The following is a 144179-nucleotide window of genomic DNA, read 5'->3' as shown; positions in this document are numbered from 1 at the left end:
TGTGGACCCTACAAGAGCACATCCCTATGTGCACATGGTGGAGGGAGGAAAGTGTTTTACAAGGAAAGATTGTAATTTAAATTTTCCAAGGAATAAGGAAACTAAAGGTTATGAATAATATTTTGATACTTGGTGTGACTGATTTGGAGTTGCTTTGTAATAATTTTTGAGTACAATATGTTCGTCTGTTGTAAGGGGTTTACTGTGAATATATTGGTTTAATTTAATAGCAAGCTGTTGGAAAAACAAGCAGAAATGTAAAAATAACAATCCAAGATATGACCTCCCTCAACAAACACTTGGGGGTTATTACAAGACAATGGGGGAGAGCATTTGCCTGGAGGAGATTGACTTGGTCTCCTGTGGAACCCACCAAACTGGTTTTGGACTAACTGGGCTAAAAATAGCACAGGAAGAGAGAATAAATAACTGACGGGATAAAAAGGGAACTCTCTCTCTCTCTCTGGGGTAGTTACTTTTGGGGAACAGACTGAGACCCAGGCCCCCAGGGGTTTGCCATGTGAGGGAAGATAGGCCTGCCTAGGAAGTAAGGTAGATGTGTGGAGACCTTTTTGTTCTTTTACAAATTCTTTTCTCTTATTGTCATGGTTACAGGGCACACCATACCTTAGGCCCCTTTTTGTCCCTATTTGTCATATTACAGGCGTGGCTTCCTGCACCTTACTTTGGGTGGAACCATGTACTCCAGCCACTTTAGACTGGATCTCTGGGCTGTGGCCCCCATTTCCCAGCCATGTTAACACAACAAGCCCAACTAGGTTTAGCACCTGTAAGTTTTTCCTTTCAGGAACCTGTGAGTCTACGTTTGCAGTAACACAGAAACAGCACTACTCAAAGAGTCTTACATGCTTATTTACCCTTATTTATACCTTAATCTTTCCTTGCAGGTATTTGTATGTTCCCTTTAGACAAGGTAACCCCTCATCTCTCGCTGGGAGAAGCAGACTGTCCTGCTTACAAGACAGATGTTGTCTCTATGTGTTCCTTTGCATCAGTGGGCAGCCGACCTTCCTGAGCCCAGCATATTAAGATTTAGGGTTCCCTTTGAACATAGGTTTAGGGCTAGTCTACACTTGAAATGATATAGTGGCATAGCTGCAGTGTTGCAGTTGTGGTACTGTAGCACTTCAGTGTAGACAATCACTACAGCAAGAGGAGGGGCTCTCCTGTCACTATAGTTGTCTGTCTCCCCGAGAGGAAGTAGCTAGATCAAAGGCATAATTCTTCTATCAGCCTAGCACTGTCTATAGTAGGGGGCTAGGCTGTCTTAATTATATCACTCAAGGGTGTGGATTTTTCACAACCCTGAGCAGTATAGCTGAGTTGACTTAACTTTTCAGTTTAGACCTTGTCTCAGACTTGGGAAGAGTAAACTATTCTAAACATGGATGGAGCCAGATAGGCATTATTCCCCAGTAAACAACTTCCCTATTGTTTCTTCAAGACTCTTTATCTGTGTCATTGTTTTGTCTTCCCTGCTTGGTTCCTTTAACCCCTTTCATTATTCAGACAGAAGAATATTTTACAGGTAGCCCAAAAGAGATTATATCTATAAATAATACTACAGATAACTGCCTCATTTTCCGCACCTATGTTATTTGTTCTTTTGTTCCTACTGTTAAGATAAAAACATAGACTGTTTGAAGAAGGCTGTTTTGGGTCACTGTAATTCACTGGTCATAAGCTCCCAAATGGAAAAACTGGTTGGGCCTGCTGGGGAAGCATGGTGCTGTAGACCTGGACCCTGTCTAAGAGCTGGAGAATTGTGTGATTGCACCTTAGGGAGATAAATGCATGAGGCCTAAGACCTAAGTGGTTGATCTCTAACCCTAACAATTCTTCTTAACGTTTTCCCTTCTCAGTGTTTTTAGGACACTTATTGGCGTTGGTGTATAGCCATGCGGTTCTGAATTATGGAATTAATTTTTCCTTGAGAGTTCCTTAAAAACCTAAGAACATAAAGTTTACTCCTGGGGGAATTCCGCGTCAGTGACTTCTGACGGGGAAGCCGCAAGAGTGGTCATGTGCCCACTCCCTGGCAGTGCAGACAGGTCAGTTTGGGCACCCAGAGCAGCCGGTAGAGACATAAATCATCGCCTGAGTGGGGACGGGGGGGCCCTGGGTAGGGGGTGTGTGTGTGTGAGAGAGAGAGAGAGACAGACAGACACACACTCTGTCCCGCTTGCTATTGTAGCATGCTTGAGGGGCAGGGCTTTGGGATATTTCTGAAGAGGTAAGCAGGAGGCAGGCTCTGTTCCCTCAGGCAGAGGAGAATGTAGCAGCCTGCCTGCTTAATGAATTGTTCCCATTGTTCTTAGTGAATTCCCCCAGGAGTATAAAACAGGTGTAAAAATTTTAAGGCTCCTTTACATTGCCAAAGTGGTGTAAAGGAGACTTATTGTAAAGGACAGTGTGGCCTTATAAATGCTTATGGTGCTTTAGTGATTAGAACTGAATTTTTGGACTGAAAAAATTTCCTATCAAAATGTGCTCCATGAACTCTTTTCTACTGACCTTTTGGAGATGGTCAGTAGCCAGTATAAACTGTGAGTTTGAGATCCCAGCCCTCACTTGTTCTTCAGTTGCCTATGATGCAGCACTGAGCCTGTGGCTACATATATTTGTTGACTAATAATTAGAAGTAAAGGGTCAATACTAGCTACATTACTATTAGACAAAGGGGGTTTGGTGATTTCCTCCAATGCTCCCCACTCCCATTCTCCATCCATAGTATTGTAGTTTAAATAAATTAACAAAATAATTGAAACTAGCTGGATTATATTTCATTATGTTGACAAAAAATGCAGAATTTTAAAATATTGTGCACAGAATTGTTATTTTTTTTGGTGCAGAATTACCCCAGGAGTAAAAGTTGCACTAATCTTTTGTACATATGCCCATTCCATGGTGTGCATGCACCTTGTATGGTAAAGATGGGAGTCTTTTCAGCCATCAGTACCCCTTGGGTACACATGTCCTCGTGCTTCTCTGTGAGGGCATATAAAGGCAAGGTGCACCTGCCACTATTCAGTTCCTCTCACCGACTCACAGCTTAGAGACAGAGCCCAACAGTCGAAGAGACTGTCAGCCTTCTTGACAGCTTTACTAAATAGTTCTACAGTTAGAGTATAGTAATAGTTTTTAGTAGCTTTAGTAGTTAGTAGTTCAGTTGCCTGTTGCAACCTTTAGATCTTATTTGCTGTAGCATTATTTGATTCACCTAGGTTTAAACACTGCCCCTCATGCAAGGGAGTTCTCTCAGCTTTGGATGGATACTCAAAATGCCTCTACTGTCTGGGATAATTGTATATTCCCAGTAAATGTGTAATTTGCAAGTCCTTCAGTTCCTGAGCTAAGAAGGATAGCTCACCTTCAGGTCTTCTTAATGACCAAGTCAGTGAGACCTGCTTCTGAACCGGGCTCTCTAGACCCCCCTGTAGAGGGACCTTTTGAGCCAGAGTGGACATGGACTCTTCGAGAGTTCCAACTCAAATCACAACCATGATAGCAGTCAGACTGCAGGGAGCTAGAAGCCTGAGAAGTAGGTTGCCCACGAGGGGTTTCTCAAAGAGCAAAACCTCCCCAAGGTGCTGAACATTGTCTGACACTTTGTGGCCCAGAATGGTTCCCGTAAATTATTCTGCACTTCTTTTCCTAAAGTTGTTTTGCGTTTCTGCTGCTGGAAAGCCTGTCCTGGATTCTCCCACAAAGCTAGTTGCAGTTTAGTGGAGAGGATAGTGATAGATGTAAAGGAAGTGACATGTGGTCTTATATCTGTGATTGAAAGGCCTTATATAAATGTACAGTTTAATAGTAGTAGCGGTGTTCGGATACTATGGTGATGGGCACTCTCCAACTGCCCCATACTAAAAAATAAAAAGAATTCCTTGTTCAGATAAATCTTTGTCAGCTTCATTTGTAAAGTGGTTTCTTATTTTGATTATTAATTTTATTACTCTTAAAATTATTAATAAAATTAGCATAAATTGATAATCTGTATTTTACCAAATATGGCGGATGCCATTTCAATCCTGTTAAATACAACTTTCTATTATTAGCATCATTTTCCAGAGAACTGATCCTGTCCCATTGACCTTAATGTTAATGGGATTCGGATATTAGCAACTGTTATGCAGCTTTTTGACAACCTGGGACCACCACTCTCCATGGAAAGCCATGGCCAAAGGCAGGTTTGTGAGACTACAGCCAGGGAAGAAAGCACTGCAATGTGCAAGCCTGAGTCTGCAGTGCCAGAGCAGGGTTTCAGTGAACAAGGGGAAGACCAATTTTCCATTTTAAAAATAAGATTTTTTTATTATATTAAATAATATTATAGGTTTATTTTACATCATTATAATTAATGCTAGTCAGCACTTCCATTATTGGCTTTCTAATTTTAGTGGCTGTTACATCTCTTTCTGTGGAAAAATTCTTTTATCATATTTTTAGGATGAAAAGCTAGTTCGGGTACTTTTTAGCTTCAAAATAAAAAGGAAGTGAACAGTGTCAGACACTATTTTGATTCTAATTATGTTGTATATGCAATAATGATTTTTTTCAAGAAAGATTCTGATTCTTATTTTTAGCCAACAGACTTAGAGTCAATCACTGTACATCAGGGGAGTAATTCTCATATTGCTTTCTGATGTGTTAGACCACAGAAGCTATATAAGAGCCACTTTGATCTCTTGGGGGGCAAGAATCTGCTTTAAAAAAAAGTTTCTGAATGCAAATGTATATGATAGATGCTCTTCTGGATAAATAATTCATTTAGTTGGTTGAGTTCTTATATGTTCCCTTGATAATTTTTTCTTTCTTTTAATCTCTGCTCTCATTCTAAAGGGATGGAAGATACATGAAAGGGAGAGAAGAAAGGAACATGAAAGAGATGTAAATTTCCTCCAAGTGGTGTTACTGTTCCTGACAAAAAACCCAGTCAACTCTAGTCTCTTCTTTGGTCTTTCAGCTTTTCCTCTAAGTCCAGGTCTGCAAAACACTACATTGTTTGGGATGTGAAAAATCCACACCCCTGAGCAACATAATTACACCAACCTGACACCCTGTCTAGATAGCGCTATGTCGAAGGGTGAGCTTGAGCTTCTCTTGTTGACATAGCCACTGCTTCTTGGGAGGTGGATTAACTACACTAACAGGAGAAGCTCTCCCATTGGTGTAGTAGCATCTTAACTAAAGCGCTACTGTAGCGCTGTACATGACAACAAGCCCTTATATACACTCCATCCACCCCCCAGTCTAATGGCAATACAGCTCACTGGGAGAGGACACCTTTGTCTATGATTCTCAATTGAGACTGTGAAGAGAGAATAGGTTCCGGAAACTCTTTGCCTTTCAGCACTTCTCCTTAGTGGTTACCGGATTCTCTGTTCTTTGGGGACGTCTCCATAAAATTATTTGTGCAACAGTAATCTTAACAAAAACAAGATTTATTAAAAACAGAAAATGAAATTAAAAGAAAAGAAACGGTTTGTGTAACATCTAGATAAACTAACATCTCATAAACTAAACTATAGAAGGCATTTTCAGTTTAGTTGCAGAGAAAAAAGAGAAAAATAAATAGCTCAGATTTCTTGAAAGCAATCCTCTCTCTGTTCAGCCTGTCAGTTTCTCTTGTTGATCAGATAGCAGCAATCCTCTTTGTGGCCAGAGAATTCTCTTATTGAGCCCCCTGATCCAGAGCTACTTCCACCACTTTCCAAATCACTTTTGTCCAGTTAGCTACACATACATTAGGATTTGGACTCATCATTTTTTCTAGGACATGGATTGTTGAAGATACAAAGTTCCTTTTATGATTATTAATAGCCATCTTTCAAATGCTTAGCCTAGTTCAGATATCACTTTTCACAGGCCACCTCGTCTAGTTGTTTTGTTAAAACTCCCTAAGCAATTTTTTTTTGCCAAGAGACACTAACTGTGGGTACGGTCCCCAGGCCCTCTGTCAAAGTACTGCCGTGTACTTTCTCATTTCAGGAATTTTTAATGAGTTACGAGCACAAAACAACAAGCCCAAGACAGTTCTCTCACAGGGCCCTTGTGCATCTCTGTAGTGACCCCTGCCTATCTGCTAGCCTACCATATAGTGATTTTTAATAGGTTCCGGCTTGTCAGCTTGATTGGTTACTGTGGTATATTGAAGCATGTAGGGAAGCATGTGATCTGGGTCTTCAGTACTCAGTCTGCAAAAGAGCCAGTGTTGAGCAAGGTGGGTTGCAGCCTGCTGTGCCTCTCTCTGTGTTTGGTTGTTGTGTGTTAGATTTCTGTATTCTGAGAAATAAAGTGGTGTTACATTGCAGCCTTTCAGGAAGAATATTGTTTATTTCTGGATTTGGATCACTTGAAAATTATCTTGTTCTGTTCATTCCCTCTGGGCCACTGTCGGAAGACAGGATACTGGGCTAGATGGACCTTTGGTCTGACCCAGTATGACCGTTCTTATGTTCTAATTCTTTGTGTATGCCATAAATATAACAGTTTTATATGATGGCGAAGCCTTGCAGAAAGGGACTGAAGGGGACTCAGGAAATGTCTATGTGGTAGGGTAATACGCACAATGGGGGGTGTGATTTCTAAAGTGCACTAACATATTGTCATTCCATTGATGGTGTGTATGTGCCTCATATGGTAAAGATAGGAGTCTTTTCAGCCATCAGGACCCAATCCTTAGAGCTCCAGCATGGTCCAGCCAGTTCTGGTTCACAAAACTATTGAGTCTCTCAGTATCTTAGTCCAGGACCTTACCTCTGCTTCCAGACCTACTGTGTAAGAACCAGGAACAGATTCTACACCTGAACCTAGCATCCCTGCACCTCACTGCATGCAGGCTGGATGGATGTCATTAGTAGAGCAGGCCTGCTCTTCTTCAGTTATGGAAGTTATGATACGTAGTAGGAAGGATAAGACAAACTTACCCATCAAAATGGACAAGATTCTCTCATTGGTGCCAGTGGAAATAATTGATTCCACATTACCCTTCAATCCTGCAGACTCTCGATTTACTCAAACTCAAGATGAAGAATCTGTCTCTTAGCTTAATTATGGCTCATATAGTGGTGATCTCAGTTTGTCACCTACTGATTGAGGATCATATGACCGTGGTAAGATTCTTGAGAGTCCTAAGTAAAGTATTCCCACCTATCAAAGAACCAACTCGGGACTTAAAGTCTAGTGCTCACAGCACTCATGTGACTCATCTTCAAGCCCTTGGTTGCCTCTTGTCTATTACACCTGTCAGTGAAAATGAAATTTTTGATAGTGATAACTTTGGCCAGAAGAGTAGGAAAGATTCAAGTGTTTATGACTGACCCTCCATATACAGTATTCTACCCAGATAAGGTACTAATGAAGACATATCCTAAATTCCTTCCTAAAGTAGTCACAGGTTTCCATCTCAATCAACCAATATACCTACCAGGATTCTTTCAAAAATCTCATGCATCCAAATCTGAGGCAATCTTGCATACATTAGATGTGAGGAGAGCCTACTACCTGAATAAAATGAAACTGTGTAGAACATTGCTAAACTTGTTTGTCTTCACTGAGGCAAGGATGAAGGGCTCTGCAGTTTCAGTCCAGAGACAGTGTAATGGGATTTCTGATTGTATTAAAATGTGATGAGGTGGCCAAGGTAGAGACACCAGCTACGATCAAGGGCCCCTCCACCAACAATGCAAATTGTGTCACCAGCATCACTGAGAAACTTAATATCTGACATTTGTAAAGCTGCTGCTTGTGTGTGAATCCACATGCTCACTTGATATTATACCCAAATAGAAGCCTCTAAATCCAACACTACATTTTAATAGTTATTTAGTTAACTTCTTCAAGCTTCTGCCTCCTAAATATAACTGCTTGGGAGTCACCATCAGTGGAATAGGCATATAGACAATCACTCAAAGGAGAAAGGAAAGTTACCCATGTACAGTAACTGGAGTTTGAGATCTATTGTCTATGTGTACATTCCACAACCTGCCCTTTCATCCCCTGTACCTCAGAGCCCTCTTGTAAGGGATTCTGCATTGAGAAGGAACCAAATGGTGGTGGAGAAGCATGAGAACTGAAGAGCACATGTATGCCCTACAAGTACTGCTGGCCAAAAAAGAGTTCCATCTCTACTACGAGGCGCATGCACATCATCAGTGGAATGCACATATGCACAACACCGCTTGAAGAACTCCAGTTACTGTATATGGTAAGTAGTTTCCCTTCCCTAATGTGCTTTAATGGAGTGCTGTTTGTAAAACAGTACTGTGTTAAAGTGAACCAGGGAACATCTAGTGTTCAATAGATTAGTGCACTTTGGAAATCACACCCCCATAATAGCACATTACCGCACTGTGTAGACAAACCCTAAGTTACAATTTATGTTCTTCAGAACCCTGCCTAGTTATATCTGAGCTAGCCATGGTGCAGACATGTAAAGAGCTTATTAGTAAAAATTATGGATAGTCAATTTCTGTGCTTCTGTATGCTCAGTGCTATTCACATACCATGTTCCTCATTCCCAAAAGCTCCTGTGAAGTTTTTTTTTTACTTCAACTGTGAATTTATTGTGCTGGAAGTGTTGCCATTAAGTTTTTATATATATTAAACAATTAAGTGGGAATCTGAATGGTTGGGGACTTCTGTTGCTTTTTAAACAAAAGTATGGTAGTCAAACCTTTTTGAAGAATTTGACAAAAGCTGATAGTGCGTGTTTGTGTGGTTTTGTTTATTTAGGATTATATATTGGCTTTGTATACACTATCACATATCAAGCAAGACAGATGAACTCCAGCCTTGTGTGCACTTTCAGTTAGCCTACAAGATGCAATTTAGTATGAATCCCAGGCAGCTTTAGAAGTGAAAGAAAAGTTTGAGATCTCTGGCTGGAAGCTGAACGTGATGACGGCCTGGTCTATGGTGGAGAAGTTGAAAATGGAGAAGAGGCATTCCAAAGAAGAGAGGAATGTGGAACAGGATTCTGGGGACTGCAGTGCTGAATCTGAGGAATGGACAAGCTCAGAAAGTGAGCCTGAACAACCATGCTTCAAGAACAGCTGTAGCAATATTCAGTGGAGGGAAAAAGACATTTCTACTAAACCACATAGGCAACTCTGTCGCTCTCCTTGCCTGGATCGTCCAAGTTTCTCACAGAGCAGTATCCTTCAGGACTTGAAACTGGAAGAGTGTACAATAAACTTGGACAAGGAATACCAGGCTAAAATGGATTTTGCTTTAAAGCTTGGGTATGCTGGAGATCAGATCCAGGCAGTGCTGAACAAGTTGGGAGCAGATGCTCTAATCAATGATATTTTGGCAGAACTCGTGAGACTTGGCAACAAGGGTGAATCAGAGGGACAAGGCAGTGTCAGCAGTAGTAGTGGTACTCTGGTGCCCAGGGGTCCTTGCCCAAAGGAAATGGCCAGCCCTGAACTGTCACTTGAAGATGAAGTAGTGGATAACACTGACAACTTAAGACCAATTGTCATTGATGGAAGTAACGTGGCTATGAGGTAGGCCTCAGTGTTAGCATTTTTTAAATAATACACCATTATGTTTATCTACACATATTCAATTTGAATGACAAAATCATGTTACGTTGACTATATGATCCTGTTTAACATCTGGTTTCTTTCATCCACTGTTCAAAATATGTTGATGCTCCTCTTTTTGCAATCCCTACCCCATAAATCAACTCCTTCCATATCATTCTTTTTTGCAGTCCTCTGCTCCCATAAATCTATTAACCAATAAATAAGAGTTTAGTTATACTGCAGCAAAGGTTTTGTTTTTAAGTTTTTGAAAGACTTTATCAGTCTTGTTCTAAAATATCTAATGGCAGCTTGGACATCTGAGTGGGTGGAAGAGTTGTTTTAAAAGAAGCTTGATAGCCAAGACGGGTAGTCTCAGCTAAGGGTGCTTTTTCAATATATAGTGCTTACCATTGGGAAAGGATCTTGCGTGGAAGGGCTGGGGAACAGTACAGCCATGCCAGAGGAGCTACTGGCATGGGGCTGCCCTCCTTTCGCCTGAAATCAGTATCCAGCACAGTGGGAGGACAGAGGCCCCCCAAGTAATGTGGTATGGGGAGTGGACGGGAAGAGCGTGGGGGCCCGGGCTGGGGGCACAGAGAAGTCACGTTGGGAGCTCACGTGCCCCCCTTTAGCTGATGCCCACCTTTGTGTCCCTCCCATGAGTCACCCACCTTCCCCTCCCCAATCCCTCACAGGAAGGGGGGCCCCCCCCTCTGGTTGTCAGCCCCCTGGTGACAGCAGCAGCACAAAACTAAGGGTAGGAATAGGGCATTAAGTCTGCTGTGAAAATTGATATTTGTCAATGTCACTTTTAACATTGTCATCCTTACTTCTATGCTGCAGCTGGTGCAGTGCTGCCTTCAGAGCTGTGTGCCTGTCCAGCAGCCCCTGCTCTCTGTTCTGCCTTCAGAGCTGGGCAGTTGTATATGTAGCTTTTTGGAGGAGAGGGGGTGTAAATGACTACAGACATAAAGAAGGGGGGCCTGATCAAATAAGTTTGAGAACTACTGGTATAGATCAGTTCAGATAGAAATATTATTTTCAAATTGATGGTATCCCTTTAATCAACATATGGTAAGAAGTAAAATAGTAAATATTTTTCATGTTTGTTTCTTGGACAATGTAGCTAAACTGCCAAATAAGTTACATATTTAGGGCCATATTCTGTCCTGGTAAAAACAGCAGCATCTCCCCAGTTTAAATACTTTAATAAACAGAGCTGAACTTGGTGCTTAGACTCCCTTTGCTGGTCCCTATGCAGCAAGCTCTTTAAGAGTAGATTTTCATTTTGAGGTGAACACATGGGATTAACGTTCAACGGTTTAGCTTTGGTCTGGTATTTTCCCCAAACTATCAAAGATATCCAGTCAAATATGGAGAACTTGCCCAGAAATAGGACCACATGATTTTCAGTCACTGACTTTGCTTTTGACACTCTCCTCCAGTGGCTTTTTATCAAAGAGAGGTATGTGCATTTGTTCTAGTATTTAACTTGATATTTTTTCACAGGCCTTCATATTGTGTGTTTTTGGCTTATGTTGTTCAGCTATCGTTTTAATTATGATATTGGTATTAGTGAAACAGACCACATGCAAACATCTGTTTCTCTATACAGGAGAACCTCAGAGTTATGAATACCAGAGTTACGAACTGACCGGTCAACCACACACCTCATTTGGAACTGGAAGTACACAATCAGGCAGCAGCAGAGACCAAAAAAACCAAAACAAAACAAAAAAAACCTAATACAATACAGTACTGTGTTAAACATAAACTACTTAAAAATAAGGGGAAAAGTTTTAAAAAAAAAAAATTGACAAGGTCAGGAAACTGTTTCTGTGCTTGTTTCATTTAAATTAAGATGGTTAAAGGCAGCATTTTTCTTCTGCATAGTAAAGTTTCAAAGCTGTATTAAGTCAAGGTTCAGCTGTAAACTTTTGAAAAAACAATCATAACATTTTGTTCAGAGTTATGAACAACCTCCATTCCCAAGGTGCTCATAATTATGAGGTTCTACTCTATTACATTTGAGCATGAAAGAGGATGTCTCGATGCGCTTTTTATATTTCATGGCACTGCCTGTCTTTCCCTAAAACTATAGTTTTAACAAAGGTTAAGATTCATAAAGATAGCTCATAAACAGTTACCTTTATTCCTTCCCCCAAAGACAATTTCATAAAACTTTTTAATACTAATTCTACAGTATATTGTATAAAGCCTGTGAGATATTTGACAACACACCTATGCATAAGGACAAAAAAAAAAAACCCTAAAACTACACAAAATGACAAATCTGCAGGGAACATTTTGTTTGCAAGACATTGACTGAAGTATGTTTCCAGGTGTGGTGCACTCCTGCTCTAAGGAAGTGGCAAGGTGTGTATTTCAGTGCATGCTGTCTTATTAGTTTGCAGAAGACAGAACATGATTAACAGATTTCTTTAGTTAGTACAAATTTGCCATGGCTTTAACTCAGTGTTTCCAGAACTTCTGAAAGCTAAGTGACCCCTTCTGTCCTTCTCCTTCAGGAAAATGAAATCAATTGCACCCCCTGCAGTTTCTCCCCCGCAACTCCAGATTGTAGTGTTAAAAGTGTACACATCTTAATTTATCTATCTTTCATTCTCTTCCTCCCCCAATAGTCTTAAATGCCCCCTTGCTCCCTCCTCCACACTTTGGGAAATAGACTTTTCATAATGTGATATCTCTCATCACCTATGCTTTGATGAGCTGTAAAATAGTTAATGATGTTGACATTAAGGGTGAGATTCTGTGTTCCTGTGAGATTCATGTTCGTGTATACAGAGACTAGGTAAAGGCCTAAATGTAAATTTTGACCCACTCTGTAATATTTTTGTTGAACAATACACCACAAGCGTTTTGTAAATCAATACGCCATGAAGTCATAATTGGAATGTGGAAAATAAAAGCTGTGCCATCAATAGCAAGTTTTATCTTCGCAACTGTGCAGCTCTATAATGGAATACTAATTTTCTAATGTAAACATGCACTGCCGCGCCCAGCTATGTAACGTTCATGGTCAGTATTGGCTAATTAGAGAATCAAAGCAGTATTCCTAAAATTCAGTTGCCAGAATATCAGGAACTGGCAAAATTAGTAGCAGTTCATGATTGCTTGACTGCTTCTTAATAACTCACCTAAATTTCTAAAAACTGCATTAATTTCAATGGACTGTTTATCTTTTGGTGTTTGCGGCTACCTGTATGTGCCCTAAACAATCACTGGGCTGTTGGTTTGAAAGGTGCAGGCTTAATGGGAAAACCCTAAATGAGGAATGTGTTGGCTTACAGCTCTGATTTGTAAAAAGCCTGATGTTTGTAAGTATATGGCAATTGGTCAATCACCATCCAAGTTATTTTATCAAATATATTCAAGTGCTATTTTTAATTTTGCTCAGAATTTTGTAGTACCCTTGTACAGTAGTTTAGCACTAAAGACTGATTTTAAGCAGTCAGTAGCAAGTAAAGTACTTGCAGACTTTTACAGTGTATGCTCGTCTACTGAGTGGGTGTAGCAGTTGTGTGGGTGTCCAGGCACTACTATTTATCATCTTTTTTATAAGCATATATCACTTTTTCACTCTAACCAAGTAGCTTATAAGAAATCTGGAGCTGTACATCTGTGAACTGCATATACACAGTGGGTAAACAAAAGTGAATCATCATACCCCCTAACTGAAATACCTCAAAATACCTTTTTAAATGCAAATATAAAACAGACAGTACATTGAAATAAATTACTTTTCCAAAATGCAGGATCTGGTCTGGGTTCTCACATACAACCAGAATACCAGTGAGTGAGCTGTAATAGATTTGTACAGTTCTCAATTATTTTTCTACCCCATCTGGCCTCTCTTCTCCATAAAACACATTTAAAAAGTGTGCAGTTAAGATGTAAATAATCAGAATAAAATAATCAGAATTGTTACATATGAAATCCAGATACATTTCCAATATTCCTATATACATGCACACTGTAAAATTAGGTCACTGGTGAGAAATTAATCTACTGATCAAAGAAATTACTAAGGCCCTGATTCAGGATAGCACAAACCATAATTTAAAGTTAATTCTCACTGACTTCCATAGGATTTTAGTTGCAGTGCTGACTAGGGTGCTCTCCTGAATTGGGCATGAAAGGCCTATAACATCACTTGAAGATTTAGGACCTGTTCCTGCAATTCACTGCCTATCGCTGTAATGTAACGGTACATCCATGAACATAGTGAGTTGCACGATCAGGGCCTTAAATGATTTTCAGCAAACCCTTCAGAAATCCATATTTCTCTAAAACTAAAATGTTGCCATTTTCAAAAGTGAATCAAGTTTGTAGAAAGAAAAGGAGTACTTATGGCACCTTAGAGACTAACAAATTTATTTGAGCATAAGCATTCGTGAGCTACAGCTCACTTCATCGGATGACGAAAGCTTATGTTCAAATAAATTTGCTAGTCTTTAAGGTGCCACAAGTACTCCTTTTCTTTTTGTGGATACAGATTAACACGGCTGCTACTCTGAAACCTGTCAAGTTTGTAGAGTGATTTAAAGATGCTTTATCTGAATTGTATGGTATTGAAATACAACTTAATTCACTAACAGAGTAAACTATAATCTTTGAGAAATACTTGACGTTTCATTCCCTTTTTAAAAAAAAATCATTTCCAAAAAGAGTAATTTTTATCAAACTCTTTTGCCATTGGTAAAATCTCCTATTTGTTCTTTTTGTGTATAGGTATTATAAAATGCCTATACCATGGCAGTAAGCATCATTAGCTAGTTCTCTGTTGTCATTTGCTAAAACTCTTTCTGATCATAGTTTAAATGAATACTTTGCCATATTTTTAAGCCATGGGAATAAAGAAGAATTTTCCTGTCGGGGGATTCAGCTAGCTGTTGAGTGGTTTCTGGAGAAAGGACACAAAGATATCACTGTATTTGTACCTGCGTGGAGAAAAGAGCAGTCTCGACCTGATGCACCAATTACAGGTAGCATTTCAAAAAGATTTATTTTCATCCTGTGGTAAAATAATTGTATTATTACAAGATGGTAGCAAAAAAAATTGTTTCTTGGTTTAAAAGGGTTATCTTAAGCATGGAGCAAATAATTTGAGGCAATGTTAATTCAGTAAAATGATATTTTGTCTTTCATCCCAAAAGATACTCACAACAGCTTCACAAACTTACATGTATGTCACTACTGAAATAGTCAACTTTTGGGTGGAGGATGACGACCTGAAGGCTCAGCACTCAAATTGAAACTGCTAGTTAAAGTCCATTATAAGTACCTGCAAGTAGGAATAATACAGGTTTTTCTAATACTGATAAAATACATTTCTGTATTGTGGAGAGAATTATTATTTCCTCCCAATGAGAAGGATTTTAGGAATATAAGGATAGCTTCTTGGCCTGACTCCACCTGCTTTATAGTGGCCAAGTAGCCCAGGATTCCTCTGACAGAGGTGGAATCCTTGGATGGTGATGTAGAGCAAGCATAGACTTTGGCCCACAGTATTTGCATATGTTTTTTGAGCTAGGAGTAGCAGGTTGATTGTACACTGCTGGTGGAATGGGAGTGGGTGAGAAGCCTGAATATTTGTAAAGTGCTTTGAAATCCCTGGAGGAAAAGTGCCATATAAGTGTAGGTGCTTACATTTCCCCCCATGATCATAGCATGAGCATATTGAGTGTAAAGTATTATTATTAGTCAGGAACTACTGAACTCCCTTTCCAATATAAAGTTAAAAAACAACAACCAAAAAACCGTTTCTAGTAAAAACTTGGAGTGGCTTGTTTCTTAATGCAGTTATTTAAACCATCTAAACTTATCTTGCAGATCAAGAAATTTTACGTAAATTGGAGAAAGAAAAAATTCTTGTCTTCACCCCATCTCGGCGAGTTCAGGGAAGAAGGGTGGTCTGCTATGATGACCGGTTCATAGTAAAACTGGCTTTTGACTCAGATGGCATCATTGTGTCAAATGACAATTATCGGGATCTTCAGAATGAAAAGCCAGAGTGGAAGAAATTCATAGAGGAACGCCTGCTAATGTATTCTTTTGTGAATGACAAGTATGTTCTTTCTTCATATTGTAGAATTTACAGTTAAAGTTCACAGTGGAAAGTGAAATTCATATTTCATCGGGGTTTTTTTGTTGTTGTTACTCTCCCCCCCCCAGATTTATGCCTCCTGATGATCCTTTAGGACGTCATGGTCCAAGCCTTGAAAATTTCCTAAGAAAAAGGCCTGTTATTCCTGAACATAAAAAACAACCATGCCCTTACGGTAGGTTCACAACAGTCAGATTGAGTTCTGTGTACAAGGGGAGACTAAATAAAAAGTTAATATCATGTAATTAGACTTCCCTTAAGTTTTTAAAACCAGAAACTGGTTTTACTTGCTAGCATCCAGATTGGACATTAGCTTCTATCTACACTTTTTTTGTTTGTTGTTGTTAAAGAAACATATATAGCAGAGCATTTGGGATAGGCAAATAGTTCAAAAGTTTAAGACACTTAGGTTTTCAACTGTGAAGCCCTGGGTCCAAATTCATAGTGGACATTTATTCACATTAAAAAGCTATCATACCATTTTGTATAGGTTTTACTCAAAGGAGAAGTCCTGTACTGTATAATTTCTGGGATAGAGATATTCTTTTGTCTTGTACAGCAACGAGCAGATTATCAGTGCTCAACAATTATAATACGAGGGAGAACACCACAGTTCACAGCTGAGCTGTGAGCAGGAGACATGCTCAGTAGCTGCCCTCGTATGTACAAAACTCCAGATTACTCTATCATAGGCGCTGACTCCATGGTGCTCCGGTGCTGGAGCACCCACGGGGAAAAAAATAGTATGTGCTCAGCACACACCAGCCATCCCTGATCGGCAGCCCCCTTCCCCTAGTGCCTGCTGCCGATCAGCTGTAAAGGGGTGGGCAGGAGGTGGAAGCGGAGTGGAGGTGGGAAGAGATGGAGCGAGGGTGGGGTCTTGGGGGAAGGGGCCTCAGCAGAGCAGGGGTGGAGTACCCCCAGAAAAATGAAAGTCGGTGCCTGTGCTCTTCTCAGTTCTTTATTTCCATAAGCATCTACTTTCACACTACAACTCAGAAAGTAGTTAAAGTAATACAGTAGTGAACACTGAATCTTTTTGTTTAGCTCATTAGAGAGACATGTTGGGGTGAGGCAATATTTTTTATTGGACTAACTTCTGTTGAAGAAAGAAAAAAGCTTTTGAGATGCACGGAGCTCTTCTTCAGGTCTGGGAAGGTTCTCCCAGCCTCACAACAAAATGCAAGGTGGAACAGATTGTTTAGCATAAGTAGTTAGCACATATTGTAAGGGACTACTCAAGGTAGAGTGGCCCATTAACATCTCTACAGGCATGAGACAAAAAGAAGGGGTTAGTGGGTTATAGATTGTTTAGGTTACTGTAATATAGCTTCCTGTGGGATTGACTGTTTTTGACATGTTTAATTTGGAGACTTCTTTTGCAGGCAAAAAATGCACTTATGGACACAAATGTAAATATTACCATCCAGAACGTGCAAATCAGCCTCAGAGGTCAGTAGCAGATGAGCTTCGAATAAGTGCCAAATTGTCTGCTGTGAAAACTATGAGTGAGGGAGCTTTGGCCAAATGTGGCACAGGATCTTCCATTTCCAAAGGAGAAATCAGTTCTGAAGTGAAACGCATTGCCCCCAAACGCCAGTCAGACCCAAGCATTAGATCAGTTGCTGTGGAACCTGAGGAAAGGCTATCAGTAGCTCGGAAGTCAGAAGCCAACTCTGTCCCTTCTCTTGTTTCTGCATTAAGTGTACCAACAATCCCTCCTTCAAAAAGCCATGCTGTTGGTGCATTAAATACTCGTTCTGCAAGCAGCCCTGTACCAGGTTCATCGCAATTTACTCATCAAAAATCCTCACTAGAACACATGGCCAGTGTGCAGTATCCTCCCATACTGGTCACCAATAGCCATGGCACTTCTGTTAGCTATACAGACCAGTATCCCAAATACGAATCTTTAGGAGACCATGGCTACTATTCCATGCTCAGTGATTTCTCCAATTTGAGCATAAGCAGTATGCGTAACACAGAATATTATGGAGCTGATGCAGACCAAGGGATGTACTCTAGAAATTCAAGCCCCTGTCCTGACAATCGCTTAAGCCATACAAGTAATGATTCTTATTCCTCTTACAATGATTTGTATCTGGGTGTAGCAGATACCAGAGCAGAAGACAATGTGAAGGTCCACAGACTTTCATCCCAAAATCGTCTTCAGCCTTTTTCCCATGGTTACCATGAAGCCTTAACTAGAGTTCAGAGTTATGGAACTGAAGATCCTAAACAACTCCCTCGCAAACAGTCTGTTTCCCATTTAGCACTGCATGTCCAGCATCCAGTTGTTGGAGCACGGTCCAGTTGTCCAGGAGACTACCCAGTGCCTCAGAATGTTCATCCATCAGCCACTGCACAGCCAAGTCGTGCCTTGGTGATGACAAGAATGGACAGTATTTCTGACTCACGGCTTTATGAAAGTAACCCTATGCGGCAGAGAAGGCCACCCCTCTGTCGAGAGCAGCATGCTAGTTGGGATCCATTACCATGTGCTGCTGATACTTACGCTTACCACTCCTATCCACTGAGCAACAATCTCATGCAACCATGTTATGAACCTGTAATGGTAAGAAGCATGCCTGAAAAGATGGAGCAACTGTGGAGGAATCCCTGGATTGGGGTATGTGGAGAGCCACGGGAACAGCATATTATTCCAGAACATCAGTATCAGACATACAAGAATCTCTGCAATATTTTCCCTGCTGGTATTGTCCTCTCGGTAATGGAGAAAAATCCCCATATGACAGACGCACAACAGCTGGCAGCTATGATTGTTGCCAAATTGAGAACAGGGCGTTAAAATGTTAGCCTCTTTTTGTGCTCTTAAAAACAAATAGTATTGAGTGCATAGTGGGCAGAATTTGGAGGAAAAATTAAAAATAAGGGAAGTAGGCAAATCTATTGTAAATATTTTCTAATTCTGTGGTATAAAATTCTGTACCCTACAGCAATCATTAAATATATGTGTGAGGCACTATATAAAAGCAGATTGTATTGTAAATATAATGAATATTTTAGGATTTCAAAAATAGGGCATTTTAAAGGTATTTTACAGGAAGTGCATACATTTTTGCATGAATATATATAATTTAAGAACTACAAGGTTACACTTTTAGAGTCTAAAGCTGTTCATTCAAAACTATTGTTAGCAATTATATTGCATGTATCAATGTATAGTTTCAATTTGATTATAAATATATAATTGGCTTTTCAAAATACGTTCTATACATTCCGGGATCATAAAACTTTGGCTTTGACACTGCATTCCTCTGGGTCAAATATTTTTTTAAATGGGATGACTTGCCAACAATTACAATAATCCTCCATTTGTAAAACAAACCTAATCTATTCCCTTTTTCACTTTTAAATGTCAACATAATTGGTATCTCTTAGCTTTGAAATCTATCCACCCAGGGCTTGATCCTGTAAGGTGCTGAGCACTTTGGCCCCAATTCACCATTGGCTACAATCCAGCAAAGCATTTAGGCAAAAGTGCTCAGAATCTTGCAGGATTGAGTCCCAATTCAATGTTAAAAGTAGGATAAACTGTAGCCTTCCTCTTCAGAAGTACTGATGAGTACGAAATGTACAATAGTACATTTTAAGGGTCAACTGTAGACTGTCACTTTACTTATGCACTGTTCATTACTCACCCTCAAATGGAGGGGAAGGCAGTGGATGTTAAAGTGTGAATATCCAGTTTAGTAGAAACTGCAACCCTTCTTTTGTGGCTAGGGATAGTATTTGAAGGGTTAGAATTACACTCCAACAGATGAATAGACAATGTTTAAAAGGGGAGAGGGGCTGGTTCTGAAAAGGGATGCTACATCTTTGGCTTGCTGCAACCTGGCCTACTTTGCACTTCAGGTTGACCCAAAGGCGTGCATTTTCCTCCTGAAGGATTTTAAAGTTTTTATTTTGACAGGCAAGAAAAAAAATTGTGTGTGGCATTGTTTGCGCAACTAGTATTTTGCTCAGGGGTGGGAACCTTTGTAGCTAAATGCCTCCATAAGAGGCGTTTATTGGTTTTTTTAAGCTGCACTGAATGGACGCCCTTTTTAAATCGATGTATATTTCAACATTTTGAACCATTACTAACTCGATATGTCTCGAGCTAGGACTTGTTGACTTCTACTGTAGTTTTTTTCATGAAAGTTGAGAAGGCCTGGTTTATGGCCTTTTGTTTCTTCATGAGAAGGTGTGACACTGCCTAAATGTTTCTTACTGTGAAACACACAGAACGTGAGGCTGCAGTCAGGGTTGTTTCTGGTGTTTTGATAATGGCTTGCATGCTGCTTTCTGTTTCTGTTTGTCTGAGGACCAAAGACTACTACATCACTACTTCCACTTGCTACTGTAAAACCTGCATTGATTCTAAGTGTATCTTGTGGGCTATTTATCATGTGCAAAATGTGAAAAAGTTACAGATGCAATTAAAGTAAATGTATTAGTATGTTGGCTGTTCACACCATTTCACACATGATAAATATTCTAATGTCCACACAGGTATCTCTCAGACTACTTACATATTTTGTCATGGCCATATCATTGTGTGTTCAAATTGCATTAACTTGAAGATTGTTTTCTTCATACCTGGAGTATTAAAAATAATTGTTTTAATTAGTTGCAGATCATTGCTGTTAATAAAAATGAACTAATCTTCAAAAAGTTAGCATATAACTATAGAAAAATATTTTTACTCTTGACCAACTTTCAAAGCATATCTTAACTAGCATTTTATATTTTTTAATTTCCAATTACTTCATATTCTCTTCTCTTTTATGGTAAAAGCAGCTGAGAGTAATGCCTCAAATAACCAGAAATGACCTTTTGTTTGTTGATACAAATTGTATCTCTCTTTTTCTTGATTGTATAAAAAAATGTACAAAAACCATCTCTAGATTAACTTCAGTATTGCATTTTCACCATGTTTGTGACACTGTGTGTCACAGGGAAGTAGCCCATGGGTAATTATGAATCTTTTTATTTAAAATGGGCACTTGTAGTTTTTAGACAAACAAGGACAACTTTTCAAATCCACTTTATTACAGGTGCACAGATATTGTGTGTACACTTAAAAGCATTATATTACATAAGTTATCTTTAGTCTATTTATTAAACAAATACATTCTTGCAATGGAATTTTATGTAAAAATTGTCAGTGTTAATGAATCATCTGCATGTGTTTATAAATAGAACTGTAACAATATAACTGCTGTAGACTTTGCTTAACGGGTTAATTATACATGTATGATTTAGTTTTAAAATGAGGTTTTGTGTACTCACACTTTCCATCTTGCATGGAATTAAATGTGTATGTAGAAAAATGTTTTCCTTCTCCCCAACTATACAAACTCTTGCAAGACGTTTTGGTAGAGATGTCTCTCAGCATACTTTATTTGTAATACAGAGCAGAGGTTACTGCATAAGGTTTTGGACGATTTATGGAGATAATGTATCTTGTAGGAATTGTCTAGTCATTTTAACTCTTTCACTGACTTTAACCTGGTAGTAAATTCAGTCTTCTTCAGGGCCTTGTATTTATTAGGAAGGAGTGAGAGTAGAATCCTAGTATAAATCCAGCAAACCCTTTCTCTAAGGCACTTCTTTGAAGGCATTTTTTTCTAAAATGAGCCAAGAATGTTTACATTGTGTAGAAATATGGGAAAAAATGATGAAGTCTTGTAGAAATGGTCTGCAGAATTTTTGCTTAAAAGTTATTCCTCCTCTTAAAAGTAATAATTTATAAACATGGTTTAGTGTGTCTTGATCAGCTAATTTAACTTAGAACATTCAATGATCCACATATGTTTTAAGATATCTTCAAATGCCAATTCAAAACACTGACGTTCATTAACCTTCAGCACTTAAGCTTAGATTTCTTCAAACACAGAAGAATTGATCCCAAGAAACACACGATCATTATTGTAAATATGAGTTTGTATAAATGCTCTTTTTGAGAGCACAATATTTAAATACACTTTAATTTGTGTAATAGAACAATTCCAGAGTATATATTTAAAAAGAAAAAAACTCCAAAGACTATCATAGTCCTAGATAAAGAACAGCAAAAAATAAAATTGGGTGAAATCCTGACCTATTGAAGTCAATATGGCCATGTTTTCATCCCAGGCCTCCCTAGCTTGCTGGTCTTCGTGTTCCTCAGCTATCTTACTTTTATGTAGTTTGTCACCGAAGATTACATTACCTTACCTTCAGTTTATTAGGCAACTGAGTAATGATTTGGAATAAATTAAATGTATTTCTGGAATGTTACCTGAAGCTACTTAATGTTTTTGTAAATATCACATTGTATTTAGTATTGTATTAGCTTGTGTATATAGATTATTTGACTACTATTAGTCCTGTTGGCGTACTATTGAGCTACAGTAGTTTGCTTTATCCATTTGTAGAATTAAACGTTACTGTTTAATTGTTGTAAAATTTTATAAAAACTCTTTGGGTTTTTTGGTTGACCCAAATATAATGTAAGTCTCAATGACAAAAAGAGTGAAAATGGACGTTAAACCAGTACATGGTCTTCGTAAATCACTGTACTAAGTGTGCAATGCTCTACCTAATGCTGCATGTAATGCATTCACTAGCATGGCCGTATTCTTAGCTTTTTGTAAAGTTCTGATTAATTTAACTGTTTTTAAAATGCAAAGAATGTGTATGGTTGATAAGAACAAACTGTAAAGCAGACTGACTAAATAACTTATCACCAAAGTATTTTTTTTATTATTATTATTTTTATTTTATTTTTTTAAAGCCAGTTTGCCTCTGAAAATGTGAATTTTTGCCTTTTGGAGTGATTTTTAATGACTAAAAAAATCAGAATGATCAAGGTGTGAATGAAGAAATTTCCCCATATTACTCACTTTTAAAAATTTTACTATATCAAAACATTTGGAAGATGGCACGTATATGGTTCCGTTTCCTTACCACCACCTAAGAAAACTCCATCAGAGGGCATACTGTGAGCCCAGTCTTACTCCACAGCAGCATGTGACAACAGCACTAGTCAAAAAAAGCACAGCAATTTCAGAGAGATGCTGTTCTGAGGAATTAAGTATTAACCAATTTTGAACTATCAATTGATTACTTGAACGGGGAGTGGTGCAGTAAGTTCACAGTTCAGACCATTAGATGTTTCACCATTATACACTTGGAACTTTCAACAGTAAATGTTGACAGTTTGGTTTTTTTTTTTAAATGACAGAGCATTTCTCTTGCCTAAGGCTTCTTGTTGCTGAAAGATTGTTGCGTGTGAGACTGTCTGTATGTGTATTATATGTAAAAATCCCACCACAATATTTCAGGCTAAAGAATGTAAGTGCACTATTACATAGAAATCACAGTATGCTTTCCCTGTTACACTGTTTGGTTAGTCTCTGAGGAAGAAGCTCAATCTGTCACTTTGGCCTGTTTAGCACATGCATGTGGTGGTGATTAGTGATGTAGTGTGCAAAATCCCCATAAAACCTGTCTGAATGTATTTAAAGGTTTGTTAGTGGTATTATGAGGCAAACCTGGAAGACATTTTAGGTTGATTGTAAAATATTACTTGTTCTCTCCCCCCCAGTAATGTGTAACGGGTTTGCACAGCTATTAAATATGATCAGAACACTTAATGTTATGGATTATATATGGATTTACTTATTCAATAAACTTATGAAAGTCCCTGCACTACCTGTTTCTAGTTCATTACTTTATAAATTCCTTTAGGTAACGGAGTATGAAAAGCACTGTGATGTGTCCAAATTTCAGTCTACATTTGTTTAGGATTAAGAGATTAAACCTGAACCTTTTTACTTACTGACATTTGCCAAGATCCTGCAAGCACAGAAGCACCTGAGTAACAAGTCTTCCTATTTAGCTAAAAGGACTATTCATGTGCGTAAAAGTTACTCAAATGCTTAAGTGCACCACGGATCAGGGCCAAAATGAAAGGGTTTGCATTTCAAGGTAAAACACATTGTCTAGGAAGCTGAAAAATCTTGATTGTTAAAGAGAAACTGAACACAGAGCATGATGAATGGTAAATAAAGGAGGGAATATTTTTTAAAAAAATTAATACTTTCTATGCATGATTTGGGTTCTTAGAGTGTAATTACCTTTTTTAAAGAAATTTTAGTTTATCTTTAAGAGAAATCACTATCTCCAATTGTATCCAAATATACAAGTGACCCAAATAGTTTTATCTAGCTTTTTAAATAATCTTGTCCCTTCAGATGAAATGTAAGCTATAGAAACAGATCTTTCTCATTTTTTTTAAGATGCCTATTCTTTTTAATTAAAAAAAGAAATCGTATTACTGATAACATGAACCAGAGTTCTTGTGGGTAGAGGCTTACCTGATGCTAGAACATTTTTTAAAAAAAAGAAATTAAACAGTCAAGAAATGGAAATGCACACATTACGTAAGAAACCTATGCTGAATTTGAAAGAAAAGTTTTATACAATGCTGATTCTGCAAAGAAACTGATTTGTAGACTTATTTATTTTCTATGGACATTTCAGTAGTACATCATCAGTACCTAACACCTACCCTTTTAAAAATTCTTAGGGGTTTTTTTTAAATTGCTTTTCCAGGTCAATCTGTAAATGGAAACCTAAATTAACATGCCCCAATAATATAGGTAATTTGAAATCTGTTTTGCTGCCTCCCTAAGATGTGCTTCCATAAAATGTCCTCATGCCACATTAATCTGTTTAGATTACCATTATAATGACACATCAGGGCATGTTAATAAATGTAGGTACCACAATAATCAAGTCAGTACACAAAACATTCTTCCCAGTACAATGTGTCATGCTGATCTGTATTCAAAGCCAAAAAGTTATCTTAGCAGTTTCACTAATTAGTTCCATTAATTAATATACTAATATTAGTTGCTGGATTCAAATTCTGACATTGGGAGCCAGGGACAATTCATTCTGATGTACTGTCCCTGGCTCCCCAACCTCTGTTTGGAGGGGAGCCTCAGGCCTTTAATCCCTCTTATGCAGGTGGAGGAATTCGGAAGCTATCAGAAAGTGGGTTGGCCAAAGATAAAGGGAGTAACAGTTCAATGGCATGCTTCCTCCCCCAAGAATCCACAATTCACACTCCATGCCTGGACCCAATATTTATCCCGGTGACAATTTATCAGGTACCTCCCCTCACCTGCTCATGGCTGTCTATAACTTCCCTTTGGTCATGGTCTTTCAGATAGCTTTCAAGGCACAGGAATGATCCTTTTTCAGGAAATCTTATGTGGGATGGAAAAACATTCAAATGCTTTGGGAAAACATATCTACCATGTTCCCTTCACCCAGTCCAGTTATACTTCTAGTAAAGAAAGCAACCAGGTTTGCTTGACAAGATTGAAATTCACAATACTTGATGCACATGTTTCTAATAAAACAGAACTTCTAGAAGATAAAGGAATCCGAAGTTAGATGAGATAGTATTTGCCAAGATCATACTTCCTTCCTTTCTAAACTGCTACATTTGCTTTGATAAAACCCCCAAAACTATCAGATACAACAATTGCTGGCTTACTCCCTTGTTATCTGTCTTCCGAGCTGTATAAGTTCAAAAATTAAGTACTCTCTCAATTGCTTTCAGTCACTTTTTACAAGGTCTTCCAAATTTATCAAAGTTAAGAAGTTTGGACAAGTTACCACTAACGTACCTTCTATATTACTGGACTTACTTAGGCACATAATTTTAACAGTATTTAGGTGTTAGACCTTGCAATGCTGAATGGATCAATGCCTAAATACCTTTAAAAATATGGGCCTTGCTGTTTATCTGTACTTTCTCATTTGTAAGAGCCCTTGTTACCTTTATCCCAGGCTGGCCAAGAATTTTAGAAGTGATTATTTTGAGTGCTCAACTGAAGATGCCATAATGGGATCTGTTTTCCAGAAAGTCTGAGCACTTACCCTTTGAAAGGCAGGTCTGTCCAGATGGGTAATCACAGTCAGTCACTTTTTTAAAAATTGGTATCTCTGTCCCTTATTTTTTCCTTACAACCCACTCCTGACTTTGCTTTCTTGTGTGGCTTCATTCCCTGTTCATAGAATCCTAGAATATCAAAGGGTTGGAAGAGACCTCAGGAGGTCATCTAGTCCAACCCCCTGCTCAAAGCAAGACCAATTCCCAACTAAATCATCCCAGTCAGGGCTTTGTCAAGCCTGACCTTAAAAACCTCTAAGGAAGGAGATTCAACCACCTCCCTAGGTAACGCATTCCAGTGCTTCACCACCCTCCTAGTGAAAAGTTTTTCCTAATATCCAACCTAAACCTCCCCCACTGCAACTTGAGACTGTTACTTCTTGTTCTGTCATCTGCCACCACTGAGAACAGTCTAGATCCATCCTCTTTGGAACCCCCTTTCAGGTAGTTGAAAGCAGCTATCAAATCCCCCCTCATTCTTCTCTTCTGACGACTAAACAATCCCAGTTCCCTCAGCTTCTCCTCATAAGTCATGTGTTCCAGTCCCCTAATCATTTTTGTTGCCCTCTGCTGGACGCTTTCCAATTTTTCCACATCCTTCTTGTAGTGTGGGGCCCAAAACTGGACACAGTACTCCAGATGAGGCCTCATCAATGTCGAATAGAGGGAAATGATCACATTCCTCGATCTACTGGCAATGCCCCTACTTATACAGCCCAAAATGCCATTAGCTTTCTTGGCAACAAGGGCACACTGTTGACTCATATCCAGCTTCTCATCCACTGTAACCCCTACGTCCTTTTCTGCAGAACTGCTGCCTAGCCATTCAGTCTCTAGTCTGTAGCAATGCATGGGATTCTTCCGTCCTACGTGCAGGACTCTGCACTTGTCCTTGTTGAACCTCATCAGATTTCTTTTGGCCCAATCCTCTAATTTGTCTAAGTCCCTCTATATCCTATCCCGTCCCTCCAGCGTATCTACCTCTCCTCCCAGTTTAGTGTCATCTGCAAACTTGATGAGGGTGCAATCCACACCATCCTCCAGATCATTAATGAAGATACTGAACAACACCGGCCCCAGGACTGACCCTTGGAGCACTCCGCTCGATACCGGCTGCCAACTAGACATGAAGCCATTGATCACTACCTGTTGAGCCCAACGATCTATCCAGCTTTATAGCCACCTTATAGTCCATTCATCCAGCCCATACTACTTTAACTTGCTGGCAAGAACACTGTGCAAGACCGTATCAAAAGCTTTGCTAAAGTCAAGGAATAACACGTCCATGCTTTCCCTTCATCCACAGAGCCAGTTATCTCGTCACAGAAGGCAATTAGGTTAGTCAGGCATGACTTGCCCTTGGTGAATCCATGCTGACTGTTCCTGATCACTTTCCTCTCCTCTAAGTGCTTCAAAATGGATTCCTGGAGGACCTGCTCCATGATTTTTCCAGGGACTGAAGTGAGGCTGACTGGCCTGTAGTTCCCCGGATCCTTCTCCTTCCCTTTTTTAAAGATGGGCACTACATTAGCCTTTTTCCAGTTATCCGGGACCTCCCCTGATCACCATAAGTTTTCAAAGATAATGGCTAATGGCTCTGCAATCACATCCGCCAACTCCTTTAGCACCCTCGGATGCAGCGCATCCAGTCCCATGGACTTGTGCTCGTCCAGCTTTTCTAAATAGTCCTGAACCACTTCTTTCTCCACAGTGGGCTGGTCACCTTCTCCCCATGCTGTCCTGCCCAGTGGGAGCTGACCTTATTCGTGAAGACAGGCAAAAAAAAGCATTGAGTACATAAGCTTTTTCCACATCCTCTGTCACTAGGTTGCCTCCCTCATTCAGTAAGGGGCCCACACTTTCCTTAACTTTCTTCTTGTTGTTAAAATACCTGAAGAAACCCTTCTTGTTACTCTTAACATCTCTTGCTAGCTGCAACTCCAGGTGTGATTTGGCCTTCCTGATTTCACTCCTGCATGCCTGAGCAATATTTTTATACTCCTCCCTGGTCATATATCCAATCTTCCACTTCCTGTAAGCTTCTTTTTTGTATTTAAAATCAGCACGGATTTCACTGTTTTTTCATTTGCAGTAGTTTGTTTAAAACTCAGGAAGCCCTGTTAGCTGCTGCTTGTGCCTTGTATTCTTTTCCAGAAAAAATTCTCGTCTGTTGCACCTTGACTATGGTGTGCTCTAAATTTTCCCACCATTCTAACACACCGATGTATTGTAATATTTCCCTTTATATACTTAGGACCTCAATCCTGGAATTGGATCTGTGAATCCTTGCAGCATCAAGGCCTTTATCACTTAATTTGCTAAATGTTCTGCTGTGTAAGGAGCAGAAACCTTAATTAAAGTCAGGTCATTGATCAAAGCCCTGAACCCAACCTGGAGATAGCTGGTTCTCTTGGAACTGTTCCAGAATCTTGTCCCAAGACATTAACCATGAGGCCAAAGGACAGTTCTGGGATTTTTATGCAAACTGACTTTCCTTTTAAGCACAGTAGTGTGTAAGTCTACCATATAGGCAACATCTGATCGAACAGGGACAATTGTTTCAGGGTTATCCTTTTACATCTAACCACTTCTAAAAATTAAGACGCTATCTTTCCTGACAAGAGAAATCCAGCAATGTACATGATTAAATCATGAGAGGAACCAGAACATGTGCTTCACTGAAAAAAGAAAGAACTCAATAGTGATCTATTGGAAATCAAGTATCTTTTTCAAGAACAACTGAGCACAAAAAAGAAACCAAGATCCAGGAAGAGGGTTCACTTTTAACTGGAGAATATTTTATTAAATATAAAAGTTTAAGAAACAGTGAAGGATTCCAATGTAAGTTAACCCTAAAACTATATTTCACATAGCTCAGTTAAAAAGAGGTAGGAATTAACTTTTGTTGTTAAACAGACTAGAGTTACTAGACAAATGACCTCAAGCACAAATCAAGTTATAAAATAGTCAAACACTTATTTCCCCCAGGAATTTTTTGCATGATAGACTATTTTAATATCACCATGATATCTCTTTGTGCTACTTATCTTGTCTAAAACTGGCTGCTTAGAAGAGCTGAAGGCCACTTTTTATTCTATGGAGGTCATTCTGGGTCCACAATAATCCTTCCATCACAGCTCCATTCGATTCAGGAGAGCTGCAGAAAGGAAGAAAAAGAGCAATTTAAAAGCCCCAGTGATTTGTGTAAGAGCTAAAGTGAAGAAAAATCACTTCGAAAAGCACTTTTAACTCTGCCAATGAGAGCAGGCGAAAAAGGGCTTGTGATGCGTGCCCTTTGGCACCACACTCTTGGCTCATTTTTAACTTGAGCTGCAGTGTCTGAACGTCCCCAGTCAATATTCAGGATGAACTATGAAGCTGCCTTTCCCCTCTACAGGTAAATATAACATCTGCTAATGTGAAAGATGCAAATGGGTGCAGAATTACCTGTGCAATAATATTTTAGCTGAACTGCTCTTTGGAATCGGGAACACGGATATATCAGGCAACATGGTATTTCAGCAAGCAGTCAACCTGAGACCTGCCTATGCCAGGAGATACCTGGTATGCACAATACAAGTAGGCACAAGTCTCACAGCCTTGCCGTATCAGCCATTTTCTATTACTGAGGTCCTTGTTGAGGTTGTGACCACCCTGCTCTCGGCAAGAAGGGGCACAGATCATGAACAACATCAGGAACTCCCACCTGTCAGCAAGATGCTAAACCAGTATAATGAGAAGGGTGGTTCTGAAATAAAGGTGCAGCCCTGGGGGTCAGGAGATGTAGATGTCACTCCTGGCTCAGCCAATGACTCCCCATTGCTTAGATCATAAGAGAGTCTCTTGTGCCTAGCCCAGTGCAGTCCTTACCCATAAGTGGGGCTCCTACCACCATACAAATAACTTCTAGAAACCAGAGTGTACTTAGAGTTTTGTTTAAGGAATTTATTGTTTGGGCAACACCCACAGCGTTCTAGGCCATTTCCAAACATAGATGGTGGCTCGCTCCCTCACAATCAGTATAAATAACCCTTTCCACTGCACAAATTACCCTCTATGGGGACGTTTTAACAGTGTTTCCTAATCCCAGGGAGAACAACTGGGGAACACAGGTAAACCACGCTATGCCCATCAACACTGCAAGACACACGTGTGGTTGAAACTAGTCAAGACACTACCAGGTTGTTAGAAGACCTTCAAACAGTAAGTTTTACAGCTCTTATTCATTTTCCTGGAGTTGAGAAGATGTGAACCACGGTTCAATTTAACAGTTAAGTGTCTAAGGGATTCACCTGAAACCTGCACTCTGGCGCTGTGGAGAGCAGAGGGCAGTCCGTGCTGTCAATTTCAAGTTTTTCCGTTTTTGTTCTCTTCATGCTCAAGGACAGATCAAATTTCAGCTACAACCCAACGTCCTCCACAGTAAGTGTATGTTCTCTACTGACACTATTTGATGAAACCCCTGGGTTTAGATACAGACTGCAGTGTCTTTCCTACTGACTCATCACTCAAGGGCACTGAAATCCAGTGATTAAGCAAGACTATTAAAAATGAATCCTATTTCTGAAATGTCAAAACTACCTTTTGACATGATCTGCAAGGCTGTGCCATGCTAGCAGCTATGCCCAGCCACCCACAGACAGATTCCCTTCTGGCTATCTTATTGCCAGCACAGCTATTGCTCTCAGGCAAGTATGGAGAAAACAGTGATAAGAGTAACAGAGAGGTGGGAGAACCAAAGGCTCTGCCTGCCTATGTGCAAAGAGCAGTCCCTACCTGAGGAAATGGGAAGGCATTCAAGACTCAGCAGCACCGTTCCTAAACCACCAGTAGCCAGAGGCATCCACTGAATTCGAAGTCAGGTGAAACTCTTCCTTTAGGGCCTACAGTAATTCTTAATTTACCCCCTGCCGCAGCTTTGAGCTGGGACACACCATCTGGTAATCTGCCCTCCACTACCTGAGATTGTGGAGTTAGTGGCCAGTATCAAATCTATATTTGTAAGTTAAAAAAAAAAAAAGGTGGCTACAAATCACAAGATAGAGAAATGATTCGTCACACACTTTTCACAAAGACATGGAGATGGGTGCACAAGGAGGACTCCCACGAAAGACTTCAGACGCAGTGCTCAGCTCATCTTTCCCTATCCCTCACCTTCATCAACAATGCCAGTTCTGACACACAGTTTGTCATCTTTTCCCACTCCTGTCTGTGCCAAACATACAATATGAAGAAATACCCTCCCGCCATACCTGTTCACATAGCTACCATCTTCTCATTTAAATCCTGCATAAAGACTGACTCTCTTCTTTCGCAATGCCTACCAGGAGTTCATATAAAAATTCCAACTTCATCCATCCTATGGGATTCCCAGAGGTCCAGACTGCTGTGTCTATCCTTTGAACTGTAAGCTGTTTCAGGCTGGGATTGTCTTGTGTATCTTGTACAATGCATACCACATAAATAGCATTTAAAGAAGACCCTATCAACCCACAAAACTATTTAACTCTTTGGCTCTTGTATACTGCCCTAAAATTGCCTAAAATATACAGAATATAAAAACTAAGGAGATATAATTATGAATAATGGTATGATACTAAGAAAAAACTAAGGCTTTCTGGAAGCATCTCCCAATAGCAACGTCTATTAGGTTATAGCCGAGTCTCACAAGGTCGACACCTCTTCACTACTGCCATTTTAAAATGTGACATCAAAGAATTCTCATTCAAGAATGTCTCCCAGCAACTCACAATTTCTACTGCTACCTGTGGTAATTTCAACATCAAGTATTGTTCCACTACTAATTGTTTTCATTATATTTTTAATAAAACATCCAATAAACTAAATTGCAAAAGACGCTGGAGACAAATACTGCAGAGAACAAGCTGCACTGAGTGGAAGGTGGACTTCATGTGGTCAGGTAGGCCTTTTCAATCTTTGATTTTTTAGGATACGAATGTGTGTTGCTGTGCACTGTTAAACCGCTGCCAAGTTCCACCCCAGAGATGGCTGCACTTCAGCAGTGGGCAAGATCATTTCCGTAGATACACAGTTTACAAATTGCTTTGGGTACCACTTCGATAAGAGGTGCTTAAGAAGCATAAGGAACAGATTCATAGATTATAAAGCTGGAAAGAACCATTGTAATCATCTAGCCTGACTTTAGGTTACATAAAGCAGGTACCGCAAGCTGCATGTCTTCTGCAGTGCAGTGCTATGTGTGGGCTAGTTTCTGCTGTGTTGTAATTGCAAGAAGCTGCAACTGAAGTCAGCTGTTAGGTGATTTCTTCAGGAAGGCAGCTGCATCCTATACGTCACTTGCCCTCTTCCTCTTTCACTTCCAAGAGATGCTGGGGAGAGCAGAAAGCTGAAGATAAAAGGTAAATAACCCTCACTCCCAACCACAAGACATTAAAAAAAATAAAAGCCTGAATCACAGAGAAACGACATTTCCAAAGGTATCGTTAGTTGTGTGTAGTTGGTTTTCCTTATGGCTGCTTCTATAAACCCCACCAGTCAAGGCCTCTCCCCCAAGCACTACCACAAAAAGTTTCCCCCAGCCTACTGGGAACTTATCTCAAGAAGCAGTTACTGCTCTCTTCAGGATTATCTGTAGCCTTTCAGATCATAAGAATGACTGACCGGCATCCTTCCTCCCCACTCCACTCTGAACAAAACACCCACTCACACCAACAACTCTGTCACAAATTCACACTTACTACTGAACTGAGGCCTGTATTCTGCTATCACCTATTGCATTCACTTCTGCAACACCCCTGCTACACCAAATTACTGAGTACTGCCAAATTATACATCAAGAGACAAAAACAAACAAACACACACAAACATCCCCCCCCCAGAATCTTACAAAACAAGAAAGAGAGAGAGAGGAGAGAGAGACACACACACACACACACACAAAAGCTCTCTGGATGGATGCAGATATGTAGATAAACTAGATGCCATTTGTCATTAGTTATTCTTGTTATTAGTTATTGCTGGGAGGAGAATCATTATGGGGATTTTAAGGGGAATGATGCATGCACCCAAAGAACATTTTGCTGCAGGCAGGAAGTTAGCTGAGAGTTTGAAAGTACAGCGAAAACAGCTAAAATGGGTCAGATCCCCACATTGTCATTTGTGGGACACTGGAAGATTCTGGGGGCTTTCACTCAAGCATTATTAAAACTCTGCATGACTCTCTGTGGTGGAAGTGAAGGCACTACATGCATATATCTGCCAGCACAGAATGCATCCCTGTAAAGCCCGTTTAGGTTTCATCCTCCTGGATCAAGCAAATGTGCACATCCACTTTTCCGTAAATTTTCCCACCAAAAATACAACATCACTCTGGTTATCAGTCATTTATTCTCCAGTCAAGGTAAGAGCTGTGGATGAGAGAGTGCTATTGGGGTGGAAAAAGTTACAGTACTAGCTTAAGAACTCAGGAGAAATTTTAAGGCTTCTCCCAAGTTAAGGATCTTTACCAATGTTTCCTGTCTGTTGTTCCATAGCTATGTTATACAGCAGGGGTCTCAAACTCAATTAACTTTAGGGCCAGTGCCAGTCCTCAAATCCTCCCAGCGGGCCAATAATGTCACTCATGCCACCCAGAACCCGCCCCCCCCCCCATTCTGCCTCCCCCCCCCCCAAATTCCGACCCCCGCCTAAGGCTCTGGGAGGGAGTTTGGGTTGGGGAGGGGGTCTGGGGTGCATGTTCGGGGATGGAGTTTGGGTGCTGAGTGCAGGCTCTGGGAGGGAGTTTGGGGGTGGGAGGGGGTGTGTGGGGGAGGGGGTGCAGGCTCTGAGGGGGGGTTGGAGGGTTCGGCGCTTACCTGGGTTTCCAAGGTGGGGCAGGCCAGGGGGCCTCCACGTGCTGCTGTCCCCAGGCACCACCCCCGCAGCTTCCCATAGGCCGCAGGGGCGCTCGGGGTGGGGGCAGTGCGCGGAGGCGCAGCCCCACCCTGCCCCAGGGCCGGCAGCCACGTGGACCAAGCGTGCAGGAAGCCGCTCAGCTCCACTGCACTGCTGGTGGTGGGTGGGCCCCGGGCCATTCTAAATTGCCCAGGGAGGGAGTGCCTGGGGGTGGCAGGTGGGGCCAAGTGAAAGACCCAGCTCCAAAATTGCTGGAGCCCTGCAAGCCACGTTGGGGAGGTTCTCAGCTGCAGATAGCCTGCGGGCTGGGACTTTGAGACCCCCCATTATACAGTAAACATTCCAGTTATCTGCTTGAAGGAAAACGTTCATCTGGGTCTTTAGTTTTACCAACAAACTAATTTCTATTCTGTTTTTCTGTTCTACAGCAACGTCAGCTGCTCACTGCTCAACATGCTGATGAGTCAATCTATCATTTTACCCATGGACATCCCTACCCAACAGGAATCAATTTTTTTAAATCTCTGTCCTGTTTTGTGTGTCAAGCAAAGTTTACCCCTCATTTCAGGCTATGGAAACCATGGCAGATTGTCAGAGGTCATCTGTGGAGAGACAGAAAAAAGCATTTCTTTGAATTTGTTATTTGGGGTGAAGTCCTAAGTAGGGAAGCACAGCGAATGACTTCTGAAGGCTTTGATGTTCAGAAATAAAGACAAATACGTTCTACTAGGGGTCACTGCTGTGATAGACAGTTGAATGCCACATTGCAAAGGACACTTTATAAAGAAAGAAAGTTTGCCTAGGAGGTTGGAAATCCATTTCTGTACCAAATTACCTACATAAACCCCTTTTCTTTACTGTTTTAAAAGTACAATGACTCTAAAGACACAGGTGGCTTTTTACCCATATACCTGCCCTCTCCAGGCTGGAAGGGTCAGTTGGGACCAACTACAAGCCTGACTTTTAAAATATTCTCTTAACAGCCCATGAAACAACTGCAAAGTCAGTTATAAGGAGGAGGCGTTTAAATCTTGACATGTAACATTCTATAAAAATTATGCAGTCTGGGGGAAAGTCTCCCAAAGGGTTTGCCAAGGATTTCTTCATGTTGCGACTGCTTTTTAGAGACACAGCTTTTACTTGCTCGTCATTTTCATTTAAGAAACATATTTGAAGGTCCTTAGTTTTGGCTTTAAAATAAATAATAATTTTTTTGCAATTATTTGGTGTCTTTCAACCAAGACTCTCAAAATACTTTATACATAGTAAGCCTTGCTGCACAAGTGCACTATCCATTTAAGGATACAAATGGTGTGTAGCATTTAAAAATTGTATCAACAAATACAAGAGAGGGAAAAAATCACTCTAGAAGTTCTCTAGTTTTGGCAAGGTAACTCTGGCAGGTTTTACCCTGAAAATGTCTATAGCCCCTGCTGATAAGTTATTATATGCCCCAAAATCCATTTAATCAACATGGCCAGTCCAACTCTGATGTACCAAAGGTGATGTTCCATCAACTTCCGTGGGAAAGGAAAAGTTGCTAGCAGCAGTATCATAGTATTCACCAGCTACTTCCTTTTGTTGTGCAATTACAATAGCTTCAGCTACCTCACAGTATTTAATACAGCAAATGAATTTCACATACGCAGCTAAAGAAATGAGGAAGAGTAATCAGGTGCAGCAATGCTAAGAGAATACAATATTCAAAACAGCAGGTGAGCAAGAGCCATGTGTTCCCTGGTGTCATATACAGTGTCTAAAGCCATTTCTACTTTCTACTTGTAAGGAACTGTTCACAGGCTCTAAATACAAAGAGTTTTTTCCTTCTTGTCAATCTATGTGATGGTATATATACCCCATATAGTGGTGAAAGGGTTAATGTGGGCTTGAAAGACCAATTAATCCAGCTGGCCATATCTGGAAGGTGGGCCAGCCCTAATTAAAGATGATGCCCAGCTGGGTAATGGCTGTAAAGAGAGGTAGTGCACCACAGAAAGGTGCTCCAGGGAGAGAGGCAAGAAATCTGTAGTCACTATTTTGTTAGTGGAGAGACCTGTGGTGAACAGGAAGGCTCCTGCAGGGCAAGGAAGAAGGTTGGAGAGGGAAGATAGCTGAATACACATGACTGAAGCAAGCTCTTGTGGTTGACCCTGACACCAGGATGAGAAACCTGTGGGGAGAAGCCCTGGATGGTGTTTCTTATTACAAAGAGCCCAGAAGGAGCTGTGACAAAGGTTATGGTAGGAAGGGAGGCAGGAGTGTGTTTGGCAGAACTTGGCTGCTCATCCAGGGGTCCCTGTGTAGAGGATGGGTCTAGGTTCCCCTACCAGCCACTAAGAAGGTGGTGTCAAGCCCCTGATGATGCACATAATGAAAATTCAGAGCCTTGAGAGGTGGTGTGATGACCGCTGGGTGCAGAACCAGAGACCTGATGCAAGGTTTTGGAATTTCTTGTTGTACTTTGTTACACTGGAAGGGATGGGACTAAATGTGACCTGGCTGCAGGACCGTCTTGAGAGGGGATGGACCGACTATCTGCAGGGCCGTGAGAGCTGAGAGCTGCCCAGCCATGAGAGGGCACACCAATGGTGAGTCTACAAGGAGCAACGGAAGCTCCCTAAAAGTGGGGGGAGGCCCCCGTGCTGCTCCTTCTCCTGAGGCCATGCCCCTGCACCACCCTAAGCTCACTCCTCTCCACAGACCCCCAGCATCCCATCGCTCACCCTTATGGCCAGTAAAAAGCATCTAAAAGTGATGGGGCCCTGGCCTCCCCTGTTCTGGTGCCCCTGGAATCTACCCTTCCACAATCACACAAATTGGAAACACTGCCTGTAGGATTCCTACAGCTCAGACACTACAGCCAACATTAGACAACTGTGTAAAATTCTAGTACAAGGATAAGCAATGCTTGAAAACTGCAGCGGATGTTGGCAAGTCGGACACATTCTGTGAGGAGTGGGTGAAAGCTGGCAGGAGTGGAGTGAAAGTGACCAGAATGTGGTTAACGCCATTGCTGATAAGAAAGCAGCTGTGACAATAACCAGATGCCTGTCAGCTGCAGGAGTGGCTCCCACAGCAGTACTAAAAGCATGGACTTGGTGTCTGAGGGAGGCACTTTATGGTGATGAGTGTTTTTTCTTCCCCTCCTCCCCTCTTTCAAACAATGGAGGAGAGAATTGCTGCCTCTTGTGTTTGCTTCCAGCAACTTGGCAAAAAGCAAATCTCTGTTCGCTTTCATTGTCCCTTAACGTTATGAGGTGTAGGAGTGACTACGGAATGGGGGAGGGTGAAGAAGAGAGCATGAAGGGTGGGGAGAGATCCCCTCTCGTTTCCAGCAGCTCTGAAAGGAAGGGTGGAAAGCTGTAGAGACCTTCAATGCCCATTCCTCCCTCCCACAAGGAGGGGAGCAGAGACTTCCCCCTAGGGTGACCAGACAGCAAGTATGAAAAATCAGGACAGGGGGTGGAGGGTAATAGGCGCCTATACAAGAAAAAGCCCCAAATATCGGGACTGTCCCTATAAAATCGGGACATCTGGTCACCCTATTCCCCCCTGCATTTTGCAGTAGCTGGGTGTGGTCAGGAACGGAGAAAAAATAAACTCCTGGTTCATCTAGCAGACAGGAGGAATTCTAAACATATCGGACAACAAGAAGCAAAGGGCAACAAGAAAGACAGAGAACCCTATAGCAATGGCTCATGCCTGTTCTCCCTCACGCCCTCCCCAGGCATCAGGATGTACTGGGCTACTCCACTCTTCTGCAAGTCTTTTATATTAGCCTCCAGCTAGTAGATTTAGTCCATTAGCTAGCAAGTGTTTGGTAACTGTTTCAAACCCTATCTACAAAGATGTACTAAATCACCTGGAATGTGATTAAGATGTAGGGGAAGGAATGATCATAGGGCGCCCTGGTCACCTTGATCGATCGGTCTATCAGCCCTGACAGAGAGAGTGCCAATCACGTCTTTCATGTTGTCCTAGCCATTCCTTCAGCCACCCACTGGTCAGGCTGTCAGTGACACCGGATGCCCAATCCGCATAGCGCACTGCAGCCCAGAACCCCTGAGCGCAAGTGATCTACCAGCCTCAGCCTCCCAAATACCTGGGATTACAGGCACACACCACAGCACCTGGTTATAGGGCTCCTTGATAACTTGACAAAAATTTCTTATCAAATAAGATACTCTCTGCACTAAGAGACCAAAGTTCTAAGGAATCAGCTTTCCATATTAAGGCCCCCTACTATTCCCACTGAGTTGGCTGGCAAGGCACTCTGAACTCAGATGCATCATAATCAAGCCCATAAAAATCGTAAACATTACTGAATTTTGCTAATGAAGGAAAACACTGTGCTACAGAGGCAGGGATTGTACATTTACAGCTAGCTACAGGCAAACTTTAATACAATCCAAGTTCCAGACATTTTAACCAATGGACTGATGAGTTTCTATACATGGGAATTCCTTCACATGTAGACCGCAAATGGCAGCGTCCCAGACAGTGGGATTGTAGGGTAGCTATTATTCCCTACACTTCAGAAAAGCTGTATCACCACCAATTCTGGGAAATATGTTTGGACTACAGTATGTCTATTATGCCTACCCGGGTTGAATCAAAGGGCATATTCTGCAGCTGGCATCTAGAATAACAAGTTGCAATCAAACCTGAGTAATGAATCACACCATTCTTTCATGCATTTGATTGCAGCCTCCATAAGCAGGAGTCTATACTGTATAGCAAAACCAAGAGTTTGTCTACATGACCCTGCAGTTTCGACTGGAGGGGGAGGGAGATGAACCTCAGCGTGCCCCATAGTGGTATGCTGTAACTCCCCCCTGTGGATGCCGCAGGCCTGAACTAAAAACTATGTAGTTCATGTTAATATAAATGATCTTCAAACAGAACTATGTTAATGTGAACCACGCACCTGTTAGTTCATGCCTGCAACAGCTACAGGGGGGAGTTAAAATGCAGTGCTTTGGCACACATCGCAATTCATGCCCCAGTAGTCCAAATGTGGGGCCATGTAGACAAGTCTTAAATCTACTGATGGGAAATGAGTGACCATTAAAGAACAAGCAACCAGTCTCCTATCAGAGCATTTGCTGTCAATTTGACAAATCTAAAGTTCTATCACAGCTCCCCATTCTGATGTCTTCTCTCATCAATCTAAATACTAGTTATATAGCTGGATGTTATATTCTTCAAGCTAAAGGCTCCCTACCCAGCAGTATCAATTTTGGGATACAGAGATTTAATTAAAAATAGATCTCTAAATTCCAATATTTACCCTACATGAAACATGTCCTGATGGTTAGAGTTCATGCCTTGGGTGACTTGGAAAACAAGCAGCAGGCTACAGGTCTGAGGGGTTGGAGATCTCCCTTTAAATGGAAGCGATCTCACTTTAATTACCAAACACACCAATGTCTAATTTTACCCTGACCAATCAAGCAGCAACACAGTCCTTGGGGCTGACTAAGAGAAAAGTGTACTATTGTGGCTCCATTCAGGTGACCATCTGTGCTTACTGTCACAGAGACAAGGTGGGGGAGGCAATATCTTTTATTGGACCAACTTCTGTTGGTGAGAGAAAAGCATTCAAGCTTACACAGAGCTCTTCTTTGAGTTTCTATGACTTAGGCAGACTGATCTAATAATGGATAAATTGAGGAGTTCCAATTGGAAAATGGGGCTGTCACTCTCCAAGGGTTAACCTGATGCAACTCACAGCAGAATCCAAAGCCAGCTCAGAAAGGTCACCTAACACTACAGAAATATATAATGAGCATGAATTATTCCATAGCAACTGTAAATTGCCATAGATGCTTCTGTTACAGTAACCAAGTGAACAAAATGCCTTGAATTGCATGCAGAAAACCACAGTCCACTTGGTCTCTTTAATGAGGGCTTCTTTTTGCCTGAGGTAAGAAGAACTTGTTTGTATGTTCCATAGCCTGAAAGACACCAACAATTGTTCTGTATCTTGTTCATTCTCTGGACCAATGATGTGCAAGAGACTTCACAGACCCTCTCACTCTCCCAACACCCCAATCCTGAAATATATGGATCTCATGTTTCCTTCTCCAGAACACCAGGACAGGCTTTACAGACCAGTTTGAGAACCATGGGTCTAAAAGTGTGGTAGCTATCACAAATGCAATGCGTAGGAATGCAGGAACTGCCATTTACTTATATTTTGTTTTCGAAGAAGAAAGAGTTTCTGTGCCCCTGTACTGCAATGTAAGAGACAAAACTGATTGGACAGTGAAACAGCCTTGCCAAGGCAGACCTACTGGATTAACAGGGCAAATACCACAGCCAAGGTAAAAAAATCTTAAAATAGAATTGCTAACTCCACATTAACCAGAGCGGTCCCATTCCCTAGAAGAAAAGACTCAGCTAAAGCTTCCTCCAATACTACCACCATCTCCAGCACATCCTGTAATTCTTCATTGAGGCTGGGTGCAACCCAGGGGGGCCAGATCTTTGGCTAGTATAAATTGTGTAGTTTCTTTGAAGTCAATGGTGCTGTTTCACTTTATATCAACTGAGAGTCTAATCCCTGATCTCTAACACAGCCACAACAGGTTTGAAAATTCAACTCCAAACATTCATCTCAGTGTGTGAAAAAACAATAGCTTCCCTGATGGGATACAGCAAAAACCTACCACTGCTGGGTTTTTTTGTTGTTTTTTTTTAAAAGAAGGACAGAGGTGGGACATATGGGGGGGTGAAGATGGGACTGCCAGGAGCTGGTTTCCTCAGCAGGATAGTACTGAAACTGTGCATGTGACAATTAGATTCATCTCTCCACAGACGTAAGTGCATTTAACTGTCCAACAGGTTAAAAAAAACAACCACCCTGAGCTGCAAAAAGAGACAACAGACAGAAAACAGACAGATTCTCAGACAGAAAAAAAGAAAAAAGCTGCTTTTATAATGGCGGCAATTACAAAAAAAAAAAATCTCTCAAAATTATTCTTGCTAGGAGAAGATATAGGGGACAAACATTACTGTAGGGTAAGATTCCTCCATTCAGAAAATGACTGCCACTGCTTTCTAAAGATGCATAGTGAGATGCTGGATGAGATTCAGAGGGTGTGTATGTCACTGCCAGGCAAAGATAACTTTTGTCCCATTATACGCAGCCCTGATTTTCTGAAGGTTTACAGAAGCACACACAAAGTCTCTCAGGGAAACAAAGCATGAAGAGAATAGCCATCAGGGATGCCTGACTCACGTGTGGTTAACCAGAGACTGGATAGCTGAGACTACTACATTGTTAATGAACTCATTCAGTAAACATTTTGTAATAGTCACACTGAGCACATTAAGTGAGATAAGTTTGTTTGCTCACACCAATTTCCAGGTATAGTCATTTCTATGGTTATGTAAAAGCAGCACTATTCTATATTACGACACATATTCTGCAGTTACTCATTTCCTGTAGCCCCCTGTGATAAGACTGATTTCTCTTTTAGTTCTTTCCACCAGAGTACCTCGAAGTGCTTTTATAAACACTTGTTCATTAAGTCTCAACACCTATCCCATGCAAGGTAGGCTAATATGGGAAAAATGATGCACAAAGAGGTTAAATGACCTGCCTATGACTAAGCAGTGAGTAAGTGCAAGAGCCAGGAACACAACCCAGGTCTCCTGGCTTCCAGTGCAGTGCTTAAGCCACAAGACCATGCTTCTTTCCATTAAAGGCATCCTGACCACATCACATCATAGAGTGGCTGTTCTGGTTACTTGGATTTTTAACTTAACTTGAGGGATCTGGGTAGGAGGTAGCGATAGTAGGTGCTGGGACAGCGTATTTTACCCAGTGACATCACTGAATGCATTTGCCAGTGGTTAAAATAGTACAATTTGGACTGCCACATTACCGTGTTAATTGATCTTGTCAAGGTAAAGGTCTCTATGCCCCTGCCCTTTTCCTGTGAGATTCAGCCACTTTGCTCAAAACAGACTTTTTTTTTTTTTTTAAAGTAACCCTCTCTGGCCTCTTCCTGCATCCTCAGACTAGAGGTCAATGAAATGCTAGTGGAGAGAGAGAGAACAATTAAAAATTTCTCAAACTGCTACAGCTATTAACAGGAACAGCTGTCTCAGACTCTTCTTGTGGTGGTGCAGGGCTGAGCATAAACAACATGTACTTGTGGCATAATGGCAGAAACCCCCACCCATACCATTACTTACTTTGTACTGGGGGAGTTCCTTCCACCGTCTCTTGTCACTGGCTGATCAAGCATGGACATCATAGAATAACTATCCACCAATAGGCTATCAGGGTCATCTGTCTGACCTGGAAGTTTCCCAAGAGGAAAGTCTTTCCACTGCACTCCATCTGGGTGGGAAAATAACATTCATGGTTCAAAACAAGTGTGCACTTTCTAAATAAACTTCAGAAAACAGTATGTGGGCTGTTCATACATTTCATAGCTCATGCAAGAATTGTGTAGCATACATTTGGGAATAACTTCTCCAAATTTTGATTCTGACTTCTGCTGCTTCTCCAAAGTGTAGCTTGTCCAAACATTTTGGGATACTCTGAGTTATTAAACCCCACAGATTCCAAAGCCAGAAAGGACCATTCTTGTCATCCAGTCTGATCTCCTGTATAGAACTTTTGGGCAATAGAACTTCCCCAAAATAATTCCTAGAGCAGATCTTGTAGAAAAATATCGAATCTTGATTTAAAAGTTGCCAGTGATGGAGAATCCACCACGACCCTTGGAAAACTGTTCCAATGGTTAATTACCCCACTGTTAAAAATTTACACCTTATTTCGAGTCAGAGTTTGTCTAGCTTCATCTTCCAACCACTGGATCGTGTTATGCCTTTCTCTGCTAGACTGAAGATCACATTATCAAATATTTGTTCCCCATGTTGCAGGTATTTAGAGACTCTGATCAAGTCATCCTTTAGCATTCTTCTTCATTAAAAGTTTGAGCTCTTTGAATCGATCACAATAAGTTACAGTTTCTTATCTTTTAATAGTTCTTCTCTCAACTCTCCTGAATTTATCAACATCTTTCTTGAACTGTGGACACCAGAGCTGCACACAGCATCCAGAAGTGATTGCATCAGTGCCAAATACACAGGTAAAATAACCTCTCTGCTCCTACCTGAGATTCCCATTTATGCATCTAAGGAACATATTAGCCCCTTTAGCCTCAGCATCGCACTGATAATCACTTTCAGCTGATTATCCACCATGACCCCCAAGTCTTCTTCAGAGTCACATTCTAGAGCAATTTCTTTTATTTAAATTTAGATTTTTTTTTTTTAATATACTTGTGGCATTTGAAAACTGACAAAGCTGTTCATGTGTGTTAATTCCGAAAAGCACCTGATTTGGTTCCTAAAAAAGTCCAAGATCTAGTACATGGAAAGAGCCACTTGCACACATGTAAGACACTCCCCCATCTTAAGGAGCAGAAAGCTATATGTTTGCCACCAAGCAGTTTGCTCCTTTGGTTTCCATCCACAGTAACCTCTTTGCTGGTATCCCCATCAGCAAAGACAGGAGCGGAAGAGAGGAAATATATTTTTAACCAAGTGGGAGTTGGATAATTGGAACAAGATCACTTAAGATAAGGGGGATTCAAACTGGGATTTTTCAAAAAAGCATAAGGGAGTTTGACACCAATCTCACATTGAACTTAGGCCTCTTTAAAAATCCCAGCCTGAAAGTGTTAGCAAAATACAGTAGTAATTGAAAACAGGAACTTCCCCTACAGAATAGAAGGGAAGCAAGACAAAAGCTGGGGGAATAACCTGTAAAAAATCTTTTGCACATGACTGGCGAGGGTGGGGGAGAGAGAGAGATGTGAAAGAGGGAACACAGCAATAACTTGGAAAGTACACATTATCTTATCAACTGGTAGGTTCTTACAACAGTGATGGGCACAGTTGTATCTTCCCCACCACTTCCTACTCCTTTATTCAGTTTCTGATAGTCTACAGGCTGCACACTCTCACAGGAATTATCTGCCAACTTGGACAGCAGTAATGAGGCTGTTTGTTTGTACTTCATATTCAAAGTTCAGCAGACAATGCCAAATCCAAGTCATCTCCTACATTTCAAAAGCCAAGTCAAAGATAGGTGTGTCGCATATCATTGTTTGGAAAGCAAGGCTTCTCAAAACTTGTTTGCTTTCCTGATAAAGGGATGGCTGCTACTTTGATCAGATTCCTGTTCTCCCCCTCCAATCTAAAAAAATAAGTGGTATTTCATGTTCCAAGTAAGAATGTTAGCCCAAAGGAGAATGGAGGTGGGGGGTGCAGGAAGAAGGGTAAAACAAAGCAACCTCACTTGTCTCAGGGTACTGGAAATGGAACCAATATGGCAGAGCCATGTACGCAAACCAACCACAGCACTGAAAGTGTTCTCTATTCCAGCTAGCCATAGAATGTGAACCGAATGTTTCCAACTCCTGCTTACCATGGAAAAGTTGCTCATTTCACTGTTACTTCATTCTCCCACTCACCTGAATATTCAGCTCCAGTGACCTAGCATCAATCTGATTAAGAGTAATTGCTTAGACAAACAAAAAATAATGTACTTGGGAAAAGTATCTGAGTGAACTGCCTTTCGCATTGTTGCCCATGTCTCCTTTCATGCAGCTCCATATCTGAAATGCCTTCCCTGATCTGACTCACCAGTTCTTTCCTCCTCATCCCATCCCCCCACCAAAGTCTTCAACAAATCGTGCTTCTTCCATGAACCCTGTAAACCTTAAAATCCTCCTAGTCCCTCAAAAATAAGTGTTCAGTAGTAGTGGGAAGTAGTCTTATAACTAACAATGTGCTTGCTAAACTGCCCTAAACACAATAGTTTAATCTCCTAAGGGTTGTAAAACTTTGGTCTAATTCCAGTTGCTGGGTTTAGTGTGTGGGTACTGGGTGGTGTTGGAATTCATCCATTTGCGTGCTGGCTGTGTATATTGCAAGCTTCCTGGAGCATGGTACTTGTATGGAAAGCACTTTGCACATCACTGGAAATACATAAATTACATTTTTAATGAACTCTTGGTCTGATAAGGGGAGGCTTTCAGCATGTACTGCCAAAGTCCATGAAATGTTCATATTTTCTTTACTGCTCACTGCTAGCCCACACCCTTCTCCACCAACTAGGTGAAGTGGAATTTTAAGTACAGTGATATGAAAGTTAATGAAGCATTAACTGTGTGTACCTATAAAAAGTAACCACAGCATTATGGGAGCCACGAGAAGGGAGACGCCTATAAGTGGCAGGCTGTGAAAAAACAGTTTACAGGGATTTAGCTTTAACATGGATTTGAAGTACACTTCAGTCTTAACCAGGCTGAGACGTTTGAGGGGCCACTGTGTGTTTCAATTTACATTTAGTGGTGACAAAGAGACCCAGGGCATCAGAGTAAGTCTTCAAATCACTTTTACCTGCACTGATCTGCCAGATGGACCCATGCAGCGCTGCCCTTTTCTCAGCAATAACCATCATGTTATCAGCGTGAAGAAGTTCCTCCAAAGGCGTTGGCTCAGCTTCCATCTCTTCTTCCTCAGCTTCCTCCTCCCCCTTGTCTTCTTCATCACCAACACCACCCAGTACAGTTTCTCGCCTTTCCACCCTCTGGCCTTTGGCCTGACTCTCCTGTCTGGCCTTCCACTGTAAGCTCTCAATGGTGTAAATTGGCTGCCCACTGCTGTCTGAAGAAGAGCCTGGACTGGAGAGAGAGTCTCCTTCTTGGGTGTAGATGGAGGAGAGATAGAGAAGGTTCTCCTGAGCATCTGAAGGCAAGGGAGGCTCCATGTCTGACAGGATCCTAGAAAGAAAAGGAGGGAACCAAAGCATTACAAGCAAGGAGAGACTCCAGGACAGAGGCTTATGGAATTGAGCACCTCTTAAAAAGGGCTCTTCTAAATGAACTCTCCCATGCCATTGGGATGGTGCGCATGACAGAGGTGGTAATCCTCCCAAGCTGAGTGGGGTCCTAGGCTACTCACTCTCCCCCTTTGCTTTCTTAAAGATTCTGATTTTTTTTTTCTTAATTTCCCCCCTAATGATTTTCATGAAACAGCACAGATTACAACCCTTATAAGATCTCACTACATTATTAACTTCAACCAGCCTTGTCATGATTCTTTGCCCATATTGCTTTTCCGATGCCTCAAATGTGGATTTTTTTTTTTTTTTTATCACCAATTTCTAGTTTCTCTACTCCACTCTTAATTTGTTTTTTGAAAGAGAGACCTGAAAAATTCTGCTGCTTTCTCTCTTGTAGCACCAGTGGAAAGAAGAGCAGAAACAATATAAGTTTAGCATACACCATAGGGTTTCCACAAGGGTGACAGCAGGTCAGTGAAGGAGTCCCAGCCACAACTGAACATACTTCTTTTCAGTGGCTCTGACCAGGTTGCATATGATCTGTTTCCTGTCCCCTCTTTCCTTTTTCAAAGAGATGAGGGTCACACTTACAGCTGCAGGAGGTGTGGGGTTGCCCAGCAGGGAGCTTCCAAACATTCATCAATGAGCTTTATCCACTGCAAGGAAACTCTACGGAGAAACAGCTTCCTTTTGTTTATCTGACTCTGTGAAGGGCGTCTCACTTTCCTCCCTTAAAAAACAAAACAAACAAACAAAAAAAAACGATAAAGAAGAGAGGGGCCTCACAACATAAGAAACATGTTTATAACCAACCCTTTACATTTTTATAGTACCTTTCACCCTTAAGAGGCAGAGTTAACGTGCTTCACAGGCCATCATTCCAACCAGCTGTGGAATGCAGCTGCCTCTGGAGTGAAGCACAACATACCATGATTTGGCAGTTTCAGCAACTCTAAAAAGTTCAGGACAGGAAGTGAAAGACAACTCACCCAAAGGCAACATATGCTAAGTAGGAAGAACAAAATGAGAACAGCCATAGTGGGGTCTGGTCAGGACACTAAGAGTAACCCCAGGGTGTTGCAAAGGCAGCACTGTCTGACCTAGTGGGGGTCTGAGCACAGCACTGGAAGCCAGGGACTCCTAAGAACTGCTTATTATGAGAAGTCCAACTGGCATCTGTAGTAACACAAACTACTGGTTTAGGTTTTATGTATAAAACAGCACTTTAGCAGTGCAGTGCTCTCAACACCATGCTGGGGCATTGGTCCCTTACAGGAAAAATTACCACCTTTCAAATCTTGATAAAACCCATAATGAAGTTTTGGAAATGATTTTTCCAGAAAAATCCCAGAAAGTGCAAGTTAAAAATCATGAAAACTGAGATCTTGAAAGCCACAGGAAATTAATATGACCAGTATAATTAGGATCCTGAATTTCTGACTTGAAAGTAGTACCATCTTCCCCCTTCCTTGCACTGGAACAGGAGAGGATTTTAAAGCCATCTTCATATAGAACCTAAAGAATTTCAGACTCACTCACTGGCTTTCGCTTTGGCGTTGGCAGTCAGAATCTCAGCAATCCAGTTGATCAGGTACTGAGGCCTGAGTTCTGAAGATTCAGAACATTGCTTCAGGTCAGCAAACATTTTCTCTAGCAGGGTCTGTGTAAAGTCTCGGGACTGGAGGCCCTTTAGCAGAGGCTGCCAGAAGTAGTAAAATGTCTGAGGGATTTTGAAATCCAGCAACTCTTTATTTTCTATGGGAAAAAAACAAAAACACTACACTTAATTGGTAAAGTATTTTAAACATAACATCTGGTTTAGTGATAGCTCCAAAGTGAGTAGCATATACTGTATTAAGTGGCCCTATATTACTCCTGGCATCCCACTCTGAAGCAGTCATAATCAGCAAAGACAGGAAAAAACAATGAATGGATAATTAGGTAATTAATACAATCTTTCAATGAAAGCAGAAAATATGAAGCCTGATCTAATCATGCTGTAAGCCACAGGAAAACCTCTCTGTTTTGCTAATGCTTTGCCATCATAAGCTCAACGCCCACAGAACTGAGAGCTAATCTATCTAAAAAGGTACTATAAAAAGGGTTAGTATAGGGTAAAGCAACATAGTATTGAGCAGCTCCGAAGAGCTCTACTACTGTAATATAATTACAGCAACATCCAGATAACCCCCTGGGAACCTCTGAGGTGGGGATTTTCAATTAGTTCCAAGGGAGTTAGTCACCTGATTTCCAATGACAATAGGGTTTGGGTGCCCAACACTCTTTAGACAGCATTTTAAAGGGGCCAATGTTCACGTCTCTCAGTTCAGTCTCTCTCAACCTGTGAGCAGCAACACGGAAGCAAGTCACAGCTAGAGGCAGTCATACAAGGGTAAGAATTATTTTTGACCAGTTCCAAATGGAAATTCCTGTGGTCTCCATGAAACCCGTAGCTATAGTGAATACAGCAAGAGAGTCACAATCAGACTTAGAAGGAAGCCTCCGCTTGCAACCACTTAACTGCAGCATTGACATGGAAGGTCTGCCTTCATGCATGTAGGAGTGGGTACATGAGAAGGTAGACATGAAAATAAAAGGGGCTCCAGAAAGATGGGGTAGGATTTACCAAAACTTGTCGTAGACAAAAGGGACACGAGAGTAGGCCTGGTGTAAGCACACAGCATGTTTCAATACAAATTACACTAATGCAAACTTAATTTTTCATCATAATGAGAAAACATATTAAGCCTAACTCACTGCCTTACCCTGGGGTGTGTTAATTTAAGGCAGGGATTGGCTTCCTTCTGCATGCGGCCCGCCAGGGTAAGTCCCCTTGTGGGCCATGCCGGTTTGTTTACCAGCCGTGTCTGCAGGTTCAGCTGATCGCGGCTCCCACTGGCTGTGGTTCGCCGTTCCAGGTCAATGGGGGCTGCAGGAAGTGGCGCAGGCCGAGGGATGTGCTTACCCTGGCGGGCCGCATGCCAAAGGCTGCCGATCCCTGATTTAAGGGATTTCACATAAAGTCTGAGACACTAACCTTCACACTTGATATTTAAAGTCTTCAGTTGTTCCACAGTTGGGATGAGAGAGCCATCATCCAGAAGAGCTTCAGCCACCACCTCCCTATAACAAAGAGAAATCCCCATTAGTCCCACCCATACCTCACATTTCCAAAGCATCTCTTGTCCTGACCCCCAAAACACTTCACATGCTACATACACGGGATTCATTTCATCTGCTGCTGAAATGTGGTGGGACATGGCTCCTTAATAGGCAGGATTTGACTTTAATCAACTAAGGTCATTAAATGTCGACTTCAGCTGACACCCTCAAATCAACAGAAAAAAAAACCCCAATCGATAAACAAGCGGCACAAATGCAGCCTACCTCCCCCTTGCACCTGCAGGGATTGGTGTCACCAGCCCTGTGGCTGCGCAGGGAGCCCTCTGCAGCCCTGCCATCACAAACCTGCTCTCTCACATACCAGTTGGGAGTGCTGGGGCGGGGGTCTCTGCTCTGTTCCACCAGGACCCGCTCACTCAATTCCCATGACAGTGGAACTGCAGAGGGCTCCCTGCATGGCTGCAGGGCTGCTGACACACAATCCCTGCGGGCACAAGGTGCGAGGAGGCGGCTGCAGTCCTGGAGGGACAGAGCAGAGATCCCCAGCCAGGACTGTGAGGAGTACTCCAGCAGGAGACATTCAGTAGCAGGGTGGTCTCTCCCATGGTTGGGGGGTTAGCCAGGCCGATGACACCCAGTAGAAACTTCAATTAAAAATTGATTAAAATAAAAACGTAGTTCTGCCAAGCCTATTAATAGGCCCCAAAACACTATACGAGCTCAAGTCTGGGAGTTAAGATACCCACTGAAACGGGAGGGGAAACACAATCCTCCAAACCAGAATGTGACCAGGACACTACAGTTAACACTTGTACTCTGGTGGGGGGGGAATCCCTAGGCACTGAGATTTCAAAAGCAGTGCAGGGGATTCAGCACTATGTTTTTCGCTGAAATGATTCTTTTCGATAATGCGTGGTAGAGGTCTAACAACCAGGATCTATAAGGACCACAAGCAGTCAGCCTTGTTAAGTCCCATCTGAAAGATGGCATCTCTGAACCTCTGGCAGAAAAGCATCCCCCTATCACCATGTTAAAGATACTAGTTCAAATGTCAGAAGACGGGCACTCCCTACTGCCATTTTCTGCAATACCTGGGATGTACTTTGATGTCTCCCATCCAAACATCAGCCATGGTTAGCATGGGAGATTTGGAGCTCACAGCCCAAGATGGCATGCAATTGCTAGTACAAGGGCTTGGTGCAACTGAAGTGGGAGACAGAGGAAAGTCATTTAAACTCTCTGGTTCAGATAGGTTGAGCTGGAGGTTGGCAGTGAGAAGCAGCAGTAGGTTCAGGTATAAATTCCTACAGCCACTCATTATTTGAATAAGGGCTTCTGCTCTGTCCAGTGTTTGGCAATACACAAAGGACAGCATTAAAAATAACAGCACAAATATCAAACCAGCAATTTTCAAATGCCAAATGCTCAAGTGAGAGAAAATGGCATCTCTGCTTCTATTTGGGTTTACAGAGGTAGAACCGGAGTTAAACAAGACATACTTTGTTACAGGATGTCTGTGGCTTTTATTGTCTGGGGGGGAAGGGGAGATCCCCAAACCCAAATCTGAACATCAAGACAAGTTAAATAGACCTGATCTAAGATTCTATAGACATGAGCCCAATTCAAAGGCCTCTGGGTGCCGGTAAAACATACACAAACACTACACCAAATTGCAGCAACTAAGTGATTCAGGGAGACCCCAGCTACTAGAAAGGCCATCTGTAGACTGTGACTTGCCTTACAAAATAGGTTCTAATTTAGATCCCTCTCTTTTCTGGAATCTTTTCTAGGATAATTACTGTATTCCTAGATACAATGACTGTTCCTCACTGACTATTTAAGGTCACATCCATGGAGATGCAGGCTCAACCTTGTGATTACGCAAACAGGGATGACAAGCACAGCTGACTCAGGTCATTAGCACTGGAAACTAATTCTGCTTTTAATCTCTAGAGGCATCTTCCTGCCTTTCCACCACTGCACACATGTGGTCTATATGGAAAGAACCATAGCAATGAACAGTACCCAGAGTCATGTAGGAATGCTAAATGACGTGTCTTCTTAGGTTGTATGGAGCACTAGAAGAGGTTACTGGACCCCGTTAGCCCTGGACTCTGCCACCTGGATTGCCAAAACCAGTGAACTAGTAAATTTGTCATTTTTAGACTCATTTCCTTCCTGCCTTCCCAGCAGTTTCTCTGTTTTCCTACAAACATGAGACCACTCCCACTACTGCATACCGATATCTTATTGCTCGTTGCCCACCTTACCACTTCTGACAATACAGTACCATCTTTCAGCTGATCAGTGCCATCACCTCCATGCCAGGCCTTCCCTACATTCCAGTGTAACCCTTTTCCCCTCCCTGAGGGTTCTCAGTCTGAGGGAATGGCAAGGAACAAACATCAGGTAGGAAGAGGGTCATGCTATGGGGGCAGGCTTGGATCCTCTCCATTAGTCCCAACATCACTTGCAGCTGGTGGCCAGACAGCTGCCTCCGTCCCTGGCACAATGGCCAGATAAATGCTAAGGGGGGCAGGGTAGGGGAAGGGGAGTGGAAAGTCTAAAAGAAACCTGCCATCAAAGAACTCCCATCCAAATTCTAGGTGCTTTTGACATACATATAAAACCAATACTAAATGGAGTTACAACAGTCATCCAAAGCAGTGGCGTTTCTCCGTTACCCACACCCTGCCACATCTCATCTAATCACCAGTCAGCAGGATTTAGTTCCCCACCACGCATCTCCATTCCAACTGCCTCAATTCCCTGCCAATGCCCAGACTGCACTGCCGTATGCCCAGGCCGTGCCAGCCACTTCAGATGGGGTGGGAGAACAGGTCAAGAAAGGGACCCTCACAGAGCATACACTACCAGTAGCTCTCTCATACAGAGGCAAACCAACCTCAAGCACCCCTGTTCATCCTAACTGGGCAGCGTGTCATAGGAAGAAGGCAACCTCTCAGGTAGGAAGGTCTGAGGCCACTTAGGGCTTCATTGGTTAAACACACCATTTTAAATTCCACCCATTTGTCAATACCCAGTCTCAGTAGACCCTGGAGCACAAGCCTAGTGTGCTGAAGGCAAGAAACTGTACTCATCAAGCAGCCTACCAACATTCTGCACTAGCTACAGCTTTCCATTACATTTAAGATCCAGTCCCAAATATGTTGCATTGCAATATTCAGTCTAGAGATGAGAAGACACCGATCATAGTTAAGGCTACATTTATGTCACTGTGGTCACAGAAGTCATGGAATCTGTGACTTCCAGAGACCTCTGTGACATTCTCTGCTTCAGCCCCAGGTGTTGCAGGACTCTGGAGCTGACAGCCAGTGGGACCCTGGCAGGGTTCCAGCGACAGCTGTGACAAGTGACAGGAAGCCCCCTGCAAAGTTCCAGCAACAGGTGACAGACTCCTGAGGGGCCCTCCTCAGGGTTCCAGTGACAGCCTCACGCGGGGGAAAGGGAGCGCCTCAGGTAAGCGGCTGGGGTGTCCCGTTTTCTCTGTGGGAAATATGGTCACCCTGCAGCTCCCAGCTGCCCTGGGCGGAGGGGAAACCCCACAGCTCCCAGACACCACAGTAGTGGGGGAAACCCTGGAACCACAGCAGCAAAAGTCACAGACAGGTCACGGCGTCCGTGAATTTTTGTTTACTGTCCGTGACCTGACCATGACTTTTACTAAAAATAACCATGACAAAATCTTAGCCTTAATCATAGCACAAGTTCCATATCCAGGAGAGAACACAGCAACCTCACCCAATGCCACTATTTGATCATCTGGAAACAGCTGGGAGTGAAACCAGACCCCAAGTCGTGGACTTTGGTCACAAACATTGATTGTACATCCCCAAAAGGGCTGAGAGAACCTGACCCAACTACTCTCCTTCCTTCCCCCAGTGATTGAGCTACAGCCACTTTGCTCTCATCCATGGTCCAACAGTACCCAGACGCCAGGAAATGCATTTGGCTGCACTCTTCAGATCAGATGAGACAGCAATTTTAACCTGGGCATCACCAGCATACTGCAAATGCTTCAGCCTATGCCTCCTCACTAATTCTCTTCATATATGCACTGAATAAGAGGGGTGACACAGTAGATTCTTCCAATACCAAACACAAGAGTATCCTTGGAGCAGAATACACCGATCGCCAGTTCGCACCTTCTAGCCACCGGGAAATTAGCACATTTTCTAAGGGTTAACTATGAAAATGAAAGCAAAAATTTTCCCATTTTTAAAAAGTAAAATATCGGCAAAAATTCACAGGAAACTGTTGTTATGCCCCATCTTCCCAAGAAAGAGGGCTATGGTAGTCCTTTAAGTCCTTTAAGTTTAAGTCCTTTAACTAGACTCTCTTTGCAGGCTTCCTGGAGGTGTTATCTCTATAGTACCTGTGGTACTAGTTAGAATTCCCTGGACTGACAGAGTATTTCTAGCACTGCCAGAAACATGCACAACACAGAGCAGTTCCAGTTGGCTCCTTGGGGCCTCTGTACGGTTAAGCAAGAGGGTACTTATCAGACCAATGGTATGCATCATAAAGCACTCCTCTTGTTCTCTCTGCTGCTTTTGCATCCAAATACCATTCTTTGCTCTCTCTTTGGTGTCAAAAGGCAATTGGCAGATTCATGGCAGAACTTCAAACTGGGAGCCACAAGCTGTAGGGAGCAGAGGTTCTATTTTTAATTTGTAATGCTTCGGTGGCTTATTGGCCATTCACTTGCAGTTTACAGACAATTCCAATTAAGGGAGGGAGGTTTGCATTCAGAAGAGGTGAGATCCATTGGCATTACCCAGTAGGAACCTATGCTATGCTATAGCATTGGTGTTGCTATATAAAGATCAATGGAAACAAGAATGTGACAGGGTCTTATTTTCATTTTTAATATAGTAATGTACTACTGCTAATAAAAAAAGGCAAAAGACACAGGTAGGATTCTTTTATGGGAGATGCTTTTAATCACGCTTGACTCTCAAAGAAAACCTGTGGGAGGAAGAGAAATGTCACTCCAGTCAGAGCATCATTTTCAGCTGCTGGAAATAGGTACAGCCTCCCCTTAACTATAAATATAACAGCCCATACAGTTCTTTACAAGTTTGTAGCTCTGGACTTAGTAATAAAAATAGAATGAGAGGAAGTGTGGTCTAATGGCCCAAGCATGGGACTGAAAGCCAGATGATCCCGAGTCCAAATCTGGGCTCTGCCCCTCTGACTTATCACATGGCCTCCATCAAGCAACTTCACTTCTCTGTACCTCAGTTTCCCTATCTGAAAGAGGGGTAGTTCTTGAATATGTTTGCTACGAGTCACAGCAAAGAAATTCCAGTAGAGTTTGTCCCTCCAGTGGTTCACCATTTCCCCAGCAAGCTCACCTGCTTAGTGCAGGCAAGAGCAATCCATTTGCACACAGCATTTCTGAGAACGTGGCTGTATCTGTGCAGAGTGGAACCTGTCCCATTTCATCAATCAGTTCCACAGGGCAGATGGATGAAAAGAAGTATGCTTCTATATTTTACAGGCCGACATGCATACATGCACCACGATTTTCAATTATAACTAACGTCTTTTTGATGCCTCAGTTTGTAGATGCTCAGCTCGACACACATTGAAGGGGTCTGATTTTTCAGATAAGTGCTCAGTAGATTACTTTTACAGCACGTCTCTAATTGTGCCTCATAGCTGTGCATACATAAATTAACACAATATCCATCTTTACATCCAAGCTGCATTATGCTCCCTTCGGTTTGTTCAATGGTTTATTCCAGCGATTGTTTCCAACCGTTCTATTTTGCCCACACAGTGTAAGCAACAAAGGCCTAAATTCTCACACAACCATCTGCAGATACCAGGGCAGGAAATAAAACTGTCCCAGCATCCACTGCCTAGAGGCCAGGAGTTCATTATGATGGGCATCAAGCACTTTTGGTGGGCACGTGCTGACAGAAGTAAGAAGCCCATTTCATGTTTCTGTAGGATTGTGTTGTTGCTGGACTAGTAGCTTCCTTTTCTTGAGCCTTGCCCTGTAGGTTTCAGGCATGGGAGTGGACCAGAACAGGGTCCCAAAGGACACGGCTGTATGAAATAGCCCAGATCTCAGTCAACTGCTCGTCATCTTCCCTACAGTGGACTCCAAGATGGGAAGCAGGAGTTTGTTTAGGGACTCTCAGGACGGCGGACATGCGCGCACAGGGAGGAGAGAGACACCAGTGGCTTTTGGTGCAAGCGTGAGACCTGCCAACTAGGCATGCTTTCACCTAGCATCCCTTTTTCAGGACTTTAGAAGAGGCAGCTGCCTCCCTACAGTTGCAGCCCTAGCCCTAACTAAACGAACACAGTCTTCTATCCCAGGGAATTTAGCGTGTGTGCACGCTTGCTTACTGACCACCCTCCACTGGGTGAAGTGTTTTTCAGAAAATACACATCCACTGTCCACCCCCAAATTTTTATTGCAAGATAAAAAAATCCACATCCTACATTGTTTTATTTTCAGTAAGCTGCTTTGTGCCCTGCATGTATCCTCTGTGGGAGCAGAGTACCAGGCACAGACAAGACCAGTTAAGCACCACTGCAACTGCTCTGGGGCCCGCACAGAATTGAGCAGTGAAGGACTGACAAGGGGTAGGGCTGGTGCTCTAAAGCTGTGAGAGCTGACACTGAAATATAGTTACAAGCACCATGCTGGGAGGACTAACCAAGCCTAGTACAGCTGCAGGGCCTGTAATTCCCATTGACCCTGTCACTAACCATTGAGTGGGGAGCAGAATTACGAGGAAACGTTACCAGCACATCCCTGTTATTTCAGGTAGCTTAAATAACAAAAAGCATTGCAAAAATGTAACGAAACCCCCCAAACCTGCCACATGGTGCAAGAGTAGGAGGGCCCTGTGTAAAACACAGTTTCACAGAGTGCGAAGGATGCATGAAAGTGCCACCAAATGCTGACTTAAAAAAAAAATCAAATCAAATCAAATCTTGAAATTGACTAAAGTTACTTGTAAAATTCATTCCATGCAAACTCTGTGTAATTCAATACTTTGCCATTTACACTGTGGTGATTTTTAAGAACAAAATAAAATTACAATTATGATTTACACAGGGCCCTGTGTATGACAAGATCAGGTCTCAGGGCCCAGCATGCTAGGGAACCTGCCATTCTCCAGCTGATAGTCTGGGCTGGTTCAGGAAGGGAGCTTTGCTCTACGCTTTGTCTTCTCTGCTTCCTGTCTGCCAAGACCAAAGCAAATGTGCAGCAACACGCACACCAAGACTTTTCTCTCTGCCAACTCAACTCCTCCTTCCCCTGGAGGGAAGAAGAAAGTCAATTCATCTGACTCAATTCTTCCTTATTCAGGCCTCCAGTGTGGAGCAAGGAGGATAAAGAAATAGCCCTGCTCATCTTGCACTCCATGGGAAGAGGTTCTAGTGGCAGACACACTCACATTCTCCCCTGCTTGGGCAGTGCTCCCTTCCTCTATGGGGAAAGAGGAACCCACCACCTCTCTCCCAGACAGAGAACGAAGATATAATGCCTGGAGTCCTCCCAGGCCCCTAGGCAAAAGGCTCCACTCCAGCAGCTGACATGCTGCATGTCAATGCTGATCCTAGAGTGTGCAGTTGCATAGGTCCCAATGTAGGAATGTGGCAAGCAGATGCTGGGTCACCCACTGGTGCCTCTCTCTATGTATCTAGGGCAGATATGGGGCACAGAATTAATACTGTGTCAGCTGAAAGGCAACATGACTATGCGGAACTGGGAAAAAAGTTGTATGTGATGGCAGGGGTAGGGGCAAGGGATGCCCCTTCCCTCTCTCCCCCCTCCCCGCACACAAAAATGTTTGCTAGAAAGTCCATCCAGAGGTTGTCCTGTCCTTGGGCCAGAGAAGTTACCTGTGCCTAAGCACGAACAAAAAGGAGGTTGGACTGAAGTCCAAAATTGTGAAACAAGCAGTTACAGGAAATAAATTTTCTTGGAGGCTTGGAGGAAAATATCAGAAAATGAAAACAAGTCTAAGGCAGTTTATTGCAATTGCGAAACCTATCTCTAGCACCATCACCACTGCACGCTCCAGCTCTCTGTTGGTTTTACAAGTGGAGAATTGGTATTTTGCAATCCCATCCTCCAGAGGTGACTGCCATGAGCAAGAATTTCCTTACATAACAGTAACAGCCCAGTGCAGTGCAGTGCAGTGCAGCCAGATTCATGGTATCCCATGTGACCCCAGCGATCGGATTACCCCATGAAAGTACTTAGTAAAGAACTGGAACACAAGTCACAAGGTATAAATCTTATTACATTAACAGACGCTCACTTCCCCCTTCTTTCTTCCTGCTTTCACAGTTTGGAGTCTTTGTTTTTCCAGAGAAAAAGCCCTAGCAATCATTACATAATGCAACAACAAAAACAGCTAAGTAATGGCATCCGATTACATTTTATTAATAAAGCTAGAGGGACACATTATTCAAGTACTTATTTTTAAGGGAGTGGAGTGTGGCGGCATGGCAGATCCTTCCCCCACTTTATAAAAACTCCTTTAGGTCATACGCTATGTTCAAGCCCCATTCTCTGTCATCTAGTCACTGCGCCAAGTCACTGCCCTGAAACTCCAAGGGAGGCTCCCAGAGGTGAAATTTGAACAGTGAAAGGTGGAAGTGAAAGCTAGGCTAGACAGCTTTTATAGCTAACCATCTGGCCACAAGGTTTCCTCTCACCATTATCTAATCCTGCACAAACTCTCATGTCTTGGGCTCTCTTCCTACAACAACTGGTACCAATGACCTGGAGCAGAAAGGTTTTATATCCCTTTCCTGGTCTTTTGAGCCATCCACTTCTCCACAAACCAAGGACACTGACTATCAAAAGTTAAAACAATTAAATAAATTAACAGCAAGAGCTGACAAAAAAAAAAAAAAAAAAATCTACTTTTTAATTTTGTGGCAGTTTCTACAGATGTATCTTGTGAAGTAGCAGAGATATCATTCCAACTTCAAGCCTCATTCACACTCTGCCTGTTCTCTAAAGCAGTGGCTCTCAACCTTTCCAGACTACTGTACCCTTTTCAATAGTCTGATTTGTCTTGTGTACCTCCCAGTTTCACCTCACTTAAACTACTTATTTACAAAATCAGACATAAAAATACAAAAATGTAACTGCACACTACTGCTGAAAAATTGCTTACTTTCCTATTTTTACCAGATAATTCTAAAATAAATCAACTGGAATATAACCATTGTACTTACATTTCACTGTATAGTATATACAGCAGTAGAAACAAGCCATTGTCTATATGAAATTTTAGTTTGCATTGACGTCGCTAGTGCTTTTTATTGTAAAACTAGGCAAATATCTAGATGAGCTGATGTACCCCCGGAAGACCTCTGAGTACCCCTGGTTGAGAATCACTGCGAGCTGCTTACTGTATACCCTCAGCTACAGTATGAGGAGTGGCTGTAGTGACACCCATCAGCCACAGTAACTAAGAGCAACACAAAAACTTTCACTTGAATGTAAGTTAACTCCAAGAGGATTCTCTTTCATGCTTTCTTGCTCTACAGAACTCCAGCCTGGTACCCAGACCTGTGTACAGCAGATACTTTAATTAAAAGGGCTACCTCATAAAATCCCATCCCACTCACTCCGTTTATTTTGCCCAGGTGCTAGCAAAGAGAAAGCACTGCTCAGATACTGAATTCAGCCAGAAACCTGAAGAGAATTCTTCCAAGCACCCACATTAAATATTCACAGCATGATACACACAATATGCTTAAAAAAAGGGAGTTTGCAACATAAATAATTTAGGGAAAACATTAGTGCAGCGCTGCTATGCCAATGGTGGAAAGCCAGCGCTGCAGAGCTCTGAGAGTGCTTAAGTCTGCAACCCTAAGGCCACCGATTCCTTAGCATTTCATACCTCCGAACATTTTTAATTGGGCTGACACCAATTCACCTCTCCCGTAGCATATAATGATATTTGGTGTGTGACAGGGTTGGACCGGATGGCTACAGGAGAGTAATAGAAGGCAGATATATTAGCCCCAGGCTAAATAGGTCCCTTTTCCCTGGGTAAGGTAACAGGGAAGGTTCCAGATCAATCAGGAACCTTCTGGAGACAATTAAGACAGACAGGCTGATTAGAACACCTGCAGCCGATCAATTAAGGCAGGCTAATCACGGCACCTGGGTTTTAAAAAGGAGCTCACTTCAGTTTGTCGTGTGCGTGTGAGGAGCTGGGAGCAAGAGACACTAGGAGCTGAGAGTGAGAACGCGGACTGTTGGAGGACTGAGGAGTACAAACATTATCAGACACCAGAAGGAAGGTCCTATGGTGAGGATAAAGAAGTTGTTGGGAGGAGGCCATGGGGAAGTAGCCCAGGGAGTTGTAGCTGTCGCACAGCTGTTCCAGGAGGCACTCTAGACAGCTGCATTCCACAGGCCCCTGGGCTGGAACCCGGAGTAGAGGGCGGGCCCGGGTTCCCCCCAAATCCTCCCAACTCCTGGTCAGACACAGGAGGAGTTGACCTGGACTGTGGGTTCAGAAAAACGGCCAAGCTGAGGGCTGCCATGAAGCTCCAAGGCGAGCAAATCCGCCAGTAAGCGCAAGACCCACCAAGGTAGAGCAGGAACTTTGTCACAGGTAGTATAAGTAGAGCAGCAGCTTCTAAAAGGCCATTCAGAGGCACAAACAGCTCCAAGCTGTCAAGTGAAATATTTTTGGAGAAGCCTAACTAATTAAGGACCAGACAACATTCTGGGTGCATTTGGAAATGCACTTCAAGTACTGAATGTACCCAGTACACACTCATACAGCATAGTGAGAACAGTGGAGAACAGAGCAAAAGCTGAGAGAGGACACATCTGATGACACACCAAACCCAGAGCAGTGCTTCAGACAAGCTGCTAACTTATGATTTCAGGGTTTGTGGGGGCAAGGTTTTCACAGAAACAATCATGAAGGAATACTGCAAGATGGTTTACGGTACCATCTTGCTCTTAATGGAACAAACATACCAGGCTATGTAATAGTCCTAACGTGAAGAGAAGCTATACAATGTAGGATTCTCCAGAGAAATGACACTCCCTTCAGTCGGAGCAATGATCACTCTCTCCTATATATCTGATTCCCAAAGGCTTTGCCCAAAATCTTGGACAGATGTGTTCAAACAGACAAGAGCATCGACAAGGTAGCATTAGGAAATCACTGCAATATGTGATCAGATCTAGTTGCAAAGCTTGTCTGCTTCAGTTTTGCCATAATTAGAAATGTACTAAGTTCACTTTCTTTTCCTGCATCAGCACCTACCTGAATCTCTCCAGTCGATCCCATTTCACATTAGATTCAAGCATCTTGTTTCATCATCAAAACCTTTCATTCTCTGTCCCCTAGTGTGTTTCCCCTTGCCCCACCAATGATGCCAACCTCAAGTACCCGTTTGTCAGCTTCTTACACTGACATCTTAATGCTTTCTTCCTTGATATCCCCTATATCTGAACTGAAGGGCAAAACTACCATCCAATGATCTTTCAATTCCCTCTTTAGGATCCCCCTGCAACTGATACCTAAAAGAAAATCAACCAATTTATGATGTCCAGGTTAAAGTGCAAATGGGAGCATCTGACATTCTTTATATTTCTAATTATCAAAAACTTTGCAGCTGCATTTCTAACCTATATTATATATTTGATATCTCTCTTCCAGCCCTGCATGTGTCACCTGTCTCAGACTGCAAGATTCTTGGGGCAGGGACTGGGGCTTCATACGACTTTGTACAATGCCTAATGAGGCTCCATCCCAATCGAGTCCTCCCGGATCTACTGTTACACAAATATTTAATGATGTGAACAGAGCTAATATTGCCCCACAGAGGTCTTGTGAAAGTTAGACCATGTCCACCTCATAAGGCTGTTGTGAAACTGAATTCTCAGATGGAAGTAGAACATTCACAAGGAACTACTGCCTATTTTCTTTCAATTTCTTCATCTCTGCTGCCATTTTGCCAGCTGCCTGTATGAAGCACTACACATCAGTGCTTTACAGAACTGGGTTTATTCTACTTCTCGGGTAGAGCATATTGCCAAAGGATTAAATACACAAAACCACCCTATCGGTCAAAGTGACCTTGACTGAGTTGTCAATTATCCCCACCCACCCACAAGCAAATGGCTGCTGAGGTTAGAGCAACGAAGAAAAAGGAAGCAGAAAGAGTGGTCACATATCCAAGGGCCAGCTGCACACACAGGCCCCTGGCAGGGGAAACATTCTTTAGCAGAAATCAAGAACTAAGACCATAGGTGAGTTATCATCAGCAACCTATGACTTTGTCGGTGACTAACAAAGTACCCAGTAAAATGGTGCAAGGTGACAGCCCTACAGCTGTACAGAGTTATGGTTCCTGCCTGGAGTATGCGGCTGCTCTCCAGATAAACTGTACCTGCTCTCTTGCAACAAGTCTTTAATCTGAGCCAAAATCCACTCCACCTCGGAGGAAGAATTACACCATGCCTTGCGGGCCTTTCGTAAGGACTGAAGTTCCTGAAGAACCTGCATAAGAGAGAAAACAGTATCAGTAAATAAATATATTTTGTTACATGGGAGTCACTGAGAGCAGGAGGCACTACTATAAAGAGCAGATGCATAATCCAGGCATTTCATTCATAACCCTGAGAGTGGCTCTCAGAGCTTCCCTCTCAACCGCATTATAAAACACTAATACAGAAGTGTTCTGACTAAGGACAGGCCTAAACTGAAAGGGGAGCATGATCAAGGATTCAGAGGCAGAAAACTAGGTATTAGGACTCCCCGGTTCTATCCTCTGCTCTCCAGCAAGTCCATCTCTGTTCCCAAGTGCACACCTGTAAAATAGATAATGCCTACTCGAGTCAGGATTTTGCCATTAATGTTAAGCACATGGCAGAGACGCAAGTGTCAAATCAGCTTAGTGACCTATGCAACATTCAGGATGCAGTAGCAGTTGGAAAACAGCAAGCAAGGTGTCAGGCTATACCAAGAATAGGAAAGACTAACGCTAGAGACATATGCTGCCACTCTAGAAATCAGACTCGCTTTCAGCTTCACACACACACCCTTTAGCACAAAGGGGTGCAAGTTATACACTCTGCTAATAGGGACATTCGCACCCAGAGCAAGTGGCATTTCCATCACTACCCTGAAAAGTACCAGTATAGGGCACCTTCCGTTTACAGCTGGGAAACCACAGGCATAATGCCAGTGGAGGCTGCAGGGGATGTGACATCACTGAAAGTGTAAATTTCCCAATGTTTTGGTGACATGCTCTCGCAGTTTTTGTGCATGGGAGAAGGTGCAGAGACTTTTCAGCACAGGGCCCTCTGCACTATATTTCACTCCCTTCTGTGGTACACCGGAGTCTTGTGGGGAGGGGTGGCTTAATATACCTTCTGATTTTAAGTATCTGTGTCAGGTGGTAGATGGCATTAATTTACTGAGCACTGACATGGTGGGGTTCATCCTGTATGGAAAAGAGACATGACCATGCACCGCCAAGCTGACAGTGTAAATCAGACTCAAACAATATGTACATGATAAAAGTAGGTCAACCCTTCGTGTGCTCAGTGATTTTTTTAAAAAAAGACATTTCAGCACATGGTATTCATCACCAACAGGACTTCCTGCAGAATTCTGAGGAGGCTGATGAATACGGAGAGTTAAGGAGTCCCATATACAGGGGTAGGCACAGAAATTGTTGTGCAGATGATGAGACCGAAGGAATACCAGTTAGGCCCTGGAAGAACCTAGAGAACCGTGATTTCTTATGCCTGTCTGAAGTTGTGTGTGTTTAATTTGCTTAGCACAGTCACAGTCATGAGGTGCAACAGATGTTTTAGGTAACAAAAATCAAGTCTGAGATGTGACCTGAATATCACAAATCATTAAAATATCTCCAAGCCGGTTAAACATGAACATGTGCAGGAATATGTGTCCTTATGTTAGAGTATTTACTAAAGAAACTCACCTAGGTCTGATCTACACATTAATGTTTTACTGTTACAGTCAATTCAGTGATCTTAGCTTTACCAGTGTAGTTAAAGCTGTACAACCTCCCTAGTATGGATAAAATTATACGGATATAAAGATGTCTTATACCAGGATAGCTTGCTGAATGGTAATAGCTATACCAGTATAAAGGTACCTGTACACCAGTATAACTGTACTATAATTGAACTGTAGTTCAGACAAGCCATTTGTAAAACTAGTTAATTTCCAAAATTTAACATTGATTCTAGAGATCCATACATCTTTTTAGGTCTACAGACATCCACTGTTCCCAGGTATGGACCTTAAAGAGCAAGCCATTGGCATTTTACAGTCTCTAAAATGCAAAATCAGACTGTACATTTTATCAACAGAAGCTAATTCAAGAATATCTCCAGTTCAGTGATGTAAGAACCATTTGTATCCAATGCAATATTTAAAATCAGAACCAATCTCAGATACAATTAGGATTACTTCATAAATTAATCAAGCTAGTTCACACCACCTCTGAACTGTTGGATGGAAATCTTCTAGAAATAATAATAATTATCTCACTCTTCTGTTACCAGTGTATTGCTTCCACAGAGTTTAACAGTGTGAAAAGTTATTTCTTGCCATTAATTACTTCTATTGTTCATTATATGTATTCCCTCCACCATGAAAACACTTACCAAACACATCACATATGAGTGTAAGAACACTTTACCTTATAAAGTTGTACAACAGCATACTGCACAGTCACTAATATCATTTAGCCTCTCTGGAGCAGTTTCCCCCACACTTTTAAAATGCGGATAATTTGCTTATTGTACTGTAAAGTCTCAATGTTTGTAAATTCCTTCAACACTCCTTAATTCAATGTGTCATTATATACGTGCAAATTATTACTATCCTCTATATACCAAGTCTGTGAAACAGTTTGTTGCTAATTCTAAAACTATAAGCCACATGTTAATTGCTTCTATGAAAGTCTACTCACTCCATCCGGAACTTCCTTAGCCAAGTTCCAGTAATCTGGAGCTTCTTGGATTTGCAATGATGAAGTCATGCCTCACTAAATGTGATTTTGATTGCAAAGGATTTTTCCCTTGAATATTCTAGGATATCTGGGCACTAGAGTGAGAGCAGAGGAAGGAGAGACAATAAAAGAGGGGCTGGGGAATTTTATCCATGATGTATCAATTGTTTTAAAAACAAAACTTTAAAAAAAAAAAAAGTATTCAGAAGTTTTCCCCTCCTACACAGAGCAACTACGTCACCTTCTCTCCATCTTTCCTACTCTCTCTCCCTGCATTGCCGGGTGCTGTCCAGGACACTATAAATAGCTTTGGGCAGACTATTAAAAAAAACCCACACAAAAGACCCCTGAGTTATTGGAACAGTCACTTCCTGCTCTGCTCCAGAAAAGGGTGGGAGTGCCTGAACTTTCCAAAAAATGACTTGTAAGGCCCATTTATTACCTGTCCCATCATTGCAATGTATAATATTTAATGTCTGGTTAAATTGGGCCATGTTTTGATTAACAGTTTATTTGTAATGAGAAAGAATGGGGGATAAGAGGGGTTTTGAGAATCCCAGTACTGAAGAACTGTGATTTATTTGTTCCAGAATGGAGCCAATACAGAAAACTATTCCCTGCATCTGACCCTCCTCCCCAAACCTTTTTGGTAAGAAATACATAAATATTCCCCAGCAGATATTTAGCAATGGTTTTGCAGTAAACCAACCTATGTGCTGAGAACTATATCTATGAATTTATAATTCAGATCATATATTTAACATAACAATCAAATAGATAAAAAATGAACAGGGGGGAAAAAAAAGCATTCAAATAGGAGTTTTACAGAGATCCTGTCTATGGATCTCTTACAGTGTTTGGTGGGCATAATTCTCAAAATGCTATAGTCAATACATTAAAAATGAGAGGAAAATGTTCACACTGTTTATTCCACTGAAGATTTATTTTCCAGCACTCAGCTACATTCCCAGGCCTTTCCTATAGTTAATAAGCACAGACTGGAAAGAACACCTTACTTAAGAGATGTCCAACAAAAAGGCTAGTGTACAGGATAGCATGTTTGGAGGGTATGGTTTCGGAAGCAAGCATGCTAAAGGGTTTATTTGGTTAGTTGATATCAATAGCAGGGCATTTACACATGGTCATTCATGCATGCCATTTTGATGAAATAATGTTGCTTTTCTTTAGCAGTTGACACAGAACTAAGGGAGGGGAGGGAGGATTTTTAAATGCACAAATGGGAATTAAGTGCCCAATATCTATTATCTTTCAATGGGAACTGGATGCCTTTATTGCCCTTTGTGCCTCTGAAATCTCACACCAGATTTAAGGAATTGCCAGGAGACAACTGTCCAGCCAATAAAACATTATATATACACACCTGTCAACTTGAAATCTAGCTAATGAGTTAAAAAGTAATTCCAGATCATGCACCAGCTTCTTCCCTTCCACTGCCAGTTTATGTACTTTTATAATCACAATTTCCTATTCATTTTGTAACTTTTTCCTCTCCCCTATCACTATTGTAATGACCCAGGAGAAAGACACTGACTGTGTTTCACAGTTTCCCTCTATATAGTACTGTGAAACAAACAGAATAAAACTAGAAAAATTATTTCCTAATCTTTCAGTTAATGTAAGTATTACTTGTAACAGCAGTAACATTTTTCAGACAGAAATGTTATTTACATACACAATTACCAAATACACTGTTTCCCAAGGATTTTAGGAATTGGGATGGGGATGCGTCATTATCTCCACATATGCCTCACAGAGAAATCTGGATGTTTATTCCAAATACATTGTAAAGTTGCCAGTTGTAGTTCTTACCTATGGTTTAATTAATGGTCTGTGGGGTGGAGGAGAAGGAGTTACTGGAAAATATTACTTTAGGGAAATGGAGATGAGTTCTCAACAGACTTGATCCAAAGCCCATATAAAGCCAATGTAAAGACTCCAACTGGCTTCAGTCCTTATCTGAAGGTCTTCTAAGGTACCTGTCACCAGGGTATCTCAACATGCTTTTCTAAGGACATAAATATCATTATTGTTGTTTTAAGGAGAAGGAAGCTGAGAAATTGAATTATTTGTCGCAAATCACAAAGCAAGTCAGTGGTAGAATTTCTGTAGGAGTAGAATCCAGGTCTCCTGAAGCCCAGCACTATCCCTATCAACTGAACCCCGACACAAATACAGCAGGCTGGCTGATGGAAAAGCTGGACTGAAGATCTTAGACTATTTTAAAATGACTGATATCAATCAGCTTCTAAAGACTTGAGTCCAATAATTAAAAGTATATTGTTAAACCTCCTGCAGGAATAAAAAGGCACAGGATTTGCAGAGACAGGTTTGGGGCTATTACATATAAACACAAACAACCATGCTGTAACGTTTAATCATGTCCCAAACCACAAGAAGCCCACATTTCTTGCTCTCTGCAGTGAACCTGTGCCTGCTTTGCTTTGATGAATCACACAAGACACTTAGTACCAGGAGAGAAAAGAGCACAGCCAAGCTACATAACAGAGAGCTCTCTTCATCAGCAATGCTCACAGCCCCATCTACAGGCCACTGGATGAACTGCTATGTCACTGACAACACAGAGCCTTCACACTTTCCATAAGAAATGGCACTTCTGAAACTGGCAAAAATCACCTAAGTTTCAGTCTGCTTCTACTACTAGCAGGACAGCAAAGCAGCATGGGCAGAATCATCAGAAGTACTGGTATGACACTCCTATGCAGGTTTTTCCCCCAGGATGATTTAAAAATTACTGGTGGGGAAAAAAGATATTCCTATAATTACATGTAAGGCTAAGATTTGGTCATAGTTATTTTTAGTAAAAGTCACAGACAAGAAACCATAATTCACGGAAGCCATGACCTGTCTGTGACTTTTGCTGCTGTGGCTCTATGGTTCCCCCCGCCATTGTGGTGGCTGGGAGTTGTGAGGTTCCTCCTCTGCCTGGGGCAGCTGAAAGCTGCGGGGGAGGGGGGGGGCCCTCCGCCCATGGCGGCTGGGAGTTGCAGGGTGACCATATTTCCTAAAGAGAAAACGGGACACCCCCAGCCACTCGCCTGAGGTGTCCCCCTTCCCTTCGCCCTCTGCGAGGCTGTTGCCCGTCACTGGAACCCCGAGGACGGCCCCTTCAGGAGTGTGTCATCTGTTGCTGGAACCTTGTAGGGGCCCCCTGTCACTGCTGCCACCTGTCGCTGGAACCCTGCCAGGGCCCGCTGGCTTCCAGCTCCAGAGTGCCTCAGCCCCTGGGGCTGAAGCAGAGAATGTCATGGAGGTCTCTGGAAGTCACAGATTCCGTGACTTCATGATCTCAGTGACATAAACTAAGCCTTAATTATATGTGAACTAGCCAATCTCGCACACAGATATTCCAAATCAGGCCTTGCAAGGCATGTCAGTTTTCTGAGTCTGAATAAGAAGATTTGTGATAAAAAGCACAGAAGCAGTTACACAGCAGGGAAAGAAGCAGCACTCGAAGAGTTAATCAAATTGCACTTACCCCAAACTGCTGATTTTTGTAGGACACCAGCAGCTCTCTGACTTTCTCTAGAAATAAATACAATTACATGGTTTAAACAACAGGTAATGAGGAGCTAATATAACTCCCATTTCACACAGAGAAATGGAACCTTCCTATCTTTAAGGAACTAGTGAGCTATCCTCTCCAAACTGACCCCCCTTGGGCAAGCCATTTACATACTGTTCAATGCTTACTCGAGGCTTAAGACAGTGAAATGCAGAGATTATATAAATCCATACCTGGCAATTCTTTGATTATACTAGATTAGCAGTTCTCAGTCTCTTCAGTTCAATACAGGAATTGCCATACTGGATCAGACCAGTGGTCCACCTAGTCCACTATTTTGTCTCCAACAGTGACCACTTCCAGATGCTACAGAGGAAGGTGCAAGAAACCCTGTCATAGACAACTACAAAAGAACTTGACCATAGGAAGAGATGTTTCCTGTACCTGACAATTAGTAGTTATCTTGTGCTTTGAAGCATGAGGGTTTCTAGCCCTTATAATTTTGTTTTAAGTCATATGTAATGGAACTGTGGATGTTATAAACATACAATCCTTTTTGTACTCCTACTAAACTCTTGACATTGAGGATATATTGTGGCAACAAATTCCACAGGCCAATTATGTAAGTCAAATTGTATTTCTTTTCATCAGTTTTAAGTGTTTGTCTACATCTGGACTTCTTCTGCTTCTACTGTATCTATGAGACAAGATGACCAGAAATGAAGATAGTGTTCTGGCTGAAGATGTAACAGTTCTTCCAAAGTGAATTTCCCTGCATTTGTTATCACTAAGTTTTATCTGCCATCAGGCTGCCCAATCACCTGGCTTTGATTAGGTCTTCTTGGAATTCTTCAGAGTATTTTCTAGTTTTAACTATGTTAAATAATTTAATCATATTAGGACATGTCTACACTAGAAATGTGAGTCAACTTATTAGGTAAACTTTCAACCACCACAGTAATTGTTACTATGTCCACACTACCCTTCTCCCGTCGGCGGTGCGCATCCTCATCAGGTGTGTTTCCACTGACTTAAGAGGAACAGTGTTGTGGGCTGAGAGCCTGAGCTCTCAGCTCCACATGTAGCTTCCTGCTGGGAACCCGGCAGCTGCCCCGAGGCTCCCTGCTGAGCCAAGAGCCAGAGGGGTGGGGGAGCCAGGCTCCCAGCAGCAGGGAGCTTCCTTGCAGCACCAGGGTTCCCAACAGGGAGCGGGAAGCGTCCAGCAGAAGCCTGGCTGGCAGTAGGGAGCCGCGATGGCACAGCCCGGCTTGGAGTAGGGAGCCCGGGCAGCAGCTGGGCTGGGAGCAGGGAGCAGGCAGGCGCATGGAGCTGTGAAGTTGACAAGAATAACAGCCAATAGCCCATGTAAGTAATGCAGTGTCTACATGGACACTGCATCACCCTAACTACCGAGACATAAGCTCTAGGCCTCTCATGGAGATGAAGTTATGATGTTAGCGTAGTAGAGCACTTACATCGGCAGGAGCAAGGCTGTAGCGTGTACACTGACATAATTAGGTCGACATAAGCTGCCTTACGTCGACCTAACTCTGTAGGGTAGACCAAGCCTGAGTCTCAAACCATAAGACGTTGGCTCCTTCAGCCAATACCCTCTGTCTCTCGGTGACTTTACACACACAAAATCACCAAGTAACGTAGACTAGGCTCACAACTGAGAGGCAGGGTCTGAAAGCAGACCAACTGATAAAAAAAAAAAAAAAAAAAATCAAAGGCAAGAAAGGACCATTATGTTCATTTAGTCTGACCTCCCGTATTAACACAGTTCATAGAATTTCACCCAGTAATTCCTGCATCAAGCCCCTAACTTCTGGTTGAGAGAGCATCTGTCCAAAGCTCAATTAGACTGTGACCCCTAGATTCAATTTCATGTAGGGATTGACATATTAATAAATCCTGTGCCCAACATTCTTCCTAATAACCTGGCTTTTTCAGGAGGCATTAGAATGATTCTACTGTGAGAACTGCTTCTACCTTTTCAGCTACTATTCACTACTCAGCACTTCCCATAACTATAATACTGTTCACTTACACAAAACTGCTACTGATCCAGATCTCTTCTGAGAAGGCAGAAGAGCTGATTCAACAGAAGAAGGAGCTGGACCAGGCCGAACAGCATGTGTCTGCAGATAAGCAGGAAAATGCAGAAGAGAGATAGGGCTATAGATGAAATTGACTAAAATTCCTTCTTTAGAGAGGTTACTTGGCCAGCTGGGAGGCTCAGTCTAACACTTGGCTTAAGCCACCAGTAAGTTAGACACAGGACTGGAAAAAAGAATTAGCGACAGACAACTGAGGTGCATCTGATCTGCTGGTGTCCTCTCTCTTTGAAGGTGTCTCCTGTTACTAAAAGGCACCGGATCAGCACTTGCTGGATTGATGACGTATACCTGGGGTCTGATTATTATTATTATTTTTTAAAAAGCGGACTCCTATTTTGCACTCAGTTTTATGGGGACCAACTGACATCACTTAGAAGGATTATGTATCATCCCCGCTCAATAGAAAGACAATGCAGAGACCCCTGGACTAAATAGGTGATCTAGGCTTTTCAGGAGTGTAGTGGGGCATTAGAGTGGAATTTGGAATTAACCCTTAGATTTATAGTCAGGAGTTGAAACCTGGTTTGACCAGTTTCAACACTAAATTATTCCAACCTAATACATATTACCCTTATGGTCCTGGGGTTCCACTGCTAAGAACAGGTTTCAGAGTAACAGCCGTGTTAGTCTGTATTCGCAAAAAGAAAAGGAGGACTTGTGGCACCTTAGAGACTAACCAATTTATTTGAGCATAAGCTTTCGTGAGCTACAGCTCACTTCATCGGATGCATACTGTGGAAAGTGTAGAAGATCTTTTTATATACACACAAAGCAAGAAAAAATACTTCCTCCCACCCCACTCTCCTGCTGGTAATAGCTTATCTAAAGTGATCACTCTCCTTACAATGTGTATGATAATCAAGTTGGGCCATTTCCAGCACAAATCCAGGTTTTCTCACCCCCCCCCCCCCCACAAACCCAGTTATTACCAGCAGGAGAGTGGGTTTGTGGGGGGCGTGTAGCCAGACAGCCAGCCAGCCCCCCTCCCCACCCCCCGAACCAGCATTGCTGGGAACACGAGGGAACCAAAACAACAGGGCACTTAACATAAATTCCAGCACAGCCTTTGAAGCTGTGAGAAGCACAGGTGTGCTGCTACAATGTGCCTTTGGGAACATATACAACGATTAGGCTCAGAGCAGACAGAGAAGCTGTCACAGACATGGCTCTTAGCCCCTACTAAATAGCGTGATGCACACACCCCAACATCCTAGGTGGGAAAATATTTACCCTAATAAAAGGAATGTCCAGTAGTCGAAACTTATTGTTTCTCTCCCTTGCAAGTGTAAACTACTCTTGAGAGAGCTGGCGTCGCCCAGACAGACCAGCCCCAATTTGGCATAAGAAAGGAGAAAGAGAATAAAGGAGTACAGAGGTATAAGTATGGGACCTACAGCACCATGATTTTTGAGTGCTTTTCACTATCTATCTGCTGGTCAGATAAGTGACAGCCTCCCAAGGCTTCTGCAGCTAAGAGGGTCCCTCAGCCTTGTCCCTTATTCGTCTTTCCGCGGAATTGAGTGACCGATCCTGGCTTGGCACCGCTGGAATCGAGAGATGCAAGGAGGGTAAGAAGCACCCACACCTGATCTCCTATCTTTAGTGTACACATATTTTGAAATAGAGCTCTATACTTTGTTTTCTTTCTTTGGGATTGTGGCTTCAGTTTTGTAACTTGTTTGTGTGTGTAACATCTCTACATTTAAATAAGTAGGCACTAGCAATTTTGTAACCACATGATTAGAATCTAGTTTAATAAATTTTGGTAACCATTTGTGCATAAGCCTGACTTGTTTCTCTGGTTTACTGTAAAGCAGCCAACACAATTAAAGAACCTCAGACGTTTTGGCTATAAAGCCTGGTCATTAGGTGAGAGTACTAAGAGCCTAGCGTTGAGTTGTGCCGCCTCCACGGGGCAAACTCTTGGGGCGCCTGTCAGTCAATCCTGACTGCCCACTGCGAAGGAGCTCTGAGCTCTAGCAGTTAAAGTCACGGGTGTTTAGGACCTTGGGGCATCCGTCAGCCTAGCCCAGGCTGCCCGCCGCGAAGGGACAGTGCGTCCTAGCGGTTAAAGTCACGGATGGTATAAAACGGGCATAGCTGGCACCTCACCAAACATCCTTGGCCATCGGCTAACAGGGCAGGGGGTGAGAAAACCTGGATTTGTGCTGGAAATGGCCCAACTTGATTATCATACACATTGAAAGGAGAGTGATCACTTTAGATAAGCTATTACCAGCAGGAGAGTGGGGTGGGAGGAGGTATTTTTTCATGCTTTGTGTGTATATAAAAAGATCTTCTACACTTTCCACAGTATGCATCCGATGAAGTGAGCTGTAGCTCACGAAAGCTTATGCTCAAATAAATTGGTTAGTCTCTAAGGTGCCACAAGTCCTCCTTTTCTTACTGCTAAGAACAATGTTTGTGCTGAAATCCAGACAGTTGGTATGAGAAAAGTCAGACCCACCAATAACCATCAAAGCCCCAAACAGCAATTGTACCAGCTGTGCTAAGGGAGTGTAACAGGATGGCCTGCCCCTTTATGGTCCAGAAGGCCCAGGGCTAGCCAGCCCAGCTTAATTAGCCCTGCCCTCCCACACCTGAGCTGGATGTAGGACTTAAAAGGAAGAAGCCCAGCAGTTATGGGCTGATTGTAGAGAAGAGCTGAGCCACGGAAGTAGAGCTAACTCCTGTGGTAAGTCCCTAGAACACGGGGCCAGGCTTCAGGGAGGCAGAGAAATGGGGAGCTGAAGAGAAACCCAAGAGGCTCAAGATTTTTTGGGAGGTGTGGGGGTGCAAGGTTCTTTGCAGCATTTAATTTAGTGTGTAACTTTGGATTTCTACTGAAGAACCCAAAGAGAAGCCCTGAAACTTCTTATTTTATGAAAGTGTGATTCTATTAAGTTCTGTTTGATTTGGCAGGACTTTGTGCTGGCCCAGGGCTAAGCTGGGCAAAAGAACTTTGAAAAGGCCATGCGGGAGAAACCAGCTTGGGGCCTGACCACTTAGATACCTGAGAAGGGCATCGAACTTTTAAATGACCTGGCTGGAAGATCAGGGCACAGAAGACCAGCCATCAGAGGACCAATTAAGTGACTAAGGGGAAAGCCCAGCAACCCCACACCTCATCACAAGGAGGTGCCAGCTGGTGAGTGACTTCTGTGCATGACATGCTTGTTCTGGGGATGGAAGCCTATAACAGGGAGTATATCCATCAAGTGGCAGTAGCAGCAGTGCTTGTGTGTTCTTTAAGCTCCCAGCTACTAGAAGAAGACAGTGATCTAACTTTGATACCTCTGTCACTGTTCCCCAGACACCCACCATGAAGCTCCTTGTGTTTCTGATAGCCCGGTGGTTGTGGGTTCTGAGCCTCCTCTGTGTCACTGTCCACCTCTGCCTCGGTTGCTGCTGCCTCTACCTCCCCATTCTGCTCTTCTTCACATTCTCCAGCCAGACTATTACCCAGCTGACGGCTCCAGTACGTCCGGCGTAGCCACTCCAGCACCACATCACAACCTGAAGGTAAACACAGCAACACGCCCATTTGTTCCCTCTTTATCCCAGAGAAATTCACTCTTTATTAGAATAGAGCAGGCACTTGCTTAATCCGCACTAGTGACTAAGATCTTTTGAGAGTTACTGAATTCAGAGATGAAATAATACAAACGCTATGGCTAATGTGACTTCCTGCTAAGAAAGGAAGAGTCTTCCGACTGGACAGCCAAAACACACAGACAGCCCTGGGGGGTTGTCAGCTGTCACCTTGTCAGATTCTCAACCTGGATGATTTCAGTCCAAGAGGTGAAAGTTTTTAGAAAACTGATCAGATTCTTATACTGTGCCCATCAATGTAGTATTCAAGCACCTAATTATACTGTGTTACCTAAGCAAAGACTATAAACATCCAATTGTCTGACAACTTTTTTTCTAGTCACTATCTCACTGCTATAACCACTTGTAAAAATTCAGTATCCACTCCAGATGAGACCACTGGTTCTCAGTCTTTCTAGGCTCAAGACCTATTTGTAAGTGTTTATGGCCTGTTGAGATGCAGTAAATAGGGGGTGGAGACCCTGGGGTGGTTTTAGTCAGGTCCTGCCCTCCTGGAGGGGTATGTCCTGTCCAGCACACTCTCCACAGAGGCAGCTCCTGTGCTGTGGGGCTGGCTGGGCTTGGCTCTCTGCTCTAGGCTTTGCAACCTCTGGGGTTGCAGCACTGCTCAGATTTGGACCCATCCCCCTGACTGGACCAAATTTGTGTGAGTGGAGTTGTGACCTGGCTCATGGGGTTGCAGTGCCACTCACTCAAATTTGGACTGCCATCATCACGATGGCTGGGCCAGACCTGAGTGGCACTGGGCCCCCAGAGGTTGTAGTGCTTGGAGCAGGGAGGCAAGCCCAGCCAGCCTGTGGGACAGGAGCTGCCACCTGACCTTTAGAAACATTCTGGTGACCCAGTTTAGGGTCCCGACCCAAAGGTTAAGAAACCCTGGATTAGATAACTTGTCTTCTAGCGAAAATTCCTTTCTATCTAGCACCTCAATAATTAAACCAAAATTTGCAGACTTGGATACATACACTTAGACACTCAGACCACTTATGCAGAGGTGCTGAAAATCTAACTTCAGTGAGAACGGTAGTGGGTGCCGCCAATTCTCAGCACCTCTGAAATCAGATCTCTTAATCCAAGTCCCTCTATGTAGATTTAAGTGCCAGAATTTGAACACACAAGTCTGACAATCTTCTTTTAAATCTATTAATTTCTGCTGTACAGGAGTAATTCCAGCACTCTTGCCCCACTCAGCTCCCGCAATCAGGGATGGCAGATAGAAGGGGTGCAGGACCACCTATAACATAACCAGTTTTCCGTTACCATAAAATGGTGCCAGCTCCATCTGTCATTCCTTCCCTTAAAACCAATGGAGCTGTAGTCCTTTCCCTTCCTCCACATCCCTTTCAGTGGGCTTGTGAGGCTTTTCAGTTTCTTATTTTAGATTTCCCCCTCTTTTCCCAAAACTGGAAGCTTTGGAGGGAAAGGGCCTGCCTCCTTCATTTCCTCAGTCTCTTGACCTCTCACCTACACCACTCTGCTGTCCCCAGCCTAAGGCCACATTTCCCCTTTGGCAGGATAACCCCCTGTAGCACCCCACTTCCCAGATTCTCCTCCTTCCCCCTCCCCCAGGCTACTGCCCTCCTCCAGTCATAGGCATGCCCGTCACATTCAGCTGGCAAGACCCTCCTTGCCCAGCCCACTGGGGCTGCTGCCACATCTGTCTCTACATTGACCTCTCCTGGGAGTTTGTGGATCTGCTCTCTGCTACCATGGAGACGGCAAATCCATGTCCAAAGCACCACACAGTAGAATACCGAGAACTGTGCCCGGCAGCAGCAGAAACAACAACCAGCAGCTCCCAGAAACATAAAGGCTCCTTAGGCACAGAGCGTGCCTGTGTGTACATGACTCTCACCTTTTCGGCAGGCAACTAGCTGAGGCAGTTTCCCATGGGTCAGATCATGGCGAAGGTTCACAATCCAAATTGGGATGTTCATCTTAGAAAGAACCACAAAATTATTACATGAGGCATTGCATTTAATTGCAGCCAGACATGCAGGCAAACAGCCACCCAGATGAGACAGAGCTCAGAAGAGAGTAAAAAAAAAAACCTCCTCACGGTCAGAGATATTCTCCTATGCAACCCTGGCTGGCTAGAACAGTCTTCCTGCATATCTCTGCCTCATCAACTCTTCAGTGCATTACAAGCCTCAGCTGATGGTACCATCTCCCACACCTTCACCTCACCATTTCTTTCTGCTACTTTTCTTGTGACTTTAAAGGGACACAATCACCTTGAAATCTAGTCAGAGTTAGAAGTAACTTCAGATCATACACCAGCCCCAAGTACCAATTTATTTTTGTACTCATTTACATATTTATTTTGTAAGTATTTTTCCTCTCCCCCAACACTTTGTTAGAGACCACCCCCAACAACGGGAAGGTCACCAACCAAGAGGAAAACAGTAAAACTGACTGCACAAAATACACAGCAAGCAATTCTCCCCTCCCTCGTCTTTCCATTCTCAGGATTGAAGGTTGCATGCAACAATGGCAGATAACACTTTTCAGACAGAAGTATGGATTTACACTAGGGTCCCTTTAATTGGATAACTTACTCTTGTGAAATCTTTTGAGTCAATTCGTTTTAAAGACATTACAACACATTCAACTCTGACTTCCCTTAAGAATAAGCTCTGACTAGGCAGGGAGTTGCGGATTTTGATGTTTGTTTAGGTAATCGAGACATTTTATTCTGTCCTTGAAAGTTAAAGTGGTACAGAACCATGAAAGTTAAAGATCAAACAGACATTGGCCCTGTGCACAAGGCAGGGTGGTGCCTACAGTATAGTCTCAGAACTGACCAGACAAGCATTTAACTGACTTTCATCCCTTCCCCTGGAAATTGTTCAATAAGAGGAAGGACATCACTACCACAGGAGTTCTCTTGCCATTCATCTCAAGTTTCTTTTGCTTTAGTTTGATCCCATTACTACAGCTGGATCCTGAGGTTTTGTATTCAGGGTGAGGGGGAAGAAGATCCACTTCTCTCCTCTGAAGCGATCCACTTCAAAAGGAGACAGAACATGGTCACACCGGTGTTGCACAGAAGATTATTGCTGTATTAGCCTTTGCCCTTGAGTGAGATTTCAACACTGGCCTTAAATTCCAAAGGATTTTATAATGGCCCCTATCTAGCCACAGCTCAATATCCAAGAGATGCAAGTACATATTTTTTCGGGGTGAAGAAGAGGTGCTACATATGTTGCAGGGAAATCTTTACATCCAAAGCTGTGTTTCTTCATGGGACTAGGTTCCCCTTGCTCCTCAAACAACATTCATGAAAATAATTCCATTGACCAATCCTAATCTAACTTAAAATTCATACAAAACCAATGTTTTAGACAAACTACCTTAAGTTACATATAACATTTCTTAATTGCTCAGATTAGAGTGTATTTTGATTTAAACTAAAGCATTTTAAGTCACCCCACAGAAAACCTTGCTTTAAATCATCTTTTAGTTTATTTTTCTAAAGAAAGATGGACTTTCATTGACTGGTAACCATCAAAATGTTGATTTACAACTAAATATAATCTTTACACTAAATTTGGTGCTTTTTTCCCCCCTCTATGGAGGAGGCTACATCTTTCTCAAACACTAAATCCTTTTAGCTGGCAACAGCCAGGCAACAAGTGGCCAAACGTTTTAACATATAACAGAGAAACATCACTGACAATTAGACACCAACATGTATGTTGTCTACATGCACATGTAAACCAGCAAGGAATTCTTATTCAAAAGTACCTCTTTAGCTAATCGTCTCAGGGGAATGTTGACAATTTTCTGCTTCCGTTCTGTGATTAGATTCACAAACCTATGCAGAGGTTACAAACAAGAGAAGAGTATTTCAAAGATTAAAAACAGCTACCAGAAACCCTGACACTCAGGGGGAGAGTTAACCCACACATTCAAGGGGGATATTGCTGTCAGGCAGCTACAAAATGGAATTGCGCAAGAGAATACTGCACTCCCCCAGAGTCTGTCCTTTTCCAACTGTACAAAGACCTTTTAGTCTTACCTCACGAGAGCCAGACCATACAAAAGGACCAGTTCATGAGATCTCATGTTGCCAGATGTATCCAGGATTTTACAGCGAATCAGATCTGCAGTGCAATCCACAGCTAAAGGCATTCTGTGCCCATACCTAGAGACAGGGAAAGCATAACAAACATTCTTATACCATTCCCATTAAAAAGGGGGAAACGGCAAAAAGTTAATTGCCTTGAGGTCTTCTTGCTGGATTCACAGCCTAGTCCATGTAAATACTCCTTCACTGCACCAATTCACTGAACAGTCTCCTGAGCAGGTCTCTGCCACATAATAAGCAGCAGAATAAGAGATACCTTGCAAGGGCTGGATGGAGATGCACGGACACTCAGAGGCTGGACGAGCCAGGGCTCTCAGCACCCCCCACTCTACAAATTATTCCAGCACCCCGGGGCCGGAAGTGCAAGGCGCACTCAGCCAGGACGGGCAGAGCCGGACAGCCGGGGCTCCAGCCCGGCCCCGCCTGGGGCACTGTGGCTCCCCTGGGACAGCCCCTCCGCCGGCGCCCCCTCACCTGCTCCGCCAGCCCGACACCCGGTCCAGCGCGTCCCGCTGCAGCCGGCAGTCCCCGCAGTACAGCCCCACCATCACCTGGTCCCACTCGGCCTTGCTCCTCCAGGCCACCACGCTCCGCCGCGGCGGGCGCTTCCCGCGGGCCGGCGCGGCCGCCCGTCGCCCCGGCTCCGCGCGAGCGCCGCTCTCCGCCATGCTGCGCGCCCGGAGCCCAGCCTTTCCGCGGGGCCGCGGCCCCGGCCAATCAAAGCGGAGAGGGCCGTGAGCTTCCGCCCTCTCCCATTGGCTCCTCCAGCGAGCACGTGGCTGAGGGCGGGTCTTGCCTCGGGGGCGAGGATGCGGGCGGGCGGGCGCGTGCGTGCTCCGCAGCAGCCCGGCGCACAGCGTCCCCTAGCAACCCAGCTGGTAAATGCCCGGCTGGTCCTGGCCCCAGCATCCACTTGTGCTGCGGCACCGCGCTAGCGGGGAGGATCCTGGCCTCCCCCCGCACTTCCCCAGGGCTGCTGTCTGGTGTTTCCTCGGTCCCTCCCGCTACCCAGCCTGCTTCCTGGCCCAGTCTGTTATACCAGCTCCCACAGGGGCATCCCACTGCTAGCTGGATCATAGTCAGATAGCTTCATCTCCTGGCTCCAAGCCCCAAAGGACTCACACACTTACCCTGGTTTGCTGGCCAGGGCCCAGCCCATACCCCTTCGTCTTCTCCTCCACCCCCATCTCGGCTACTTGGCTCCACTAGGGGTGTGGCACGTTGGCGGGGAGAACGGTGATGCTAGGCGGCTTGGGCGAGTGGCAACGCCAGGCAGCTTGGGGCCCCCCTCCGTGCATCCCATTTTCAGTTTAGAGAAATATGGTCACCCCAACTCTTTGGATTTCAAATGGGTGCCACAACAGTATATCAAGTTAATATAAATATAAATAATTATTTATACAAATATTGAAATAAATTTTAAGCTGAGTTTAAACAGAGCCTCAGGAGCTTCTGCTGACTCCACGGCCTCCCTTTATTCCACATCTAGCAAAGTGGTAGGTCAGCATGGCTTGTTGAAAGCAAACTACTTTGCAACACAATGAAAATTATCACATTTCTGTTGTTCTTTTTTCTTTTGCAGGGTAGTTGCACTTTCAACTGAATAAAATTAGCTCATGTGAAAGTGAAATTATTTTGCCTTGACAGAGGTGTAGATGTTTTACTTTATATCAGGTTAGACAATTCATCACGTCTTTTAAATCCTAGTCTAGACAAAACCTAAAAATCGGACATGACACAAGGTGGGTCAAGGTGGGTGAGGTAATGTTTTATTGGACCAACTTCTGTTGGTGAGAGACAAGCTTTTGAGTGACACCGAGCTTACCTCAACCAAATATCTATCTCATTCAGTGGTCTTCAATGAGTCAGTCCTCAGGATCCTCAGTATGTGCTGTGGAAAGAGATGGCTTCCATTTATGAATAACAGTACTTACATAGCACTTTGCAGCTGTAAAACAGGGATAAGGCTTATCCCCCTGTTGAAAGGGTTTTCATATCTCAGACAAACAACACAGTATATGCCGGGTATTATTAGTTTCAAAGGACTGTGTAAACATTAACATATACAGCCTCACAACCCCCCTTCCCAGAGGTAGGTAATATTATCCCCATGCTATTACCCCGAAAAATGGATTTTGGAGTGCCCCAGAATAACCGGCCTATCACCACCTTAAGCTATCCCTCCAGAGGTATGGGTTTTCAGGGCATTTAAGGAAACACTGAAGGACATGGATATAACCTTCCAATAAATGATTGACACCGGCAGTATTCTTTCCAAAACAAAGTGTCTTTTATTGATGTAACTAATAATCCCTTCTACAATGTAATCTAAAATAACTACTAATGATCTAAAACATAAATTAGACACAAATCTCTTATTGCAAATTAAAAAAGCATCTAAACTGCAATAGCATGCAGTTTAAATTATTCTAAACAATGTGTTCTGCCACAGATGGTGGACAGCAAGTTCTTAATTTTATACTTTGTAATTTTCTTATGTAAAATTTAATTAAAATACACACACACACACACACGCACACTTCAAGCATACAAATACTAATACTACACTAAACTATTATACTTAAAACTAAAAACTAGCAGGCTTATGTTATCTGCTAGTTATTAATGGTTGATGCTGACGCTTGGGCGGCTGATGCTGTTGCTGCTGTTGTCAGCTTCAGTCAACTGCCAATTTAGAAAGCTTGGAATTCTCTCTCTCTCTCTCTCCGGCAGCTCTTCCTACTCCTTTCCAGTAGTTCTTCTTGCTGTTTCCTGACTGACTGCTGCCTCCTGATCTTCTGCCTTTTATGCTGTCCTGTCAGAACTGTTTTTATACTGTCTATTTTAATCTCTACTGAGTATGCTCACTACTAGATATTACCTCATCCCTTAGCTACCAGAAGAAGCAAACTGACCTCTTCTCAACCTTATGTTTCACATGCTTATTGTCCAGCATTATCTCATTCGGCACATGCCTAATTGTGTTGTTTTACCTCAGAGCCATGATTACCTCATCTAACTTACTGCCCATGCTCCAGATCTAGGCAACTTCATGTCCATACCTCATTTTATGCTGAGTTCTGGTCATTTGACTTACAATGTCCAATGGTAAGTAACCTGCAATGTTCTGTGGTGAAATGATTTCTGCTTACTCCAGAGGGAAGCCAGAGACACAAAATGGAGATTAAGACTGCAAAATGGAATTCAGAATTTCTTCAGTATCAATGCTACCCATATGGACACTGGGACATAGAGAACCTAAGTGACTCCGGATCAGAGGTCAAGCACAATATGAACACAGTAGCATCACATAGAGGACACTGCAGTGAGGAAAAGCCACTTCCTGGAATCCCTCCAGCACCTTGGCCATCACATCTGCTGAATGGTGCTTCCAGAGTGACAGCAGCATGTCATTGGCTGCATTCTGGAATAGGTACTTCACTTCCTATGGCATCAGAGAAACATTAATTCCCGCATTAGAATGTTCAAAGTGAGAGGTGTGGCTATCCCCAGGAGGGAGGCCATTTCTGTTATAGTGCCCTGCCCCCTAAATAAAGAAGAGAAACAACAGCGATGCCTCTGAGATCCAGATGGCCTTTCTTTGGAAGTGTGATCAGAGGGGCAGGGAGAGAGGCCTGGAACCCAACATGTCATTTGAAAATGGAATCACCCTTTTTGCAGCTGATGAGCCATGACAGTGTGATTACACCTTTGCAATACTGGGAATCAGATTCTTAGCTGGTGTAAATCAGTATATGTCCATTGAAGTCAATGGAACTGTCACCATTTATACTAGATGAGGATCTGGGTCTAAGAATCTGTCTGAGTTCTTGCTCAGAACTTAACCCAAGCCCCAAAACCTCTTTGCTACTTGAAAACTTTTCCATGCTGCCTCTCCACTTTGTGTCACGAACAAATACCAAAACACATCAAGGATCCTGTTGGTATTTCTGAGCCCCAGCTCATTTTAGAATTGTGAGAAGGCACTCACTGCCATACAAGAATGGCACTTTTCCTTTCTCGAGTAGCTGAAAGCACATGGCCTCACAGTACACCAAGGAAACACACACACACACAATTTGGTGTGTCTCATCACAATAGCATTCGTTGGAGGAAAAGTTTGGAGAGCTATTTCCATAAATTAGGACTATTTAATTATTGAGCTTTGTGTGGTCTTTTTCAAATGTCTGTGTATATTTAATCTCTACATTTTGCTCTTACTGTGCTCTTTGTCATATCTTCAGAAGCCAGGCTAAGGAACTTGTTAGCCAGGCTATGGTCAATATGGCTGGAAGAGATGATCATGGTTTGTAGCGCTTAATAGATACGGAGTCTGTGTTTTGGGGATATCTGCAGAAATATAAGGCAAGTATGGATCTTAGGGGAGTTGATGTTTCAGAGGATACAAGCTAAACAAAGCCTTAAAGAAATATTGTAAGTGGGATTCACCCAAACTCAGTCATCTGGATTGGATACAGAGACAGAAGGAAAGGGCTAGAGTGAGTGACCCTAGTATACAGACTACAAAAATCCATTAAGTTCCTTCACCTATACGATCAAGTTCGTCTTTGTCTGGGTTCTCCTTCAGCTTCACCTGCTCTGACAGTATGGTTCTGTTTAAGGGAGAAGTGCTTCCACCTTCTTGGAGAGGAAACTATTCTCTCACCATCAGCATTTGCCATAGAGTTTCTAGATTGCCTACAGACACAGATTCTTTTCATGCAAATTCCATGAGAATTTGTTTTTCTTGGGCATTTCCGGAAAGGCCTGCCCTTGATGGCTGAAGAGCATGTTTCATTTGCTGCAGGTTGGAAGAGCACTTTTTGAACATGAATCTCTCTCTGCTCCCTAGAGGTGAGTCTTTGAAAAAGGGAGCTTAGCCTGTAAAATAAGAAGCAAATGTATTCTGGCATTCTTTAAAATAAGGGATAGTTTGCACCGGATTCACATTATTCAAGATAGTGGTGTTTTGAAACTTTCTGCTTCGCAAAACATCTGTTCCTCTAATACCCAGGGCTGGTTAATACAACCCAGCCAAAACTGAAGACATATGGGACCATGGGTCAAACCAGAATTATTTTGGGGAAGTTCTAGGGCCTGTGTTATGCAGCAGGTCAGAATAGGTTATCATGGTTGTCCCTTCTGGCCTTAGAATTTTTGAATCTATTAATTTATGAAACTAGAGTTGGCTTTAATTGCTTGTGTGAATATTTCTGCTTCAGTAGAATATGATATGCTTTGTCTGAGGTTTACTTGGGGAGAGGAACCAGGATCTCTGTTCCCCCTTTCTGTCATAGCCTTCACGGAGTACATCACAGGTTCTCCCCTCCTGCTATATAACAGGAAACCTCCATCCACCATATCTGTAATTCCTCCAATCCTAAACATGCACAATCTCTGGATACAGTTCCTATTCTGACTCTCACCCTATGGATCTAATGCCTCCTCTGCCAGTGGACAGAAATGGAAACCGCAAAGTTCAATATATATTTTCTTTGGTTATTACCTGGGCCTAGTTATAAAGGTGCTTTATTATTAAACTCCACTCTTTTGTGTACAGAAAGTTGGGACTCTGGCAACTGCTAGGGCCAAGCTGAAAAATCAATAAACTTCTATTCCCATAGAACCCAGTAAGAGGAAGAAAAGACTATCATCTAGAAGGTTTGTACGTCTGGAAAGATGGATTATCAGCTGAAAACATGTTTAATCATTCTCAACTATTTCAAAATCTGGAATCATTAGCATAGGAAAAATAACCAGTAAACCCTAAATGAAGATTTGTACATGCTATTTATAACATCTAATCAGAAGATAGGCCACCAAAACAATAACAAAGAAATCATAGCTAGACCCATGACAGATTTAGACTGCAGTTTATTTAAACCTCTTTCGTGAAAAGGAATTTCAGGGGAAATTTTACATGTGTATTTTATATAGCCTGATGGGAGTATAATAGAATTTGTATAGAGTTTTGAATTATATCTTCATGAGATTATTTCTGAGAGAACTACCAACAGGACAACTAGAGGGTGGAAGTGGAGCTGTATCACTTTCAAAATATTATGATTTATTTCTTGGGTAATGATTACTTAGTTTCATTTATTTTCAATAATGTAAATTCTGAGAGATTAGATAGCTATTTACAGAATACACATACATTAGACAATCATTACATGAGACAAAAAATTTATATACATTTTGAAAGAAATGAATGCATTAGGGGCACTTCTAAGGGAAATAATCTTCATGAAGATAGTAGAACTTGTGTAGAATACCAAATTCTGTCTTCGCTTTAGGTTATATCCATGGACATTCACCCATACTAGTCTGCAGAAAGATTAAATAATCTAATCTGCCTCAAAAGAACTTGGAAGATTGAAGCAGAAGGAGAACTGAAAGGTGAACACAGTCAAATCAAAACGTTGAGAAAACCCCAAATTCTCTCTGACACCATGGGTGGAATTTTGGGGGAAGGGAGGGGCGTTGTCCCTGGCTGGGTAGGGTTATCATACATTTGGGTTTTCCCAGACGTTGCTTCTTTTTAGGTAATCTGCTGTCCATCTGGGCAGACTTTTCAAAAAAGAGGCAATGTCTGGGATTTTTCCGTGGGGAGCGGACAGTGCAGCTCAGAAAGAGCTCTCTCTATGCCTCGATTGGTCCCTCCCCTGCATCTGCAACTTATTGATCCTTTCCCTGTAGCAGCAGCTGCAGGATCCTGCCCACGCTGGCTGAGCCTGCCCAGTAAGTGTAACTGGCAAGCGCAGAGATGCCAAGGGTTGGCAGTCCTTAAGAACAAGATTTACATCCCCGAAGAGAGAGATTCAAGCCCAAAGAGTAAGACTTTCCAGGTTGTGTGTTAGGTCGTTGCTTAAGATAGGAACTCTCATCTTTCATCCTTGGTGACATCCAATAGTCCATTTTTAATCTTATCACCACTTAATAGTTTGTTTCAAAATGTACACTACTTAATATTGCATACAAAACACTTAAATGGCCTAATTCATACTAAAGTCTGGGGCATGTGAGAATTCTATATGCAAGGCAAACCAAGGAATTTTTAATAAAAATTATTTGCTGGTTGAAACAAAAACCTGGATGGTTGGAGACCCCTTAGAGTTAATAACCCCTGGTTTAGGGACACAGTCAGTGGACAGAATAAGAGAAATTTTTTTTAATGTTTTTATATAAACCTAACAAAAAAAGAACTTTTATCAATATGTTTATTTTGCATAGCACCTTGCCATAGTTATCATCCATTTGAAAAACACTTTACGTCACAAATATTATTTGGTTTGTATATTATTGCTCAGATTACATTTACAGCAAACTAAAATAATCAGATTCCAAAAGAAATAAATGCAAAATAAAATTAAATGATTAATAACACACCTGAACAATACATTATATGAATGTAAAAATAAAATAATTAAATTGAATTAGTTAATTAGAAGCTAACAAACCATAGATAAAGGATTCAGATTCCACATTTCTTTTAATATCTAATTGGGTTTCAAATTTTATTCACATGCTTTATTATACTGCCAAGTGGCCCACTTTGCTGTGTTTATAAAAAAAATTGGTGGCTCATGCTTGAAACATGTTTCAGAATTTGCCAGTTTCACTTGGGGCTCCACTAGGGAGATCAACACTGCTGCAATAGATGCAGCAGGTGTTGATTTAGTGGGTCTAGTGAAGATCCGTTAAATCAACCGCAGAGCGCTCTCCAGTGGACTCCGGTACTCCAGCTCCCCGAGAAGAGTAAGGTAAGTCAAGCAGAGAGCATCTCCCTTTGATGCAGCGCAGTGAAGACACTGGGGTGAGTCGACCTAAGCTACATCAAATCCAGCTATGTGAATAACGTAGCTGGAGTAGCGTAACTTAGGTTGACTTATCCCAGTAGTGAAGACAACCCCTTGGATAATAGAGGACAGTGTTTCCCCCCTAGTCCAAGGTCTGAATAGTGTCCTATTCTTTTGAACGAGACTGAACGCTCTCTCTTCTGCATTTGAATGGGGTAAAACTAAGACAAGCCTGGCAATCCGGGACAGTAATAGGAACTTTGAGAAAGGGCTTTTGACATTGCTAAGATATGCCCACATAGTGTCCACCTTGTATGGCACAGCAGTGTTATCTCTGTCAGTTTGTAGTGCTGCCTCAACTGTACACACTGAGTGATATCTGATTTCTGCATTAACTGGTAATGAACCAACTCCTCTTGAACCTCCCTATCTCAGTTGTGGAGAGATTGAACACGTACTGGTAACTGTCAGCAAAGTGCTCAACGTGTCTTTTCAAAAGTGCAGTTTTCCTTACTATCAAAGTTTACAAATGCTGCCATCTTTAACATGTCATCATTCAAAGGTAGCTTCTCACATGTATACTTGGCTACACTCGAATGCTCCGGCTGCGCAAAAGAACTTCTGTTTTTCAAGAGGAGTAATATCCCCCTGCTCTTCCAACCTGTTTTGTGACCAAGCCTACAAACAGACATGTGTCTGGAAGCTGATTGTCCGAATTAACAAAGTCTACATCTGTAAGTGAGACAGCATATTTTTGATCATTTGCATGTAAATAAACTTTCCTAGCAGTTTCCTCACAAAAGTAGAAAGCACACCATCTATCATGTAAACACAAGGATCTTCCCTCTGCAGAAACTTGTTAGTGGTGCATCCGATGAAGTGAGCTGTAGCTCACGAAAGCTTATGCTCAAATAAATTTGTTAGTCTCTAAGGTGCCACAAGTAGTCCTTTTCTTTTTGCGGATACAGACTAACACAGCTGCTACTCAGAAACCTGCATCTGTGAAGACACTGCTCTGCTATTTGTGTGGCGTATTTTACTTTCCAGATGATGAGTTACATCTTTTTCTCTTTGATGGCCACAGGACTGCTCCCAGCGACACCAGAGGCGGAGCTAGGGGAGGTTTGCGGGAGCTATAGTCACCCTAAAATTTGCCTTAGTCCCCCTCCCCAATCCCCTAGCTGCCCTTCCCAGCACAAAGGTCAAATATTATGCAGAAGTATGGGTGATATGGCATGGCATTGACACCCTGACTTCTCAGGGGCTGCTGGCGGCATCGCTGCCTTCAGAGCTGAGATCCTGGCCAGAAGCCGCTGCTCTCCGGCTGTCCAGTTCTGAAGACAGAGAGGAGAGAATGGTGGCTGCTGGCTGGGCACCCAGCTCTGAAGGCAGTACTGCCACCAGCAGCAGTGCAGAAGTAAGGGTGGCATGGTACCCACACACATGTAGTCTTCATGGTTACCACAGTACACAAGCTTGGAAAGCAGCTTTAGAACAAGTGAGATAAGCTCAGGAATATGAGAGTGAGATAACATGCTAATGAGCGAGTATCACACCCAATGAGTGAGACTTGACATGTCTGGAAGGATCTCTAGGCCGGTCTGCCTGCCCTGCTGTGGGACCTCAGAGCGCGGCCGGTAGGGGTGACAGAGCGCGGCCGGTAGGCCAGGCCCTGACTCCCCACCCTGGGAAGAGGGAGAGGCCCACAGGGAGGCACTGACTGACTGCATCATGGACCTGTGCCAGCCAACCTACCACCATGACAGGGAGTGCAACGCTTCTCCCCACTACAGGTAACACCCACATTGCCCCCTTCCACTTCCTCCCCCCTCGGGTTGTGGGCTCCTGCATATTAGCCACCCTGTGGCCCTGGTTAAATCCCCCCTGGGTTCCTGTGCAAGAATTAACACCCCCACTCTCCTCTCAGGGCCAGGATAAAAACCATGGGCACAGGTTCCCAACTGCTTTGATCCATGGAGCCCCACTCCTCCCTCAAAGCTAATAACATAACCTTCTTTCTCAAAAAGTTTTACATACTGGTTAAGTTTTCCATTATATCCTCTCTCAGTTTGCTAAATTTGCTGTTGTTGCCTGTACTTTAAGATAATTTAACAGAGTTAATTTTTTTTGACTCAGGTTTCCCTCCCTTCCAAGGCTGCTCGCACCCCTCCTCCTCCCGCCTCTCCTCACTTCTGTTTTGTTTTTGTTTTAAAAGTTAAAAGTTTTACTTATTACAGAAAACTCTATTGCTAAAAAGATGAAGCAACTAAAAATAAAACAAATCAAGAAACAAAGAGAAAATAAGGTAAATGTTTAAGCCCAATGAATTAATTATTTTAACCTTTCAGGAATGTAACAGCTGGAAATACTCCTAACTTTCTTGAAGATACGGTTGCCAAGCAACAGAAATGTTAACTTTACTTCTAATCCTAACCACTAACTAATAAGAAACATGGGCTTTTCTTATTTCCATTTAATATCATTTTTACAATAAAAGTAATAGTAATGGAAAATGCCTTAAGTTACTAAATTAATGCAGCAATGAGGAAATAATTTAATATGGATTTTTATCAGTCCTTATTAAAAGTTTTTAATAAAAAGATAACTTGCTTATTTAAACGTTTAATTATTTTGTTTGTCTGCCTTTTTAAAATGCATTGTTTTAATAATTTTGAGCTCTTAATGCCTTATCTTGTGGTTATGATTGTAATTCTGGTGCCATTTGTTTTTAATTGTAAGTTTGTCCTGTATGTTATGTATTTTGTCCTGCATTGTATTTTGTGTGTGTGTGTCACGTGGCTACTTTTTTGTTTTTATTTTGTTGCAACAAAAGTCAATTTTATACTTTTTTAATATAAGTGTTACCACACTATTTTAATATTATGGTTGAAGTGTAACCATCATACCACCAATTAATTGGGTTTTTTTTGCAAAGCTCAAAAAGGCCTCAGTTATAAATATATGTACATATATTTTTGCCTCAATAAATAATACAATTGCAAACAAAAAGAATTCTCTTTTATTAATCCCAGGCTTTTTATTTAAAGGAAAATGTAAGGGGAAACAGCAATATTAATGTAAAGGTAATAGTAGCAAAATGTCAGTTTCTTGTTTGTTTTTTTATAAACTTTATTGCGCCTTTATTAAATATTAAGATATAGTTAAAAGAATGTTATAGCAAAAATGGTAAAAAAAAATAAAAAACCATATACTATGTCTGGTTATGTTGCAAAATGTTAACACTAACCAAACAATTTCAACAGGTTTCCCAGTGTCATAAAAGTTTAGTACCCTCAAAGTGTTTGCATAGACCTGCATTTAAAATTCAGTTTGGTTTAATGTTTATACTCTTTTCTTCTATGTTATGTTAAAGGGAAGTAGTTGTTAAAGTTTGTGCTTCTAAATAGTTAACAAAAGTGGAATTGATGCGACAAGCAAATTAACTTTAGAAAGTTTGGATAAAAATTCTGTTATCAACTCTTTTGCTAAAACGGAGTGCTTGGCAGGGGAGAACAATCTTCTGCGTGGTGTATTGCGAGCATCTATTTTAGCAGTTATGCATAAAAAAATTAATGTACATTTTAAGGAAGTAAAAAGGAATGTCTTCAAAAACTGCAAAAGCATTTGAAACAGTTACATTTGTGCTAAAAAAAAATGGGAAAGTCTGCACAAAAGCATACTTTGTTTTATAGAGTACTTGGTCCCTATTACAATGTAAACAAACTAAGTTAATGTGTGTATCAAATTTGGGCTATTGAAAACAAGAGAAATGTAAAACAAACAAGCAAAAACCTTATCGTGTTAACCAACTCAAGTTGTTAAGAGTGGATCCCAAAGACACCAGAAGATATCAGTGTACAGTGAAGAAGCCCCTAGGTATCAGGAAAAGAAAAACAAAGTGCTTTGTATATAACATACTAGTCAACTAATTTCAGTCTACTATATATGGACAATTAAGTACGCAATTGTCTACAGAGACATTATAGAAACCACAAGCTGGGCCAGGTCTAATTGTTGTTTAGAAATGGATATTATTAAGCAAAGTAAGTTCATTTTATTCGCCTGTGGTTTTAAATCTTAATCACTGAAATATGGATGAATTTGGCTACTCTGTAAAAGCAGCTGTATCATTGCTGCATACTTCTTTTTTAATTGATATACTAGCATCTTATCGGGAATGTGCATGAGAATCGGGCTGGGCAAAAGACTAATCCGCAATCTGGCATCTTCCAAATAGCAGACTCCAAAATCTAGATACAATGACTGAGTATATTTCAAGATTATTTGAATGTGGGGACCTATTTAAAATAAGGGTAATATGAAAAATATGTTTGTATATGAGTGCATATATATAAAACAAAACATTAATTATTTTGACCACCAGGCAGTGGAAACTGTTTTTGAACTTGTAATTCATGGATAAGGGCCTGGCTACTAACAAAACAGTATCTCATTTATAATGTATATAATATTGCTAAACTGTAACAAACTAATTGCAGCAAACAATATAAAGGCAAGGAAAAATCAAATTGGTAAAGAAATTATTTGTACAGCTTATGAAAGTTACATAGTAACTACCATAACCAACTCATTAGGGCAAGTTTAAAAAGGAAAATAGAGCAATTGGTGCCCATTGCCCAACTAATAGCTGAGCAACAAGCAATTGGGGATGATATTGCTTGCACCCCTGGTTCGTACTTTAAGCCAAATATTAATGGTGGTTCAAATGATTACCACCACTGTGGTCTTGGAAATGTGCAGCTGGGTAATAAACTTGAAAAAGAAAGCACAGAAAGACAGGAATATAACGCAAATGAAACAAATGCTGCTATAAAAAGAATGACAGAAGCAGAGGAATGTAGCTAATGCCTGGCCCAAAATGAGTAATTAACACCTGGAGGGAGACCTAATTTTTTGGAAGCTAGGGTCAGGGAAGAAAATAAAGTATTAGGTTGAAAACAGAATGTGCTAAATTAAGATAAGTAAATAGGCCAGTAGGCCAAGAAGACAGAATGTCAAGGCCAACTAAGATAAGAGGGAAAACAGAAAACTAATTACTATGAAATAGATAATAAGGGACAAAGAATGTAGAGACGAGGTAAAGAGCGAGTAGAATCAGAGTCAGTGGATGTATAGTAAAGGCAATGAGATGTGTAATGTACATAAAGGGAGAAGGTTTTTGTTTAATTTTGGAGCTGTAATCTACCCTGCATCCACCCCCACTGCATTTGACTCTGACCAACTCAGTGTAGCACTGCAGTATGTAACTTGCCACTTATATAAATAAACTCCCACGCCCTATCCAACGCCCCTGTTCCCCGTCCCCTGACTGCCCCCGAGACCCTCTGGCCTGTATCCAACCCCCCCCCAGTCTGGCCTGGCCCCCTTACCACACCGCCGCTCAGAACAGAGTCCTCACCAAATCCCACCCTGTCAGGGTTCCCTCCCCACTCTGAACTCTAGGGTACAGACGTGGGGACCCGCATGAAAGACCCCTAAGCTTATTCTACCAGCTTAGGTTAAAAACTCCCCAGGCACAAATTCTCCCTTGTACCTTGGGCTTAAGTAACGCTGCCACCACCAACTGATTTTAACAAAGAACCAGGGAAAAGGACCACTTGGAGTTCCTCTTCCTCCAGCAATCACCCCAAGCCCTTACACCCCCTTTCCTGGGGAGGCTTGAGAATAATATCCTAATCAATTGGTTACAAAATGATCAAAGACCCAAACCTCTGGGTCTTGGAACAATGGAAAAATCAGTCAGGTTCTTAAAAGAAGGATTTTATTTAAAGAAAGGGTAAAATAATCACCTCTGTAAAATCAGGGTGGTAAATACTTTATAGGGTACTCAGATTCAAAACACAAAGGATTCCCTTCTAGGCAAAACTTTAAAGTTACAAAAAACCGGGATAAACCTCCCTCTAGCAAAGGGAAAATTCACAAGTTGAAAACAAAAGGTAATCTAACGCACCTTGCCTTATTTACTTACTCTTTTTGTAATATCAGAGACTTGTACAGGATGGTTTATAAGAGAAGGAGTTTTTTTGACCTGATACTTCTCTGCTTTCCCCAGAGAATACACCACACAGCCTCCCCCTCCCCCTCCCCCCAAGATTTAAAAGTTATCTTCTTTCCCCATTAGTCCCTTTGGTCAGGTGCCAGCCAGGTTATTTGAGCTTCTTAACCCCTTGCAGGTAAGGAGGAATTCTAGGCTACCCTTAGCTGTATGGTTATGACACACCCCCTGGACATCCCCTTGACCAATGACATGATGGCACTTACGGGGCGGGCGCAAAGAGCTCCAACCAAGCTGGAGCGCAGCAGTGGAAGAGCGCTATGACGGACGTAAGTCAACAAAGGTCACGTGTAGTGCTGGGGAGGCGGCGATTGGCTGTGCAGGCCTGGGCGGGAGGGCGGCCATGGGGGGTCACGGTAGCAGCGTGGGGTTCGCTATGTGACACAATTACAACTTTGTGCAGCTGCTGGGGAAGTTTGTACAGGCAACAAATACACCCTGCGAGAGCGGGCAGGGGGGACCCCGTCACCAGGGGTGGCAGGTTTGTAGAAATTTTGGTGGTGCCCAGAACCTGCCCCTACCCAAACTCCACCCCAACAAACTCCGCCCCCCCACCTGCCCAAGGCTCTGGGAGGGAGTTTGGGTGGGGGAGGTCTGGAGTGCAGGCCCTAGGCTGGGGCAGGGGATTGGGGTGCAGGCTCTGGGAGGGAGTTTGGGGATGGGAGGGGGTGCAGGGGTGAGGGCTGTGGGGTGTGGCTGCAGATGAGGGGTTTGGGAGGGGCTCAGGGCGAGAGTAGGGGTGTAGGGGGTGAGGGCTCTGTCTGGGGATGGTGGGGTGGGGTGTTAGAGAGGCTCAGGGCTGGGGCAGAGGGTTGGACTGCAGGGGGATGAGGTCTCTGGCTGGGGCTGGAGATGAGGGGTTTGGGTGTTGGAGGGGCTCAGGGCTAGGGTAGAGGGTTGAGGGTGTGGGGGGTGAAAGCTGTGGCTGGGGGTGTGGGCTCTGGGGTGGGGCAGGGCTGGGGATGAGTTTGGGGTGCAGGCAGGCTGCTCCAGGACAGGGGCCAGAGAGGAGGACTCCCCCCAGCCCTTTCCCTGCCGGCAGCAGCAAGCTCTGGGGGAGGAGCCCCCCTTTCTTGCCCCCCCCCAGCAGCACACTCACCCCCACCACTGTCACTGCATGTGCTTCTAGGGCCCCTCTCAGGTCCAGGAATCTCCCTCGCCTCCCGCGTGGTGGGTGCCGGGGGGGTGCTGCGTGCTCCTCCTCCCCTGCTGTTGCCCCTGACTGTAGCCTCACTGGGGGTGAGGGATGGGGCTGCCTCCTTGTCCTGCATGGGGCAGGAGTGCTGACTGCGGGCAGGGGGTGGAGGTGGAGGGTCCCGCCAGAAAAGGGAAGGGTCTGAGGTGGAAGGGCAGGCTCAGTCAGTGCCCTGGCAGTGAAGATGGGGGGCACTAGGACCCTGCGGCAGATGCAGGGACACTGTGCTCTTGAGGAGTGTGGGGGCAGCAACAGGAGGCTGGGGGGGGCAGGTGGGGCCGGGGAAGGACACCTGGCCCCAAATATTGGGGGGGCTGGGCCCCTGGGCCGACTCCACTCACCGTGCGCCGCTGGGGCCAGCAGCGCAGCAGCGATGTAACTGCCTGCAACTGCTGCAGCCTCCTCCTCTTCCTCCTCCCCCACCCCGAGCCTCCAGCAGGGGAGGAGCAGCCTTCCCAGCCAGAGCTCAAGGCATTAGGGTATGCCTGGGCACACCCCTGCGCACGCCTATGGGCATGAATGTATGGATGGGTAAAGCAAAAGGACCAAGAAACCGTGTGTAGCCCACTGGGTCATTTTCAGTCCATGCATTGTGCTTTTCTGGGATGATGGGTAAACATCCTTCCCATAAAAAGACAAAAAGCAGGGGAATGTAGTAGATAGAGTCTGAAGCACTACGCCTGGTGCACGATTTAAAGCCTGAACCAGAGGCTGTGAACCAAAGTCAGGCCATATAGCAAAGTAGATGCTTACAAGTTCATTGTCCGGTACATGAACTTGGCACAGTTGTTGCTAGTTTATTAGATATTTACATAAATATATTTTAGCTAGTACAGATACATTCCAATCTAATACAAGATAAGATGGTTTGACAAAATAATAAATAGGGATGTTTTGTCCAAGATATCAGGAACAAGGGGAGGTAACATGTCATGAAATACGTAAGGGGGTGTTTAAATTGTGTTTTCCTGTTGTTTGCTTCAGCCTATAAGAGTCAGGGTACTTCGCCTTAACCCTTTTGTCCAGCTGAGGGGGGCTAAGGGAAGTCCCGCCGCTGACTGAGCTAAGTCCATTGTAATGAACAGACATAGGTTAGTGTAACCGTAGACATTGATCCAGGGAGGTAGGACCATGCTTCATTGACAATAAACCTGGCCAAGTGCCTTCACCACTGAACCCTGTTTGTGGTCTTCCTTTATTAGTAAACTCCAGGTCTGCTGAACTACCATGCTGCACTGTCTACTAAGCATATTGAAGCTTCAAGGACAGAAGCAATGAGCAGCTACCTTAACTGTGTGTTATTGCAGTTTGGGTGCTCTTTAGCTTGTTATTAAGGATTTGTGTTTATAACATCAATAAGAGAATTCTTAGCTTGTTATTGTATTAGGAATTTGTGTTTGCACCAAGAAAGGGTGCTTTGTTTTGGAAAAGATACTTGTGTCAATCATTCATCAGAGGGCTGTATCCTCTAGTATTTTCTTGGGCACGCTGGAGACCCAGACCTGATGAGAACAGATTGGGTTTGAGGGAGCCTTTGGTAAACCTGGGAGAGGACACTAGGTAGCTACTCAGGGGCTGGGGAGTACCTACATTCTGTTTTCTGGGGTAACCGTGGGGGGCAGTTGATCTCACTTAGATGTTTGGCTGATCATGCCCACTTGGAGTGGAAAGATGCTGCAAAGCTCCCTGGACTAAATATGGAATATTGGATTTTTTTTTCAGGAGCACAGAGTAGAGCGTGTCATTAACATAGAAATTGGGATTAATTCTCAATTTGAATTCAGGGTTGAAACCTGGTGTTAAAAGGTTCAACCCTAAATCAACCAATGCAATGGATATTACCCATTTTCATAGATTCCAAGGCCAGAAGAAATTATTGTGATCCTCTGGACTAAATTCCTGTATAAGACAGGCCATAGAAATCCCCAAAATAATTCCTCTTTGAACTAGTGTAATTTTTATTTATTTATTTATTTTTGGTAATTTAAACATCCAATCTTGATTTATAAATTGCCAGTGATGGAGAATCTACCACAAAAAAATGTACATGGGTAAATTTTCCGAACGGTTAATTACCCTCACTGTGAAAAATGTACACCACCTTTCCAGCGTGAATCTGTCTAGCAATTTAGCAGCAACACAACCCTACAAGGGAAATAATTTATAGAAATCAGTCAGTTAAAATGGTATGAACTGAAATAGGGTATATGCAGTGAAAATCCTGGCCAGGTACAACAAAGGGAGTTACTCCCATCAGTACGGCCACCCTTTCCCATTTGGATTATTAGAAAAATAACAACCTCTTCTGTAGAGAGACTGAATGAATTTAGCTTAATCTAAATAAATTGTCCCTGGAAACTGGACGAGACAGCTAGTTCTAGTGCTGTCTGGTGCTGGAGAAACTCCACTCCACAAAGTTCTCCAGCATTGTATCGCACAATAAACATTACAACATTGAAATAAACTTTACTGGTGAAACATGCCTTGAGAGTGGGACACTGATGCCTCGCAATTACTGGTTTTATAAAAATCCTTTCCCTGGTATTTCATATGCTGCGGACATATTATCTAGTGAGGTCCCTAGCAGACTTCATTTATACACCACCATGATATGAGGCTGTCAACGTGATTTATCCCCCTCACTAGATGGGTCATGGCTGCTGCTTATAGAATCAGAGAAGTTAGAGATGGAAAAGTCCTACAAGAGTTCATCTACTCCATCCCTAGAGTGCTCCACTTATTCCGTGGCTGAGAAGTTGGCTGCAAAATGCATCCATCGTTATGGAACTGCACAGAAGAATATTAGTTTAAAAGGTAAATCGCTAGCCCCTATAAGTGTGGAAAAAAATCACCCCATGTGATCCAAGTGTAAATGCAGTACAGTCTGCCTGAGTCTGCAGTCAGCCTGAAAGAATAGCTCTGAAAGGTGTGAGTGGCTCTTTTCATCTCAATAAATTGTTAACTCTGGATCCTGCTGGTTCCTGCTGATCACTTTAGCAGAGACATCCAGCTGACGATATGTTTATTGTACACTCCAATACAAATGGATGCTGTGAAGCACAACAATACCCTAGCCAGACTTCAAACCTTTGGCTCTGTAGAAGGAGCTAGAGAATGAAGACAAATTATTGGAGGCATATAGAGACTTCTATATGAAGAAAGACTGAAGAGACTGGGATTATTTACTTTGGAGAGGAGTGTGATATTAAAAAACACCTAAGTGGATTACGTACCCCATTGACTTCTGTTGAATTTCAATGGGAATTAGGTGCCTCATTTACTTATGCACTGTTGGAAGTCCCACCTGAGATGACATGACAGAGGTATGCAAAATATGAACAGTGGGGGAATTTAAACTCGGCATTCCTATTTACTCTAATGCAGGGATTCTCAAACTGGGGGTTGGGACCCCTCAGGGGGTCACGAGGTTATTACATGAGGGGTCATGAGCTGTCACCTCAAACCCCGCTTTGCCTCCAGCATTAATAATGGTATTAAATACATTTAAAAGTGTTTTTAATTTATAAGGGGGGTGGGGAGGTCGCATTCAGAGGCTTGCTATATTCAAGGGGTCACCAATACAAAAGTTGAGAAACACTGCTCTAATGGGATATTCAGTGACACTTACAGGAATACATTCAAAACTGTTAAAAATAAAGTACTTTTGCAAAGCACAGAGCCCTGGATACAGTGACAGATTTGGACTTTACAGTGAACTTTGTGTCTTGTTATTTATCTCCTTCAGATGGTGAATATCATTTTTGGGATCTCTTTTATACCGAGATGCAGAGTGGCCATCCTGGAAATGTTTAACTCACTGCTGAGGAAGGTCCATTATGTGATGGAATTTGAGCTTGTCAGAGATTCACATGGCCAGAAAGGAATCCAGCAGCATGAAGGGATCCATTTCTGTGAGCCTCCTGAGGTAATTACTAATGCCACAGCTCCTTTGCCGGCACATGGCATTGCGCCTTACCCCTATTGTAGCCCAGCTCCTGCATCGCCTCTGCAGTGTTCACATAGATATCTTCATTCCTGTGGTTACTCTACAGCTGGCATTGCACTGCCCCTTCTCTCCAGATGCAGTTGAGATTCAGGATTTCCTTCCTGATCCATGCAGCAACATGTGGTTTAGCTGGGAATCTATCTTTGTGCAGATCCATACCTATCTGTTCACAGAGGTGGTCTAGGAGGTGTGCTCGCACACGAGGGCTCCCAGGAAAAAAGGCATTTCCAAAATATGCTGGGGATTTTAAAGAGGGGGTGGGGTGGGCTTCTGGTCACAGTGCCCCCTGGGCAGTGGTGTTCAAAACAGTGACTAGAGCGGTCACTGTTGAGGGAAGTAGGGCATAGTGAGACTGTTGCTGATGGACTGTTTTTTACCAAAATAGGTAACATTGTCCATGGTGATATTTTGCAAGCAGAAGTATGTTGGTTATGGACTTGTGTAATTCGGGGTTTCACCAACAGAACCAATTTTGGGTGAGGATGTATGCAAACCTGTAGTGACAAAATGCAACTTCAGCCAACAAAACTTTGTAGTGCAGACCAGGCATAAGAGATCAAGTGGATGGAGAATATATTTCTGTTTTGCTGAATGTATAGAAGTGTCCTTAACACTGTATTTCATCCATGTGCTTTAGTTCAGCTAGGCTCATTTATCTGTAATTTTTATCTTGAGCACAATTTTGTACATAGTAATAGAATACTTCCAAGTGTCTGTGGTCTAGTGAGTCATGCCTGGAGTTAGAGACCAGGAAGTCCTGAATTCTAATCACGGCTCTGATGCTAGCTTATCAGTTCACCTCTCCCTGTTTTGGTTTCTTTTCCCATTTTAAAAATGGGTGAAGTTTAAATATATTGTAGAATAAGAGGAACCCATATGGCCTCCAAAACCTACTTCCTCAAGTTTGAATGAGAGAAAATGGTGGAAACGGGATGATTCTTGACACCTTACAGTTATTCATGTTAATTGCATTTTGATCACTGGTTAACAGTTTGATATCCTCAGATACCATTTCTCTCTCATTGTGGAAACCATGCCCGTTTCATCTTGTCTTGCAGACAGCAGTGGAAATTCACCCTCTTCCAGAGCATCAACTTTCTACAGTGAATTCAGCGGAGACAAATGCTCCACAGCATCAGCTGGGACTATGATTTGCAGTGTATCTGGAAGTGTCTTGTAAGTGATTCTTGTCATCTTAGTATTGAACAGTGATTTGAGGGTTGGTAGCATGAAGTGTACTATAGCTCAAACTCACTTTCAGGCTTTAGGGTGTAGATAATATAGTGTAATCCCCTTTCTCCTTCATAGGACCTTTCTAATTCCATATACCAAGAGCCATAGGGATTGCTCCATTTGGTCTTATCAAGAACACACACAACCTAAGAATTGGGCTGGCTAAGCTTCTAGCTGGACTATTATGAGGCAGTATGGAGTGCACAATGTATACAAAAGAGGAAACAGCTTTACTGTTGTCATCTTTCAGTTACTTTTCAAGTCATCTTAATACTCACCTTTGAAGATTGGTTTGTTTGCTAGTGCTTGGCAGATAATATATGCACTATGCATGTGTAACAGGATGGTCTGCCCCTTTAAGGGCCTAGGGCCACCAGCCAGCCCTGTTTGAGTGTCAGACCCAGCTAGGAAGGGGTCCAGTGATCCCTATAAAGGGCTGAGAGAGTTCAACTGGAGGGAGATGGGTTTCTGCAGTAGGTTCCGAAGCAGGAACTGGACGAGAAGGGTATGTTCTCCTTTCAGCCTGAGAGCAGCAAGGAGGAAAGAATGATGTTTTGCTTATATTTTATGTTTCAAGACTAAAACTGCCCTGAGGGAAGATCCTGAAAGAGATCTAGGCATAGGGCTGAGTTTTTCCTGTGCCTACAGTGTCCCTACGACTTATATTCAGGAGGGATAAATCCCCATATTCAGGAGACGGGATGTGGCTTGAGCTCTGACTCTGGAATGTGTGCCCGACAAAGGGTGTCACTTCTGGAAATGAAGACTTCAGTTGTTGTGTGTTCTGCAGATGGTTCATATCCTAACACCAATAAACCTAATCCTGCCTGTTGTCCTAACAATTACATCACTCTCTGGCAGCAGTGATTGAGGCCATCTCTCTCTCTTTCTTCTCCTCACTACAAAGCAGAGTTAGGTCACCATGTTCTAAAGCACTTAGGATTTCTCATCTGTTCCTCTTTTATTCTTTTAAATGAATTAAGCGCTGGTGAAAAGTGCCAGTTTGAAAGCCCCAGAGACTCCAGACTCCCTCTTTATCCTCAGAAGAGGAACAGTATAAGCATCAGTTGTGCAAGCTCCCTCTAGCAATGTGCCTCTTCCTTGGTGAGGAGGGACTGCTTCTAGGGGTGAGTAGGGAGTTCAGTCTCTGTCTGTTTTGCTCCTTACCTTCTCTACTGAGAACAAGGAAATCAGTTATTGCCAGTTGTGATTGTTGTTTCTATGATGCAGACACCTGTTGCTTAGGAACTGGATGGATATATCTGACCCCTAACTCATTTCAAACAGGCAAATGACTTTCAGGGTCACACTCTTTCCTGTGTCGAAGACTGGAGGAGGTGTCAGAGGCCAGTGATGGCTCCCTCATCTCAAGCAGTCCTGGTGTACATTAGAGCAGCCTAAGAGGGATGTTCTAACTTAGGCCAGCAGGTTATGGAACATCAACAGTGGCCAGATTGGTAGAAGAGAATATGTCCCTCAGTTGCTACTGACTTGAGATGGAGTTGAACCGGTGAACTGCTTTGTAGTGGCTCTGTTTCCTGCCAGCCTTTCAGGACCCCAGCATATCTTAGACTTGTTTAGTATTCTTAGGCACCATTTGTATTTAATAAATTGCTAATCATCTCCACCAGCAACTCATAAATCATCTTTCTTTCAAGAACCTTTTTGGGAGTTTATTCTATCTTTTTCAGATGATAAATTACTTTGGACCAGTTTCTTTTCCCCGTTTATACCAGTGTAAATGCAGAGTAACTCCAGTACGTAAATTAAGCCACACCAGATTTAGACTGGTGTGACTGAGAGCATAGTTTGGTCTTTCCTATATATCTCAGTATGAGCAGATGGGAAAAACATCCTAAAACGTTTGTTATACATAAAAGCTGTTTTTATTAAATCAGAGAGAAAATACAGAGAAATGCTATAAAGAATCTGGTACTGGAAAACAGGAAACAATAGCTCAGATGTTGTTAGCAGCTGGATCTAGTCACTTTCACTATCTTCATTTCATCTACTAGTGGATCTGAATCTGTTTTGGTATAATATGGTCTTTGAAAACACAGCAAAGTTTATTACAGTAATAACTTTCCCAAATCTGCCAGGCCCTGGGCCTGAATAAATCTAGGTCAAAATGAAACAAGAGATTCATTACCCAAAGAAAAGTGAAATGCGGGAAGAGATTTGAAGGTCACTGCCAAGCTCCTGCAGTGCTTCATGCAGGGAAAGTAAATTCTCGGAAAATACCAGACAAAGAGAAAACTTGGAAAAGGTCCCTGTTCTCTGGAACTGGATTTGCACTTTCCATCTGTGTTTAACCATGATTGGAAAACACAGGCTCTTGTTGTATTGCTATCAAAGGGCCTTATTCAGAGCCCAGTAACAGCTTGTATCATTTTGTTTCCTATTATTTCAATGGCTTTTCGCATCTGGAACATACCTCTGGGCTTCAGTAACCAAAATGAGTGCAAACGTTTTAATGTGCTCATGTGAAAGTGTACTGTAGGAGGTGCTGTAACGCCTGTGGACTTAATTTCTTCCATCCAATATGAAACTAAGTGGGACCTTAGAATAGATGGGAAAATTGAGCAGCTAACACCAGACCATAACACCGCGAAGGAACTGGAGAAAGACCTGAGGCCTGTAAAGCAGCTAACACCCATATTTACACAAGAGCCAGGGAAAGAACTAGGTATCTACAGGGTTTCCATGTTGCAAAAGGCACTAGAGTCACAGTAGGTGAACACTTGGGTGGGCACAGGTTGGTGATAGACACTCAAAAGGGATTTATCAAGACGGAGTCAAACTTGATGTCTGTGATGAAGTGATTGTGACGGGGACAGGAGTGAAGCAGCATCTATGATTCACTTGGGGCCACTCATCCTCCTCCTCTCCCCTGGCACCTGGAGCAGAGGGAAACGTATTCACACAACGGCCCTGACCATTGTGTCTGGCCGAGCTGCACTCACTGCATGAGTGTGAGGGGGTGGACAAAGGTGACTTAGTGCTTCCATGATCCTGAGGCCAAGAGCCAGGCCTGCCGACGGGGGAGGGGAGGAAAGGGGGCAATTGTCCAGGGGCCTGGCAGATGTAAAAGGGCCCAGGGGCACTGGCCACCACCACTGCTGCAGTAGCAGCGGCAGCAGCCAGGAGCCCCAGGCCCTTTTAAATCGCCCGGACAGGCCACAGGGCTCCTAGGCACACACGGGGTGGTACCGGCGGCGACAAAGACAGCAAGGCAGGCATGTGGAAGCCCTGGACATCCTGGAAGAGCACCCAGTGACTGTTCTGCCCTGGGGCCCGGAATTGCCAAGAGCTTTAAGTTAAAACAACAACTAGCAGAAAGGGGCCATTCTGGCAGCCAGGGAACAGCAACACTTTGCCATACCCCCTTCCACCAGCTACGTCCCTGTGCTGGACGCTTAGAAGCATGTAGCATGGGGCCGTCTGTGATGGCTGTGCACCACCCTGGGAATCCTCGGCTGCCTGGCTAGTGCAGCTGTACAGCCCCTTTAGCTGCAGGAGTGGTGCATATGGGGAGACCAAAACTGGCCCAATTAATCAGCCTGGAAAGTCCAAGTACAAATACTTCTTTTCAGAAAGAAGAAAGAGGGATTGCAGAGCCCTAGGGAGCATAACTAGGTGTAGTGAGTTAAAATGAAACAAACCAATCTTAGGTGGAATATCTGGTAGATCTTTCTCTGATGAGGTCTGAATCTGCCTCTGTGCTTGTGTAATTTAAAACTAGACTGGAGCCTTAGGGTACGTCTACACTGAAATAAAACACCTGTGGCTGGCCTGTGTCAGCTGACTCGAGCTTGCGGGGCTCAGGCTGCAGTGCTATAAAATTGCAGTCTAGACATTCGGGCTCGGCTGGAGCTCATGTTCTGGGACTCCGTGAGGCAATTTTATAGCCCCACAACCTGAGACCTGTGAGCCCAAGTCAGCTGTCACAGGCCATCTGTGGGTGTTTTATTGCAGTGTAGACATACCCTCTTAGGAAATAGCCTAATGCTGGGGTGAGAAAGGTGACGTGAAAAGTCCTTTTTGTCTCTAATTCCTTTGAAAAGTATTACAAGTAGTCTGAGAGAGAAAATCTGGAAACGGACTTTGAGGAGTAATTAAAAGACCATCTCAAACACTCTGTCTTGAATAGTGAATTTTCTTTTAACAGTCTCAGCAGTTAGATACCTAAAATTTTCCTAATATAATCAGGGACCAAAACAAGTTAAAAATTTGCAGGTGCAAAAGTTTATTTCCTCTGCAGCTAGAAATGAATGGAAAGCCCTTTACATGAAAGGAGGGTGGCAGCTCTTTTTTTAATTTAACTTGAGTAAGGAACAGTCAGGAAAGGAACAAATTTTCCGTGCATTTCTGTTGCTCAACATTCTAATTTTAAATTAGGCCCAGGAAGCTTGAGCATTACATATTTTCAAAATACCACTGTTCTTTGAGGCTGTAAGAAGCACAGCGGGTGGCAGAGGGAAGAATAATGTGGCCAGGAGAACATCTGGCTTGGCAGTTGTTGACATGTTTGAGTATTATTCCTTAGAGGATGAAAAGTGATTGCTGATAGGACAGACTTGGAGGGGATTGGGGGGGGGTTCAACATCTTTTCTGTTCGATTGGTTGGTTTTGTTTTCTAGCATCCATGAGCCTAAGCTTGGAGCCCAGCCACTGAACATTCTGTTTTCACTGAACTTGTCTCTTCCTAGGCTTCTTCTCCTTTCCTCTGGTCACAAAGCTACTGCAATAGCTCCAAGGTAAGGCTCTGTAATGTAGCTTTTTAGTTGATTTCTCACTTGGGATTTGTACTGCTGAGCAAGAGGCATCTAGCATCCTAAGCAGATGAATAAGAATTTAGCAAAGGCATTTAAAATCAGCTTTTTACACAGCTACTTGCTTGTAAAAGGAAGGAGAATGCTCTCGCAAAGGTCCAGTAACAGGTTTTTTGAACTCTGAGAAGGTTAGTCTAACTTGCTGTGTCACTCATATCCTCACTGCAGTATTTGAGTTTATGTGCTGCAAGCACAAAGCAGTGTGTGTATCTATGTACTGTTTGGGCCCAATCCTGCTCCTATTGAAATCAATAGGAGTTTTGCCATTGACTTCACTGAAAGCTGGATCAGGCCCTTGGTGTGTGCGCATGTGTGTTGAGGGCCGTCACTGTGGCAGCCAAACAGCAATTAATTTATGCTTCTAGTGAACTTCTGAGCTAGCCCCAGCCTTCTCTTACCAAGCATTCTGGTGAAAGGGCACTATATGGGGAGCCTAGTAACATACTGTGATAGTGTCCAAGCCCTTCACTTCTGGACTGTAGGTTCACATCTTGATTACCAGCAGGTCACACGTGGAAAGGCGCTGAGCTCCCATTCCTTGGTACCACACAAGGGAGCTGGTGCTTCTCTGCCCAAGTGCTTTCCACAAAGACAGAAGAAGGTGACAGCTGGACCACACCATAGTATAAAGTACAGACAGGAATGAATGGGTGGGGTGCACATATGTGAGTGGGAAGGAAAGAGAGGGCAGGTCTAGAACAGCTCGCAGTGATACAGGTCAGAACTGAGAGGTACATCCCAGGACTGCCATAGAAGGCGGTGCAGTATGTCAGAAATGACAGAGGTGTCTGTGTGCATGATATCCATGGGTCCTTTCTGAAATGCCCCAGTTCTCTGTCATGGCCACATGTTGTATGGTGCAAGTTGACTCATGAAATTTCTCTTGTAATGACATTAATACAGAACTGAGAAACAGCTTCCACACATTTGGGCTCAACATATTTTAAGCTTTGGAGAATGAAGCTGATACTGGGTTATCAGTAACGGTACATGAATCATGCTGCTCAGTGACAGAGTCCTGGGCAACAGGGTCTGGGATTGCTATGGAGGCATCACATTCAGCCCCTGGAGAAGGGAGTGCCTCATGTTGTTCATGAACCTCTCCAGGCTGACCCAGGCGTCGTGTTGATAGACTCCAGGAGGAAACAGCATCCTACAGCTGAGCAGATGGTTATGCCCAACATGAGTCCAGAGGGGAGGAATAAAGAGGCAAAGGGGAACCTCAGAGAACATTTACCTCCTCCTCCCAGAAAACATGGTCCAGTTGACAGCCATGCAGTCATATCATCTCACTTGTGACTCTCCAGATCATCAAGGTAATGTGGAGAGAGGAGAAAATCTCCCACACCCAGCAGGATAGGTGAAGTCTAAAAGATCACCTAAAGCTCTGGGATGAAGACCGTGGTCAAAAGCTCTGCTCCTCTGGAACATGGGACCTTGCCTTCCCTAACATAAATACATGCCAACATGTATATTAAAAAAAATAAATTATATTACAGTAAAAAACCTCTACCAAAAACAAGAGACTCCACAGTATACCCTTCTCTCATAGGGAGAAGATGAGAGAACAAACAACACGTGACAGACAGTCATGTTGCTTAGTGCACTATTGGAAGGCGTTCAGATGAGTGATGAGCTCAGTAGAAGAGCCTATATTGAATAGAATATGTCAGTAGTGAGAGGAGTCGGACACTTTCTCTAGGAAATTCCAGTGCTCAGGGAAGTTACAAAATGAGCTTTAACAGAGTGGTGTGACATGACATGGAAAACTGCCCTGCTTCAGATTTGCAGCCTTGAGGGTTTTGTTTTAATTTACATTCTTACCCTTTCTCCCTCTTGTAGGCTTGCTAGAGATTAACAGAAGCCAATCAGAACGTGAACTCACCACTTGACACCTGAAGGATGGATGGCTCAAAAGAGAAGATCATCCTGAATGTTGGAGGAATCAGACATGAGATGTACTGCAGCACCCTCCGGACCTTCCCAGGGACCAAGCTGTGCAGCCTCACAGAGCCCCATGCCAGCACACTATACGATTATAACCCTATCACCAAAGAATTCTTCTTTGACAGGAGTGCTCAGCTCTTTGGCTATGTGTTGAGCTATTACAGGACCAAACACCTCCATTGTCCTGCAGACACCTGCAGATCAGTCTTAGAGGAAGAGCTGGCTTTCTGGGAGATAAGTGATGCACAGCTGGCACCCTGCTGTTGGCTGAAGCTGACCAACAAAGACAGCCAGCTGGAGGAATTTAATGTTTGGGATGAGAATGAACATGCCGATGACGAGCGCCTCGTAGTCCAGGTGGAAAGAAGGGATTTCAGCTGGAGGGCCAGATGGCAGCCAAAGATCTGGTCTATCTTTGAAAAGCCCTTTTCCTCTTTAAGTGCCAAGGTAATGCTCCCAGTGGAGAACCAGATAGATTTGTCAGCGTGAGCCTGAATCTGTTGCGGTTACCAGAATTTAAACCTCAGTGGAAAAAGCTTAGGAACTTGCAGCTCTAGTGCACGGGTTCAGAGTCCTGCTTACAGATACAGTACTTGAATAATTAAATACAACATCCCAGAATAACAACTCAATTCACCAATATTTTTAGTGCGCAGTTCAGCTTGCTCTGATTTGGGTAGGTGATGCTGCCCAACTAATAACTTCTATTAGTTACATAGAAGTATTTGCCTTGGTATTCCAGGGCAATTTGTGAATCCTAGAGGTTTCATGAGTTTTAGCACTAATGAAAATTCATACTAGAAATGAGCTATTTACTATGAGTTATTTTTATATTATAAAATCTTACTAATCCCACTTGGGAGCTGAAACCAGACCATGTGACTTAGGTGACCCCCTTCCCTATTCAACATGATTAATAAACAATTGAAGTGATCATTTCATAAACAACCTATTGCAATGGTGGGCAACCTGCGGCCCATCAGGGTATGCTGAATGCAGGCCGTGAGACACGTTGCTGACATTGACCGTCCGCAGGCACGGCCCCCCGCAGCTCCCAGTGGCCACAGTTTGCCGTTCCTGGCCAATGGGAGATGTGGGAAGCCGCGGGAGCTGTGGGAAGCGGCGGGCCGTGCTGGCTGCCGCTTCCCGCAGCTCCCATTGGCCAGGAACGGCAAACTGTGGCCACTGGGAGCTGCGGGGGGCCGTGCCTGCAGATGGTCAACACCAGCAACATGTCTTGCGGCCCGCAATCAACTTACCCTGTTGGGCTGCAGGTTGCCCACCACTGATCCATAGGCTCTAAATTATGCCTCCAAAGCATTCAGCAAATATTTTTGAAAATAAGGATCAGTTCATGAAAGTTCTCTAACCAGAAACATGATAAATGTGCAATTAATATAGGGTCTGATTCTGACCTCACTCCAGTTTTACAGCTGACTCCACTGACTTCATTAAAATTACTCCTGGTTTACACCAGTGTAAATCTGTTATTTGTAAAGGAGAGTTTAGACCTACTTTAGACCTACTATCTACCTGTTATTAAACAATACAAGGCATGTAATTTGGAAGCCTGTGAAGTCCGTTAAGAGTCTGTTCACTGGAGCGACTCAAATTCAAACATTCTTCTTTACCTTGGGTTCTACCAGGTCACCTGCTTTTCTAAACCTTGGAATGGAAGTTAAAGCAGGTAATGGTTGAGTTAATGCCAAACACTTATGCCAGGGGCCTTAATAACACTCAGGTGATTTCGTCTTGTTCTGCTTGTTCAGGGGAAAAAAAGTGTCAACTCTCAGCTCATTTTATTTTCTGTAACTAAAATGCTGTTGTGTCTCCCTGCTAGTGCTGTGCCATGGCTGTGGCCCTTTGCTGTGCCCCACTGCTCTGCATGCTAGGGCTGCGCATTTGCTACTGTGCTGTGTACAATTAAATAGTTATTTAGTGCATTTCATTAATTCCTCTCCTCTCCTCTCTGAATAGGCACTTGGGGCAGCAACTACAGGTTTGGAGAAGGCAGAGGACATTTTCCAGTCTGTCTAGAACAGCTGAGTCACTTGAGCCAGCACTTTGTGCTAGGGCAGGGATCGGCAACCTTTGGCACATGGCCCATCAGGGAAATCCGCTGGTGGGCCGGGACGGTTTGTTTACCTGCAGCAGCCTCAGGTTCGGCCAGTCACAGCTCTCACTGGCCACGGTTTGCCGCTCCAGGCCAATGGGGGCTGCAGGAAGCAGCACAGGCTGAGGGATGTGCTGGCCCCCTCTTCCCGTAGCCCCCATTGGCCTGGGACAGCGAACCGCGGCCAGTGGGAGCCACGATCAGCTGAACCTGCGGATGCGGCAGGTAAACCAGCCCGGCCTGGCCCACCAGGGGGCTTACTCTGGCGGGCCGCATCCCAAAGGTTGCCGATCCCTGTGCTAGGGCAATCTCAGTGAATCTGTCCATATTGCTCCAGCTGTCAGATGTCTCCCCTTCTCTACAAGTCCAGATGCTAATAGTTCACATTATTTTCCTTGACCCAGATCCCCCTCTTGGCCTTGGACAGGTAAGAATGGAAAAGAAAAAGAAACCTTCAATATGTGAATCAATTCCTAGACAGAAATTGGGTAAAAGTTAGTCTAGGAGAAGGTAATGTTTGATGCTGAGAATCCTGGATGTGAAATGAGGCTTTGAAGTTTTGTGATACTCTCACACTGACCTGATCCTACATTTGACTTTTCTGTCCCTCTGCAGTGCCTGGCTATTATTTCTCTGCTGTTCATCATTGGAATCGTCATCGTATTCTGTGAGGAGACGAAGGCACAGTATGAGTACTTTGCTGCTAACCTTACCATTTTCGGCCGTTCCGATGTGATCCACAGCATCCATGAGCCTTATTATCACCAGGCCCCTTACCTGCTCCACCTGGAGCTGTTCTGTGTCCTCTGGTTCACTTTTGAGTTTTCCATGCGATTTTTCTTCTGTCCAGACAAAAAGAAATTCCTCAGGAATCCTCTGAATGTGGCTGATTTCCTCTCCCTCTTCCCAGTTTACATTGAACTCTTCACCACCGAGCAGATTCAGAAAATGCCTAGCCTAGCACTTTGGCTGGGTTTTGTCCGCATAGTCTACCTCCTCAAACTTCTGAAGATAATCAAGCTAATAGAGACCCCTCTGATCCTGAGAGTCCTGTCCTACACGCTCAGGTCCATCATCCAAGAGATCTGCTTCCTGCTGATGATCCTGGCCTTTGAAACCCTCTTCTTTGGTTCTCTCTTTTTCTATGGCGAGTTGCTAGGCGTTCATCCTTCTTACCGGGGGGATTTGCACTTCACAGACATTATCATTTGCTTCTGGTGGGCTCTGATCACGCTAACCACTGTGGGCTATGGCGACATCATCCCTCTCACCACCTTTGGCCAGGTGATGGCAGCCTTTGCTGCAATATTTGGCATGTTAACTATTATCATTCCAATCCCCATTTTCCTGGTCAAGTTTAAAGGCTATTATGCCACTGCCATAACCAAACAGAAGCTGAAAATGAGCAAAAAGCAATAATACCATTGACTTCAGATCATTGCTGCCTCGGGGCCCTTCAGAATTAATTCCAGTGTGGTTTGTTTCCAGCACATTGTGGGAAGAACACATACTCCTATGAAAAGTCCATGCGACATTAATTAAGTCTGCCCCCTTGCTCCTGCTGGTATATTTCAAATCAATGTCAGGTACCCAGATCTGAGTTATAGCTTTCTATTATAGTGGCTAATGCTCTTTATGGCCTATCCCTATATCAAACAGCACTACAGTGACACTCAGTGTGACCCAATTAACACTGGAATCTTACCTATCCTTTGTCAGAACAAGATGAGAAATTCACTTTGGACAGTTTCATCAACACACAAGATTTTTTTTTTCCCTACCAGCAGGAAAAAACAATGCTGTTCACTGTGCAAAGCTATGACAAGCGATTCCCAGAGGATGCGGGGATGAAGGGCTGCACTGAAGTATAGAGCAAGAATCTGCAACGTGCTGAATACTCTCAACCCCAGTAATGCCAGTTCAAAGTGGGGCCTAATGGGAAAATGTATGAGGTGCACACCCTTGCACCAGCCTTCTGCACACTCTCTGGGCCTGATAATCAGCTGGTGTAAATCAGTGCAGCTCCACTGACTTCAAAGGAGCTGTGATAATTTACACCAGCTGAGGATATGGGTCTGTGTGCCTCACAGGGACAGTCACACCTCCATTTTCATAGATGCCCTCTTTATGGAGAGAAATATGTAGCTAACATCTAAGGGTAAGGGTCAGATCTTGTGCCGAGCATCTGCTCCCAGAGTGGGATCTTTCACCTGTGAGATCTCACCTTGCATGGAATGGGGAGAGTCAGCTATCTCCATGGCACTGGACCCCACCAAGAGGCTTTTACTGAATCCTGCTGTGGGAAGTGGGTGAAGACTGCATGGACGGTGAGGCAGCCTGCATTAGGCTATGGCAGGCTGGGAGGAGAAGAGATGTAGGGATGCACATTATCTTCCCATCAGCCCTGTTACCAGTGGTGGGGAATCTTCCACCTTTAGGAAAGAACCTGGGACAGCTGCAACTAGAGCAGGGATCTCAAACTCAAATTACTAGGAGGGCCACATGAAGACTAATACATCGGCCCGAGGGCCGCATCACTGACACTGCCCCCCTGCTGCCCCTGGCCCCACCCCCACTCCACCCCTTCCATGAGGCCCCGCCCCTGACCCGCCTCTCCCCAACCCTTCCCCACCCCCATTCCAACCCTTCCCCAAAGTCCCTACCCCAACTCCACCCCCTCCCTGCCCCTATTCCAACACCTTCCCCTAATCCCCGCCCCTGCCATGCCTCTTCTCCGCCTCCTCCCCTGAGCGCATGGCTCCCCGCTCCTCCCCCCTCCCTCCTGGAAACCGCTAAGTGCCGCCAACCAGCTGTTTGGTGGTGGGAAGTGCCTGGAGGTAGGTAGAGGACCGGGGACGAGGTACGCTGCCATGGCGGCAGGGGAGGGGAGCTTGGCAGCCGCAGGAAATAACTGGGGTGGGGGCACGGGGAGCTTAGCGGGCCTCAGCAAAATGCAGCCCGCGGGCCATGTGTTTGAGACCCCTGAACTAGAGGATGTCCTTATAGTACTTTTTCACTGGAGTCCATTGGCACAGGACCTGTGTGTGGAAACGCAGGTGGCAGGGAATCCACAAAGTTGGATGCTGACACACAGCTCCTTCTAGGCAGGGTCAAACTCCCCCATGGAACAACACCTTCCCTCCATGTGTTTGACTAGGGGGGGAAGCAATCTGTCCCTAAGAAATTCTGCCCTGTCTTCTCATATTTTATTAAAGAAGCAAAGGATGTAGTACATTTTGTCTGATTTGCCTGCACATAGAGGCCAGTGTGAACTAGTGAACAGATCTAAAATCTGCAGTCCTTACAGTCAATATTTTTAGTGATTTTTTTCTTTTTAAAACTCACTTGACCTGATTCTGATCCTCACACACCCCACTGCCAATGGGGTAGGAAAAAAACAGTGGGAGATCAGAATCAGGCCCAATAAGTTGGTGGTGCATTCAGTGTGCAATAAGGGAGCCCTCCAATGGCAATTCCCTTGGACTGCAGCCAGAGGCTGCATATCCTAGTGGAAAGAGTTTGTTTGAAATTGCAAAAGCAATCTGTTCTAGTCCACGGGTGGGGCTGGTTTTATATGAGAAATCCTCTGTATCTTTTAGTGTCCCTGGATGAAATCCTGGCTTCATTGAAATCAATGGAAAATTTCTATTGACTTCAACAGGATCAGGATTTCACTTCCCATGTCAACTGGATCAACACCTGTTCAATATCTCATGATTTTTATGTAACCAGAAAAGCTCTACTTTTAATAAAAATAATTAAACAGCACTATTCTGTCAAGAAACAAAACATAAACAAAACAGTATTAAATATAATGTTCATTACATTTTATCTGCCTATAGATATTGTTATAAACTAGAAAGATTAAATTTCTAATTTTGTAATCTTTATATGCCATCTATTCCTAATTTTTTTCCTTATAATATCCAATACTGTATGCTTCTGTTGAGGTAAAGAAACAAGATCAGATGTTGTGGCTATTTCAGCAAAGATGGACAAAAGTTATGTTGCTTAGTTGAAGAAAAACATGTCTTTTATACTATTCCATCTGTGAATTTAAATCCTATTAAGACTGTACCTTTATTAAAATTTCTATTATTGTATGTTCATCGGTGTGATTATGTTGCAAAGGGCGTGAGTTTAAAGGCTGCTTTATTTTTATTAAAACTTTATTTGCTTTTTTTGCATTAATGCAATTACAAAGGAATTAATTGTCTCTAAAGAAAAAAGGATATGCTTCAAAACATTTCACATATTAAAAAACCACCCAGGGAGAAACAGAAGCTCAGGCACATAAAATATAAGATCAGATTCTCCCCTGCATCCCAATTCTGCTTGGCAGGGGGAGAGAGGAGCCATCAGGGCAATATTATAGCAATCTGAACCTCTGTATGTGGCTGGTGTTAGTTAGAGTAGCCTTGGTGTAACAAGGTAGTCTGCCCCTTTAAGGGCCTGGGGCCAGTCAACCCTTTTTGATTATCAAAACCATCTGGAAAAGCATCCAGTGAACCCTATAAAGGGCTGAGAGAGCTCAGTTGGTGAGATCTGCAGGAGGGAGATGGGTTCTTGTAATTGGTGCTGAAGCAGGGGGATTGACGGAAAGGGAAGAGTAGGGTGGTCTCTTCTCCTTTCAGCACTGAAAGAGGTAAGGGGGAAAGCCTCTGCAAGCTGGAGTCTGTGGTGGGTAGAAGAACAGCTTTGTTTTGATGTTTTAAGTTTAAGAATAAAACTGCTCTGAAGGAAGGATCTGAAAAGGCTGGGTATGGTACGGAGACCTTCATGGGCTGGAGAGCCAGGCCAGCTGCCTACATGTGGGGATGTTATACCATTGGTATATAGCCTTTATGTGACCAGATGTAAGTGCAGGGGATGGTCCTGCTATTATGGGGAACTTTCCTGGCTTATACACTACCCAGGTGGAATTGGCTAGCAAACGGATCTGAGTCCTCCTTTCCACTCCTTTTAAATGGAGGCCGGCCTGGCTTCGAGGACTTTCCTTCCACTCTCCCATGCAGCAGAGTCCTTGTAACCTCAACCGGGCTGGGCCCAGGATTCCTGGGATGCTGAATCCCCAGTCTTGTTGTGGTCACTTACAGCAGGGGCTAGGGTATCCCCACTCTGGGGTACTCTCTTCTCACTGGATGCTTCCCTGAACCACTGACCATTACATACAGTTCAACGCAAATACAATTTATTAAACAACGGTAAGGGGAGGAAAAATGGAAAAGGTTAAAGGAAACAAGTAACCCTGCCACGTGAGCACAGGGAATCCACAAACAGCAGTCTCTGGGACATAAGGAAAGTTCAGTCTGCTACTCACACGTCCCAGGCCCTGCCTGTGCTGCAGTGATAGCAGAGGTCAGACACCCGCTCTGGCAGCGGTCACGCACCCTCAGGCTCTAGGTGGTAGGACCCTTTTTCCCAGCATCGGCCCTCCCATCGGGGTCACAACCCCCCTCCTCCAAGTCCGGCCTACAAGATTTCTTGTCTGGTGACATCTCCCTCCTCTGGGTCCTCACTGCCCAGGGTCCCCCCTTGGTCTCCCCAGCTGCTCACCACGCTCGGCTCCTGTGTTACTTGTGGCACAGCGGACATCCACGCCCCAGCTCTGGGCCCACATCTCCCCGCTGTCGCTCAACCCCGGCTCTCCATCAGCACAGCTGGTCAGGGCTCCTGACTCCCTCATTGGCCTGCCTGCCTGTCAATCAGGCTGACCTGGAGCATTGGCCCTGGGGACTGTCAGTCTCAGGATCTTGATTTCTCATCAGCCCTTCCCCTTTCTTTTGATACTGGGAGAGGCCAACCAAAAAGCCCCACTAACTAAGTTTCAGTAAGGGGGCAACAATCCCCTTACACCAGTGGTTCTCAAGCAGGGATCCGCATACCACTGGGGGTACACAGAGGTCTTCCACAGGGCACATCAACTCATCTAGATATTTGCCTAGTTTCACAACAGGCTACATAAAAAGCACTAGTGAAGTCAGTACAAACTAAAATTTCATACAGAAAATGGCTTGTTTAAACTGCTGTATATACGGTACACTGAAATGTACAATATTTATATTCCAATTGATTTATTTTATAACTATATGGTAACAGTGGGAAAGTGAGCAATTTTTCAGTAACAGTGTGCTGGGACACTTTTGTATTTTTAGGTCTGATATTGTAAGCAAGTAGTTTTTAAGTGAGGTGAAACTTTGGGGGTATGCAGGACAAATCAGACTCCTCAAAGGGGTACAGTAGTCTGGAAAGGTTGAGAGCTACTGCCTTACACAGAGGAGAGCCACTGCCTTACACAGTGTAGCTCTGCTATGTTCTCTCCCCAGCACTGACAAATGGTGGTGGGCAGCAGACATAGCACCTGGCTTCACAAGAGGATTTCCCTGCTGGCTAATTATAGCTGGAATCTGACCACTTTGTGCCACCTGAGCTTAATAGGGCCAGCATTTGGCCCCATTACACCCATTTTAGAAGTCCAACTTAAACCTGCGGTGTAACTTTCACCACCGTTTATTGTACGCCACTGCTATACTTGGCCCCTACTTTCTAAATATAAGGGATGGTCCAGAATGCTGTCGCAGTACTCCTCTCTCATGATTGGAAAGATGCTCGTTTCTCCATCCTCCATCAACTTCTTGTTTTTCTTTCCCCAGTTGCTGCATAGAGAACTAAAGGTTTCCATGATTAATGAATATCACTGACTATTAAGTCTTTGTCCAGCTGGGGGTGTTCTCATACCACATATGACAGATCCCAATCTACACAGTCAGTATGACTTGGAAATCAGAGCAAGGCCTAAAAACTCTCCCAGTCACATACTTCCATTTAGACCCAAATTTACCTCAGTCCCATGTTAATCTGGTGTTTGTTCCCTTTTGTCATTGTGTCAGTAACTTACAACAGAAACATAGTCACAAAACGGAGGCTTAGAGAAAATGTTAATTAGCAATTGAGCCGGCATTTTTGTTGAGCTTCCTGTGCTACTCTCCCACATTTTGGGGATCTGTCACACAACTGGCCTCAGCAAATTGAGACATAAGGACAGAAGAAGAGCAGATTCTGAACTGGTGTAAATTAGTGTAACTCCACTGAACTCAATGGTGCTACACCAATTTATGGCAGCTGAGAGTTAGGCCCTGTGTGCATTGAAAGAGGTAGACATTCAGAACCGCCACGTGCGGTTGGCTTTAAACTGGCTACATCGGATCAATATTGATGGTCTAGTTACAAGAGTGGTACATGGGAACTACCTCTCTCTGCCTATGGAGTATTGTCAAGCTTTATTTAGATTTTAATTATTCATTAATTATCTCTGTAATGTAGATTGCAAACTCCTTGGGGGAAAGAACCTCATTTCCTTAGATGTCTAAAGTGCCATGCATACCAACCACACGGTATAAGCCAAATAATCACATTAACAATAATATAAAAAATGTAGAGACTTCAGTCCAGTGACATAATCCACTCCAGAGAAAAATCATCCAGCCAAGTTACAAGGTGCTGAAGACAAAAATAATCAATTCAGCTAAATATTGGAGATGCAGAAGTAGCTCTGGGAGTTTTTTTTATAAAAAGTCACTATATCGGGGGGAAACCTTCCTGTATATTAATAATATATGTTCTGGAAAACTTTACCTCCACCCCAAGTTTCCTCACATGAGGAGGGGACATCTTGGGGCTACAAATAAGGTGGGTTATTTTTTAAGCTCCAAGTAGTGATACTGATGGGCAAAAAATGTAACTGCTGAAATAATAGGACACACATTCTTCTGAAACGAAGACTTGGGGGCAAAAATTACTTTAAAAAACTATCTGTGATTGCCCCAACCCTGAGACTGCTGTTATCCTAGGCAGGCTGGTCCCTGATCAAGCTGTTTTGACTGCTCACAGCCCCAAGAAGCTGTTTTGCCAACTGGGGCTCAGTGGCATCCTGGCCATAACCTCTACACTGGGCAGCAGGAAGGAAATGGCATAGCAGTCACTACACCACCATCTTCATTCACAAGTGCAGGGGGAAATCCCTGTAACCTCCAGTTGTATTGCATGGGTGTGGGCGGCGGGTGAAGTTTCCCCTTGGAGAGGCTAGTCCCCTTCCCCACCTCTTCTGGCTGAGGCCCCACCACTGCTTGCCGTTCCCCTCAGCTCACCCATGACCCCACCCCATTCTGCCTCCACTCTGCCTTTGCCCCTGAGGCCCTGCCCCTGCTCACTCCTTTCCGTCCCCCTCCGCCCAGCTCTGTCCCTGAGACTGGAAAAGCTCTGTGCCCCTGCTGTGGTGGGGAGTGAGAGCTCCTCCAGCCCTGGGGCCATGACGGGGGGAGATTTTTCCATGGGCCCCAAATCCACCACTGCTCCCCGCCAGGCAGCATGAGGTTTGGGGAGGCTTAGCCTCCCCCAGCCTTCATTACGTGCCACCCATGGGTTTATGGCTGCTTTGTGCCAGGGTACTGTCACAGAGTGGTTGCAGCACAGCTGTAAATCTAGTCCTGAGCACAGAATGCTGCCTGTATGCAAGAAGAGCAGTTGCTTCCCTGGCAGGCTTTTAGTAAAAAGATGGTGTCTTTGTTTATCATCTCAGCTGTTGTCTCCTTTCGGCTAGCACTAGAGGTGGGACCGAACCCCAATGCTCTCCCAGTCACATAACAAATCCCAGTGTTTGGATATGGGATTTGAGTTCAACTCGAGGAGAAAGGGTCAGCTCTGAGATCCAGCGATGGATCATATTTGAATTCAGACCAGTCCTTCCCACCAAAGCTGAGGAGCTCAGTAAGTAAGGCTCATGTTTTATGGTGAAAGGGGAAGTGCTGGGATCAGAGAACAGCTTGTGAGTAAGTTCTTGTGCCCACCCCCTCTATGCAGCAAGGCGAGGCTTTCACAACCCTCAGGATAGGAGTCAAAGGGGAAGGGAGTTTCACCACACACAAGTCTACACACATTGGGCTGAGTGCTACACAATGGAAAACAATCTCTTTGTTTGTAGGGCAGGTGCACCCCCCCCCACACCCCCCAGGGAAGGAATGGTAAGTTCTTTCTGTAAAAGAAGAGGAGCATCACCACCTACTGTGGAATGGGAAAAGCGTCTGTAGCAAACTCATGACATCCTCTATTTCAACACCTGACGGCTCTGTTTCAACACCTTATCTCCTGCCTGCAGCAGGCAGAGGGAACAGGCAGGACTGGGTGATAGGCTCTTGCCTTGGGGGCTTTCCAGCCCAACCCAGCCCCATCTTCTCTCTTGTTGGTCAAGCCACGTATTGTTTCCTGTAACAGTATAATGACAGGTTGTAGAGAATCCAGCCCACTGGATATCCCCAGACAATTCCACTACAAAAGTCCCATGCAGCAGACCAGTAGGATTAAAGAGCAGCCATTTCCATTTTAAACTTCATGCTTTGAATTGCTGCCTGGGATGAGGCTAAATCCGGGTCTGATCCAAACACTGACTGGACATCCTCCTGATCTGGGCAGGAGCTGGAAAGGTGCGTGAGATGTGGGGAATCTACTCTTTTATTTTATTTATTTATTTATTTGAGAACAAGTATCAGGCATTACATTTGATACTGAGCTTCTAAACCTCTGATGTAGGGAAATGAGCTGTGGGGGAGAGGTTATGGTTTATGATGGTATTAGAATAGGCCTCAGTGACATCATATCCTTGCAGCTCTTTGGAGCCCAACCACCCTATTATATCATCTCTATGTAGTACCTAATTCTACTCTGACCGTCAGATGCAAATCTCCTTGAAGACAGTGGGGAGCTGCAGGAATCAATGCAGACTGTCTACATATACAATATTTATATACAGGTTATGGGTATTGATTTTTTATTTTTTCAACTGGCATTGAAATTATTTACAGAATGAATGGAAAGCTGTTCAGGCTTAGCAGGCTGAAAGCCAAGAGAGCAAGAGAGAGATTTCCACGACATCTATTGCGGAACTTCAGTATGCTGATGACAACGCAATCTTTGCCCACTCTGAGAAAGATCTTCAAACTATCTTGAATGTGTTTGCCGATGCTTACGCATGTCTTAGTTTCACTCTTAATATCAAGAAGACTAAATGCTGTATCAGCCCTCTCCAGCTGAGGTATTGCATGCCCCATCTATCAAAATCAATGGAGTGGCACTGGAGAATGTCGATCATTTCCTCTAACTTGGAAGTCATCTTTCATCCAAGGCAGAAATTCAACATCGCCTGAGCTGTGCCAGTTTAGCTTTTTCTCGATTGCGGCACAGGGTTTTTGAAGATCACGACTTTCGAACAGACACCAAGCTTCTTGTTTATCAAGCCGTTATTTACCCAACCCTGTTGTATGGGTCGGAAACTTGGACAACTTATACACACCACTTGAAAATTCTTGAGAGGCACCATCAACGCTGCCTTTGTAAGATTCTGAAGATCAAATGGGAAGACAGGTGCAGCAGTATTAATGTCCTGGAAGAGGCAAAACCCCCAGTATCGAGGCAAAGATAATCCAGCATCAATTCTGCTGGACTGGTCACATTGTCCAGATGCCAGACCATCACCTCCCAAAACAGGTCCAATTCTCTCAACTGAAAGAAGGGTACCATAACGTGGGTGGACAACGGAAGCATTATAAGGACTTGCTGAAGGACAACCTAAAAAAGTGTAATATTGACACTTGGGAGACACTTGCCCAGGATCGCTTAAAATGGAATGAAGTCCTACGTGATGGTCCCCTGCATTTTGAATGTGCTCACTGACAAGCCAAAGAGGACAAGAGGCGCAGGAGGAAGGAGAGACTGGTTTCCAGTCATGATCAACAGCCTCCTGCTGAGCCTGAAAACATCTGCCCTCATTGTAATAGAACTTGTGGTTCAAGGATTGGCCTTATTAGCCACCTGAGGACCCATAACTCCCATGGAAGATGATCATACTCGGTAATGAGTGATTGCCCATCATGGGTAATAATTCTGAATGCTTTAATACTGATCCCCAGAGATCTATCTTTGTTTCAAGCCTGACAAGATAAGATTTATGGGGAAGAGACCAACTTTTTGTTCACTGTTTCTACAGCTTCTAGCACAATGGGGTCCTGGTCCAAGGGCTCTTATTATTAGGGCTCTTAGGTGCTAATGCAATAAAAATAATAATTATAATTAATGTACAGTTCAGAGTGTGGATATACCTACAGGGATATGGTAGTACAATCTTTCAGAGAGCACAGGATTATGTACAAAATATACAACTCCAGTGATATGAATAATTATGCAACCTAGCACTTACTCAGGTTTAGGAGATAACAAATGGGGACAAATATTGATATGTTACTATTTTTATAAGGCTACAATAATGACCACTATAGAAATGCAAATAAATAATCCAAATTGTATACAGCACCTCTCATCCTGAACCCTTTCAATATACTGTATGCATAAGGATTATTCACCCCCACAAAATGTGAATAACTCTATAACTATTCTGCTGGGACAAGACAACATGATAGTTTCTAGAACAGGAAGTGAAGGATCATGTATCCAGATGAAACTACGGGGGTGGGGGGGTATTTAAGGAGACAGAATTAAATTACCCAAATGGAATTTGGCCAGCACACTAGGGCTAACACCGATAAAGTGCTATAAGATCTTTAATGACCACAGGGGGTTAGATTTGTTTATCTCATATCTCCTCTGAAAGATGGCACCTCTGTGGCATAGTCCCCAAGAGCATCACACCTGGGTAGTGGCACAATGTGGCATCAGAAAGAACAGTTAGTTCAACCAGGTTGTACTGTTGCCAGTTCTTGCAGCCTTGGAATCTTTCCATGCAAGCACTGACTCAGTGTCTCTTCGAAGACAGAAGGAAATCAGAGTCTGATTTGGTACAGCTGCAGACAACTCACTTTTTCTCCTCATACCTCCCTCAGCTTAGCTCAGTGGGAGGCTGAAGCTGAAAGAATTGTATGGTCACTGGCCTTTAAAAGAAAAGGAGTACTTGTGGCACCTTAGAGACTAACCAATTTATTTGAGCATAAGCTTTCATGAGCTACAGCTCACTTCATCGGATGCAAACTGTGGAAAGTACAGAAGATCTTTTTATACACACAAACCATGAAAAAATGGGTGTTTACCACTACAAAAGGTTTTCTATCCCCCCACCCCACTCTCCTGCTGGTAATAGCTTATCTAAAGTGATCACTCTCCTTACAATGTGTATGATAATCAAGGTGGGCCATTTCCAGCACAAATCCAGGTTTCCCCCCCGCCCCCACACACACAAACCCACTCTCCTGTTGGTAATAGCTTATCTAAAGTGATCACTCTCCTTACAATGTGTATGATAATCAAGGTGGGCCATTTCCAGCACAAATCCAGGGTTTAACAAGAACGTCTGGGGGGGGGAAGGGGTAGGAAAAAACAAGGGGAAATAGGTTACCTTGCATAATGTCTTAGCCACTCCCAGTCTCTATTCAAGCCTATTTCCCCTTGTTTTTTCCTACCCCCTCGCCCCCCTCAGACGTTCTTGTTAAACCCTGGATTTGTGCTGGAATTGGCCCACCTTGATCATCATACGTATTGTAAGGAGAGTGAGATCACTTTAGATAAGCTATTACCAACAGGAGAGTGGGTTTACGTGTGGGGGGTGGGGAGAAAACCTGGATTTGTGCTGGAAATGGCCCACCTTGATTATCATAAACATTGTAAGGAGAAAGAAAAGGAGTACTTGTGGCACCTTAGAGACTAACCAATTTATTTGATCATAAGCTTTCGTGAGCTACAGTTCACTTCATCGGATGCATCCGATGAAGTGAGCTGTAGCTCACGAAAGCTTATGCTCAAATAAATTGGTTAGTCTCTAAGGTGCCACAAGTACTCCTTTTCTTTTTGCGAATACAGACTAACATGGCTGTTACTCTGAAAACTGGCCTTTAAGGAGATGGAGACCAGCCCTAAGCAACTTTCTTGGCTTTATCCTCCTTTTCACTTACAGGGACTCTCAGCAGCTGAATGTCTCCACAGAAAGAATCTAACAGGATAGGACCATTCACCTGGCTTTAGGATTGTAAAATCTCTGTCTCTTCTTTCCCTGCTCTGTGCTACCTACTCCCCCAGCCCCAGGCAACTGTAATCTGTCTATGATTTGCAAGCCTGCCAAAGGGGTGACTTTTTAAGGTGGGTCATATCAATTATTTCCAGACTGGGCTTGCTCAGGGTGTCTCTGAGGCCTTGTTAAGGCTCATCCTTTGCAGTGCTGAAACTCTCCTGAGCTGCTTGAACTACATCAGAGCAGGGCCTCGGCCTGCCACATTAAGTACCAGGCTGCTGTATAGCATTTCCACCTCTCTCCATCTGTTGCTTGTCTTCTTAGATTGTGTGAGCTCTTTGGGAAATAGACTGCATCTCCCTATGTGTGTGAATGGTGCTGGCATGGTGGGAGTGCTATCACAATACAACAATAACAACAAAGATAAATAGCAGTGTGAGGCCTCTGATTGCTGGGTTGCTGCTGGATTTGAGACCTGGTTCTTCATTGTCTTAGTCCTGGGGCAAGAGGCTGTGTTAAAACAGGCACACTCTGTCAAGAGCAAGTGAGCCATAATGTTTAAAATGGCGGGTACAGGAGCCATGTTAGAGACATAACAGCCAAACGTCATAAAGATGTAAGAGCTACACAACCAGTCTGTGAGTTCTGCACTACCACAATACAGATAATAGGAGTCAGTTAGGGCTATTTCATTCTATGTAGGTTCTTTTTATCCTTCACTCATCACCATGGTATCTGAGCCCCTCACTTTATTGCTGATTTTCTCCCAAGAATTTTGCCATTGATTTCAGTGGATGCAGGGTCTAGCGCTAGATATGCAGAAACTAGTCCTCTAGCCAGCTGTGGCATCCAGCCTGCGGGGGATGAAAAGAGAACTACTTAACCAGCAATAATCATCTTGCATATTGTTAACTTTGGAAGGCACTCAGATACCACAGTGATAGGCCTGGTGAAGAGCTGAATAGAACAGAATAGCTTGGCTCTCCCAAAATATAGCCAGGCGTGATGGGGCAAGGCCAGATGGCTATAAAAAAGTAGTGGGAGATAGATATATTAGCTCCAGGCTAAACAAATCCCTGGTACCAGGTTAAGTGAAATGGAAGCTGCTCCTGGTCAATTAAGACACCTGGGGCCAGTTAAGAACTTTCCAGAAGGCAGGGAGAAGGCTAGGTTGATTGGGACACCTGAAGCCAATCAGGGGCTGGCTGAAACTAGTTAAAAGCCTCCCAGGGTGTGCATGTCAGGAGCTGTGGGGGGAAGTTGTGCTGTTGGAGAGGCTGAGTAGTACACACCATACCAGGCACAAGGAAGGAGGCCCTGAGGTAAGGGTGAAATGGAGCTTGAGGAAGTGAGGGCTGCTGTGGGGGAAGTAGCCCAGGGAATTGTACATGTCCTGTTTCTAAAAGGTCAGCTACCATAGCTGATACTATTAGGGTCCCTGGGCTGGAGCCCAGAGTAGAGGGAGGGGCCTGGGCTCCCTCCCCGCCCTGCACCTTTGCCCACTGATTAATCGCTGAGACTAGGAGACAACAGAGACTGTACAAGGAAGGATAACTTCTCCTCACCTCCCTTGCTGGCTTATGATGAAAATGGCTTCAGTAGACTGTGACCCTTGTCTCTAGAGAAAGAAGGGTTATGTGGAGGGTCACAGTGATTCTCTGAGGCTAGCGAAATCCGCCAGGAAACGTGGGACCCACGGAGGCAAGGACAGAGCTTTGTCACACACGTTAGAGCAGTCCCTCTTTGGATTCTAGTAAGCCCAACTCTATAATAATCATAAAATAATACCTGTAGCCTTTCTTCTGGATGATTGCAAGAGCAATTTTTCTCCCTTTTGTGTCAATCCCATCTGTATTTTATTCACAGACCTTCCGTGCATCTCTCTATAAACTGAAAATGCTTACTGATTTTTTTTAGTCTGTTTGGCCTTAAAAGGGCTATTTCAGATTTTGTCATTAAAAAGTAAGTCTTTATGTGATGGCATCTTATAAAATGCTAAATAACATTTGAAGGGATGAGCTTGTGGTTAAAACCCTGGACCAGAAGCCAAGTGATTCATGTTCTATCACCAGCTGTGTTATAAACTTGCTCTGTGACCCCAGGCAAGTCAATTAATCTCTTTGCCTCAGTTTCCCCACATATAAAATGGGGATAGTGATATTCACTGGCTGCATAGTGGCAAAGTAAAGTTACACTACACTAAAGTTTGCAAAGTGCTTTGCAATCCTGTGATGGAGGATGCTATAGAAGTCCAAAATGTTATTAATACAGTAATATGTTTCCATCCTAAAACAAAGTTAAGTTCCTTTTTTAGTAGAAACAAAATATGTAGAGGTTCTACCCTGGCCTGTCTGAAACAGTGGTCATGGGGAGTGCCGACTAGGATGTAGTCTGATTGCAGTAAAGCAATTATTCCTCCCAGAAAGTCTATAGTAACCAGACTCGGGGTAGATTCTAATCTCTGTTAGAGTGGTGCAAATTCAGTGAAGTTATTCAGGATTAACACTAGTAAAAATGAGACAAGAATCCAGCCCAGTGGGTCCAATTCTTGTTTAGTTTCACATCTGGGCTGTGAAGAGTTTGGTCTTTAGTTTTCATTTCTTGATAAAAGTCTCCTTTTGATTTAGTGCACAGGAAAAGGACATTTTAATTTGCAATCCTTGCTATATTCAGTGCTAGCATCACTTTTCAGAGTGATCAAATCCATTCCATATTTGCCCTTTTACTGGATCCCTACTATTGATTCAGCTGCCTTGATTTGGGAGGGATTGTGAGTAAGACATTCTTGTCCAACACCTCCTTGAAAAGCTGATCATATGGGAGCAAGGCATTGCCAAAATTTTATGGGGCGGGGGATGGGCTGGTATATTTCGGTCCCATCCCTTCAGCTCATCCTCCATCAAACAGCCCTTCTCATATTTCAGCTCTGCTGCTGCAGCAGCCTGTGTTCCAGGCATCAATATTTTATGTGGCTAAATGGTTCCCCTCTAAGAAAGTAAAAGGAGTTTTTCCTGTTTCTTAGTCTTGGCAATGCTGAGATTTCACAGAGTGTTGGAAATCCTGCATCTTCACTGCAGTCCAGGCTTGCAGAGCTTCACTGCCTTATAGGGTCTGAAATCCCCTGGATTCACTGAAGGGGTGGGCCAGGAATGCTGCCTTTTCCTCCTTCTGGGTAATTCTGGGAGGCTCTGAAATGACGTCATGGTACATTTTAGGCTACAATAACAGGAAATCGTCAAGTGTTTACACTGGCAGATGGGGCTGTGATGTGATTTCCCTCCCCCCCCCTCCCATTTCACTTCCTTGGTATATCTGTTTCCTCCGATTAAAATACTACACAGTGACAACACGAAAGGAGGAAAAAGGAAAGGGGGGAGGGATATGGAAAGGCATAATTTAAGCGGATGGCTCCCCTGGTGTCATTTACACACTGTAAATACACTGTAGCAGTGCAGCAGCCTGGACGCAAGAGGCATCAGCACATCCTGCTGAGAGAATAAAGGGCACAGATCTCTGAGCCACAGGAACAAAAAAGAAACCATCCCAACTCGCAGCCCTGGGGTAAATTAGTCGCTTGGGAAACCTCCTCTACAACATTTGCCCTGACTCTCCAGTGGGGTTAGGCACCCACTTGTACACTAAAGAAGTTATAAGACAAGACAGAGGTTGGTGCAATCATTTAAAATGAAAGTTCCAGCAGCAGGGCCAAAAGGTGGATTGGATACACATCAGGGTGGCTGGGTGCTGCACCACCATATTAGGCCAAAGTCAAGCTTTGGGCCAAGCTTCCAGGTTAGGGTCAGACAGGGTTTGGAGATCAGGCTCCATTTAGATCAGGGTTCTCAGCCTGCCCTTCCCATACTGCTAACTGGTGGAGAGAATCCCAGCTAGATGGAAGGAGGTTCTAAGGGCCAGGGGTTCCAATATGGAAAAGGATGAGAACTGCTGGACTAGATGGCTTTGAAATTTTGTGAGGTGTTCCGGTAAGATTTTGGCCTCCCGTGGCAGAAATCTTCTGAGATCAGCTGTTCTCGTAGGCACAGGTAATCTCTCAGAGTTTTGGTTGCAATGGAACTAAGTCTGCAAATAGGCCCCTTCCAGTCTGGGATCTAAATCCAAGCCACAGAGCAATGTTTTTTGATTTGGGTATTGGTAACCAAAGCATCGCAACTAAAATTGGGGTTCAGATTCTGGCCAATTGCTAGTTTCAGGTAACTGTTATCTTGGGCCTAATTCTCCTTCCACCTACACCAGTGTGACTCCATTAACTTCAGTGAAGCTGCTCCTGATTTATATCAGGGGGAGTGAGAGAAGAATTAGGCCTTTTGACTCAACCTGATTTATTAAATTCACTCTATACAAACTATTGGTGTAGTTCAGATTTCAAGTAATGATTGTTTTTACTTGTGTTGAGTAGTAAAGGGTCAGTGCAATTAGCAATTAATTTGTCCCTCCTGTAAGTAATTATTTATTTATATTCCATGTGAAATAGTTATTTTGGTTTTCTGGAGGGTAACTGCAGGAATGGGCCCTTAGCATGTGCAGGCCTCTCCAATGGGGCCTGAATCTAATCTCACTAGTGCTTCTGTCTTTCAGAAATAACTACAACAAAGTCGATGAAGTTACACTGGGGTTCAATCAGAATCAGGCTGCTGCAGAGTGGGATTCACAGAACCTGGGGAGCTGCTATCCATAAGTTGGCAACTATCGGGTTCAATTTTCATCTCTTGAGATTTTAAATTAATTGATCAGTTGCCTCTCCAGCACAGACTAGCTCTTCCAACTGCCTACCCCATCATTAGGGCTGTAGATCAGATTCATCATTATGGTGTTACTCCATTGACTTCATTACAGTTACATCTGGGATGGATTTGGCCCTGCGTGACTCCCTAAGAGGAAAATTGTGCATATAAATAATATAGCACATTTCCTATTAATAGGGTTGCCAATTGTCTAATCACACAACCTCAAACATCCTTGCCTTGCCCCTGCCCCCACCCCACCCCTTCTCTGAAGCCCCGCCCAGATCACTCCATTCCCCTCCCTCCTCCCTTGCTCGCTTGCTATCCCCCACCCTCTCTCACTTTCACCTGGCTGGGACAGGGGGTTGGGGTGCAGACTCTGGGCTGGAGGGTGGGGCTGAGGGGTTCAGAGTGTGGGAGGGGGCTCTGGGCTGAGCCTGGGGCAGGGGGTTGGGGTGCAGGAGGGGATGCAGGGTGCAAGCTCGGGGAGGGAGTTTGGGTGCAGGAGGGGGCTCAGGGCTGGGGTAGGGGGTTGAGGTGCAGGAGGGGGTGAGGGGTGCAGGCTCTGGGAGGGAGTTTGGGTGCAGGAGGGGGCTCCAGGCTGGGGCAGGGTGTTGGGGAGGTGGGTGTGGGCTCTGGGGTGGGGTTGAGGTGAGGGGCTTGGGATGCAGGAGGAGGCTCGGGGCTGGGGCCAAGGGGTTTGCGGTGTGAGTGGGGGTGTAGGGTCTGGGAGGGAGTTAGCGTGTGGGAGGGAGTTCTGACCTGGGGCACTGGGTTTGGCTGGGGTGCAGGGTCTGGGAGGGAGTTTGGGTGTGGGAGGGGATTTTGACCTGGGGCAGGAAGTTGGGGTGCAGAGTCTGGGAGGGAGTTAGGGTGCAGGAGGGGGTTCTGACCTGGGGTGCAGGCTCCAGCCAGGCGCCGCTTACCTCAGGCGGCTCCTGGTTGGCGGCGCAGCGGGGCTAAAGCAGACTGCCTGGCTCCATGCCGCTCCCAGAAGTGGCTGGCATGTCCAGCCGGCTCTGTGTGCTACGTGCATGTGGCCCGCCACTTCGCGCAGCTCCCATTGGCTGGGAATGGTGAACCGCAGCCACTGGGAGCTGTAGGGGGCCATGCTGGCAGACAGTCAACGTCAGCAAAATGTCTCTCAGCCTGCAATCAGATTACCCTGATGGGCCTCATGCGGCCTGCGGGCTGCAGGTTGCCCACCACTGGACTAGATGGACCAGTGTTCTGACCCAAAATGGCCATTCCTGGGTTCCTATATAAAATGAAGGAGTTACACCTTTATGGAGAAAACAGAGCTTTGTGAAGAAAACTGATGCACCATAATGCACATCTGTATCATGTGACAGGGTCGGGCCAGGTGGCTACAGGAGAGTAATAGAAGGCAAATATATTAGCCCCAGGTTAAGTAAGTCCCTTTTCCCTGGATAAGGGAATAGGGAAGGTTTCAGAACAATCAGGAACCTTCTGGAGACAATTAAGACAGACAGGCTGATTAGAACACCTGCAGCCAATCAAGAAGCTGCTAGAATCAATTAAGGCAGGCTAATCAGGGCACCTGGGTTTAAAAAGGAGCTCACTTCAGTTTGTGGTGCACATGTAAGGAGCTGGGAGCAAGAGGCGCTAGGAGCTGAGAGTGAGAACGTGGACTGTTGGAAGACTGAGGAGTACAAGCATTATCAGATACCAGGAGGAAGGTCCTATGGTGAGAATAAAGAAGGTGTTGGGAGGAGGCCATGGGGAAGTAGCCCATGGGAGTTGTAGCTGTCGCACAGCTGTTCCAGGAGGCAGTCTAGACAGCTGCATTCCACAGGCCCCTGGGCTGGAACCCGGAGTAGAGGGCGGGGCCAGGTTCCCCCCCAAACCTCCCAACTCCTGGTCAGACACAGGAGGAGTTGACCCGGACTGTGGGTTCACGAAAACGGCCAAACTGAGGGCAGCGTGAAGCTCCAAGGCGAGCAAATCTGCCAATAAATGCAAGACCCACCAAGGTAGAGGAGGAACTGTGTCACAATCACCATTCCTGTTCTTGAGGGGCTGTTCCACCAGCTGGGAATATTGGATGCATAGAGGCACCCTGGCTCTTTCCCCAGCTACTCTCCTTATGCTGGGGGCTCCTAGGGACAAAGGATCCAGAGAAATACACAGACTAGGCCCCTTAAAAATGGCCTATTCAGCCTACAGAGTTGTGATTCAACTTCCTGTAGAAAAGCTGTGGGGAAGCTCAGTGGAATAAATCAGTGCAGGAAAAGAAGCTGGACAGGTAGAAGGAAGGAGACTGTTCAAAGATAAATGCTGTGATTGGGTTCTGTCTAGTCTGTATCCTCTGTAAAGCAGAATGTTACAGTAATGGAGGCTGCACAGTAGAAGGCAATGGGAAGAGTCTCAAGCATCTTAGCTACAAAGACAGGTTAAACCGTATAATAATACCTGGTGCTTATTAAGTGCTTTTCATCCCAGGCCCTCAAAGCACAGTATTCTTATTCTGAATTATAGATGGGGAAACCGAGGCACAGAAAAGACAGACAACTTGTCTAAGATCACCCAATGGCAAAACTGGGTATAGAACCCAGAAGGGCCGCCAGTTCAGAGCTCCAGCTACATGCTGCCTCTCAAAAAGGGCTGTGTGTGGGTGAGAGGAGAGAAGAGAAGAGGATGGGCTTTCAAAGAGGAAATGCACTGCGGATGGAGAGAGAGTGAGGCTAAAAGTCTGTTTGAATGAATGTCAAATGCACAGGCTGCATGTTAAAGAGATGGTCAAACACGATAAACATCTGGGCTGCATTACTCCACACAGTGTCATTAATGCATGGATTAAATCTTAGCAAAGGCAGTGACAGGGAATTACAGAGCTCCAAAACCATTGCAGAGTTCAACTGCAAACTCAGAAGAGGGGAATGTGCCAAGAGGAGCTTCCTGTCTCAGCCTGTCCCATAATTTCCCACCCCTCTACTGTATCTTCCTTTCACTGAAAGAGTTCACTCGGTCACACTTTTAGAACTGGTCCAAACCGATCTATCAGCCTCCTACGTTTTCTCATTTGCTAACAACAGCCTGGGAGCCTGCTTTGTATTGTTGTCTTGGCATCCAAGAGGTGAAAGACTTAAGTGTAATCAGTGGTGTAGAGATAAAAGGAATCCCCCATTATGCTGTGTGAATGAGTGAGTCTGGCGCTGTGTGTGACGGTGGCTGTGTGCAAACAGCTCTCTTTGTGAATGACTCCCAGTGTGTGGTGTCCGAGATCATGCGTTTATATGAATGTGCTGTGTATGGGGCTCTCTGTGCAATCTCTGGGCGTGAATGCAGGTAGGTATTAAAAGCCCAGCCTAATGTGCTTTACCAATGTGTCTTCAAAAGGAATCAGAAATCAAACAATTTGGGATCAAATTCTGCTCCGAGTTAGTCTTGTAACCCTGTTGAAATCAATGGGCCAGATTCTGATCCTTGTTACTCTGGTGGATGTGTGGATTTCAGTTGATAGTTACAGTGGTGTAAAATCTCTGTAAGATCAAAATTAGGCCCAGGAGGTTTACACAAGTGTAACTCAGGGAAGAATTTTGCCTTTGAGGTATTGTCTGCTGTAGTTTTGTGCATGTATTTGTATTCTGGTCAGTTTTTCTTGAGCATGCTGTTCAGAGTTATGAGGGGGCAGCACATGGTTTCACTCCTACTCTAGGGCTGTTGAACTAATTTAATCCATGTGGTTTGGTTGTGGTGGTGGTTTCTTTGGCATGTCTGTTATATTTGCATGTGGATGAACCAGGATATGATGGAGCACATGGCAGAGGCAGCTCCCTGCTCTGTTCCTACCATATGTAACTCCAATTACAGAGGAACCTGCATTTTCATAGAAAGCAGGAAAAAGACAACGGAAGCACCAGAGTTTCCTTTGCCACTTCCTAATTTCATTCTGTTTGATGCTAATGTCAGCAGTCTGTCCCTGTGAGTCCGTGTTTGTGTCTGTGTCTATGCAGGGGAGGGGGCCTGCTTTTCAGTCAAAACTCAGCACCACTGAAAATCAGGCCCATGTAGATATATATGCATGCTGGACTCGGGGTGCTGTGCTAGAACAAGTTGTATTGTGGGGGTGCTGAGAGAGCCATTGAACCAAACTGTCAACTCTGTATATGATGGAAACCGCTTCAAGCCAGAGCACCCCCAGGACCACTAGTTCCAGCACCTATGTTCTAGACTGTATGATACATTTTGTATGTGTATATAAGGAAGAGGATCTTCTGTCCTGAAAGGTCCCAAAGGTCAGGCTAAGTCTCCAGACAGGGAGCGGAGCTCGCATATTCTGGGCATCCTGCCATTTTGACATTTCATTGTCCTACTGCAGGACACAAATACCACAACTGAGGCATAAGCAAGCAGGGTGTTACCTATGTACAACTGTGCAGCAGGCTAAGGCAACATACATTTGTCGTTACCACGGTCCTGAAACAAAGTGTTACTATGCATTTATCAGCCGTCCCTTAGTGATCACAGTCTTTCTCTTGTCCTCAGTGATCTCTTTTATTTCTCCAAAGAAATAGATCTTTATACTCTGTTTGTTTACCTAGAACAGTGGTGCCGGGGCCCATTAATGCAGAAGAGTCAAGAATTCATGCACTGGAGCTCAGATAGGAAAATGGAGAGTGTGAAATGTGGAAATAATCAGTTCTATTAATTATGGCTGAAAGGGCTACAGTCCCCAGCGTCCCGTATAGCACCTTTCACACCACAGGACCTCAACATGCTTTATGGACTCCTTGGATACAGTCACTTCTGCATACAGAAATACACTGATGTTCCCCATTAGCAGCAATGAGCAGTTCAAATTATCCAGTCCTACCAAACGGGCCCACCCAGGAGGGTTAAGCATTGCCATGACTTGGCACTTATCAGTTTCTTTCATCCAGGGGTCTCAGAGAACTTGATAACCATTAATTAAGCCTCTCAGCATCCTGATAGATCAGCATTACTGTTCTTATTTTGACAGGTTTTTTATTTTATCAATGGGGAAACTGAGGCACAAAAAGGTGTGACTTGAACTAATTCTTTTGGTGATGAATGGGTCCATTGTTTCAAAGCATCCCATTGTTCCAGAGAGAGAAGAGCAGACCAGAGGCATCATTTCCATACCATAGTGTGGTGGTAGCAGCAGGGCTGTAACTTGGAGTTTTGTTTCAGAAACTGTTTATGGGTTTTATATTGTGAGCTACGAAAGTCGCAGATAACTGGGCAGCCATTGCAGGCTATGTCCTCACACTGGGCCAGGCATCAGTGGACTTGCTCCAGATTTATATTGGTGTAGCTGAGATGAGATTCTTGCCTGCAGACTCTCTTCTATTAATGTATTGACATTTTCAATAATAACCCACAAGGACATGATGAATGGGGGTTAAAGCAGGGACCTGCAAGTCAGGATGCCTGGGTTTTATGCCCTGCCCTGCCATTGATTTATGGTATGCCCTTAGGTAAGATTCTTCAACTGTAGTTGTGCTTAGTGAAGCCCAGGGACACGGCCAGCTACGATGCTGTAGCAAGACAACCCAGTGGTGTAGAAATTGGCCACACCCACAGGGCCTCATTCTGCCCTTTCTGACTCTTCAGCAACCTCACTGGAATAAAGAGTTGCATAGGTCAATAGGCATAATTTCATCCTTAGAATTTTGGGGTGAGGTTAAATCAGTCTCTCACTTATCAGCCTTCCCTAGGTCTCTGGGAGGGACCTTTTCTCGCTCTACTCCAATGGTCTCTCTAATTTTTCCCATCCATGTGCGGAATGAATTTTGTTATGTGCACCAATATGGAAGTGATGTGTGGTGGGGGTGTGGCTGAGGGGTTTGGAGTGTGGGAGGGGGCTCAGGGCTGGGGAAGAGAGTTGGGGTGATGGCTCTGGCTGGGGGTGTGGGCTCTGGGGTGGGGCTGGGGATGAGGGGTTTGGGGTGCAGGCTACCCCGGGGCTGTGGCAGGGAGAGAGGACTCCCCCCCCCCGCAGCCCACTCTCGCCGCAGCAGCCCAGGGCCGGGGGAGAGTGCCTCTCCCCAGCTGCGGCAACTCTGGGGATAGGGTCAGGGGAGAGGTGCGTCTTCCCACCTGCGCGGCCCTTGATAGCAGCTTAGAGGGTATTTAGCTCTACTCCTCTTTCCATTCCTGTGTCCCATCTTGCACGGGCCTTCTTTCTGTTCCTTTTCTCAATCCCGCCTCTTGATGTGTGAAAGCCTTCTCCTCTGCAGCTTGTGGCATCTAGAAAAGCCTCTCTGTATCTTTCATTGCATTGCCCTTCCATCTCATTTCATATCTCAGCTGTGAACATCTTTCTTTTTCTGTATATTTGTCATGACTGCTGCTGTTTAACTTTTTAAAACATTCTGGGCTACAATTTGTCTGGGAGATACTATAGAAAACAAAATCCCATACAATATAATCTCCCCACAGCCTCAGAGATCACTGCTGACTCTAGGAGGTGCTGAGCACCTCCTGCCCATGGGTGCTGGAAAGTAATATCTTGCAAGAATGGGCCCTGGATAGAATGTTAATTACATCTGGGTTATACAGCTCTTCTGTGCATCATGAATCAAGTCAGTAACTGTGTAAATCTTCTTTGGGAACAGTGGCAACTATCTGGTTTTCTTATCTCTCCTTTGAGTGCTGTGGGGGGAGCCCATTGTTCTTCACCACCCTATCAACAACTCAGATTGCAGAATAATCTATAGCAAACACAGTGGTGCGAGGGCTGAATGAGAGCAAACAAACAGGAATAATGGACTTGTGATTTCTGTTCTCCTTTCTGTTGATTTTTCCTAACTACTGTACAGCCAAATGAAAAACCCTCAAAGATATGCTCTATAATGGTTTCAGAGTAGCCGCCGTGTTAGTCTGTATTCGCAAAAAGAAAAGGAGTACTTGTGGCACCTTAGAGATTAACCAATTTATTTGAGCATAAGCTTTCGTGAGCTACAGCTCACTTCATCAGATGCATTCAGTGGAAAATACAGTGAGGAGATTTTATATACACACAGAACATGGAAAAAATGGGTATTTATCATGCACGCTGTAAGGAGAGTGATCACTTAAGATGAGCTATTACCAGCAGGAGAGTGTGGGGGAGAGAAAACAAATCCACACAGACACACCCCTGGAACCCCGACCTGGGGTATTCTGTCTGCTACCCAAGATCCATAAACCTGGAAATCCTGGGCGCCCCATCATCTCAGGCATTGGCACACTGACAGCAGGATTATCTGGCTATGTAGACTCCCTCCTCAGGCCCTACGCTACCAGCACTCCCAGCTATTTTCGAGACACCACTGACTTCCTGAGGAAACTACAATCCATCAGTGATCTTCCTGAAAACATCATCCTGGCCACTATGGATGTAGGAGCCCTCTACACCAACATTCCACACAAAGGTGGACTACAAGCTGTCAGGAACAGTATCCCTGATAATGCCACGGCAAACCTGGTGGCTGAACTTTGTGACTTTGTCCTCACCCATAACTATTTCACATTTGGGAACAATGTATACCTTCAAATCAGCGGCACTGCTATGGGTACCCGCATGGCCCCACAGAATGCCAACATTTTTATGGCTGACTTAGAACAACGCTTCCTCAGCTCTCGTCCCCTAATGCCCCTACTCTACTTGTGCTATATTGATGACATCTTCATCATCTGGACCCATGGAAAAGAAGCACTTGAGGAATTCCACCATGATTTCAACAATTTCCATCCCACCATCAACCTCAGCCTGGGCCAGTTCACACAAGAGATCCACTTCCTGGACACTATGGTGCTAATAAGCAATGGTCACATAAACACCACCCTATACCGGAAACCTACTGCCTGCTATTCCTACCTACATGCCTCCAGCTTTCACCCAGACCACACCACACGATCCATTGCCAAGCTCTACGATACAACCGCATTTGCTCCAACCCCTCAGACAGAGACAGACACCTACAAGATCTCTATCAAGCATTCTTACAACTACAATACCCACCTGCTGAAGTAAAGAAACAGATTGCCAGAGCCAGAAGAGTACCCAGAAGTCACCTACTACAGGACAGGCCCAACAAAGAAAATAACAGAACGCCACTAGCCGTCACCTTCAGCCCCCAACTAAAACCTCTCCAACGCATCATCAAGGATCTACAACCTATCCTGAAGGACGACCCATCGCTCTCACAAATCTTGGGAGACAGGCCAGTCCTTGCCTACAGACAGCCCCCCAACCCTGAAGCAAATACTCACCAGCAACCACACACCACACAACAGAACTACTAACCCAGGAACCTATCCTTGCAACAAAGCCCGTTGCCAACTGTGTCCACATATCTATTCAGGGGACACCATCATAGGGCCTAATCACATCAGCCACACTATCAGAGGCTTGTTCACCTGCACATCCACCAATGTGATATATGCCATCATGTGCCAGCAATGCCCCTCTGCCATGTACATTGGCCAAACTGGACAGTCTGTACGTAAAAGAATAAATGGACACAAATCAGATGTCAAGAATTATAACATTCATAAACCAGTCGGAGAACACTTCAATCTCTCTGGTCACTTGATTTCTGACCTAAAAGTGGCAATTCTTCAACAAAGACTCCAAGGAGAGACTGCCGAATTGGAATTTATTTGCAAATTGGATACAATTAACTTAGGCTTGAATAGAGACTGGGAGTGGTTGAGTCATTACACAAAGTAAAACTATTTCCCCTTGTTTATTCCCCGCATCCCCCCCCCCCCCCCCCCCCCCCCCCGTTCCTCAGACGTTCTTGTCAACTGCTGGAAATGGCCTACCTTGATTATCGCTACAAAGGGTTTTCTCCCCCCGGCCCACCATTCTCCTGCTGGTAATAGCTCATCTTAAGTGATCACTCTCCTTGCAGTGTGCGTGATAAACACCCATTTTTTCATGTTCTGTGTGTATATAAATCTCCTCACTGTATTTTCCACTGCATGCATCCGATGAAGTGAGCTGTAGCTCACGAAAGCTTATGCTCAAATTGGTTTGTCTCTAAGGTGCCACAAGTCCTCCTGTTCTTTTTGCTCTATAAAGGGCTTGTCTTCGTGTACAGCACTCCAGCAGCAATACCTGCTGTCGCGCTGTAGTGAAGACGCTACTACATGTGAGTTAACCACCTTCCCGAGAGGTGGTGAGTGGGAAAAGCTCTCCAGTTGACAGCATTGTCTGCACCTCTGAGCGAAGTAGTTGTACTGGTGTAGGTCTGTAATGTAGACCTGGCCTAAGGGCTTGTTTGTGTTATGGAGTTTTGCACCAGTGTGGCTGCACAGGTGTAAATGGGCAGAACTGATGTAAAGGGGGGTAAATCACACTGGTGTAGCATTCTCTGCTGGCAGCTTTGCACTGGTATAACGCCAATGTTGCAAAGATGTCTAATATAGATAAGTTTCAGAGTAGCAGCCATGTTAGTCTGTATTCGCAAAAAGAATGTGGCACCTTAGAGACTAACAAATGTATTAGAGCATAAGCTTTCGTGAGCTACAGCCCACTTCATCAGATGCATAGAATGGAACATATAGTAAGAGGATATATATACATAAAGAAAATATGAAAAGGTGGAAGTTGCCAGACCAACTTAAGATATAATTAATTAAAATATAGATAAAGTTCAGCTCTTCATGCATAATGCAGGTGAGGGTTACACTCTTTGCCTAATAGATCAGGATAAATCCAACAAAGTTCACTTATTTTAGGCCCTGATTCAATTCTTATAGAAATCAACAGAAGACCTCTCGTTGACTTTTACCAGAGTTGATCCTGGTGTTTGTGCTTAAAGCCCCAGCTCCTGGAGTCACATGAATACATCAAAATCTCAGCATTCATTTAAAAAAAATGTAATTTTCTAGCTCTCATTGTGAAAATGTGATCCCTGAAGGTGCAAAAGCCAGATGGCAAATAAAAAGAACGCAAAATGAATTTTTAAAATCGTATGGTTTTTAAACTAATCCCATGATTTGTTGGGGCCTGACTCATTATTCTGGAGTACCTGGAGCAATTCTGTGGATCCAGCCCTTAAGGAGAATCCCCAATATAGGAAGAAATTCAAAAGCCATTCCTTTTGCAGTGAAATGGTGATTCACCGCCGTTCAAAAGCATGGAGCCAGATTCTCTGCTATTGTAACTCTGGAGGTATACCAGCAGAGAATTTGGCTCTTATTGGATTAAAGCAATGCAGTATTGCCAACTCTCACGGTTTAATCTTGAGTCTTGCAATATTTCCTGTTTATCTTCAAGCCCCAACTCCTGGGGTCAGGTGATTATGTGAGAATCTCTGTTTTCATTTTAAAAAGGGTAAATTTCTAGCTCATTTCATTGTGAAGAAAAGCAGGAAAGCATGGCATGAGTATGACCTAAGGCTTAAAAGCCAACCTTCCCACCAAATTTGTTATTTTTTTAATAAAAATCCCATGATTTTTAAGATCCAAAAAATCATCAGATTGGCTTGTCTCATTATTTTGGAATGCTTATGATTGGCTATGCTATCAGGCACAGATACCCCACAGCACCATGGGCAACAGCCTTGGTTGTTCCTTGAGGTGGCAGGTTGTTCCTCTCTAATGAATGAGCAGGGGTTTTGGCGTGCAGAATTCATGGTCCCTATCAAGATTCACATGGATCCATGCTGTGAGGGATTGCTTTGCCCTCTGTTGTCCCCAGCATCCTCCTTACAGGGAGGGACTGCAGAATTATTACTGCAGATTCACAGCTGCTTTGGAAAGGGGCAGAATGCCAGCGAGTTGTCATTCCCTCTTGTCACTGCTTTCAGGGTGTCTTTGTTGCTTTTGGCCATGATTTGTTCCCTTTGGTGCCAGGAAGCAGAGGAAAGAATAGAACAATGTATCTATCTTAGCCATAACTGAAATGCAGTCACCTCTGGGGTGTAGCACAGCTGCTTTTATATAGTACACAGTAACATCACACATTGTCCATGACAGAAAGGTTATGCTGCTCCTTTTGGAAAGCTGCCCTCAGCATATCCAGCCTTGCTGATGGCTCCAAGCTGTAAGACATTTTCATAGCAAAAACTCTCTTGGGCATTGATAAAGCTGGTGGGTAGCTCAGGTGCAGAGTGGGAGAGGTCATCTGGTAAAGGCAGGGAGGCATTCCAGCAGTCACTGGGGTGATGGAACTTTACTGCTATCTTAGAAGCTTTTAACCTCTGCATGGGAGGCATGGGGAAGGGGAGAAAAGAACTTCTACGAAACAAAGGCCTCAAATGCCACAGCACTAAATAGAACCCAGAAAATTTTCTGGCTCCTGAATGAAAATAGTTTAAATATCAAGCTGATCTTTCCATCCACTGATTTCTTTGCTCACATTCCCCAGAGCCAGGTTAGTCAATTATTTTTTGTCAAGGTCCAAATTTCTTGGTCAAGGTATAGTCAAGGTCCAGACTCCAGAGAAAGATATTTCACACCGTAATAACAGTAATAAGTACATAAAAAGATTTTGTGGTCCATTCAAAAGCATCTGGCGGTCCGGGTTTGGCCCACGGTCTGCCTATTGACTACCCTTGCCCCAGAGTGTCGGTCCAGGGCTCCTTGCTTTATAGCAAAACTTCCAAAGACTTCAGCACTATGAACTGGAGTCCTTGCAGCTCTCTGTATAATATCTCCTTGTCCTTGCCTACTCTCCTTTTGGTAGTAAATTCCCATTAGTGCTGAAAACTGCTTAATTACGAGTTCCATTGAGAATATAATGGCACAGATCCTCCCAGGGAAAAGAGCATACCAAATGTATGTATTTTAGCACTATAGGGCCCAGTCCTGTGACGGGCAGAACACCCTCTACCCCCATTGTCTTCAGGGAGAATTGAAGGTGCTGAGTACCAATCAGGATGGTGCCCAAAATCCTTCTGATTCATCAGTTTTGCTTAATGATCATCTTTAGCTGCACATTATCTTTTGCTAATGAGGGCTTTGGCTTCTTGAAGGCTGCAGGATTTCAGAGAGAGAATCACCTGGAGAGCTTCTGCTTGTTCAAAGCACTGTGCAAACAAAGCTAATTAATCCTCCCTGCCCCCTGGGAGACAGAGGAGTGCTGGGGGTGGGAGAGTACTGAATTTTACAGTCCACTCAAAATATGTTTTTGGGTTTGCAAAACTAGTTTTGAGTTTGGGAGCCTTTTCCTAGTAATACAAATCCAGGGGATTTTTGTTCAAGGGAGATCCTCTTTAGTGAGACAAAACCCCCAAACCAACTAACCAAAAGTAAGTGGTGATGATTGTTATTTTAAAAGGGAAAGCCAGTGTTCTCTGTTTAGGTTAAAGGAACCTCCAAACGCAAGGCTGGTATAACTGGGACAATCTGTCATCCATGTGCTATCACAGTATTTGTTCTTTACTATGCCTAGGGCCCTACCAAATTCACAGCCATGAAAAACACTCCACGGACCGTGAAATCTGGTCTCCCCCGTGAAATCTGGCTACTGTAGGGGGGGTCGTGGTATTTCAGCAGTGCAGAATTAAGGGTGGCAATACGATACCATGCCACCCTTACTTCTGCACTGCTGCTGGCGGCAGTGCTGCCTTCAGAGCTGGGCTTCCAGACAGCAGCCGCCGCCTCCAGCCGCCCAGCTCTGAAGGCAGCGCAGCAGTAAGAATGACAATAGCGTGACTGACCCCCCCCACAATAGCCTTGTGACCTCCCCCAGCTTGAGAAACACTGACTTAAAGGCTTTAAATGTTTATATTAGGGCTGTCGATTAATCACGTGATTAACTCAAAACAATTAATTGTGATTAAAAAAATTAATCGCAATTAATCACATTGTTAAACTATAGAATACCAATTGAAATTTATTAAATATTTTTTGATTTTTTTCTACATTTTTCAAATATATTGATTTCTATTACAACACAGAATACAAAGTGTACAGTGCTCACTTTATTATTATTTTTATTACAAATATTTGCATTGTAAAAATGATAAAATAAATAGTATTTTTCAATTCACCTCATACAAGTACTGTTGTGCAATCTCTTTATCGTGAAAATGTAACTTACAAATGTAGATCTTTTTTTTTTTTTTTTTTTTTTTTGCTACATAACTGCACTCAAAAACAAAACAATGTAAAACTTCAAAGCCTACAAGTCCACTTAGTCCTATTTCTTGGTCAGCCAATTGCTAAGACAAACAAGTTTGTTTACATTTACAAGAGATACTTCTGACTGCTTCTTATGTCACCTGACAATGTCACCTGAAAGTGAGAATACGTGTTCGCATGGCACTTTTGGAGCCGGTGTTGAAAGGTATTTACATGCCAAACTTGCTAAACTTTCATATGTCCGTTCATGCTTCAGCCACCATTCCAGAGGACATGCTTCCATACTGATGATGCTTGTGGAAAAACGTTAATTAAATTTGTGACTCCTTGGGGGAGAATTGTCCTGCTCTGTTTTACCCACATTCTGCCATATATTTCATGTTATAGCAGTCTCGAATGATGACCCCAGCACATGTTAATTTTAAGAACACTTTCACAGCAGATTTGACAAAATGCAAAGAAGGTACCAATGTGAGATTTCTAAGGATAGATACAGCAGTCGACCCAAGGTTTAAGAATCTGAAGTGCCATCCAAAATCTGAGAGGGACGAGGTGTGGAGAATGCTTTCAGATGTCTTAAAAGAGCAACACTTCGATGCGGAAACTACAGAACCCAAACCACAAAAGAAAATCAACCTTCTGCTGGTGGCATCTGACTCAGATGATGAAAATGAACATGCATCGGTCTGCACTGCTTTAGATCGTTATCGAGCAGAACCCTTCATCAGCATGGAAGCGTGTCTTCTGGAATGGTGGTTGAAGCATGAAGGGACATGAATCTTTAGCGATTCGGGCACATAAATATTTTGTGATGCTGGCTACAACAGTGCTATGAGAATGCCTGTTCTCACTTTCAAGTGACATTGTAAACAACACGTGGGCAGCATTATCTTTTGCAAATTGTAACCAAACTTGTTTGTCTGAGCAATTGGCTGAAGTAGGACTGAGTGGACTTGTAGGTTCTAAAGTTTTACATTGTTTTATTTTTCAATGCAGGTATTTTTTGTACATAATTCTACATTTGTAAGTTCAACTTTCATTATAAAGAGATTGCACTAGAGTACTAGTATTAGGTGAATTGAAATATATTCACCTTATTTTTGTTTTTTACAGTGCAAATATTTGTAATTAAAAATAAATATAAAATGAACACTGCACACTTTGTATTCTGTGTTGTAATTGAAATTAATATATTTGAAAATGTAGAAAACATCCAAAAATATTTAAATAAATGGTATTCTATTATTATTTAACAGTGCGATTAATCACGATTAATTTTTTTAATCGCTTGACAGCCCTAATTTATATTTTTAAATACATATCCATGCTTTGTGACAGGGGTGGCCAAACTGTGGCTCCGGAGTCGCATGCAGCTCTTCAGAAGTTAATATGTGGCTCCTTGCATAGGCACTGACTTCAGGGCTGGAGCTATAGATGCTAACCTTCCAATGTGCCAGGGAGTGCTCAGTGCTCAACCCCCTGCTCTGCCCCCACTGCACCCCTTCCCCCGAGCCTGCCAAGCCCTCGCTCTCCCCACCAGAGCCTCCTACGCACGGCATAACAGCTGATCGCAGTGGGCGGGAGGCACTGATTGGTGGGGATGCCAGCGGGCAGGAGGCACCGCAGGTTGGAGTGGGGGGAGCTGATGGGGAGCTTCTGACATATTACTGTGGCTCTTTGGCAATGTACATTGATAAATTCTGGCTCCTTCTCAGGCTCAGGTTGGCTGTCCCTGCTTTGTGACAACACTGTGAAATTTAAGATTTAAATATCGTAAACCGTGAAATTCAAGATTTTAAAAACGCTATGACTGTGAAATTTACCAAAATGGATCATGAATTTGGTAGGGCCCTATACCCCCCCTCTTTTCCATTACAGCTGCTCACTACCATGGTTATGTGTGTTGAACAGGAATCTAGACAAAACAGAATGTTTCTTCTGTCACATGTATGAGATTAGGAGATGAACGTGTGATGTTTGTTCACGTTTAGCCACAAAGAGGTGATACTGCTGTTCACTAATCTGTACCTCAGTACAATCCTCTGTACAATAAGGCCATGTCTACTCTATGAAATTATGTTGACCTAATTTAGGTCGGCATACAGTCACTGCAGTTATTAAATTGCTTGTATGTATGCACACTTGGAGTCTTGTGTCAGCGGGGCACGTCCTCACCAGGAGTTCTTTTACGGATTTTATTAGGAGTGTGGGGCATTGTGGGATGGCTCCTGAAGGCCAGTAGCAATCAACATAGGGAACATAGTGTCTACACTGATCCTGCATCAACCTAATTACATCAACAGTGTTGCCAGCTCTCATGAGTTTTCATGAGTCTCATGATTGTTTTCCTTAAAGCCCCCAGCTCCTGGAGTCAAGTGGATATGTGATGAATTCAGTCTTCATTGTTAAAGAAAAGGTAAGTTTTGAGCCCTTGTGGCTGTGGAGAAAGCTTCAAAATGTGACCCCTGTGCACCCCAAAGGCTCAAAAAGCAGAAGGCAAATAAAGACCCCCAAATCTATTATTTTTACATAATCTCATAATTTTAAAGCCACTCTCATGATCTTTGGTGAGCCTGACTCATGATTTTTGAAAATTTGGGATTGGCAGTGATGCACCAACCACAGCTCTATGCTGCTTGGGGAGGTGGTGTTACTAATTTGGCGTAGAGAGGCACTTACGATGGTGGTAGCCAACGTTTAAGAGAAAACACTTCCATAGCTAGGTGGATGCAAGGCAGGTTACCTTGGCCTAACCATGTAGTGTAGACCAGGTGTAAAGCTCTGTTAATCTATGCCTGTTACATCTCAGTAATGACGAGAGTAACCATTTGGCCAGCTTTTTTTGTGGCTTAGGTTTTGCGGTACATCTAGAATCCACTTTAAGATGAGGAGAAGCCAGTTGGTTTTTTTTAAACTGTCTTCAGTAAATAAAGTTCCTGTATCTGAAACAAAGTGGCTGGCAACTCCCTGTATATTTTTAAAGCTTCCAAAAATAGATCCAAGTCTCAGACAAAATGAATGGAGCCAAGAGTTAGATGGAAAGAAGAAGTAAAGGGTGGTTTGTCTGAAGCAGTTATTACTGAAATCCTCCTCCACCCCAAATGCCACTACCTTGAATCCTGGGCCAGTTTTTATTCCCATCTTTATAGCCTTCTTTCTGAACCTTATACCCCAGCCTGTTTGTTCACTTGTCAGGTTTCAGTGCAGCCTGGGAGAAGCTGATTTAGCTTTGGTAGGGAAAAGTAGAGGGAGGGTGCTCACCCTCTGTGTTTGTGCTCTTTGGAATGCATGGGGTGGGGAACCAATATCTCTGGCGTGAACCCTGATTACCAAATCGACATATCTACCTGCAAAACAACACAACAGGCCAGATCCTGGGCTGGTGTAAATCTGCCTAGCTTCATTGACTTCAGTGGAGCTAGTCTGACTTACACCAGCTGAGACTCAGCCCCTGCATCATCCAACTTTGGGAACTCATTCCGCAAGATGCTTATTTTGCATATGGTCTTTCATACAAACTGTCTTCAACTCCTTTGAAGAGTTAAATGATATAGTACAGTAGGGTGGGAATTATAGAAAATGCAACGACACCGGAGTCTTCAGTTTATTTATTCCTTAAATCAGAGCAAGCAACAAATTAAAAGGTATAGGCAAGAGAGAAGAGATCTCGATGTAATGGAGAGAGGGAAGGTGCTCCAAGTGGCAGGAACTGCAAAGGAGAAGACTCTCACACCAACAGTGGTGAGATTGTGTAAGAGGCCAGTGATAGATGAGTGCAGGGAACAGAAAAAGGAGCAGTGACAGAGCACAGGACAGATTCAGATTTGATGTAACTCCACTGATATCAATGGAATTGTGCTCACTTATACCAGAGGTGTTATACCATGACGTGGGACTGGGGAAGTCTATAGAATGTTGTAAAAAGGAGAAGGGACATTTAGAAACACAGGCCCTGACTATCATCTGCAGTTAAGTTTTGAGCTACCTTTGTGCCTCCTGTAGCATGGAGGCAGCTGGGGACCAGATTGGTCCTTGGTGTAAGCTACAGCAACCTCAGGGGCTGCTCTAAATTATGTTGTGCTGCTAAACAGCTGCACTGAGCTCCAGTCATGCACTCCAGTCCGCCCCAACCACTCCCCATGCCAGGGTCGCAAGGGGAGAGGGCACTGTAAAGCTTTTACATTGGTTCTGTGCTGGATAGGAAACCTCCCTTTAGAAAAGAGGATTCTGGAGAGTGGTTCCACTCCCTTTGTGGCCCCTTTACATTACCAGAGTGGCATCAAGGAGTTACAGATTTTGGCCTAGAATACTGAAGTGACCGTGGAATTGATGGATGGTTTGAAGATGAGTTTGTGCTTCTCCATATGTGTGAGAAGGCAGCCAGTGGCATTTTGCACAGGCTAGAGTCACTTGCTATGAAACAAGGTCATGGGACACTGTCATAGGTGCAAGTTATTACAGCTCGCCATCAAAGGGCACAATGTGCTCTGCACCATAAGGGGGCAAGCACCAGGGAGAACTGCCTCTCAATGCTGGGTAGCACCTAGGAGTCAAAGGGCTGTTTTGTCCTAAGAGTTTCACACAGCCCCAGACTTCAGCAAATGAAATGCAGCTTTGTGCTTAGAGTAGTGCCAATATGGCAATGACTTATTTAATGGTCTGTTAAAGCTGTTGCTTTGGCTGCAGCTAGTGGGGTAGGAGGAGTTTGCTGTCTCGCTCTCTCACAACTCATGGGCTGTGTCCTCATTCTGCTGTTGGAGTTGCTTGTGAGCTCTGGCAGGGGCAATGCCAGAATCTATTGCAGGGAGCCATAACAATCCTGTGAAAAAATGAACAAATTCTCCTGGAACTAGCCAAGAGGAGAAAGCACCCAGCCTGTGTGCACTGAGACAGAAAACCAGAAGATCCCTTCTGACCTTTTACCTTTCTATTCAATGGTTAGCTAACACATATCTATTCTTTCTGTGGCATGGCACCTTTCAAAACCCTGAAGGCATTTTACACACTTACAAAGTACATAACTGTAGAGGCAGTCACCACCAAAGCACAACTGCCTCTGGGGTGGAATATGACAGCAAGAATACCATGTACCACAAAAAACAGTTTAGGACAGGAAGTGATGGAGAATACTGTACCCAATTAAAATACCAGAGAAGTTTAGGTGGGTGGAATAGAATTCCATGTAAATTTTCACCAGTGACTGTCATGAGATATCCGCAGACTTTATTCTATATCTCTCTGATTCCATGATTCGCCTCCAAAGTGAGGTTTTAAGCTTAACGTACTGTGCCACCTGCCATGATTTGATCAGTAGGATGTACAAATGGATCTACAGTTAATTTGCAACTAATAGAAAGCGCTGTAACAATGATTCAGAAAGAGACTCCAACGAGAGACTGCTGAATTGGAATTAATTACTGTATACAATTAACTTAGGCTTGAATAAAGACTGGGAGTGGATGTGTCATTACACAAAGTAAAACTATTTCCCTATGTTTATTCCCCCCCCCCCGCCACTGTTCCTCACACGTTCTTGTCAACATGTTCTTGCTGGAAATGGCCCACCTTGATTATCACTACAAAAGGTTTCTTCCCCCCAGCTCTCCTGCTGGTAATAGCTCACCTTACCTGATCACTCTTGTTACAGTGTGTATGGTAACACACATTGTTTCATGTTCTCTGTGTATATAAATCTCCCCACTGTATTTTCCACTGCATGCATCCGATGAAGTGAGCTGTAGCTCATGAAAGCTTATGCTCAAATAAATTTGTTAGTCTCTAAGGTGCCACAAGTACTCCTTTTCTTTTTGCTGTAACAGTGAGTCACTCATGGTGACAGGTTTCAGTGTGGTAGCCGTGTTAGTCTGTATCATCAAAAAAAAATGAGGAGTACTTGTGGCACCTTAGAGACTAACAAATTTATTTGGGCATAAGCTTTCGTGGGCTTATAGCCCACCTTAATTGATTGGTCTCGTTACAGTTGGTATGGCAACACCCATTTTTTCGTGTTCTCTGTGTATATAAATCTCCCTACTCTATTTTCCACTGCATGCATCCGATGAAGTGGGTTTTAGCCCATGAAAGCTTATGCCCAAATAAATTTGTTAGTCTCTAAGGTGCCACAAGTACTCCTCGTTTTTTTTAGTGAGTCACTCAGATACTCTGGTAATGGGGGCCTAGAGCGAGAAAGTGGATCTGCTTCACCACTGCCTTGCCTCTTGTGTCAGGATTTGGATCAAGTCACAAAGGATGAAAAACGAATAAGGAACTTTATTCCTCACTTCCTTGGAGCTTGTGTCATCACTTACACCTGAGTAAAGTGCATGCCAAATGTATCCCACTTAGAATGGGAGCATTTTACTCCCATTTTGCACTCACTTTGCACAGGTTTGGATGTTGACACAAGGTGCAAGGAAGTGGAGAATAAGTCTCCTGATTCCCTTTTCATCCTTTGTGACCTGATCCAACTCCTGTGGAAGTCAAACATCCATTAACTTCAATGGGATTTGGATCATGCTCTTGTGCAGTGTGTTTACTTGCTATATTTTACCCAGTTTGGGCAATGAAAACACAGCTATCACTGTCCTTTTCTAATTTGTTTCATTCTCTGGTTCTTGCTCATTAACCCGGTGCTGCAATGCTTGGGTTACAAAACAGCAGGGGGAATTTTTGCCTTTAAAAATAAACTATTTGCATTGACATAAATAATGGAAACAATTCTCTGTCTCTCTTTTTATTTTTTATGTTTATTTTTATAATTTAACATGTTATTTATAAAACTTAAATGTGGCTCTAAACTAACCTGACAGTGTCCCCTTTAATTAATTAATCCTCCCCAGTGAAATAGCTCAGCATTATCATGCTCGTTTTATAGATGGGGAAAGTGACGCATAGTGAGGTGATAAGAGATCACACAGCTAGTTTATGATAGGGCCCATAGAACTCAGAAGACCTGTCTCCTGGTTCCCGTCACATATCCACTAGAGCAGTGGTGGGCAACCTGTGGTCCATCAGGGTAATCTGCTGGCGGGCTGCCAGACCATTTGTTTACATTTGCATGGCCGCCTGCAGCTCCCAGTGACTGTGGTTCACCGTTCCAATGGGAGCTGCGGGAAGCGGATTACCCTGATGGGCTGCAGGTTGCCCACCACTGCACTAGAGGACTCTGCTTTAATGGCGTGATTTTCAGAGATCTGGAGCACTTGCAATTTCCATTCAGTTCACAGGGAGTTGTGGGGGCTCAACATGAAGATTAAGCCA

At 43.5% G+C, this 144179-nt stretch overlaps 3 protein-coding genes across 14 annotated transcripts in view; 2 read left to right on the top strand and 1 right to left on the bottom strand.

Annotated features, from left to right (window-relative positions):
- The window catches only part of ZC3H12B (zinc finger CCCH-type containing 12B), a 98487-nt gene extending 75108 nt beyond the window's left edge, over nucleotides 1-23379 (top strand). For 4 of the 9 annotated variants that reach the window (XM_043521856.1, XM_043521851.1, XM_043521854.1 and 1 more), the window contains 5 exons: nucleotides 8758-9533; nucleotides 14421-14560; nucleotides 15408-15642; nucleotides 15750-15856; nucleotides 17067-23379. In XM_043521856.1, coding sequence (XP_043377791.1) covers nucleotides 8923-9533; nucleotides 14421-14560; nucleotides 15408-15642; nucleotides 15750-15856; nucleotides 17067-18490 — 2517 coding nt within the window. In that variant the 5' untranslated portion in view covers nucleotides 8758-8922 and the 3' untranslated portion in view covers nucleotides 18491-23379. Of the gene's footprint in view, nucleotides 1-4863; nucleotides 5006-5034; nucleotides 8231-8757; nucleotides 9534-14420; nucleotides 14561-15407; nucleotides 15643-15749; nucleotides 15857-17066 lie in introns of those variants that run through there. The other 5 variants (XM_043521853.1, XM_037908103.2, XM_043521850.1 and 2 more) reach the window with 4 other exon arrangements.
- Nucleotides 23380-28412: 5033 nt separating this feature from the next.
- Nucleotides 28413-77594, bottom strand: LAS1L (LAS1 like ribosome biogenesis factor). 2 transcript variants are annotated; one of them, XM_007060184.4, is made up of 13 exons: nucleotides 77380-77594; nucleotides 76837-76962; nucleotides 76563-76632; nucleotides 74671-74752; nucleotides 72525-72719; nucleotides 67057-67103; nucleotides 60942-61051; nucleotides 48424-48509; nucleotides 46926-47141; nucleotides 45978-46116; nucleotides 44942-45324; nucleotides 41717-41864; nucleotides 28413-28793 (listed from the first exon to the last, which is right to left on the bottom strand). In XM_007060184.4, exons 1-13 carry the CDS (start codon nucleotides 77571-77573, stop codon nucleotides 28703-28705), a joined length of 1887 nt encoding a protein of 628 aa, XP_007060246.2. In that variant the 5' UTR covers nucleotides 77574-77594; the 3' UTR covers nucleotides 28413-28702. The 2 variants fall into 2 exon arrangements, with proteins under 2 accessions (XP_007060246.2, XP_037764034.1); XM_037908106.2 differs by having other exon boundaries at nucleotides 72498-72719; nucleotides 77380-77588.
- An 18154-nt stretch (nucleotides 77595-95748) lies between these two features.
- LOC102932431 (potassium voltage-gated channel subfamily C member 1) lies at nucleotides 95749-110299 on the top strand. Of its 3 annotated transcripts, XM_037908858.2 has the most exons (6): nucleotides 95749-95900; nucleotides 97040-97157; nucleotides 101924-101971; nucleotides 103154-103362; nucleotides 103889-104440; nucleotides 106722-110225. In XM_037908858.2, the coding sequence occupies exons 5-6, from the start codon at nucleotides 103949-103951 to the stop codon at nucleotides 107523-107525; spliced, it is 1296 nt and encodes a 431-aa protein (XP_037764786.1). In that variant the 5' UTR covers nucleotides 95749-95900; nucleotides 97040-97157; nucleotides 101924-101971; nucleotides 103154-103362; nucleotides 103889-103948; the 3' UTR covers nucleotides 107526-110225. The 3 variants fall into 3 exon arrangements, with proteins under 3 accessions (XP_037764786.1, XP_043378810.1, XP_027678414.2); XM_043522875.1 differs by lacking the exon at nucleotides 103154-103362; XM_027822613.3 differs by lacking the exons at nucleotides 95749-95900; nucleotides 97040-97157; nucleotides 103154-103362 and having other exon boundaries at nucleotides 101885-101971; nucleotides 106722-110299.
- The last annotated feature ends 33880 nt before the right edge of the window (nucleotides 110300-144179 follow it).

This window comes from Chelonia mydas, chromosome 9 (genome assembly GCF_015237465.2).
Source record: "Chelonia mydas isolate rCheMyd1 chromosome 9, rCheMyd1.pri.v2, whole genome shotgun sequence".
NCBI classification, from domain to species: Eukaryota; Metazoa; Chordata; order Testudines; family Cheloniidae; genus Chelonia; species Chelonia mydas.
This window is presented reverse-complemented; position numbering and strand designations above follow the sequence as displayed.

Bases quoted from the DNA above. Each gene is read 5' to 3' on its own strand.
- LOC102932431 (XM_027822613.3), top strand. From the start codon at position 103,949: ATGGATGGCTCAAAAGAGAAGATCATCCTGAATGTTGGAGGAATCAGA. The intron at 104,441-106,721 runs GTAATGCTCCCA...GTCCCTCTGCAG, and splicing joins TTTCCTCTTTAAGTGCCAAG to TGCCTGGCTATTATTTCTCT.
- LAS1L (XM_037908106.2), bottom strand. From the start codon at position 77,573: ATGGCGGAGAGCGGCGCTCGCGCGGAGCCGGGGCGACGGGCGGCCGCG. The intron at 48,510-60,941 runs GTACAGTTTATC...TCTTTGTTATAG, and splicing joins GACTTGTTGCAAGAGAGCAG to GGAGGTGGTGGCTGAAGCTC. The intron at 45,325-45,977 runs GTAAGTGTGACC...TTTTCTTTCTAG, and splicing joins ACCCCACACCTCCTGCAGCT to GATCCTGTCAGACATGGAGC.